The sequence below is a fragment of the Pimephales promelas genome, chromosome 15, assembly GCF_988280905.1.
Source record: "Pimephales promelas chromosome 15, fPimPro1.hap1.1, whole genome shotgun sequence".
NCBI classification, from domain to species: Eukaryota; Metazoa; Chordata; class Actinopteri; order Cypriniformes; family Leuciscidae; genus Pimephales; species Pimephales promelas.
The window spans coordinates 26,433,574-26,577,752 of NC_142783.1; the positions used below are offsets into that span (position 1 = coordinate 26,433,574).

A 144,179-nucleotide genomic window follows, 5' to 3' on the forward strand; every position below is an offset into this window, starting at 1 on the left:
CATCCCAAACAGTGGAGAAAGCTAGTATTTATGGATTTAAGGATTTAGTTTTCGCCATTACAATGTCTAAAACATCAGGTTTCATTGACCTGTGAGTTAATCTTGAAATACAATCAAAAATAGGCCTATATAAGCCTGGTTTCATTGTTTGATAGGCTAAAAATTAACATTTATTAACTCAAGTCAATTAACTCACTTTAAAAAATGCTGGGTTGTTTTAACTCAATTTTCGGTCAAATATGAACAAACACAAACGTGTTAAAAATGCGATTTAAAAATGTAACCCAACAGCTGCGTTTGTCCATATTTGACCCAAAATTGGGTTAAATCAACCCAGCATTTTTTAGAGTGCATAAATCAATAATAATAGAATTTTTTAATGCCTGCTTTTGGGCAGCATGTTATTGGTGGAGACAGACTAACTTCAATGTGTAGCCTACGTGCTGTTGCTGTATAGACCGTAACAGAGTTGAATGGGAATGTCTACTGTTTTGCTATTAAATAATTCAATCATGTCATCTGATATGGCAACTGGAGGTTTAACAGGGCTGTTAATGATGAAAAACAGCAGTGTGAATAAGAAAAACACAGCAATTAAAAGCTTTTCAGAATTTAGAAAAAAATTGAAATGAGTCACGAAGTAGGCCTATAACTACATCAATAATCTGTGAGTAATATAGGTACGAAATACTTGAGTGGTGTGGTCGCTAATAGTGCCAGTTCATGAATAATTCAATTAAAGGTGAGCAGATGGGAGTTGGTTGGGCTGGTAAAACTGCGCGTGCCCGTTTCGTTTTTGTGTTGTGTCATTCAACAGCTGAGGCTGCGTCTTAAGTTAAGTCTCGCGATTTGAATAATATGGCATCTGTTCACCCGACTTTAGGCAAACTTGGGTTCGTTTAAACGGCGTAATACGTTCATCTAAAAACTTTGGCTTACATCTTTTTTCCACAGCCTGACATGTAAGAGACATGCGATCGAATTTGCGGCTCAGGAGGTGCTCTTATCAGTCCACACCAAACATTCTTGAGGTAAGAAACTTTAGCAGCAAATGACAGTTTGGACAATTTATATTATGGTGTTGGACACTTTAGAGCTTTTTTGACCATTTTTGATAATTAAACCTAATTTTAAGTGGTTGCAGTACATTTCATCATAAGGGTCATGTTAGTTTCCAGTCAGATTAAACTTAAATTGACTTTTGAACACTGAGTGATAACAACTGGCTGACACAAAATGTCCATAATTGTTTTGGGAAATTATATATGTAGGTATAAACATACATATATGTATGTATGTACCTGTTAGACCTGCGTTTACTGTATAAAAAATAACATTTTCATCTGTTTCTAGTTCTAGTTCAAGTCCCATCCTTTTTGCACAAGTTACATGCATTATATCCAGACTTCAAATCCAAAAGACTGAATCTAAGAATATGATATCAAAATAATTTAACTGTGTTAAGCGGTGTGCAAAACAATAAAATAGTCATTATTCTTTTAAAGCATTTATTTCATTAAATAAATGCAATGTCATGTCACTTTGTCCTTTATTAGTGCATGTATAAATTACAGTAGCATATAATATACATTTTTAGCATATATTTTTGAAATGTTGACAATGTTCACTCTATTGTTGATAATTGCTCATTATTTCAATATGGAGTTCAAAATTCATGATCAGTGGTAAACAACAGTGATTTGTGCTCAGTTTTTGTTGTAACTTTGCATGGTACTATGGTAAATTCATCAAATAGTAATCCATCTGAAATAAAAATTAATAATAATGTTTTAAATACAGTTGTCTTCACCAGATACGTATTTTCTGGCAGAAAAAAAGAAAAAAAAAACTTTTCCTCATTTATCTGTACAATTTTTTAATTATCATTATGTGTTTATCATTTGTTGTAAATATAAAGAATTGTGTGCAATATAGTTGCGTCTGATATTTTTACTGCCTTTTTAATGGTTTCATCATAAAACAGCATGGATATGTAACTTGTGTCCATCTTTTAGCCTGTGGGTGAAATTTACATTTATAGAGGGGATATAAAAAAACAAAGCAAACTAGAAATATCACGATGCATTCGTAGCACATTTAGAGGTGGGTTGAAGCCCGAGGAGGACACTTTGTACATTGCATGTGACGATGTGAGGATGTTACTGCTTTGATTTAAATGAATATTCCAGGTTAAATACAAGTCAAACTCCATTGACCACATCTCTGACATGCTTTTGATTACTATATAAAATATATCCACTTTATACCATATTTGTATAATGATTTGATTTATCTCATAGGCTTCGATTGTACTTTTAGGTAGCCTACATTTTCTATGCTAAATATCCTTTTCCAAGCTGTTAAATATCTCATCTGATAGATATTGGTCATGTTTAAAAATTGCTTGCAAAATACAAACCAATATATGAGCAAGTTCTATTATTGAATAATTTCTTGTCAACAAACGTGTTCATCCATCTAAAATTCAAAATGATTTTTTGAGAGTCTTCATCCAGTATGTTCACAGAAAAGGTATGGATATGAACCGTGGATAGATCTAATAAGTATTTAACCCAGAATATTCCTTTAATGCTTTGTAAAAGGTACTAAATGTCTTATACTTCACAGACAGTGGATAATGAGTATTCCTGGCACCTTCACCAAAATGCCATGACACCATGCAGAAGTCTGAGGAGTAGATGGGAGGACCCGGTGAGAAGACGACGAACACCCCCATTTTTACCTGGTTTCACATTATTTGATGAATCACGCAGAACAGAATACACACCTAGTCTTTTTTTATTCCTGGGCCGGACACGCAGTGTCCCTGAAGATCTCCATTGCTTCAGTAGACCTAATTTACGGTCAAGCTTCTCCTCCATCACCGTCACCACCACCCGGAGTTTGTCTCCAAAAAGGGATTGTATGCCTTATTCAAGCTCAGCATTTAGCCCTTTAAACAATCCTGACACAGTGCCCTCTTCCATGGCCCGAAGTGAAAATAAAAACCTAAAAGCCATTTCTGGCGTTCCGAGGCCTCCTAGACATAAAGCAGTTGTTGTGACGGTGGACGAGTGCAGAGAACACAATTGCGATAACAAGACCCCCAGCAGCCACCAAGCTCCACCTGTCCACAGGCACAGTTACTCCATGGACGATGAGCAAACAGACTCTTCACCCCCTTTAAAACGTTGCATCTTCCGCTCCTGCGTCCATCTGGAGCTCCAACAACCCAAGCTGTCCAGATCTATTCTGTACTTGGACAAATCCCTCTCAATCCCTCTTAGACAGACTTTGTATAGATCCACTCTGTCCCTTTCCCTTGGAAACCCATCTTTTACTCAGACCCCTGAGAAACGCAGAATGATGATTCAACCTAAAATACCCTTCGGTGACTGGAACATGGCGAACGTTGGCGTTGATGGAAAACAAAGGCATTCCCAGCACCTGAAGGATGGTTCAACCATCAATGGTAGTGTCTTTAAGAATAATGCTGGCTCTGGCTCCGACACACTTTGTTCCACTTTAACATCATTGCCATTCAGAACAAGGTGCCACTCATCTTCTGCTGCCTTCAGACTGAATGGAAAGGCTAATGATGTCTTAGGGCCTCCGCAGTGCAATCTAAGAGCCAGACAGGCATTCAGCAAGCCATCAGGTATCTATATCACCTCCCTGCTCCACAGAAGCCATGCAAATGTATCAATCCTCTCTCTCTTTCTCTCTTTTTGTTGCTCTCATTTATTCTACCATTGCTGCAACATACCTTTCGGTTGAACCATGTGATATCTTTGCCAATGTGTTTTAATTTCAACATCTCCTACTTGAGTTGCACACCTTCTGATTGGTGGCTCATGCATTGTTAATGAGACGGCCTTCCCAAAAGCTCTTTGGGAATGGGAATGCATTGTTAGAAATACTACAAATGGATTTATGAAAATAAAAGATTGCACCTGGAACATTTGAATTCACATGAACATAGCATTGGCGCAGCAGCTCAAGTGGGTCAGATGTCAGATAAATAGGCCCACCTGCCCAAACTGGCAGAATAAGTTTAATCTGGATTTTTAACAGAGAGAATCTTGGTCTTGGAGATTATAATAAGCATTTGATACTGGTATTTTGCAGTATCATTTTTTTTTTCAGGATTACTAGTAGATGCATAGTCAGGACACTTAGTCAGGATTTTTTACAAAGTAAAAGAACGCGTGTGAGTGGGAGCTATTGAAAAGAAAATAGGGTGAGTTTCAATCTTCTTATGTGAGATGATGCATCATTGACTCCACATTACCTTGCGTCTAACATCTATTGGTTTCTCTGGCCTCTATTTTGGCTCTGTACGGCTAAACACATTTCCCTGTGCTGAGTCAAAGGATAACATCCTCTCTGCAGCACACTGATTTTTTTTGCCTGTGGTCTGTGAGGCGTGTGACGGCATGACTTCATGACTGGGCTCTGATGAACTAACACCAGGTACCAAAGTAGGGAGGGCTCAAAAGGGCACTTATCCACAAGACTTAGTTTATTTATGAAAAATCTCGATCCCAATGGACAAAATCATGTACCGCCATATTGCTTCCCACTTTGTCTAAGGTCAACTTATGACGTTCGCTTGGTTTTTGCATTCAGAAACATAAAAATTAATAAGTAATAATAGGTATAATATGATGGCCTCTTATGCCGGGTTCAGACTGCACATTTTCAAAGTAGTCAGGTCGCTGCTCTTTTCACACTGCATGACTCTCTTGGCCAGCATTCAGTCACTGCTGTGTTCACACTGCATGATAGATCGGCGACAGAAGGTTTCACACTGCATGACTTTACAATGGGAAAAATTGCCGACAACTCCGTTTCATAACAAACACACGTGAGATGTACAAGGAAACAACGCAACATCACACGTGCTATAGTCCGGAGTTCTCACGTGAGACTTTTTTCTTTTTCGACCCGTTTGTGATAGGCTACAGCTCAGATGAAACGTCAAATAAACGCGGGTGCTCCTGCCAAATTTTTACTCATTTTTCTTCCATTTCTTGGGTCCAAATAGACCGTGAAGAAATCTTTTTTTTCTGAAACGATGCCATGCATGTTAATATGTGATCAATAACTCCTTCCCGAACTCCCCGCTGCTCTGTATCTTGCTCTCTCACTGGTTGTCGGTAATTACCGATGTAGTTTTCAGTCAAAACACTTTTCACACAGCAGGATTTTGAATCGCCGACAGGTCCAGATTTAGCATGCCAAATATCTCACGGGCGTCGGCGACTCATCGGCGCCTCTCTCAGATCACGTCTTTGCTCATTCACACTGCGTGATTGTCACTCGCGTGAACGAGCACCGATTTGCCTGTGATTTCGGGCATTTGTCGGCGATTTCTCAAAACCTGTCGGCGAGCCAAAATCGTGGCTAAAATCATGCAGTCTGAACTCGGCATAAGATGTCAAAAGCTCAAGGAAAATTTGATTCCTCAGTTCATCACCCCTTTAATATTCACTTTCTCTTGTAAATTTGTCTTAATACAGAAGTTGATAGTGCAATGTTTTTCCACATTTTTTTTAAATACTAAAAAGTATGCAAACCCTATTGTGGACTGTTGCATGTCTTGCACTACTTCTATGTACCAGTACTTTTATGTATTACAATGCATACGTGCTTCTTATCCACGTAAAACTGTTATAGCAAGTGTTTGTAAGGATATGTGGCACTAAGCTAACATCATTATTTATCTGTACAGGAGTCCCTCAGGTGTATGAAAGGGCCCCTCATGAGGTCAGAACAGTTTTCCAGACTGCTGAGAAAGTCAGGAGACTTACTGAGTCCCCGGTCTCTCCTCTTTGGACTAATTGCACCTGTGGGTCCAGGACTGACCTGCAGGCCACTAAACCGCAGTTGCTTAGTTTGAGGGTATGGTTTTACTGAGGGAATCTGGCTTCTGTAGTAGGGTTTGTTCAGACAGGCAGTGTTATTACATTTATTAGTGTTTTATAGATTAACTTGTGAGTGTCAGATTACTTCAAAGAGTAATCTGAATGTAAAAATAGGAAACATGATCATGAACACTAATCCAATATCATCCAACATACATCGGATATTGAAAAAAAGTTAACTGTCTAACTAGATTGTACATGCTTATTTAAAAAAAATGGATTTGTGTGTGAACAAAGCCTCAAGTTAACTTCCTTCCTGAACACTCAATTGTGGCAAATTATGTATACATTCCAGCTTTGCACTGTCTGTGGCATAAACTTTGTGTTCATTTCCAAATGTGTGTAGGAGGCTCTTGAGCTGTTTCGGCCAGATTTCATCTCTCGCTCTCAGAATCGGGTGCGGCGATTAGAACTGAGGGCCAGGGAGAGGCGGAGCTTACAAACTGCAGAATTTATCATGGGCGTGGAGACGGCTAACCGTAGGCGGAACTGCACCAAACCACACCCACTTAGTGGTAAGATACTCTGTTTTCATTCGCATCCAATGCACAGATGAAGGAGCTGTAGTGCAGATCTGGTGCTGCAGCAATGCAGTCTCAGAATCACTTTTCTAACCATTCAATGGGTGTCCATAGAAGCAATGAACTGTTATTTACTAACAGTGCATCAGTGTGGTAAATGGCTGCAAAATGTGCCAACACTAGGTATAAGGGTCTTATTTTTAGGGCATGCGCACTGCGGCAAGCCTCATTGATGCTGTCACAGGGAGACGTTCAGTGCTGCACTGAAAGTTTTGGTGAATTAAATAATCAGTAATATCAGAACAAACTTGGGATGGACAGACTTATATAACGCAAACCGATTCAATTGAGATCTCAAAAGCCTCTGCATGTATCTCTGTTGAGAATGAACAATGAATCTTAAAAAGTATGATATATCCTGCAGCTTCCTGATGCCCTCTATTGGCTTCAATATGATACTACAAGTTACTGTACACATTTTCTTATTCAATATCTACTGTATATGCAACTGCAATATTAAAGGGTTAGTTCACCCAAAAATGAAAATTAAGTCATTAATTACTCACCCCCATGCTGTACCAACCCCGTAAGACCTTCGTTCATCTTCGGAACACAAATAAAGATATTTTTGATTGAATCTGAGAGCTCACTCTTCCATAGACAGCCTGAGGGACTGCCTCTTGACGGCCCAGAAAGTCATTAAAAGAAAAGGTTTAAATATTCCATGTGCCTACAGTGGCTCAACTATAACTTTATCAAGCGACGAGACTACTTTTTGTGCGAAAAAAAAACGTAAATAACGACTTTATTCGACTTTCCATTACTTCCTTATGGGCGCATGCGCGAGAACTGAGACGAGACCGTTCTTCTTCGACTACTTTTTGTTACCGGCTGCTCACCGCTTAGGAGTTTTACCGCCCCCTACCGTATAAGATGACGTACTGATATAGCCGGAGGCGCAAAACGTTCTGTTTACAAGCAGTACGTCATCTTATACGGTAGGGGGCGCTAATACTCCTAAGCGGTGAGCAGCCGGTAACAAAAAGTAGTCGAAGAAGAACGGTCTCGTCTCAGTTCTCGCGCATGCGCCCATAAGGAAGTAATGGAAAGTCGAATAAAGTCGTTATTTACGTTTTTTTTTCGCACAAAAAGTAGTCTCGTCGCTTGATAAAGTTATAGTTGAGCCGCTGTAGGCACATGGAATATTTAAACCTTTTCTTTTAATGACTTTCTGGGCCGTCAAGAGGCAGTCCCTCAGGCTGTCTATGGAGGACTGATCTAGCTCTCAGATTCAATCAAAAATATCTTTATTTGTGTTCCGAAGATGAACGAAGGTCTTACGGGGTTGGTACAGCATGGGGGTGAGTAATTAATGACTTAATTTTCATTTTTGGGTGAACTAACCCTTTAATTTGTTTAGTTAGCTCATAAATGTATCCATTACAAAATGTCCTGCAAAGCTACATAGGTCAGAAAAGTCACAGACTGACTATGGCGGTCTTTAGAAAACGGCAACTGAAGAATAAATTGTAACAAATAAATATTAAGCTTTGTAACAAACTTTTCATTTCACTTTTATCCTTTATAATCCTGCTGAATGTGTTTTGTAGATAACCTTTTTAAACCCAGAGACAGAGCCATCTCAGGCAAAGAGATGCAATGGAGATCCAGACGGTGAGATTTCGCATGCACTCTCTCACAATATCAAAGCACCAGTGCTTATCAGTGCAACAACACAATATGACCCCTTTCTGATAAGGATAATGTTCGCTTATCTCTCTGCGGGAGTAAAAGCCACCAGATCAGATGAAATATAGTGGATTAAAGCATATTGACATACGTACATCAAGGTTTTTCTTTGTGTGTTCCTGTTTGTTTAGGTGAAGATGGATCAATTCCGTCTTCCACTCAAGTCACTGATTTTATGTCATTATATGTCCATCATCCTCAGTCTATGCTTGCAGGATTTACCAGAAACTCCCTGAGGTGGCCAAAAAGGAGGAAGAGAAGAGGAAGAGACTGGTGTGTGAAACCAACAGACTGAGGGTAGAGGTCTTCAAAAAGGTTAAGCTTTATCTCACACAAAAACTGCTCTGTATTTTAAGGCTTATATATTTTATGAGATAAAACCTTAATCATTAAAAAAAAAAAATATTTGCAGCTTGTACTTTTATTTGCATGCATCCGTTTGGCAGTCGCTTCTGTTAATCTAGGAGCCAACATTATACAATGCTAAGTGTAATATAAATGCTAGATTAGTACACAGGCTTAGATAAATTTCATCGTTAATGCAATTAATCAATCAATCACATGACAGTTGCTTCAATGCATTTAGGGGTGTGGTCCTGGTCAAAACAATCTCCTGAACTCAAAACTGAATTTCAGAATGGGAAAGAAAGGTGATTTAAGCAATTTTGAGCGTGGCATGGTTGTTGGTGCCAGACGGGCCGGTCTGAGTATTTCACAATCTGCTCAGTTACTGGGGATTTTCACGCACAACCATTTCTAGGGTTTACAAAGAATGGTGTGAAAAGGGAAAAACATCCAGTATGCGGCAGTCCTGTGGGCAAAAATGCCTTGTTGATGCTAGAGATCAGAGGAGAATGGGCCGACTGATTTAAGCTGATAGAAGAGCAACTTTGACTGAAATAGCCACTCGTTACAACCGAGGTATGCAGCAAAGCCACAACACGCACAGCCTTGAGGCGGATGGGCTACAACAGCAGAAGACCCCATCAGGTACCACTCATCTCCACTACAAATAGGAAAAAGAGGCTGCAGTTTGCAAGAGCTCACCAAAATTGGACAGTTGAAGACTGGAAAAATGTTGTCTGGTCTGATGAGTCTCGATTTCTGTTGAGACATTCAGATGGTAGAGATGGTAGAGCATGTAACATTTGAACAAATACCAAATACATACAAATGCATATCTGTCTGTTACAATTGTGAAACACTTGGATTTTTATGTGATCTCTTGGCTCGATTTTCTAACAAATGCATTTGAACAACCTCCTCTTTTAAGACAGTAGATGGCGCTAAGTTAGGGGATTGATTTAGCGCTAATCTCCCAGGAGAAACACTGATTTGAAACGCGCTTTCCTTTACCTAGAGAGCTGAGGAAAATGAGCGGTGAACAGCTGAGTTTCTGTTTTACTCTATCTATAATAAACACTTTGAGGTTTTCTTTTGCAATTTATGTTGTAGAACAAAATGTGAAAGTGTCTTCAAATGAAAAGCACTATTCCTCTTGCTCTTGGAAATTCTAGAGGGCACACAAACTGAATTAGCCATCCGGACTGGCCTACAGGTTGAAGTCATGACAGAATAGCTCTGTTGCTTTGTGCTGCTGATGCTGGAACAGTGAACACTCTAAAGTGATCCTCCAGACTGACCTTTAATGGCCCCCACAAGGACAAACACACCTGAGGCTTTTGTCTCTTAATGCGTTCTGTCACAACTGTCAGCCCAAGTGTACCAGCGGAGATGAAACTTGTGTTACTCTGAAAACCTTCCCTCCGGTTAGAAACAGCTGGTGCTGTGGGGTGCCAGACTGTCTGATCTCACCTTGCTAAAATTTTACCTACGCTCTGAGGTGTCAAGTGATATATAGAGACTCATGAGATGAATTCATGCTGAGAGTCTCAACAGTGCTTCGCAGCAGCTTGGAAATGATCATATGCGACATAACTTACATTAATCTTGTCAAGCCGTTGTGAAAACTTAAAGGGAGAGTTTACCCATAAAAATGAAAACGGTTTTACATTTTAATTTCCCAGATTTAGTTCCATGTTGACTTGTGGAACACAAAAGGAGGTATTTTGAAAACCAAGCTGATGTCTTTTTCCCCATGTAATTGCAATTTATTGTAACTGAAGCTCTTTAATTTTTTTTTTACAAAGGAAAAACACTATCAAGTCATCTGTTCAATTTAAGATGTTATTCACCGGTAATCCTGACAACTTTCCTAGTTTCGCCTTGATAGGAGAAACAATGTTTTGTGAATTAAGTTCTCTTGAGTCAGATCTTTTCAATGAATCTATTGATCTGTTTCACAAAACTATTAATGATTCACATATCGCACTAGTTGATGTAATAGCTCAGATAAAGAGACTATTATCAGTGTATAATGACATAACTTTCTTATCTAAAGCTACCGTAGGACTTAATAACAATTAAATATTGCACACAAGTCATTTGGACCACTTTCACATGCAACTTATTGATTGACTTATTTACATTATTCGAGATTAAAATTTCCATTCCCCATTCATTATTATAGCATAGAAAAGATCGTCTAGTACATTCTGCAAAATGTCTTGTTTCACAGAATAAAAGAAAGCCGTACGGGTTTGATAAAACAGGAGGGGTTGGAAATAAAGGCATAATCTTCTATTTTCAGCAAGTTGTTCATTTTATTAAGTGAACATATCAAGTGTACTTGCTCTGTCTTCCAGCAGAGGTCAGTATAGTTCTTCAAATGAATCATTTACTTTTTGATATTGAGATTAATTCCACTCAAGGGTAATTTATTCATGCATTCCTTTTGTTCTTTTCGGTGACAGACATGGCCCTGATACTTTGTGGAACACTTGTGACACAAAGGAGGGTTGTGTCAACAATAATTTCCTTGTTTTTGATGTTTAGATTGTTGAATTCCACAACAGGACAGCTTTTATTGGAATTTTGGATCTCTTTGCTGACAGGCTGATCCCTGGATGCCTAAAAGCTTTTGTAAAGGAGAAATCTCTTGTCGGCATGTGTTGTTTTAATAGGTGTCAGGTCTTGTGAGGCTGATACTTTGTCATGAAGTGTCTATCTCACTGTCTCCCATGAAGCCCCTCTGTCTCTCAGGCCGGCACCTCCTGTGTGACAGTGATGAATTCCTGATAATTCAGGATGAAGATAGTGAAGCTGGTGCAGGGAGAGATACAGTGAGATGCCAAATAAGTTCCCATAGGCATTGTTTTGTCGGTCATCACTTTCTAGGGCTCTCTTATGTGTCTTCTTGTGATAATAATTAAGGACTTTGAAAATTCCAGTAATTGATCATTGCAATAATACTCACAATACATGCATTTACAGGCACTTTGAATGTTTGATTTCAGTTGAGAAAAAGCATTCATTTGTCTTTTAGTCTGACTGAAATCATACCACAGGTTTTTGCTGGGAGGGGGGGTTTCTTTTTTCATCGTGTGTAAATGTTAACCCAACTATAATTGGTTTCAAAGATGTGTGTTTAATCCTTTACATATTTGATTGGTTAATGCTTATTCTACAAGGATTAAATTGATTAAAAGTAACGACTTTTATATTGTTGCAAAGCATTTCTATTTTAAGTAAATGCTGTTCTTTTGAACTTCCTTTTAAAGAATTTTGAATAAAATGATTACAATTTCCACAAAAATATTAAGCAGCCCAACTGTTCAACCTTGATAATAATAAGAAATCTTGGTTTCAAGATTTCTTGCAACAAATCGGCATATTAGAATGATTCAACAAATCAACAAATCGGCATATTAGAATGATTCAACAAATCAACAAATCGGCATATTAGCAACAAATCGGCATATTAGAATGATTTCTGAAGGAGTTAAGACTGCTGAAAATTCTGTCTTTGTCATCACAGGAATAATTTGTATTAAAATTATATTAAAATTTGAATACTATTTCACAATATTATAGTTTCTAATATTTTTGATCAATTAAACCAGCCTTAATAGGCTTCTTTCAAAGCCTTAAAACAACAGAACCTGAGAACAGAAGTGTATATTTGGACAGTTATGTTATGTATAACTGCGCATATAAAGTGACTTACTGTACTGCGTTTTTTACTCAATTAGTCTCAGCATCTTTGTTTTACAGTATTTTTACTTTATATTACCATTTTAACTTTAGGTAATACTTCTTAAATGTTTCATACTTTCAAACCTAATGTTGTTGTATTAAATTGGAAGTGAACTAGTAACAATTCATGAATAATCTAAATACTTAATTTTTAAATTTGCTTAAATTTTTAACATTAACATTACATTTTAAAAGGATAGTTTGCCCCCAAATGTATTGTCATTAGCCTACTTATTCTCCCTCAAGTTATTCCAAACCTGTATAAGTTTCTTACATTTTGAAGAATGTTGGTAACCAGACCGTTGACAGCATCCATTGACTTACATTATTTTTCCTATTATCGAAATCAATGGGGTCCTTCAACTGTCTTACCGACATTCTTTAAAAATATTTTCTTTTGAGTTCAACGGGGGGAAAAAAAAATAGTTTTTTTAAGTTATGAGCAACTTAAGGGTGAAAATGTAATAATAAAAAAATTTCATGTTTAGGTGAACTATCCCTTTAAGTTGACTTCCAACTCTTAAACGGTTTCTTTAAGTTGGTAAAAAAAAAAAAAAAAAAACTCAAACGAAACATATTCAACTTTTTCTAATCTACACTGGAATGTGCTGGTTATTCTGTAGCAGTTGACGGAGCGCAGCATCAAAGATAACCAAGGACGAGGAAACCAAGCAGAAAATAAAATGAATACCTCCAAGGAGAGAAAAGTCATGATAGCATGATGTGGTTTGAGCACAGATAGCAGGTTATCATTGCTCCCGGTGGAGATGGCCACCCAGGGGGACAGGTTGGGAGAATTCTGGGTAATCTGTAGATTACACAGTCACTTCCCCCTCATTTCTTCACCACTTGGCCTAAGCGTGCCGGTGCTCTGGCGACAAGGATTTGGCTAGTTGTAGTTTAGTTAAAAGTTTCCTCTCTTTTTTTTCACAGAAACTTTTGGATCAGATTCTTCAAAGACACAGTGACTGATGGAAGTGCCTGTTCACAAGCTTCATATCCCCCGCGCTCTCCTTGCCTGAGGCAAAGAACTGAAGACAAGCAAGACCTTTGCAGCTCCCTCCTGAGAGCAGAGAGCAGAGAGCTTGGCTTTCTTATGCATTGTACCAAATATAAAACACCTTTTACCAGACTGCGGTGAATCCGCATTATATATGGACGCACGTCCATGGACTGCTGTGTCCTTTCTGTCTGATAAGTATTTTTAAAGAGAACATGTTTGATAATACAGTATAAGACCCTTAGACCTCACTGGAGGCACGTCCTTATTTTTCTGGGTTAGGGTCAGCATATTTTGTTGATCCTGGAACAATATTCCTGACCATATCTCATAGAGGGAAATGATAATTGAATAACACTGATGTAGAAGCACCAAACTCTGATTGTAAGTCTAAACTCGACATAATAAACATTAATCCTGATGTAAACTTGTCCCTTAAATCTGATTGGTTGCATGGAATGTTGTACTTGGCGAAATCAGTTCTACCAGAAAGAATCGAGAGGCAAAAAAAAAGTAACAAGTATGCATTTATTAACAGCCCAGCAAGCAAGTATTATGAAATAAAGTTATGTGACATAGGCCCCGTCTGTAGCTCACAACCCGAGGGTACGGAATCTGCATTTCCTGCCTGAAGACGAAGGCAGGGGTGCAGCCGACCTCCTGGGAGGGATGGGAAGGGACCATCCTGGTGGTGGTGGGGATGATGGAGGGGAATGGAGGTGTCAGCACCTGCGAATTCAGACATGTAGCGTACCGATCTTTTAGACAAGCAGAACATGATTGGATAGATGAGGAGGTAAAAAGCAGAAGTTTCTGCTTAACGGGGTCTGTTTTCTGTTAAATAATGCGCTCTGTCAAACTCTTCAGAATATTGTGTGCTGCACCAACTAAAATGTTGTTATACATTATATTTGACCCAGTTTTAAAAAATAATAAAATAGCACAATACCACAAAATGTTAATAGGCCACCAAAAGATACTGAATGCTCCATAATCACCTTACCCTAATGATCTGAATATTTTTCTCCAGTGGAAATTGATTGACCTGACCTGAGGATTTAAGCACGGTTAATAGAAATCATAATGGGATTTGCCACCCAGCTATTCGCAAAACACATTACAAAGATTTATTACGTACAGCTTGTTCTACTTATAAAAATGGTGGTTTTGTTCTTAAAGTCTCGTGGTCCTGTATTATTTGAAAAATAAAAACAAATTGTATTGCCAGCTTTTCTGCCCCCTTTTTTTCAGATTCAGTATCCTATTATTAGCTACCCACATAAAAATTTGGATATTACATTTCTTTCTGTAATAGGCAATTTCAGTATGTGAAGTATAGCTCAGTACTTGTTAATATGGTGTTTGATATGATGATAATAAAAGGGCATATATTCCACTGACTCCTCTGCCCTGGAAGTGTCAGGGTTTCTGGTGTGGAACGTGAAATTTGGGGTAATAGAATTCAGGAGAGAACAGCGTGACGGAAGATTAATCTGGAAACTCAGTGATCAGTTAGACAGATGGATGATACTATGATAAAGCATATACAAGTAACCTAAGGGTGTAAAAATCGTCTTTGTTCAGCAATAAGAATTCATGTACTTTGAAAGTCTCATGAAAGGAATTAGCAAGCAAATATGCTGATTTAAAAATGTTAAAAAGTCCTTGAGTCTCTGGGGTCAGTATGCTACCTGCTGGAGACCTTGAAAGAGTTTATTGAGTGCCTCTCGTTATTCCATTCTAAACAGGAAATCGAATGACCAAAGGATACATGGACCAATTACCCCATTACGAAAATGAATAATTGTCTTTCTTTTATTTTCTAAACTCAGAAAATATGTGGATGTGGATACAGTTGCTTAATTTCTGCAACAATGTTGTCGTAAAATGAACTTATTCATAAATGCAGATAAAATACTTCGATTTTAACTACAGTGCCATTGAAACTGGTACCAATGAACTCATTCATGCCATATCAAACAGAAGCCATTCACAGTATTGTGTGAATAAGAATAGCACAATGACAGTGGAATAGTGGCCTATTTATAAGTTTTGACAAATCACCAGATCTGGTGATTTGTAAATATATAGACTTGTACGATTAAATTAGAGGTTTTCGTTTTATTCTTAAACAAGCAAAACAAAAACAAAACACTATTTTTGAAAAGTTTGTGGCTTATGCTCGATACACTGGTGGGCTAATGGCTTTAGGACCCTGCAGAGCACCCATATAAAACACGTGGAGATTTAAGCAGCACTCTCCCAAAGAATCAACACTTCACCAAAGCACGAGACCCAACCAATATCTCTCTGTGTCTGTACGTGTGCTCCTTGCCTTTGTTTACACTCTGCATGTGTGACACGGGACAGTGTGTGAACACAGTTGAGCACAAGAATTGGCGGCTTTGTAAAGTTTTTCTAAAAGCTCTATCGCGGGTCTGTAGACCACCCTCCCCTCGCTCCCCTGTGGATTTAATCGTATCGCAGGAAGTCCCTCACATCCTCTCCTCCTGCGCCGTGTGTGTGCGCGCGCGTGTATTTGTGTGTTTCTGTGTGGGTATATTATGAAGATCTCATCATAAGGAGCCGGGCATCATGAGGATCTCCCGGCGTATGGAGAACTGGTGCCTCATGAGCGGACTGCGCGCTTTTGTGCTGCTGATAGTGGGACTGACAGCTGGCGTCTCCACTCATCACTCACCCGACGGTAGGACACTTCATATTAGTGCTTATTTTACTACTGGATGTCTTATCCAGTAGTATCTTATATTGGTATCTTATAAAGCTTTTAAGGGTGCAACATTTGAGGGGTAGCCTACTGCCTCAGTGAAGCTGGTGTACCCCTAATTTTTGAACATTTTTGCTAAACTGTGTTACTGTATCATTTAAACACATAACGATGACAATAATAATAATTAAAAAGTTATAGCCCATGCACATATTGTATTTTTAAAGAATTCAAGAGTTTGATTTAAGTCAGTTTGGGAACAGAATACATAAAAAATAAAATAAAAACATGAAGAGAGTTGCTGAATGAGATGCATAGGAAACCCTGTGTGTATGAGAATGAATAACAATAGAAGGAAAGAGCAGAGATTTTTATTTGTTTGATTCTTTTTCATTGTATGCTTGAAATAAAAATAATAATAAAAAATGTTAATAAAATAATATTTAAAAGTGTAAGTAATATAGCCTAGTGTAATATTTAGTAATGCAAAAAATAAATAAATAATCCCATGAAGAAGAGATGATGCCAACCCCTGCTAGGACTTCAGATGATGCCAACTCAGAATCAACATGGTGCCAAATTTTCTACACTGGATGTTGTAATCAATATGATCACAACTTGTAATCTGCTTTAATGAGAGCATTGCCTCGGCCTAAATTAATAAATGAGCTTAGCTAACTGCATTATTTGTATTATCTTAAGATGTACATTTTTTGGCCATGGGCATTTCTTGGACAATCACTTCTGATAACAATTTGCTCTAAATTGTAATTGTATAAATATATATATTTATATATATATCTATCTATTGTGAAACGTGTTACACAAATAAACATAAATTGAATTGAATTTAAATAAAAGCTACTACAATAGGTTAAAATAATTGTACAACACTGAAGGCATCATATTTCTTAATGACTTATCTTGTATTTATGAACATAAAAAGGCACTGACTATATTTACTTTACAGTCATAGATGTTGGTGGTGAAAATGGCTACTGTATATGAAGAGTTCAGATGCAAAAGCCTCTAAATGCCATTTGAAATTTTCTTCTAGAATGGTCATTTTTATCAAGCTTGTATATTTAAGTTCAGTAATTTCACTTAAATGGCAATTAATAGGTAATCTTCATTGCCATTTAAGTGAAATTACTGAACTTAAATATACAAGCTTGATAAAAATGATCATTTTAGAAGAAAATTTCAAATGCCACTTAGAGGCTTTTGCATCTGAACTCTTCATATACTGTGCACTTGATCCAGTGATAGTGTTCAACAAAACGCTTGTGCTTGTCAGAACTCCAGTTTAATGAGGTCAGTGGAATTACATTTAAAATAGGCTTTGTTTTTGGCATACTGTGCTGCGTTTATTTCAGTGTGGCAGATGGTTGACGTAAATGGTGTGAGTTTGTTAAGGTTTGTCAGGTAAGGTTAAGTTCTCTTTTTCACTGGTCAGTTTCACCATTTAATTCATCAGATCATATTGTTCCTACAACACATCTGTTCGACACATCTCATATTTTCTCCTCCTCTGCTCTCTCTTTCACTAAAGCATACTCCACTAAGCTGGTGTTCAGAAAGATAGTAATTACAGCAAAGGCAGGATGATAATATGTTTCAGAGCTTTGATTGCAGGGAACTCTTGAAACTCAGTTTGATCACAGCAAATGAAACAGAACGCAGTCTTATAATGTCTTTCAAATACCATTTTATTTCATTTAAGTTACATGATTAACAGTGTCTTTGTGAGTAGTTGTGTGTATGAAAATGGCTCAGCCACTGAGGGGTGCTGTCTTGAAACAGCACCATTTGAGGGCAGTGTTTTGGCTTTATGCTTATAAAGAGAGAAAGAGAGAGAGAGAGAGAGAGAGAGAGAGAGAGAGAGAGAGAGAGAGAGAGAGAGAGAGAGAGAAAGTGTGTGTGTGTGTGTGTGTGTCATATTTCCTCTTGTTAGCACCTCATTCCCAGCGTTGACAAGCTCCTGAAGTTAGCAGGGCTGACATGGTTTCACAGTATCACACATGACAGCAAAAATTACCTAGAGCCATTAAAATGCAATTTAAGACTATCCATCCATGGCTAATTTGTTTCTTGTGCTCTGACACTGTTTGTGTGCGCGTGTATGTGTGTTTATAATGTGTTCATCCATGGCTGAAATCCTTATCTACCAAAGTGGGTGGAATTGCTGATCTAGTAGTTTGAAATTCTAACCGAAATCCCAAATATTTGAATTATATACCTAATTTGAATGGCTACTGTATGCATTGCTTTGCATGGCCAAACTCGGTGTGGGGGATGTTTTATTGGCACACTAAGTCCCCTTAGTGCCAATTGGGCATCATTTAAATCCCAATTTCAATGCCACATAGAATTAAGGCAGTTCTAAAGGCAAAAGGGGGTCAAACACAGTATTAGTATGGTGTTCCTAATAATCCTTAAGGTGACATCATCAAGTGATAATTCGCCAGCCAGTCACCAGACATGAACTTTGTAATACAGCAAAATTTGCATAAGCTTGCTTTTCTTTCTCCCACATTTGTATGAATGGAAATCAATGGAAGTCTAGTGTGTGACCACCCCAAGAGGAACGCATTGATAAAATAGTGGTGAATCTGGTGGGAATTTCCGTTAAAATATACAGTTCCCTTCCTGTGTATGTTTGTTTTTCATGTGAGAAAGAGATAGGTAGAGACACTTCTGTAGAGTTTTTGGGATAATGCTTTGTGTTGAAGGGTGAGGTGATAACCAAATTTTTAAACGTCTTTACTGCACCCGCTTGGTTCTGGACCATGTGTGTTTGTGTTTCCGTTTAAAAGGATTCATGTTTGTTTCAGCAGCCACTTCACAGTGGCATTGGCCTCCATGACCAATCCATTCTGCATGGGAGGGGTCTGGCTTTACCTTTGGAAGAGTGACGCACACTATCACACACATAAGCCAATCATCATCATTGCACACACACATTCAGGATGATCAAAAAGGACTTAGTGCAAAATCTCTTGTGGATTAATGTAAAGCAGATGCATTAATTCTAATATTCATTTCTAAATTTTAAGTGTTAGTATATTACACTGTAGTCTACTGAAACCATCTTTACTGTGTCTGAGTTTATGAAACCGTTTTGACATGTTGAATGGACCCCTGTTGTTTTCTGCATTGATCCAGACCTCAACAACTCCCTAAACAGACACACACACACAAACAAACACACTGTCATTCACTGATGGGCAGAAAAGCCCAGTTATTGATTGTGGCTCAGACAATAGTGCTCAGTTTGTGCAGTCAGGTGGTGTACGGGTCTGAGCTCTTTGCACTCATTAGTCTTTCGCTGTCATTGGTTGTGTATGGTTTTCGTCAACGACAAATTGGACTATTAGACAACTAAATACCATTAGACAACTAAACTGTCTTCAAAATTTACTTTATTTGCATGTATTTGTGAATGTATTGCATTTGTGTAGATATTTATTCAGGAATATATATTTAGTTAAAACAATTTTGATGCAAAAAATTCTTTACATTGTAGTCTGTTTGATTCTACTTTAAATAAGAACAGTTTTTAAAGTGCACCAAATGAAAAGCATTTAGCATTTGAGCTTATTCACCAACACCAGCATATATAATTTTTAGAAAGTCTAAATTAAATTATTAACAAATGAACATGTTAACAAGCACAACAATATTACCGTATAAGTCAGAAATTAGTTATATTTTTTATTATGTACAGTATGAGTCATGCAAGGATCTTGTTTTCAACAGAAAATGCTCCAGTAACAGAATATTTACATTATATTACCAAAAGTTTGGGGACGTTTGCCTTTACATGCAGATCCCATTCCTGATCCGTAGGGTTTAATATGAAGTTGGCCCACCCTTTGCAGCTATAACAGCTTCAACTCTTCTTGGAAGGCTTTCCACAAGGTTTAGGAGTGTGTTCATGGGAATTCTTGACCATTCTTCTAGAATCGCATCTGTGAGGTCATGCACTGATGTTGGACGAGAAGGCCTAGCTCGCAGTCTCCGCTCTAATTCATCCCAAAGGTGTTCTATCATGGTGAGGTCAGGACTCTGTCGCTCATCCATGTCTTTATGGATCTTGCTTTGTGCACTGGTGCACAGTCATGTTTGAAAAGGAAGGGGGAATCCCCAAACTTCAGAAAGTTGGGAGCATGAAATTGTCCAAAATGTCTTGGTATGCTGAAGCAATAGAGTTCTATTCACTGGAACAAAGGGGCCAAGCCCAACCCCTGAAAAACAACCCCACACCATAATCCCCCCTCCACCAAACTTTACACTTGGCACAATGCAGTCAGGCAAGTACAGTTCTCCTGGCAACTGCCAAACCCAGACTTGTCCATTGCATTGCCAGACAGAGAAGAGTGATATGTCACTCCAGAGAACACGTCTCAACTGCTCTAGAGTCCTGTGGCGGCGTGCTTTACACCACTGCATCCGACGCTTTGCTTTGCACTTGGTGATGTAAGGCTTGGATGGAGCTGCTCGGCCATAGAAACCCATTCTCTCTACGCACTGTTCTTGAGCTAATCTGAAGGCCACACGAAGTTTGGAGGTCTGTAGCTATTGATTCTGCAGAAAGTTGGTGACTTCTGCGCACTCAGCATGCGCTGACCCCACTCTGTGATTTTACGCAATTTTAAGAGTTGTTCCACTTTGTTATAATACCACTAACAGTTGACCGTGGAATATTTAGTACTGAGGAAATTTCACGAATGGACTTAATACACAGGTGGCAACCTATCACGTTACCACGTTTGAATTCAGAGCGACCCATTCTTTCACAAATGTTTGTAGAAGCAGTCTGTATGCCTAGGTGCTTGATTTTATACAACTGTGGCCATGGAAGAGATTGGAACACCTGAATTCAATGATTTGTAGGGGTGTCGCAATACTTTTAGCAATATAGTGTATTTATATTCATGCATGTCCATAAGAAATTAATTCTGAGATGATTAAATTTAAAATAAAAAATAATTATCTTAAAGAAAATCTTAAAAGAAACGAGTTCATGAATTGAAAAATACAGAAGGGCGAAAGCCAACAGTGTATGGCAGATCAAAATAGGGGGGAAAGAACATCTTTGTTTATTCAATGTATGATCACTGTATTTATGTTCCAATAGCTGAAATTCTGGAGCATGTACAATGCGTTTAATGAGAATATGGACCTTGATTGGAGAATAATGTGCATTTATGTTCATTAATTGCGTAATGTATTTATTTCAAGGTGATTTAATTGAATGGAACTCTTTTAGGAATATTTTGGAAATTATCATCCATCCACATTTTTGAAATGAGACCTTTATTGATTATCTGAGATAAATGTTCCTTCTTTTCCTTCATTTCTTATTTTATTTTTAAATTAGGTTATGAATCCAGTTGTAAATTAATTGATTAAAATAGATGAATCTATTTTCCCCAGGATAAATGAACATCAGAAGTCCTTAACCATAAAGACGAGGCACTGTCTAATATCATAAAACGTCACTCATAGTCAGCCTCAACCATTTAAGCTGTCGATCTTCCAAACTCTCTCATTTCTTCCCTCATCACTGAGCCTCAAATTCATAATCTGTAGCCAGTGAGCTCAGAGAGCGAGAGAATGACAGAGTGAGAGAGAGAGAGAGATTATTATAGCAAGGTCACAAAGTCTATAGATTCTCTCAGTCAGTAATCTCCCCTCATTCACCCCATCACACCCGCATTAACCAATTACCAACACACCCACTCTCTCTCGAACTAACACACTTCTTAATCTCCAGTTCTCTCCGCTCACTATCGCACTTTCCTCTTCAATCTCTCGCCTCACGTCCTGTTTCAGCAGTTGACTCTCAAAGTGCTGACGGTGCTTTTCCTGGCTGTTAGGAGAGTACTAATGTATTCATCCCATCCTCTCAGAAACCCGAAGACGCTGCAAACAAGAAACTTATCATTAACTTGTCTGCCTAGTGGTTGAAGAAAGTCCTCATTGCTGATTCTGAATATGAGATACTTTACAAGTGACTGCTGACAGGTTTCCGTTAGTTTTTTCAGTATGACTGAACTGGTCGCTGGTTGCGTTGTATTATTTAAAGCTACACTGTGTGATTTAGCGGTGAAAAGGTATAGCTATGACCATCCAGTGAATATTAGTTTCTGTTCCTCTCAATTTCGATTTCGTTTTAACTCCTACGGTGGCCAATGTAGTCCAAGATTAACATGGCTTCCAGTTCGACCTCGTCCATGAGTGTTAACTCAAACGTAAACGCGAAGGGCGAAGCTTGAATTAACGGGTATGTCCCTCTTTGGCTAATGTACATTCAAGATGGAGGGGCAACATGGCGACCGACATTAGAACCCCTTACCCGTATGTATTTTCAATGGCACTCACGAGAATACTTTATTACTTGAATGAAGTAAATATACATTAATGAGCACATATATTTTTGAAAGAACTAAGTGTTTTTATCTAAGAATAAACTAAAAGAGTTTCACAGTGTATCTTTAAGCGCTTGATTCGCTAAAGGAATTATGCAAATCTGGTAATTTGAAAACATTTGGCTTTACATCAAGTTCAACTAAGTTCAACTTATCTGCACTTATTTGAAATTCAATAAATCATTTGGGCAGGTTCACAAATGTTATGATACTTCAATGACAGAAATGATGTGAATATGAACAAATTGCTGCAGTTTATGGCTCACAGATCCAATAATTTGCTAAGATATGAGTCTAAAGTTTAAAGTTATCAGTTCTTTGGTCTTGTATTATTCACAATGACTCAAGAACTGTACTGACTCCTAATGATTCATTAATATAATGTTGGACTTTTAAGCTCCAGAGTGTGACTGGCATTAGACCCCTGTGTCATTAAAAAGGCATTATGAGCTGGGGTATGGAATATGTCCAATAGTAAAATAATAAAATGAAAGTAGTCAAGTATAACTTTTGTACTTCTACCCAAGTAGAAGTTTAAACTGGAAAAAGTTTATTTTAAAATGATCACTCTGTGATCATAAACATGAATGTAAAATCTGACCGGAGCATGTGCGAATAATCATGCCTGTCAATTTCCATGAATTTCGCAGAAAGCTTTTTTTAGACATAAAGAACAAAAATCTCTCATATTGGATTGCTTTACACCATTACAAACACGTGCAGTGGTTCCCAGACATGTCATTAAAATTCCCACCAAAGCTGCTAAACATCTTGGAATTTTCCTTTGTGGTCTGTTTAAAACATTAATTGGGCTTTGTATCAATGAAGAGAATATAACTGAATATGTTAGATGAATAATTACCAAGCATTTAATTGATGTATTTATTGTGTTTTTATTAATTATCCCTCAAATCTTTGCTTTTTTCCCTCTATCCCCGAACTGATACAACAGAACATAATAAAGCACTCAAGCTTCATTATATTGTGAACGGATGAATTGTTTGGCCTGCTGTAATCAGTGCTGTATTAGAAGCCTCAATGGAATTTCATAATGTTCAATAAAACACATCAGTATGCGCATGCGCTTAAGCCCACACACACATTCTCTGGGGTTTTCACATTGACACTAGACTAATAAATCTGGTCAAGTCATCAGCCCTGGCTTCAAATAGCTTGAACGTGATATGGGCGTGAAGGAAAGGGAAGGAAAGGAAAAGCTCAAGGTACACACATCTACATTCTGAAGGAATGATATGGAGGCGTATTACCAATGCAAATTAACAGAAATGTCGAAATTAAAAAAAAAAAAATAAAACAATTTCATGACAAATAATAAGCAGGGGAAATATTGTGATGATTATTTTTGAATTAATCAAGAGAAGCAGAAATCATTATCACGGTTAAAATATGATTAATCGTGCAGTCCTTCTGTCTGGGTGTTGTCTAGCTACTTTATTTCTTTACTTAATTTAGATTCTACTCATTTGACATACTTCTTTTTGCATACTAAGCAGGGACGTACGCATATAGAGTGCAACAATGACTGCCCACTTTTTTAGCAGCCTTTTTTTCCCATTCATTTCCATAGGGTTTTTTTAACCAAATGAACCAGCCCTGAGATGAATGAAGACTTCCATTACACATTTTAAGCAAACATATATTTTAAAAAAAACAAAAAAACAAAAACAATGAACTATGCAGCTCATGGTGCAGTATATAATTGATGGAATCAAATAAAAAACAATCACAATATAAAACAGTATATTGTCTGATAAATTCAGAGATCATGGTAGTCTTGAGAAGTTGTTGTCCACAGCTAGACAATGTACAAAAACAGTGGCTGGTTTGTGAATACCGGTGCCAATAAAATGCCTTGGGCTCTGGTGATTTTGCTGATGTGGCTTGTGACTGTTTTGCATTATGATGAGAGGTATTACCGTGGTTTTTGAAGTCCATTCAATACCATGAAAATAAATAGCACATGAATATTGGCCACTTTTCAGGTCTACTGCATATTTTAAAGTACGTTTTTTTTTTTTCATCCGATAACATTACTGTAGTGTGTCACTGCCATTTTTTCAAAAGTAGTTTTTGATGTTATATTTATTAGATGATTTGGTGTAATATTGATTAGGCTATTTGGTGTAATATTAATGAATCGATGTAAATGTATATTATCTATCCATGTGAATGTTTGGGTAATTTCTTGCATGCATGAATAGGTAAAATCATGATGATTTATTACTCTTTTCCTGATTACACACAAAGGCCAGTTTTAGGCAAGTGTGCAAAGCTTATTCCTAAATTGAATCATTGGACAAAAACAGCAGAAGGAGAGGGAAGGGTAAATGACAACGACAGAAAGGAAATTAGGTCTGGGGGTGGGTAGGGGCTGGGGCCTGACATTGCCACTTCCTGTCTCCCTCAGAATGCTGAATCGTGGGTAATAATGGGTGTCTGAGAAACCGGCAGCAGAGAGCTATGGGCCCAGTGAGCCCAACCGAACGGATTTGTGTTATTATGTGCTGAGTCAAGTTTCTCATTGAGTATTCTCTCTATTGATAGCTAACCATGGCATGCTAGTCCACTTCATATGTGTATTTAGCAGATGTTTGGTTCCTATTGTGTCCCACTGCAATGATTTTGAGATTGCATATCTAGGAGATCATATCTAGGATTTGAGTATCTTTACAGGTGGCGCTGGGGAAGGTGGTGGTTTATGAAAGCGCACTGCAGACTGATGCAAACAATGCCACGTATTTGAATGTTAAACAGCAAGCTCATTGGCTGCTGATGCCACAGTGACCAATCAGCTGTGCTATGTAGATAACAATGTAATCACTAACCAATTGAGTCAAGGACCTATCAGCCTGCGGCATCTAGAGTTTCATGACAAAACTTTGAATTTATTGTTTGAATTTCATAATAAAATGGACAGAATCTGAATCTATAAATTGTTATTTATTGGATGGACTGTGTGCTACAACAAATAATGTTCACAAAACAGCTAAAAACAGCACAGACTAAAATGTTAATTAATGGCATTTTGGAATCGATGGTTCATCAAAATGAGAATGCATTCATCATGCATTTATGGTAGGCTAAACTATTTTTAAAAATACAATGAAATTAGGATGATACATGTCCAAAATCTATATATATAAAAAAAAAATAGAGTTCTTTATGATCTTCAGGATTTCTTTTATAGATATTTAAATACAAAATAAAAGGCATGAGTGTATATATAAATCCATACATGCAAATATTGTTTTTATAATGGCCAGTAAATTGGGGCAAATGTCAAAAAAAAAGGCAAAAGTATTTGTCTGAAGAATGCTGCGATTGACCTATCAAATTCAAGTTTTCTGTCTAATTAATTATAAAAATATAACAAATATATTTAAACATTTATCTTGAATGGAATCATTTTCTTCAGAATGCACAAGACGGGTGTGTGTGTGCGTTTGTTTGTGAGTCAGTGAGGGAGAGAAAGAAAGAATGGAGGGATCCGGCCCTCAAGAGAGATGGAAGAAAACATGTTGTGCTGTCACTCCGCTGCTTCTGCCGCTCATAAGGCTGCACTGCTCTATTGTGTGCCTATGTGTCTCTCTTACACCCCCTCTCTGTTTCTTGCTCTCTTTCCATGTCTGTCACCCTCATTCATAATGGATTCCATAGTGTTGAGATTCAGCTGAGGATGGAACACTTTGGCCCTGTGGGGGCACAACACTTTCACTGAAGGGAAAGAAGAGAGAAGCCTTTTGATTTAGACTGATGACGCAACTACACTCACGAAACACAGAACCAAGTCAAGTCAAGTTTATCATTCTTCTCATTACTTGCCAGTGTGGGAAAAAGAATGAAATTTTGTAGCTACTAAAAGAATATCAAGGGGCCTCAAACCTCAAAGCTCAGGGTTCCCTGTGAGTTTCTACCATAGATATCTATATAAAGGCTAGATATGTCGTCCACGCTGCTGGCCAATGGAGGTCGACGTCTGCACCTGGCGGCCATCTTGTCACAGGTAGCTCGCTCACTCGTAACATTGTGTTAATGGTACATGTTCTATTTAAATGACCATAACTTGAATAAAAAGTGTATAAATAAATAATCATCCAGATAATTATAGCCACGTTAATAACGTTTGGAAGAAACCAAACCGTTTGTAAATCCGTCAAGATTTCCCCGAGATAAGAGTATTTGTGTTTGTGCTGACCATTCATCTTACATCAGCTTGTCTGTGACAAGATGGCCGCCGGTGATGACGATGGAAACTCCGCCGTAACACATCTAGCCTTTATATACATATCTATGGTTTCTACTGATCCTGAAGACCTTGATTAGCTTGCTCAGGTGTGTTTGATCAGGGTTGGAGCTAGACTCTGCAGGACAGTGGCCCTCGAGGACTGAGATTGGAGTCTAGCTCATACAAATACTGACTTCAAATTATGACATGCACTCATCCATTCACTGCATTGTTTTTCATAGATTTTTTAGATACTTGTTCAGTTATGAAATCAAATTGTAGCCCAACCCAGCCCAATAGCTTTAAATCAAAGCTTCTAATGTGTGTGGTTTGGCTCATGGCTTATAACCTTTTATTGAAGACTTTTTTTTTTTAAATCCCTATGGAACCAAGGCTGCTGAAAAGGTGAACAGGTACAGTTGCAATCTATACACTGTTTTCGAAGTTGTAAAAAAAATATCACTGGAGTATGTTTTACAAGAAAATGCTGTTCTACTGTGTAGAAAACACCTCGCCCTGTGGAGAAAATTGTTTTAAAGTAAATCCTACACCACGTTTATTTGACTATGGTTGGCAGACGTTTTTTCACAAGGTCACCAAATTTGTCCGACTACTCAAAATATGAGTCATTATTGTAAGCTACGTATAGTGAATTGTGGTATGGAAACAATTGAATGTTTGTTAATGGATTTTTGTTGCATGATAGGGCACCTTATTTTACTCATAATTTAAAAACTGCCATCCTAAAAAAAACATTAGAAATCCTGAGGGTAACCCACACTTTTCTATTGAGTTAATGGTCTTTATCTCAGCATCTGTTTATGCTGATCCTAATTTACTGCAGTACTGCATACTAACTGCTGTCTTCAGTTTGCAATTCCACGTTTAACTGTTGGTCATTTGAACTTTTTGCCCCCAGTACACACACACAGAGAGAGAGAAAGCTCAGCAGCACCTCATATTGTGTCTCTGGTATCCACTGCAACACTAATGGGAGTTTTTTTTTTTTTTTTGCTTATGCAGGGAGGCAAGTAAAAAGTGTGCTCGACAAACTGAAACACTACCACACCATGGCACCGCTACTGCTGGAAGGAACAGAGCAGCACCCAATCAGCTGGCTCCGCTCCAGGGTAAGAAAGAGCACTGTATGTTGCTCACCATTTTTCCCTAAACCTCTAGAAAGTCATTTGCACTTCCATCATGATGTCTTGTTGCCAGTGTTTATTTATATTTGAATATGAGTTTTTGAAATGGAATAGTACTGACTTGCATATTCTCTCTTTAAATGAATAACATATTGAGTCCAGTGCAAGTTCACTTCAGTTCAAAATGGTATATTAGACTACGGTCCAAATTAGTTCTCAATGTACTGTATGACTCCCATACTCGGTATCATTATTGAGCTTAGCCTTTTAGCTCTAAAAGGGTCATTTGTGAAAATGAGTGAAAGGCCTGACTGCCAAATGGCACCAGAGGCACAAAGGCTGAGTGATGAGGTGATGAATCTTGAAAACTGTTTTAGAGTACATTAGATTAGATTAAGTGCCTAAAGCCGTGGCGACATTGTCGCAAAAAGTCACATGGTCTCCTTCATTAAGGCTTAATTGATTCCAGTCTCCGCACGGAGTTACTCCAGTAGTGAATATTACAGTCAAACGTCTTCTGTAGCTCAGAGCAATATCTGATTCTGACACATAGCACTTAGAGTCCATTTCACTGCCCGTTTCGGAGGCTTAGGCATTGAAAACTCAACACCCAGAGCTTTTTATAACTGTCTGAGATGTTGGGAATGTCTTTAATGCATTGTTAGGAAAAAGTTTTGTATGTCATGAAAATGCAGTGCTATAGCGAATGGTCGGCTTTGCTTTGCTTTCCGAGGTGATTGATTGCTATTAAACATTTACAGGTGGAGATTGAGGTTGTGGTGAGGCCGGTAACGTATATTAGGGAGGAAATCCCGCTCAGAATAAAGGACCTGTCGGTCTGCACCATGAGTGGCCCGACTGATGGCCCAAAGCCAAATCAGTTCAGCAAGAGTAATGGAGGAAGATATGCTCTCTCAGCTGTTTAGTAAGAAAAAAAAAAGAGTTATTCTGAAATATTTCAGGAGTACACGCATGCATTATTCTGTTTTGCAATTTGAAAAAAATATAATAAAAATAATAATGTGCACAGAAAACATTGAAGAATACAGATGTACTCTACACACATGGAATTATCATAGGGCCATGTCCAAAAAACGTATAGGTTACCTAATGTAACCTCGGTTCTCTCTGCAAGAGGGAACTAGTATTGCGAAAGTTTAGCTTACGCTACGGAAAGATTCATCAGATATTGAAGCCAAAAAATGGCTTAATTTTTGTATTTATTGTCAAAGCAGTGCAGCAGCTTACCACTGAGCCCAGCGTGACGGCACGTCCAATGAAGGGTGCTCGTGCCCTCATAGCGTCTTAGCCCGCCAGAATGGGCGTGGCTTAGCGTATATAAGTGGGGCTTGGAGGGTGTCTCCCTGGCTTTCAACGACTGAAGCAAAAGTCGCTCGTGGAGCGAACACTTCACTCGTTTTCTCTTCTGAAGAGAACCAAGGTTACTTTTACGAGAGGTTCTCTTGTATTATAAGTTATCTTACGCTACGAGAACCCTTTGTCAACGCCATGCACGCCAAGCATCCACTTCATGAGTCCCAGGGAATCCCGTGCTCCCAGGTAAGCGGGGAATAAGGCGGCCAGCAACGCGGTGGCGGCGGCTTCTTTTGGAGTCCAGCAATGCGAAGAGCTTCGCTGAAGAGATGAAAATCAAGGAGACAGCCTCTGAGCCCCGCTTATACAGTATACACTAAGTCACGCCCATTCTGGCAGGCTAAGACGCGATAATACCATAAATTACAACTGTGGAATTGTACATTAGGTTGCGAAAAACAAATATATATATATTTTTTTATATAATTTATGAAATCTGAGAACATTTACAGCATAGATGTAACGATTCACCAAGATGCACTCACTTGAACCTTTATGGCAACACTTCTGGCTTGTTTATCATAATTTATCAAGAATCAGTCTGTTTAAATTATATTTGTGCGTAAAACTCAGTTCATATTCCTCATGTCTTTGAGTCAAGTGAATGAAGATGCAGTGGCTATACATGAACACACAAGCTTTGGCCCTGTGCAGTGCTTGACACATTATTATGTGCAAAATGACATTTGGAGGGCTTCGTTTTGGCTCTAGCGCTGTCTGGTGCACTGGATCGAAACCTGAAGTCATTTAAAGGTGTAAAGGCTGTGTGTGTGTTTCAATTGGGAAGCTGCAGGGTTTAGAGTAAATTGGTTGAAACAAGAAAACAGGACATGAAGTGATTGTTTTGTTTTTCATTTATTTAGACACCTCCTGCTTCGCTGCGCATCCTAATCCTAGCAGAAGGACAACAGCTGATTTTATCCGTGGAGAAGAACCAGTAAGTCTCCCTCGCAACACTCGTGACTCTTAAATCGCCACACACATGATCAGACACACAGTTGTTTTTTTTACAACTTAATAACTTAAGCTATCATTAGGCAGTTAGCATATGGCTTCAGAAGACTGAATATACTGTATGGCGTAAAAAGCTTTAATAGCTTAAAAGCCCCAGTCCTGTAACTGCCTGGAAAAGAGGAATTAGCACAGGGTTTATTTCAGCATTATTGACCAATGTGTGATGTAACCATGATGTAACATTTTCTCATTTATTATTTAATGTATTTTATATTGCAATACAATTTGCAAAAAAAATATTGGGCTGAAACAGTAAACGGCTAATGCAGTAAGAGGTACTCAAGCAGCGTGAAACTTTACAGCTTGAAGCATTAAGCAGCTGAAACCTTAAAAGCTCTATAAATGTCTGGTTGTACACTATTTAGAGTTTAACTGAAAACTCACTTAAATTCCCGAATTTCAAATGTAAATCTGAACTGAAGTAAAATATAGAATTTGACATTGATTCTTGTTCTTGAATGGATCTGAGAGCATATATTGTGTATGAATTAGCCCATATGCAAATTAATTATGCACATATTGTCATATGAAGTAAGATGTATATGGAATTAAAAATTTAATTAAAAATGTATATAAACAATATATATTTATATATACAATTTACAGTATATATAATATATCTAATCCTTATAAATATGTTTATGTATGTTTACATAAATATATTTTTGATATATATCATGTATGTAATTATTTATAGACATAACATGTTTGTCTTTGTATAAATGTGTTTAATATGAAAATTATACATTGTATATTTACATATTAAAAAAAAACATGAATGTTAAAAGAAACACATATGGGGGCATAATAGATAGACGGGCAGAAAGAAAGAAGCAACGAGCCTACAAAGAAACTCCAGGGACGTCTGATACAGGCTTATCTTCTCTGTACATTAAGCTGAGCTCAACTCTTTCCCATGCACATCAAAAACACACAACAAATAACATCACTCATCCAGATAAATAAAACCACAACCTAAATGAAAGACACTCATAAAGCTTTGTGTGCCCATCATCACAGCAATAATAACCATCAAGTAAAATCAGTAAAATCTCATTTTTTCACTCGAGTGCATTTGATAAAAGAGCTTTGATAGTTCACATCTTTCTCTGAATTTTTTCTAACCTCATCCTGAACTAATTTCTGATTTATTTGGTGATCATTGTTGTTTTACCCAATGGATTTGTCCTCCCTGTATTCTCTAAGCTCAGATCAGCAATACAACACAGTCTAAACAACAGCCTTGAACTCAGTTTAACTCACAACGAACAGGAAAGCAATGCTGACTTTGATTGCTCATCCAAAGGATTTCCAAAGAAAAATGCATCTGAAGCGAACACTATAACGCTAAAAGACTCTAATCAGCAGCTGCCCAGTGAAGTTGTAGCTTTGCTCCACTTAATTTGCTGAATTCCACGTTCCTCTCAAGACTGAGTGAAAACACTTACCATAAATTAGGAAAAAGTCTGTCACAGTGAGAGCATGTGTACAGTGTTTTAGGCTGGATAAAGCCACATAATTTTGCATTTTTGTGAAGTTAACTTAAAACTATAGCTTGCCAACCTACAAGCTACTCATAGTTAAAAGTATTTAAAACTATTCTTTTAAAAAGGTAGCACCACAAGTCAAGTTATACTACCATGACAAAATGTAGCTACAGTGTAAGTACACATGCACTTTTTTACACTAATATATTTTTCACAAAATATTTTTTTACATAATTTGATAGCCTGATTACAAAAAACAAGTCTCACCATTAAAAGCAATGTCCCAAGCACTCAATAATGTTCTCATGATAATTTCATGTATCCTATTATGAGAGACTTGAGTTGCACATATTGCACTTAACTGTTTTTTTTCTTCCGTTTTTTAAGTGATTTCAATCATATTTCAAGCAATTCAAAATTATCATGGTGAACAGTGTGCATCTGAAATGTCTCAGCTGAAGGAAATAATCCATTATTTATCGGTTTTAATATTTACAAATTTTCCTTTCAGGCCGATATAATAACATTCAAACTGGACACATATCGGCCTATACGATACCGATACCGATATACCAATATACCAAAATATCGTCCATTTCTAATAAAAGTATTAAAGTATTTCTTTCTTTTAAATGTAAATGTCGAAAAAAAATTTTACAATTCATTATGGTTCATTTAATATATGATAAGTTTCTTCTCGAATTATGATGTTCCCTTTCCAGGGATGTCGAGATGCGTCGAGACACTGTGGGATGTGCGTGATTGCGTCATGAAGCCTCTTATGAAATCAGTCCAAACCGTAACCCGAGACATTTTCCTCCATTCAGCATTTTGGATTGATAAAAACTCAACTAGTGAAGGCTAACGTGAATTTTCACAAAATGCACCTAAACCTTTTACTGTATGCGCTGAAAGGATGGATTCATTTTTGCAGCCGGTTCATTGAAATGCACCGTCCGAAACAGACTAATTCGCCCAAATTAATTGGATTTCCCAGTGGTACTTGAGAGAGAGAGACCTTCTGAGAGTACGTTTGATTATTGTCATTGCTCGCTCGGTTGTTAGGCTGCATAAGCAATATGAGGCATGAAAAACAACAATGTAGTGCTTGTAAAAATAGCTTGTTACTGGAAAAGCTGCACTATTTTGATGATCTATGCTGTCACGCTACTGAAAAAAAAAATAGCTTGTAGCATACCTACATCTAGTTAGCTGTCAGTCACTTTTTTCATTCGTTGATTTTCTTGAAGTGTTCTTCCTCTTTTAAACTCTAAATCTTGATAATGGCATTAGAGATATCCCAGACACTGAATTGATCAAAGTCCACAGGACGTTTATATGAAGGAAGATTGTAGGAAGATTTAGAGCTTATTCTGGTTGACTCAAACAGCTGTTACTGAGGAAGAGTGCCATTCAAAGGCTTCCTTTTATTCATCCAAACAGGAAGGAGCATAGCCAAGCACACAAAACATGTCATTACTGTGACAACTGCAAACATGACCATATAAACTTGGACTCAGTGTCCATGAATGGACGGGGAATAGGGTTGTTGTTTGTGTGAGAATGGCATCATTGACTCTCTGCTCTGATGTCAGACTGAAGCAAAATTAATGAACTGAGTCCAATAGAGAGAGAAACACACTATTACCAGAGGACTATTAGAGTGGCCCTGTGATTCTGGAAGCAAGGTGAGGATAATGAGTAAGGAGTCCTTCAACAACTGACACAATACACACACCTGGCCTGTTACATAAACTGTTTAGACTATAGTCTTACAACAAGTAAGCCATCTAATTTTTTTTCTTTAAGACGGGTCATAACAAATCAGTTCCATAAAAAGGTAGATTGGTGCTATTTGAATCTGAAAAGTAAGACTGATTATTGGTTCTTAAGTCAGTCTTAACTTAGCAGCTATGTTTTTGGCTCATGTAGTGACCTTTAAAAATAAGGCCACAATGACAAATTAGAAATATTGTTTTTTCTGATAAGATAGCCTCCCCCTTACTTTTGCATATTATAATAAAGGTAATTTTTTTTTAATTTAATAGTAATAAAAAGTAAATGCTAGATATTTAATATACTGGATCTCATCATATTTTAGATGTGATAATAGGTCACAGATGATGATCAATTTGGTCAGACAGATATAGTTGGCAATGCAGCAAACCCTGGTGCTGGGAAAAAACAATAGTATCAGAAGAATTAACTTTTTATTTGACATGTTTCATATATATATATATATATATATATATATATAAATTAATATCCAATTCTCTTTGCTTGTTTTTTGTATTATTAATACATTGTATGCTATGAGAACTGCAATTTTTATTTTTTGTTAATGTTATTTATTACATTTCACATTCTTACTTTAATATTTATACATATTTATATTTATTAATATTTATAATATTTATAAATAACATTTTCTAACTGATTTAATTTTTATTTCCCAACCATGTTCTGAAGTAAGCACAAGGAAATATACTCTTCAGCTGATCTGTGCTGGTGGAATTGGTGTCTGTAAAAGGTGAAGGTGTGAGGTAGTATAGAGCATAAACCACTCCTGTTATTAAAAATTCCACACAATTTGTATTGTTGTGGAGGTTGGCTGTCTTTCACCTTGAGGGTTTGTTGCTTTATAGAATATGTAAACTACAAAATGATAGAAAGACTGAGAGAGAGCAAACAATGAAAAGAAGAAAGAGGAGATGAGGTATACAATGCCACGCTCAATTATGGATTCACTTGTGGACTCGCTTGTAAACTTTCCATCTGTTACAAATTACTTCTCTCAGAGGCTTCAATTATTTCTTCTGTCTTCAAACTGAAATTAATGACATGGTGTGTAGTGTAATCAGGGGTTGTGGAGTGCATGAATGTGGGAGAGAGAGAGAGAGAGAGAGAGAGAGGGAGAGAGAGAGAGAACATAATAAGAGCAAGTCGTTTGACAAAGCTCTTAATGACAGTGTATGACAGGACAACACACCATTTTTTAGAAGCATGCGAAAACAGCTCATATTTTTATTATACTGAAATTAAGTTGTCAAAAAACAAAAACAAAAAAAACACAAGCTTTTTATCTTATACAAGCAAGAACCACTATTATTATTGCTCATAGTTATTGCTCATAGAACTGAACACATCCCTAACCTAACTATTAAACTTTGGCACATAATTGTCCCGCACCCATTGTATTAAGAACATGAATGATGACATGGCTCTTGTAGCTTATTGATCATATACACTCACCTAAAGGATTATTAGGAACACCATACTGATACTGTGTTTGACCCCCATTCGCCTTCAGAACTGCCTTAATTCTACGTGGCATTGATTCAACAAGGTGTTGAAAGCGTTCTTTAGAAATGTTGGCTGATATTGATGGGATAGCATCTTGCAGTTGATGGAGATTTGTGGGATGCACATCCAGGGCACGAAGCTCCCGTTCCACCACATCCCAAAGATGCTCTATTGGGTTGAGATCGGGTGACTGTGGGGGCCATTTTAGTACAGTGAACTCATTGTCATGTTCAAGCTTTGTGACATGTGATTTGAGCTTTGTGACATGGTGCATTATCGTACTGGAAGTAGCCATCAGAGTCTTCAACAGTGACCTAAAACACACTACTATCCACCTAGAAACACCCTGGAAACTACCCAGAGCACCATATACAACCACCTAGCAATGCCCTAGCAACCAACCCGAACATCTGAGCAAATATATAGAAACATTCACCAGCCACATGGCAATTCAGTTCAAAATCCCTCTTCTTTTGTTTTCATAAATAAATATTATTAACATGTAATTTACCTGCAAGACATGTTATAGAAAAACAGCCTGAACTCTTCCGCTTTTGACCTCTGTGAAGTGGGTCAGCTGCCAGGGGCACAGAATCATCAGCAGTAAGAGGAATGAGGAGAAGCTTACATCAGTGCTTTTTGCTTGTCAGTGTGTATGCCAGTGCATTATCCACAGTTGGTGGCAAGGAATAAAATAGAAAGAGAGAAGCACAGAGGGCGAGTTATGCTAATGTAATTTGGTTCTAACCATCCCTCAATGAAGCAAGCGCAGCTCGTTTGAAACACTATATGGATTGGTTTGTCATCAGCAGGCTGCTTAGATGGAAAAAAAAAAAGATAGAGAACATAAGGGTGAAATAGAGCATTGCCAAGTATATGGTAAATTATGCCTTTCTGGATGATTTTTCATATGGGCTTTATGAAGTGTGTTGTTCAGAAGAGTCCTTGGCATATTTATCTAAGTCAGCCGATTCACAGAAGTCATTTAAACTTTTGAAAGCGAGGAACTGCAAGTATGTGAGATTTTCCCAGAAGATATATTTTTAATAACCCAGTGCCACGTTCTGTGTATACACTTATTCTTTTGTTTGTGAACCTACTCCTCACCAAGTTTTGACTCCTGGTTTGTGTACCTCTGTGGTATATACTGTACAGTAGCTTATTGGGAAGTTTGATATCTGATCAGTTTATTTTATTATTATTTTTTTAAGACATACATTTTGACACTTAAATTGTGCATTATCAGTACCCACACATGACAGCTTGGGGTCTAAAAGCATCTTATGTTTCAAAGACTGCATTTATTTCATCTAAAAAAGGGAAATATTTTTAGTTGATATTTAAAGTTAGTGTTTTCTATTTTATAATGAACTTTATTTCTATGATAGCAAAGCAGACGTGAAAGCAGATTAAGACAATGGTAAAGAGAAACCAAGTGCAGTTTATTTAATGTGTCCAAAGATCCGAAAACATGAAACAAAGTATAAACATAATCCAAAACATGAAAAAAAAAAAAAAACATGAACAAAACTTGACTATGAACAGATCTAGCAAATAGAAACATGGAACGCATGCATACTTCATGGCAAACAAAAGGGCTTAATAGGGATCACATGACAAAAACAACCAATGAGAAAAAGACACATGAAACAAGGGAACCAATCAGAACATGACACATATGGAAAGGGAAGCACATGACATGAAAAACTGATTAACTGAAAACTGATAAATGCTGCATTCAGAGGACGCATTCCAAAGCTGGAAGGCATCAAGGGCCAAGGCTCGTCCGAATGCAAAGTTCATTTCACTTCCTGTCTTCCTGCTTTTGATATCCCAAAATCCTGTGCTTTCCAGTCTGTGACAATTGAGCTAAAAAAAGATGGCGTCTGAAAGTTGCGGCTGGTCGTCAGTTTGTGTGTAAATGTACATTTTTAATTAGTGTCAATGATCAACTTATGATGTCATTTCTAATGATAAATAACTAATGATAAATGATAAATAACCTTCGTGCATATACACTGCCTGCAAAGTCATTGCCAGATAGGGCAGTGAGGCAACAAGTCAACTGCCTAAGTTTTCGGATGCAGCCATGATCACATGAGGGTAAAGAGGTCATATAACAAGAACCGGGAACCAAACTACAAAATAAAAGCTCTGAAACATGAATCAAAACCCAAAACCAATCTTGACACTTATCAGCATCATTACTCCAGTCTTTAGTACCACGTTACTCAAGAAACATTTATTATTATCAGTTTTGAAAACTGTTGTGCTGCATAATATTTTTGTGGAAACTATATATTTTTTCAGGATTCTTTGATGAATAGAACATTAAAAAAGAGGATTTATTTGAATTTAAAAAATTGTAACAATGTAAAAGTCTTTACTGTCACTTGCTGAATAAAAGTATTAAATCTTTCTTTAAAAATTTCTTGGTTTAAATACTTAAACCCTACCTATATATGGAAATATATTTTTATAGTGAGGCATTTTCAGTATTTAAAAACATGATTTGACATATACTCACTGCTGATTTAGAAAATCAAATGCTATTGTGAGCATAGTTCATTCTTATTGAAAACCTAGCTTGAGTTTCTCTCCTCACTGAGCACCGAAGCTTTAAAGGTCTCAGTTTCACAGCCATCCAGCCTCACTTTTTTTCCCCAGGAGTCTCTAGCAGCTGACCGCTCCATGATCTCATCACTGAAGGTCAACAGTCAAACCAGGAAGTGATTCTTTTTTATCGACCGGTTGCGGTAACAGCAAAAATAGAGGAAACGCTCCAGTGAAAAACAAAGGGGATTTTCAGAAAGAGAGAGAGCTGACAAACAAGGGTCTGAGTATTATCCAAAGGGAAGTTATTCACAGGAAGCAGGGAGCTACAGTACTTTTTGAGTGAGGTTTGTTGTAGCATTGAGAACTTGTACAATAATTACGCTACAAAGTACACACCAAGTTTTTAATCTATCTCGTGAGTGTAGATTGATCTGATCACAAAACATTTTGGACGTTCCCATTAACTCTTTCCTCACTATGTCTCACTGACATAATGTTCCATCATTTATGAGACAACACTCACCCGGCATAATATTCTGGCTTTCCGTGTTTTCGCTATTAAACGGTGGGGGACAATTTTACATAACTTCTGAAAGTGTAAAGCGTCTCCGGATCAAAAAACAGGCAAAAAAAGGAGCAGAAACAAGCAATAGAAACATTTCTTATGCACGTTCAGACTGATCTCATGAAGTAGTGCCACGCCAATTTGTATTTCCATTTTTGGCGTGCTATCAAGACGCATAATCGCCTTTCAGCGTGTTTATGAACGCCGTTGACTTAACGTTATATAAATATATGACTTACCTCAACCCTGTCCCTAAACCTAACTGTCACTGGGGTTAATGGCATTTATGACTGTTCCCTTACCATCCTTGGTAAAAAAAAGATATGACTTACCTCAACCCCATCCCTAAACTTAACCGTCACTGGGGTTAATGGCATTTATGACTGGAGATTTGACTGTGTGTACAGACACGCGGAATGACACGGACGTTAATGGCGTAGACATACAAGCATACACGCGGATACACGCGGATAGCTCAAAATGCGTAGAGATAACACGCCACCTGACTCGAAAGTGGCGTGTATGTTTACGCAAAAGTCATGATGTCATGTTGGCACGTTGTAGTCATTGTAGTTTTTTTAAATTAATTTTTCTCAGCTTTTTGTTCAAAATGTTGAACTTAAAACCTTTAAAAAAAAAAAACAGTGAATGAAGAATAAAGTAGCTGTTCTGTTCTTTCTTTTGATATATTGCATGTTCAGGTATTCAACAAAATATTTGGGGGGCCATGAATGTTTTGTGAATAAAAATGTAGGTGTTAGCTACTTAAAAAAAAAAACACTGACACTTTGAACATTCAAAACCTGAGAATGATCCCCGTTAGCTGGGTGCCAGGAATAAACAGAGCCTTTTTCTTGTTTTCTCCTGAAGTTTCCATTCTCGTTTTTCATGTTTTGCCTCTATCATCTGTCTTTGTTACTTTTGCTCGACACTAGCTAACAACAAGCTGACCAAACAAAAGCTTTGTTAGCTGTTTTTCTTGCTAGGCATCTGGATAAGTTAATGAAGAATGCTCTGCAGTGAAAACACACTTCTGTTGCATTTTTCACAGATGTTTTAAAGCCTCACAATCATTACACACACTGCTCTAAGGCTTACTGCTAGCGAATAACTTGATTCTTTTACACTGTGACAAAAAAGCAAGAATCATCCTGCACTCTTTCAGTCTGACTAATCGTACACAGATCAGATGTACCATCATAAATAAGATCAAGAGAAGATGCCAGAAGGTTGGTCAGATCTGTGTAATGAGCCAAAGAGGAGACTATTAAACTAGTACAGAAGCATCAGTGAATCTTTAGGGAGACCTAGAGAGAGAGAAAATAGATAGAGAAAGCGGTTAATGGTGTGGAAACCAGCACAGAGAAATAGCACATATTTACTAGAGCCAAGAGCCGAAATCTGCTAAATTGTATTCAAGTGCGAATGCCCCTTTCTCCCCAACTAGTGAAGTAGGAGATCTTTTGGTTTGAAGAAGTTCTTAATGATCATGAAAGCCACAGTTTCACCCCTCCTGCTGAGAAAAAAGTTTCTTGGCTGTCATTTGTTATTTATCATCGAGTGAGTCACAGATTTCCTTACTAGGATCACTCAACATCTATACAGTTCAGTGAACTGCTTTGGCTGCCTTACGAAAGTAACACAACAAGAAACGTTAAGTATAAACTTCCAGACTCGCAGTGCTGTGTCTGGATGGGTACTGTTGCTGTTATGTGGTCTCCAGAGCTCAGATTATACACGGACCAGGATAGGCAGTGGAGCGTACTGTGGAAATATAATGAATGAAAATAAAAGTAAAGTGGTCTGAGAATGGGATTAAAAGGGTATGTTGATATTGATGTTTTACATAAGTTGCTGGGTCATTTATTCAATCAACACAATTAATTCAGAACACTGATTCATCCAATAACGAAATGAGTGAGTCATTGAATCAACTAAACAGATTTGTTCAAAACACTGATTCAAAGTGAAACAAATGATTCAGTGAGTCATTCACTTAACAGATTTGTACATTCAGCTACAAAACACCAGTCTAGTGTATCACTTTGTGGTGTTTTTTTTTTTTTTTCATCTGGCTTTGTTTGGAATTATTTCAGTTGAAGTTACTGGAAATATCGTGTATTAAATATTGTTGAAAAAAAGCTGAGAAAACAAAGTGCATAAGAAATGGTTTATGCCTAATCATGCATCATTTAATGTTCTTTCTATATAGTAAATAAATGTAACCTGTAACAAAGACACAATAAAATAGTGTTATCAAATTCAGTTGCAAATATTCAAAAAGACATGGAAATTCTCCATAAATCACAACATTGTTGGCACTTTTATTTTTAGTGAAACCCAGACTTCATACTTTTTTAAAGGGTTAGTTCACCCAAAAATGAAAATTATGTCATTAATGACTCCCCCTCATGTCGTCCCAAGCTCGTAAGACCTCCGTTCATCTTCTGAACACAGTTTAAGATATTTTAGATTTAGTCCGAGAGTTTTCTGTCCCTCCATTGAAAATGTGTATGGTATACTGTCCTTGTCTGGAAGGACAGAAGGAAGTTCTCTAAAGGAGTGAGAAAGAAAGAGAAAATGCAAAGCAAACAAGTTCTTAATTAGTATTTTTGCTGTGTTTTTAAAGTGCGAAAAAAAAAAACTACAGGATTTGATTGTTAACAGACGAAGGCCTGGTTTCACAGAGAGGGCTTAGATTTAGCTAGGTCTTAGTTGAATTAGGGCATTTAAGTAGCTTTTTTAAATGTGCCTTAGAAAAAAAACTTTACTAATATTGAGACAAAACAATGGCACTGGCATATTTATAAATATGTCAGTGCAAGTTGCTTGATGTTTTGATGTTTGATAAGGATGATGATGATGATGATGATGATGATGATGATGATGATGCCCTGGGCTTATTTTAGACATTGAACAAAACACCTTGACAAATGACATTACTTTTGTTAAATTAACTGTCTAGCTTTGATTTATAAATAAACTACTAAAAAGAGTCTTTCTCCATCGTCTATGTGTTATAATGTCAAATTGAATAAATGTGTTAATGCTGTGTAAAAACAACGTTAAACATATTTAAACATAAACAAGGGTTTATAAATAACATAACATATTTGAACATATAAACAAGGGTTTAATTACTTGCATGCATTAATGCGATAACTTTAAAAAGTCCCCATTCTTATACATTATGTCCTTCCATTACATCTGTGTGTGTTTGTGTTAAGTAAAAGCTGGTGTTTAAGGATCTAGAGCCTTGACTCTTATACAGACATTTTTTACTGCTCCCATACAGTGATAATATAGAGAAATATTTCTTTAGCCTAGAGAATTTCATCTTGTCCTTCATCCTCAACCTTCCCCCATCTCATCCCGTTATGTGAATCTTGTGTTGTGGATCTGTGTGGAAAGCTAAATCAATTGGAAACACAGCAATGTATGGAAATAGAATTAGACCTTCAGACCAGCCATATTCTTGTGTGTGTGTGTGTGTGTGTGTGTGCATGCATGTGCGTGTGCGTGTGAGAGAGAGATGGTTTAGTTTTTTCAATGTTGGTGTCTGCTTTGATAACACGCTTCAAACCAGAGAGAGAGAGAGAGAGGGAGAGAAGCTAAACAAGAAAATAAACAAGATTACCTCCTCAAAATGGCGAGATGGAGAGAAAAGGCAAAAGAGAACCAGGTCTCACTTCTTTTTCAGCGTCTTCCACCACATACGTCATGTTTTTAAGATGGCATATCAAGTCAAAAATAGTGCTTTAAAAAAATGTCTCCATCCACACTGTTTCAGTCTCTTCAGTTGTCACTTGTGTGCATTTTAGATCCTTTTAGTGTCAGGAAGTGCTGTAATGGGCACTTTTAATTTCCAGCAGAGCAATGATCTATCTAATTAGAAGGGCCAAATGATGTTCAAGACCTCTTTCACTTTCTCTCTCCTCCAGCTTTTCCCCTGGCTGTTAAAACCATATTAGTCTGATATGGAGTCAGTTAACAGCCTAATAGAATAGATGGGTTAAAAAGTATCAAGTTGAACTTTATTAGTTATTTTCAGTAATAAAAAAGTAGACCAGAGACGGTCGAGTCCGAGTCGAGAGCGAGACCAGTGAGGGTTGATTACCTAATTTACTTTTATTTACTTAGAGTTTAAAAAATATGATCAGTTTAGGGTAAAAAGGCCACATAGTAGGTGGTGTTAAAAGTAATTTTATTACAATTTGTCATGCGCAGTTGCGCACTAGAAAATAAACCAATCACTGGGTGTGTCAATCAATTTAAAGAAATATTTTATTAACATACATTAATAATCATGAAAAATATTTTGAATTGAACTCGAGTGGACTCGGGAATAAGTCCGAGTCCTAAAAAAAAATGTTCGAGTATGAGTCAATTCCGAGTCCAAATGCACACGAGTCCATGACAAGACCAAGACCATTAAAATATGGTCTCGAGACCGAGTCCGAGTCTCGAGTACTACAACACTGTGCTCAAGTAACATTTCTTATCAATGTTGAAAACAGTTGTGGTGCTTAATGTTTTTGTGGAAGCTGTGATAAAAATAAAAATAGAAAAATAGAATTTTGAATGCATCCTTGTTGAATAATATTAATTTCTTTAAAAAAACATGAAAAAAAAAACGTGCTGGCCTTAAACTTTTGAATGGTATAGGCCCATGAACTGTAGGCTACAAAATCATTTAACTTAGTGGAGCAAGTAAGTCCTTTTTAGACACTCTGAGTGTGTTTCACCTCTTCACCCATCCTCTGTATGATCTGTTCCGGGATTTCAAGGAGATTGAGCAGAGGATTAGAGGAGCTCAGTGTTTCATATCTCAAGACACTGAATCTAGATGTACTTCACAAACACGCACACACATAGCACTACTTTCTGGCCTTTTTAGAAGTTGCACCTCTCTGCAGGTTTGTTAGTGAATGTCTTTACAAGTATTGAAGTGCTTACGATGCTGTCTGCGAGAAAGTTCATATTGTCCGCCCCTCTATCAAAGACCCTTTTGTGGGTCACTGTGCCTTTGCTTACTGAGTCAGAGTTAATGGAACGACAGGCATTTAAGACATCACAATGGTTCACAACATTAAATTTAAACCAGTTACAGTAAAAGTTAATGGCAGGAGACTATCCAGTATATATTCCTTATTAACTCACCACACTCCGAATACATTACAACTTAAACAGAAGTGTGGTGCATGAAGTTTATTATAGAAGACTATTTATATTACAAAGTAATAATAAAAAATGTAATTGACTTTAGAATTTCCAGTGTTACTTGTATGTCTCACAAAGCGACTTTTTTGCAATTACAACATATCCCAATCCTTTCATATATCCTAATTGCAACATTATGTCTTGCAGTTTGACTTTATATCTCACAGTGTAACTATATCTCACAAAGCCATTTTAATTAAACTGTATATCACAATTGCAACTTTTGATTTTCGCAATTGCAACTTCGTATCTCACAATTGTGACTTTATATCTTGCACTTTGATATCTCTCAAAGTAATTTTATATATCACAATTTGCAACTTCGAATCTCACAATTGCGACTTTATATCTTGTAATTGTTTTATGCAAAAATTGCAAAAATATAAAAATGTCAGTCAAAAAGGAAACCCTTGTGATACAGAATCCAAAGTCAGCTGAAAGCTTATTTCTTACAATATGACCTTATTTCTTATTTTAAACTAGAGCTGCATGATTATAAGACTTGATTGTGATATGATTGTGATTTAATTTCATAAATAAGATGCATTTTAAAGTGATGTGCTGCCCTTTTTTAAACGTCAACTCACAATTACCTTTTACTCTTAAACGAGGCGTAAATTAGCTTCCATGTGGAGTTCTACATCTCAATTCATGCACATTTTTGAGTTTTTGGTGGCCTTTTACAATGTCTACAATTTCCGAACATGGTCTAGATTGCTCTATCGCGTTTTCGTACTTGAGTCCGTAGTGGACTTTTTCTTTTGTAACCCTAATTGGCATATTACACCACATTCAGCGATCCTTTTATGATCCCCACTTCCCTGTGGACAAACTCCCACATTCCCTTGCTCATCCCTCTGTGGCACCGAGGGAGTCATGCCACTTTTGGGATTCGGATGGCTGTCACACCAGTTCATCCCTGAGAACATCAAAGCCTTTTGACTAGAGGCTTTGAAGTTCCTTCCAAAACAACAAACTGTTCCTCCACTGGCATGTGGATCAAATCGGGGAGAATGGGAATTGGACTGAAGTGCTGTCATTACTGAAGGGATGGCCTAATGACATTAAACCAAAAATGAGTCTCACAACAACCATGGAGGCAGTACTTGAGGGAGCTGAGCTGGTGTGTTTTACTAATACGTTAGCCCAAGGTCTAAACCAGGCAGGTTCATGAGGAGAATTCAAAATGAAGTTTTGCCCAGAGAATACAAACACTGGATCTGTTTTCATATCCTGATGTTCATTTGATGAATGTATATGTATTCAAGGGTATAATTATGGCATACATAACCCCAAAGGAGAAATCTGAGGAGCGTGAGGTCTGTCAAGGTGTGTATGTTAGGTTTTAGTCAGCTGAATTGTTATTTACTTTATTTATAAAAAGTACAAAATGCAGAAAACACTTAAATTGGGCTTAAAATGCTGTAGAGAATAATTCTCTAAAAATTCCTAATTTTTTTAATTTTTAGCACTGCTGCTGGGTCCCTTTTTGTATATAATTTAAAGTTGGGTAGCTTATTAAAATTCAGCTTATATTTAGATTACAACAAAACACTCAGAATTTCAGAATATGGAACACACACACACACACACGCGCGCGCACACGGGACCTTTAAGAGCTTCTGCTTATGTTGTTGAGGTGATTACATTTGGATTTCATCATGTCACATATCACTCTTATCTCTTTCAGAAATGTCTTAGCTGAGTTTGACATGACACATACCAAACACACACACACACACACACACACACACACAATACTTGTAACATCCTTTCCCCCTGCGTTCCCATAAGCTACTTTATTCAACTGTACAAGCAGTATACACACATACTCAACCAGGACAGCCTTTCAAATGGAAAGGTGCGGTTTTATGTACAGTGGGGTACATAAATCTGGGATTCAAAATACTATTTTAAACCAAGAACAGATTTTGGATTTAAAAATAAATAAAAAGTTGTGTGCATTGAAGAAATATCTAAGTTTAAATGTATCAAAAAAAGAATGAAATAGCTGTGACGATAAAACTATTTTTTGATTTTGCTCATGTGCACATTTTGTACAGATTTAGATGTGCTTTCTTCACGTTTTCCATAAACACATTGCAAGAATCCCATTGTATTCATGTCCATATGTTTAGATGGGTCATCATTTGATCTGGCGGGTCTGTTGATCATTTCCAGTAGTTACAACACATCCGGTGCCCCACATTTCCTGTTTATGTGCATCTCCAATAGCAAGTTTACTCTCCACTTACTGTCTGACATACTTCCATAATCTCCTCTGCAAATTTGGGGCATTAAACAAGATGAATTTGGTTAGCATGCTGCAGAAATGTAACAGTGCTTAAAAAGAGTCTAAAATGGCTTTTTGATATCATGTTTGAGAATTTCATTTTTCATTTACTATTTAACTATAAACTTGGTATAAATATTCTCCTTTAAAAATAGTGACTTTAGGGGAGAAAGAGAGCCTGAGCAATTGATGCTGATTTTGTGTGTGTTTTCTCTTCTAGTGGCCTGTTCGCCAGTCATTATACTGAGACATATTACAGGGAAGATGGACAAACTGTTAAGAGCACTCACAACTCTACGGTACGTCAAACAGTCTCACTCACATTTATCATTCGGCACACACACATCCCAGGAAGAAATTGGACTGGCTTTTACTTGTTGGCCCAATCAATCAGATCAACTGTAATAAATTTCCATCTACTTTTCTGGGTTACGTCACACAAAAATGTATCTTCTGTCATCATTTATTCAACTTTCTAACTTCTATGACTTACTTTCTTCTGCAGAGCAAAAAAAAAAAAGTGAGACGTATGGTCAAATGTCCAAACTGCTCTTTTCTATACACTCAAAGAGGATGCGGACTAAAGACTGTCAAGGTCATCACAGACAATAGCATTGAAAAAGTATCACAAAAGTGGTCCACTTAAGCATATCTAAAGTCTTACTAAAGGTAACACTTTAGTTTAGGGTCCAATTCTCACTATTGCATATTACTGGGAAATTGTCTGTTTACTATACTTTTAAAGCACACCTAACAACTACCTTACTAACTAATTCAGAGTTTGAGGCAAAAGTCATAGTTAAAATAGTCAGTTAATTGTGAGACTTTGACCCTAATCTAAAGTGTGACCAATCGCTTTATGTGAGGAACAGACTGAAACTGAAAAAAAGAAAGAGAAAATCCTGAAAAATTTACATAGCCATGGTCACCATTAACTTTCAATGAATGGAAAAGAGCAGCTTGGACATTCAACTATAAAACTAATTTTGTGTTCCAAGGAATAAAGAAAGTTTAGGAAAGATGTGAGGATGAAAAAAAATCTGAATTCTAATTTTGGCTGAACCATTCCTATATTTTTGTAAAATAAAAATCCACACAAGCGACAATCTTGACAGAAAGCTGATTAATCATGCTGTGATGTGATGTTGACACAAGTTGCATGTTGACATTATCGTCAGACCTGATTTAAATAGTCTTCTGGGTCTTTTGTACTTTTATAATTAGACTAGTGCTAAGAACTGCAACTGACGGTTTTGACAACATACCACCCCCCTCTTCCCAATAACACATGTGTAGGCTTGACAATATTATTCCTGCTGGGCATATTTAGCTCTTATTTATAATCGTGTAAGCCTGTCCAAATAACCATGAACAATCTTTTGTCTTCAAAGCTGAGGAGGACAAAAAAAATAAAGCTTTTCTAAAAGATTAGCTCATCAGAAATAGGTAAAAAACCATTTGACAAGGCTTTGGTCCGAGTGGCAATAAGATTCTTGATTGACAATCTCATTTTTTAAATGGAAAATCGTATCCAAATAAACAGAACCCAAGGATCGTGGGGAAAATGAGTATTAATGAGAGACTTTATTCAGAATCTATGCTTTGAATCAAAAAGTGACAGTTAGCTTATAAAACTATTTAGGTTTATATTGAAGTATGAAAATTCCCACTAAAACAGTCTAAAAAGTTAATTTCTCTGCATATACTTGTGTTATCTGTCATCCGAGGCAGATACCTAGAAAAAGCAGTTTAGTATTTTTTCTGGTGATCCTTAAAATCAGTACATTATGAAAGAAAAATGACCTTCTTTTACTAATATAAGTCTCAGACTTCACTTTGCTGGCCTAGTGTATTATTTAAAAGGGCCATTAGCTAGTGAGTCGTCATTTTTAGCTCTAGCTGTTTAGATATCCTCCGTCTATGGCTGTTTCTGGTACGTTCTCTGCTATTCTTGGTCTGGTAAAGCTTAAAGATGTGGAAATGATAGCCACAAGAATGTTTTGATGTGAAGGATTTGTGCCATCAAGCGTTGATTGCTTTTGACAGAGTGGTGTGTTTTTAAACGGTTTTGTATGCGTGAACATTTGTGTGAGTGATGGCAGTTAGCCGGTCCAGCCTGTGGATACCAATTGGTATTTCCATATGAAAGGTCTTTGGGGGCTTGTGCCAGCCATAACAGGGGCGAATAGTTTCCCTGTAAAATAGACCAGAGCAGACGTTGCTCTTACTGGCACCGCAATGTGTGATTTTCATCGGCAGACAGCTGCTTAAATATGAGTTTTGCTACATGGCGATATGGACCAACATTATCTTGCACCTGAATGGGATCTCAGTTCCAGTAAGCCAATGATCCTATTTTATGGCTAATTGGTTTTGGAAATAACCCAATTTTAACTTGAGCTGTAAGCCAAAAGTCAAGTTTTCGAGTTACACAGCTGGCTGTTGGGTACGTGGCAATGATTTCGAGATTTATTTATTATATGGATTAATTTATTTAGATATACATAGAAAATGCAATTTATACATATAGTGACTTCTATGTTGAATATCATTTCTGATTTAAAATTTAGTCTTTGGGGGCATAAAATAAAAATAATATTAGGGTTATACAACTGTCCTATATCATAATGATGAAAAAGCCAAGACTAACATGCAGAAAGACCATAAAACCTTGTGTCTGTCAAGGTTAATAAGTCTACCAACAAGGTTATTTCATTGCAAAATACATTGAGTTGAACCACATGATATTTTAGTCATTGAATAAAACCATATGAGACCATCATGGATACAAAGAGTATAAGAACTTAGCACATGTGTTTCAAACTATATATTTTTAAAGATTTTTCCTTTTCTTTATGCAGATTAATTGCTATTACCATGGTGAAGTCCAAGGATACGCCCACTCTGATGTCAGTCTTAGTACATGCTCTGGTATCAGGTAAGCACAGTATCACCACCGCACAGTATTATCCCTGTATCCCATCATGTACAATAGGGAGTAATTTCAACCACATTGAGATCTAATTTTCAAAGTTGTTAGAACTTCTTAAAAAAGTATATTAAAGCACTTGTGCTTCAATGTGGAAAGCTATTATGAACCTTTAGTTGTCAAACATTGATTTTGTTTTGTCTTGAAATTGTTTCCAGTGGACTTCACAACTCTCCGGTTCATTTAGAGACTATAAAACCGTGAGATTAAACATCAATAAAAGCTTTAGTATCATCCCATGCTTCATTGTCCTGAAGATAAGCACACAAAGGGAGTGAAAGCATTTAATATGTCATGAAAAACTTCAGCTATGCCATTAAATGTAATTAGAAGGAGCATTTGGCTAGTAAATTTCGGAGGAGCGTGGCTTTTACAACAGAAAAGGTAGCTAAAAATGAACCCATGCTTTGATTGAAATAAATCCAAGTTCCCAAGGTCTTCTGCATCTAATTACCAAACACTTCTTCTGAAAGTCTTTACTTTATCTTCATGATCACCAGCCTGGAGACCTTCAGGTAGGCAGATATCAAGGCCATATATGAACACAGATGGTTACTGCGAATCAAGGCTGAGATAAATGTGATTGTGGCTTTTTATCCTCACTGGTGTGGAGGAGTGAGATGGAAATGTTACATCTGAAAATGTTGAAATTATACAATACTGTAGATCAAATTGCAATCCTGTTGAATTGTCTCTGTTAAGTACTTTCGGGTTTCATATTAGCAGCTTGGTTGTAAATTGCAAGGAAGGTCTCATCAGATATCATTAAAATTATCATTCCTTCTGAAAGCACCATTTTGAACCATCAGTATGGCTCCAGATTTTCATCGGTCACATCTCGTCATTATATTGCGAAGTGAAAACTCACTCTTCATCTCGCAACCTAATTCTGCGGCACTGCGGCGCTTATATATACTGTACTCCCTTCATATTCAATTATCTCTCAATGATATCTTTTGAATTTTATGTTTTACACCCATGGCCATGTTATTAAGGATATCAGTTTTGTCACCAATGTAAATCCACACATTTGAAAACCAGGCATTTCGCTTTCTGGTGAGTAGCGAGTTATTGGTCACAGAACGGGGTAGAGAAGTTACATTTGATACAACCCAGTGTCATTCTGCAGAACAAAGACAAACATTTGGATTTATTAAAATCAAATTTATTGACTGTAGAGCTTATAAGATGGTGGAGGGTCATCTGCATTTAATTTTAAAATATAATTATACTGGAATTAGATTATCTGATATCAATCAGAGTTCATATTGTTTAGCTTATGTCGCTGCAATACTAAACGGACTTAATTATTTCTCAATTTTACATCATCTTTTTTGTTTTATACTACATATGGGACTTAGAGAATTAAGTTTCTTGACCTCAAGAAAATGACCTGAAAGTTATACCGCACAGATTAATTGCATTTTTGTTCTGCTTGTCCAACGACACAATGCAATGGTGCTATGGGTGGTTACTGGGAGATTGCTACTACATGCTGTTTCTATGGTGTTCTAGTTATATGGTTATTGCTAGGTGGTTGCTTACTGACCCATGTCAAATGATCTCACTGCTCATGATATTGGTCCCCTAAGATGGATCAGGCTGAGATTTGCTATTTTTTTCTCGCTGACGCGCTGATCAACTCAATGTTAAACACACACAGTATAGGTCTGGAGGTGTTTATTTTTCACTGGTTTTAAGGATGCCACACTTGGCATTGCTCAAGAATCTTGCGGACATAATCCTGTTTGCTAAGAGCGATGAAAGGTTGTGCTGAAAGCCCTTAAACGGACATTGTTTGGGTGTGTTTTAGGCATATGACTAACCTTGGGCACACGGTTGTTCTTTTAGAATACTCCAAATTCATTAACATTACAACAGTTATTTATGTGTATGTGTATTTTTTGTGAATTTGAGATTTTTTCGTGAGAATTTCTCACGTGTGTACAAAAACAAAATTGGAAATCAAACCCAGTCTTGTCAGTAATTTTCAAATTTTTCAAATTAGAACAATCTTAAGATGAGAACATTCTTATTTTCGATTTAATTAAGAAAACTTAATTCTCACTGCTATTTTTGTTAGAAAATAAGAAGAAAAATTGGAGTTATTTCTATTTATTCTGAAGTATGTTTTGTAAATCTGATCACCACAAAGAAGTTGCCTGTTAGTTTGCCAATAAGTTTTTGTATGTTTTGCATCAGTAAACACGTTAAAATTGTTATAATCTTCATTCAATTCACAGAGGGTTTATCTTCCTTGAAAATAAAACACTGATGGTGGAGCCAGCTTTTGAGCCAGCTAACGACACCCATGTGATTTATGATGGACATCACCTACACTTCCCCTCCGGAACCTGTGGACACGGACTTAACATATCGACTGTCAGCCATACAAGCGCTGGAGGACTGCCACAATCATTCAGCACGAGGGTACGAATGCGATCCGTCAGCCACTGTCAATGTAGCGCATATTATGACAATGTTTTGTTTAGAGAGTGTCACTTTTTGTCTTGAGGATGAATTAACATGCATCATTCAGCATGTGATGTCTTTGTTAATGCAGATGAGGGGATTGTGGTTGCCCTTACTTCCCATGCATGCTAAAACAAGATTAGAGAGCTCGGCGAGACATCAAAGGTTAACAGAAGATCCCTACATAAAAGTCTTGACATTGAAGATGTTCTTATCTCAACAGAGCTATTTAAATAAGATGTTCAAACGTCATTGTATTGATTCGTAAGGACAGCAGCAGATAAAAGATGCTGTTATCACGCAACATAATGGCAAACCGATGATATCCATGTATGATAAGTGCTGATATTTGCAGACACATCTAAAGATTATTAACTCTTTCATTTTCCATTTGACAAGAAAAAATCTAAAGGAGATGAAGATTCTTGATAGTGACACCATACTGTTATAAACGACCAAACATTTTACAAGAAGATTAAAGCGACATTTCAGAGGTGTCAGATGTTGTTGGTTCAGACATCAGCTTTTTTGGTGGTCAAGGTGTATTTTTCATTAACAAATTAGTGTTTTTGAATCGTTTAATTTAACGAAAGTGAAGGGCACATGTTATTTCCCATTAACTGAAGTCTTGAAGCATGCGACTGCATTATTGTTTTTAATAACTGACTATAAAAACTAGCATTTGATTTTGAAGAATTAAAGTGGCACTGAACAAGACAAAAGAGACTAGACAACATCAACGACTAACGTTAGAATTATATTCTCTTGAATTTTGAAATGGCCGACACACGACCAAAGAGACGACGTTCTGATTAACAAATAGCAATGGAGAGGGAAAAGGAACGCACAAGGTCACGAATTTATATCGTAAAAGCCTGTTTCACGAAGCATGAAAGGGAGGGGGAGGGGACGGAATGAGGAGGAGGGAGGGTCGAGCTAGCCTCCGTTTTGTTTGACAATACTTCGAACGTCAACAAAAAGTGACGTCACCCAACAACTTGGAGCACCTTTAAGCGAGATCACAACGCAAATTCTTGTTTTTCAGCTGTTTTCCTTGATTGAAATCTTCAGATGGATTCAACAAAAAAAGCTATTAAGGGCATTTTTTATTTGTATTTTATGAACAAATTTGAATAAAAATATGAATTGTTCCAGGTGGCTTGTAATGAAATGATTGAGCGAATCATTCACAGGTTGCTTATAACACACACACACAAACAAAACTTACTAGTAAAACCTGCAGAATGGGTCATTGAATGATTTAGCGAACACATCTGAATGTTATTTGGTGAACAGATTCAACGTCATTGGGATGAATCCAGTCACTATGCTCTAGTGGACCCTCTGGTGACTTTTGTTTGTAATGAAAGGTTGATCACACAGTAAGATGTGCTCTTTTCTGTTTGGCAGCATAAACGGGATGTTCAGAAGACCACCAAATATGTGGAGCTCATTATTGTAGCAGACAACAGAGAGGTAGGACAACAAAGAAACACAGGTTTGACAGATATTGTGATGCAAGTTAAAAGTTATTTTTTGTGGAGCGTCAGTACTCTTTGGGTTACGGTAAAGTTTCGGTTCTTTGTTTCACCTTTGTAGGCCAGACCAAAAGCAGGTCATATAGAGGGTGGGACCTGACAGAAAGTAGGGCAGTGCTCCCAAATGATCAGACAGGAAACAGGAAGTGTTGTGTATAAAGTGAACATTGGATGTGGGAAAAGGAAACTGTTATCAGCACAGATGTCTGTATATTAAAAAGTGTGTTTGTGTGCGTACTCGGTACTGTATGAGAGAAAGATACAGAGAGATTCTGTTTTTCACTCTCTCCCTGCTAATTCAATTCTCGTGCAAAACTATTTGCATAAAAAGGCTTTTTATCCCTTATATTAATTTAGTTTGTTTAGTTTTATATCTGATAGGGAAGCAATTCTGGACCAAAAATGGCTACCTGTCACACACTTATTTATTTATTTTTTTACTTTGATTGCTACTGTTCATGCCGCCTCTACCCTGCCGTAATGGTCACTTTCAAGTGCTCTTAAGAGTGTGCCATTTGACACACTTCTGATTATGTCCTCACAAATGACAGTTGAAGATATTGCAATTCCTGCTATTGACCATAGAAAATCCATCTAGACTGCCATTTTTTACTCGTTGCAGTATATATCTCATCTCAACCTTTTCTTTTCTTTCCGTCTTCAGTTCCAGAAACAAGGAAAAGATGTGGAGAAGGTTAAGCAAAGACTTGCTGAGATCGCCAATTACGTGGACAAGGTATTAAATGCCATTCTTCACTCAAATGAATAGGAACCCTTGATTAGAAGTCTAAAATAGAGGCCTGATTGTCAGAGATGAATGTAGGACTGCTGAGGTAAAGGACAAGCTTTTAAATGAGAGAAAGATGAGTATTTTTAGGTTTATAAGTTGACTTATGTCCAAACAGATATATGGATGGATTTATGTGTCTCTTTGTCAGTAGATGTAAGGGGCCAAGTTCATGAAAGAATAGAGAGTTTGATATTATGTGTTCTCTCAGTTTTACAGAGTACTTAACATTCGTGTAGCTCTGGTGGGACTGGAGGTGTGGAGTGATGCCGATAAGTGTGCAGTTACCCAAGACCCATTCACAACCTTGCATGAGTTTTTGGACTGGAGAAAACTTAAACTGCTGCCGCAGCGGCCACATGATAACGCCCAACTTATTAGGTATCAAATTAATACTTTTATTCAGCAAGGATGCATTCAATTGTTAAAAAGGACAGTAAAGACATTTATAATGTACATATTTCTATTTCAAATATTCTATCAATCAAAGAATCCTAAAAAAAAAATCTGCGTACCCAAATCAGGTTATAGGGGACGCAATGCATAACCAGTCAGGCTATTATCTAAAAAAGGAAAGCATTATCATACAGTAGTATGTTGTTACAAGATCTTTGCATGTTTAATTCAGCAAGTGCCATAGCATGGTAAAATGTTATTCTAAACATAGCCTATTTAGTCTTAGTCTTATTATTTGGCTTATACATTTAATCTCATTTTCATTCTCCTATGGCAGTGGGGTGTACTTCCAAGGCACCACAATAGGCATGGCTCCCATCATGAGTATGTGTACCGCTGAGCAGTCAGGAGGCATTGTCATGGTGAGAAATCAATCATTACACACTCTCTGTCCCATAATTAGCACATTCACACTGTGCTGCTCAACCATCCTGCTGTTTTAAAAACTTTCATGATTTAAAACCATTGAAATTTAATGGGAGTGTTCACCCCAAAATTAAATTCTGTTATTATGCCGTTCACCCTCACACTTGGTACATACTTTTTCCCATGGGGGACTAGAGGCCCATTCAAACCAAAGACGATAACTATAATAATGCTATAGATTTACTTCTATAAATTGGTCTAAATCGCACCAAAGCATAAAGAATAGCACCACACAAGAAACTATACAGTTGAAATCACTTTCAGAACGATTTTTGAGGCTGATGAGCTATAAGAACATTGACAGCCAATCAGAATCCATCCTGCTTTAAAGAGCTTGAGCATTAACTGCGCTAGACGACATAACTGAGAATCAACAGAACGATATTGTCCCCTGGTGTGGACATTAATAGTGATCATTATAGTTATCTTTATAGTTATCGTTCTCTGTCTGAATGGGCCTGTAAGCTTAAAATTGCTAAAGGACTTTTGAGGCTTTAAAGCCTCAGTCCCATTCAGTGTGTGTGTTCCAGAAAGAAAGTCATATGTGCTTAGAATATGCTTTCATTTTAGGGTGAATCATTCCTTTATGGTATAGGTTGTATCCCACGCAGCCCAGATATATTAAATTTTGTTTGTTTTTAATTTCAGAATCTTTCAACTGATCAATAGACACTGATCTTGGTTGTTTGCCCAGAACTGACCATCAGTAGATCATCAGTACTACTGTTTTTTTTTTTTTGTTTTTTTTTTTAGCTGAAGTCATTCACTTTTTCTTCATGGTTTTTGCCTTGGCAGGCTAGACTGTCTATTAGATAGAGGAAGCAAAGGTGTAGTGACTCAAAAGAAACTAAATCCCTCTGTCTTTTTGTCATGTTTCTCCTTTAAGACCCTCCACCCATTCCTGCTCTTTTGGTGTGTTTTCTTTTGAAAGGCAGTGTTTTGCAGTAAAACTACTAATGAAATGCTAATCACTGCCTCAAAGGGATACACAAGTTTTTGAGCCGTTTCCGCTCTACATCCTAAGCTCCTCCCGTTTATGCAATCCACTTCCGTTTTGGCGGGTTGGTTATGCTACCTAGCTCCGTTGTGCCGACAAAGCACTGATATCGTAGTGACAAAGAGGATAACAATTAACTTACAACATGAATAAAAGTGGTTCGGGAACGACGTGTGCGGTAGTTGGTTGCAAAAACTCGCGAAAGCACCTGAACGAGTGGTTAGATAGAGAGTGTTACGACCACAAACCAGCTACGAAGAGGCAATGTCCATGCGCTCCATTGTTTACATTTTTTCGCAAGCCTGATACCGACTCGGAATCAAGGACCTGGCTGAAGGCATTAAATCTAAAGAAACCACCCCGCACCGTTTATGTTTGTTCCTATCACTTTGTTGACCAAAAACCAACCAAGGATAATCCTTTCCCAGAGTTGTGGTTGGGATACAATCGTCCTCCCCAGCCAAAGAGGCGTCAACTCACTGGCTAGGCTCTACATTTGCTTTTAGATAAATAAGTGATCATGTTTGTATGACATAACACAACCGACTTTGTTGCTGTGCAGATATTGGTATGCCTCGGAGGCTTTCAGATTGTCCATTGCTTTTTCATCTATTGCCATGGAGTGCATGAAGTAGGAGCAAATATTACTGTACGTTATCCTGGGCCACGTCGTCATGTTATCCTCCCAGTTCTGTACTGAATTCGGGTGGGGGATAGTAACGCCATCTCCAGTCAAAGTAGTGGAACCGTGTTCCCAAGCTAGCATCTTAATAGCTGTGTTTACACCGGCAGACGCTGTGCAAACCACTTCCGGCGGAAATTAATTGCATATGTGTAGCGTTATGGCGGCGCCCACAATTTGCCGCGTAAACTTGTGTATAGTTCACCCAAAAATGAAACTTAGCCTATTATTTACTTACCCTCAAGTCATACTAGGTGTATTTGACATTCGACTTTCAGACAAATACAATCAGAGTTATATTAAAAAATGACCTGGCTCTTCCAATGGCAGAGAATGGCCATTTCCAAGTCCATAAAAGTGCATCCATCCATCATAAAATCCCACTTATGCGAGTAACGCTATGTACTGCTGATATTTACGCTACACCATGACGCACAACCTACTGCCGACGTCACAAGTTGCGTAAGTTACGCTTTAGGTGTAAGTAGACTGCGTATGGCCGTTTGCAACGTGTTAAATATGAATATTTTTCTTACACAAATGAACACCCCCGCAGCCGTTTGGAGCACTTTTATGATGGATAAATGCACTTTTATGGACCTCAAAACAGAAACAGCCATTCACTTACATTATAAAGCTTGGAAGAGCCAGGTATTTTTTTAATACAGTATAACTCCGATTGTATTCGTGTGAAAGAAAAATGTCATATGACTAGGGTGAGTAAATAATGGGTTAATTTAAATTTTTGGGTGAAGTATCCCTTTAATGGATTTTGAAAGAATATACAGTACCTATCAAAAGTTTGGAAACTTTTTATATATATATATTTTTTTTTTTTTGAAAGAAGTTTCTTATGCTTACCAAGATTGCTCTTATTTCACCAAAAATAAAGTTAAACAGTAATATTTTGAAATATTATTACAATTTAAAAGAACTGTTTTTAAAATATATTTTTAAAATGTAATTTATTCCTGTAATGCAAAGCTGAATTTTCAGCATCACTACTCGAGTCTTCAATGTCACATGATCCCTCAATTTTTTTTTTAAACATTTGTTAATATTATCAATGTTGAAAACAAAATAGATTTATATGTATTAAATTCTTTAATAACAGCTTTTTTCATCACAGGAATAAAATACATTAGAAAATATTTTCAAACAGAAAACAGTTCTTTTAATTTGTATTAATATTTTGCAATATTACTGTTTTTACTGTATTTTTTAAATCAAATAAATGCAGCCATTATGAGCAAGATACTTATTTCAAAAACATTTAAAAAATTGTAAGTATGGTGTACTGTACGGTGCAATGCAACTGCAGAGAGGCTGTTTATGTTTTTGTAGAGGATGATATTTTAGCACATTGTACCTTTAAGTGTGAAAATTTGTCAAATTAATCCATATGCATTTCAGCTCTATAAGGTCATCCAAGTTTAGTTTACTTTCTCTTAACCACCCAGAGGCTGTCTGTCAGTCAATGCATACTACCCATGCAGCCATTACTTGCTGCTTTGCTGCTGTATGACTAAATAACACACATTTACATTTTTATTAGTCTAGATCTATCATCCATGGCACTATAACAAACAGTCTCTCTTAAATAGGGCCTCGCAGAGATGAAGTCATTAGCCATAGGTCTGAGTTACAAACTATTTTAGTGGTGAATGATAAATGATTTCCATTAAGTTCTTAAAGGGACAGTTCAACCAAAGAGGAAAATGATGTCATCAATTACTCATCTTGTTCCTTTTCCATACAATAAAAGTGAAAGGGTCACCAGGGGCTGTATGTAAAGCACTATCATCTAGAACAAATAGACTATTTCTGCAGTTCTGGTTTCTGTTCATGTATTACTTTTACTTCATTTGTATGAAAAACAGCTGCATGAACATTCTGCCAAATTGCTCTGTTTGTGTGTTCTGTGGCATGAGGGTGTGTAAATGATGACAAAATTTTCATTTTTTGGAAGAGTATTCCTTCAAGTTACTTAAAATCAACATATCCATTAAAGAGAGAAAGAGAATGAGAGAGAGGGGGGAGACCTGGAAAAGAAGAAGAAAAGAGGTTTGATTTAGGAAAAGACACACTGTACACTGACTGATGTATTTCTGTATTGGCTTCAATGGTTTCAAAGTCTTTTGCGTCTCCCCATGCACTAACATACAAACAGAGACTAAAAATGAATCCTGCAGTGAATTAAATCTTGTACCATGTTATTAGACTGCTCGGCTTAAAAGGTCTTCAAAATCCTGTGTGTTAACTCACATATTGTCTAAGAAGATTCGAGTGAAACAATATGACCTTTGGACAAACCATAATGGGCCCTTCTTTCATGATTTTAGGAATCCAGAAGTTGGGAATTTCTTTGATAGGAGATACCCTACAAAATCTGGAACTAACTTCACAGAAGCACAAGAGCCCTTAAATATGGCTCTTACCACTAAAGAGACATGTTCTCAATGTGGCAGCTTGGTAGTGGCTTCTTGGAATAGTTCAGTCTGGATTTCCCACGGCATTAACCACTGTATTAGTCTGCGATTATGCTCAGAGAGGGGCAAGTCAATCATTCTCAGAATATACGGTCATCAGTGGCACCCTATAGATCTTGAATAAATGAAATGAGGCAAAGAAATATCACCCGTTGGCATCGAAAGTTAAGATGAGCCTGTCATGTTCCTTGCCCTGTAATCAAGGCAGGAAATAGCATTTTGATGTACAGTGAAATGGAAAAAAGGCAGTCAGGGTATAGTTATGTGAAAAGATGGCAGCTAATCTAAGGGGGAAAAAAAAATCTGTTTCTGGGTTATAAGAGGTGGTTCGCTGGTAACCAGGTCACGTTCGTGAGGCAGCAGGGGAGGTTTTCTTCACCTCAGCTGAAATGGATAGCGCTGAAGCTCTGCTTTGTTCTCTGTGAACAGATGATGAGGAGAGCCGAAGAACACAGGAAGCAGAATAACAGCAGTGATGATTATATGTGTGTTTTATGGCAAGGTTGAAAGAGTTTTTAAAAGAGTGAGTTTGAAAGAGAAATGATAAAAATTCACGGGAGCATCTACAGCCCTTCAAGACATTTAATAACAGCTGTCTGCTGGTCCTTTCACGTGTCATACATTTTTAATCAGCTATTACAGGATTTTTTTTTTCAGTCTTGACTCTTGTATGAAGAAAGCCCCAACATGAAGATTAATTAAACATTAATATTGTGGTATACCAGTAAGCATTGAATAAACATGAACTTTGAACTTTGGCACTGTTCATTTTTCTAGCACATTTGTAATTTATAAAAGTGCTGATCTGACAGCCTTATTTTAATTTTGCAAAAAAATAAATAAATAAAAAATGAGCGCCGCCATGCAGTTGCTAAGATGTTCAGAGTGGTCTCTAGGGTGGTCCGTGTTGTCCTGCAATTCTGGTCCCTAGACATGGCTCCAATACCTCCTTCATCCCTCGTTTGCCCATTCTTTATATAAGCGAAATCCATGCATTTCAATAGAAGCCTATGCAATCTAGAATTTTTCGTGAGACTGAAAGATTTTCCCACAACAGGTTCAAGTTGGTCAAGCGAATTCGGCCCATTGACCCAACAAACCCAACACTATTGATAATAGCCAATGAACCTTTGTTGCTTGTGAAATTTCATGAAAATTTCGCTACTGTTTCCGCACCTTAAGTTTACATTTACATTTTACATTTATTCATTATGCAAAGATATGTCAGAGGTCGCACACCTCTGGAGCAACTAGGGATTAAGTGTCTTGCTCAGGGACACATTGGTGTCTCACAGTGGATTCGAACCGGGGTCTCTCACACCAAAGGCATGTGTCTTGTCCACTGCGCCATCACCACCCAAGTTTACAATGTACATCAATACAAGACACAGATACAAACAGCACAAACTGGTTTAAGATATGTTACGACATTGTGTTGTTTCCTATAGGATCATTCGGACAATCCTCTGGGAGCTGCTGTGACTTTGGCCCATGAGTTGGGCCATAACTTTGGAATGAACCACGACACACCAGAGCGAGGATGCGGCTGTAGGATGACTGTAGATCGTGGCGGGTGCATCATGACCCCCTCTACAGGGTGAGTATGTGCTTAGGAAACATGTTGATTACAGAGTTATCCAACCAGGTTTTACCACTTGACAAACCACTGTGAGTGAATGTTTGAACAGATCAAGATCTAACAAATCCTTGATAATCTCCTCTGAGTGGAGTAACCTGTCTGGATGTGATGTACAAATGCACTGCAGACGCATCACTCTACAGCTCAATTAGTCTCCAAAGAGCCCCATTATCTGGGGAACGGGCAAATCAAGCTCTCATCATTCATGTACACAAGAGAATAATCAGCCGTTTACCTGCATCTTATTGACCAGGGGTTAATTAGCCGTGTCTTAGTGATGAATTTGCGCTAAATACCCATACATCATCACTGATGTGAGGCTTGTCTCGGATTGAAACTCAAAAACGTGTAGATAGGTGGAAGGCTAGCTTTGTCCACGCTGAAATTTGGATTTCAGAGATTCAGTCGTCGTCTGGCTTCTCGTGATAACACGCTTGCCGGTAATGGTTTTCAGCATGTGACTGGTCTCGAACATGGGTAAACACGAGGTTGATAAGGTGAGGCTGGCACATAATGGGAAATTTTTCTCCTTACACTTACAGCAGTTTGCCTTATCAGACGATGAAGCAGAGAGGCAGTTGGGATGGAGTCTTTAGATGTAGTATTGGAGTACTGGAATGGACTGAATGTGAAATGTGACGTTCTGTGGCCAGGTTGTTTCGAGCCAATCACTTGAGACGTAAATGTCATGTGACTAATCAGTTTGGAATGGCAGGGCAATTGCAATGTCAGCATGACAACACTGATTTGCTGATGGCAATGAGTAAGATGTGACATTAAAGTTCTTTTCACACTTTTCTTAAGAGTCAGCACGCTTTTTTCACTGTAATGAAATATTTAATTTAATTTTACTATACAGAACAACTTATTCAAATATGCTATTTATTATGTCTCAAATCTACCTGCAAGGGGGACCATGCTAACCAGAGAACCCTTTTGGTATAAATAAACTGGTTCATTCTCTACTCGTATGCGTTGTTACACTTTGTACACTGCCTTTCAAAAAAAAAAAAATTGTTATTGAAAATACTGTTACAATTTAAAGTAACTGTTTTTGATTTCATTATATATTTAAAATGTAATTTCTTCCTGTGATGGCAAAGCTGAATTTACTCCAGTCATTAGTGTCACATGATCCTCCAGAAATCATTCTAATATGCTGATGTAATGCTCAAGAAACATGTCTTGTTATTATCAATGTTGAAAACAGTTAGTGAACAGAAACCATGCGACATTTTTTTCAGGATTCTTTGATGAAACAGTATTTGTTTTACATACAAATATTTCTACTGTCGCTTTTTTAAAACTAAGGACGTTTTTTTTTTTTTTTTTAGATGTGAATTACTGAGCCAGTACCTCATAATTCTGTTTAAAATACACAATCATTAATCTATTTTTTTTTTTAAATCTTTTTCAGTCTTAAAATGCAATGTTCTTGGTGTGTGAGACTCACATTAACTTCTGGTATTTTTGAAATATTCCTGGATCAGACTTATGGCACTCGCCTAGTTTTTTTCAGCCTTCGGTCGAAACTAAGCTGCAGTTTGCTGTTTCTGAAATATTGCATGTCAGTCACTAGTAATCATCTGTCCACTCTCAGCTGTGACCGGTTTTCAATCTCTCTGCTGTGCATGTCTTATCTCATAGTGGGGATACTTTTGTTGGACCGCTGCTCGACCCTGGATCGCGGCCATAACAAACAGCACAACCCTATTCTCCCATTATGTGTTATTATGACAACAAGACAACATGCTGTGGGCTTTTTAAAGCTACCTCAGGGGAAGGGGGGATTCACGAGAGGTGGTTTTTGTCGTCTATTTTAGCTGCAGGTCCTGAGGAGAGGTTGACATCATTTTTACTTTAAATATTCATAGGTCCAAATTCTTCAGCAGCGCAATGGATGAATACTTAAAAAGACGTGGCGCTTCTGCAAAAAGAAGGTGCTTTTAAAAGAACGTTGGAGTGCCAAAGCTTGTCGCCACCTTTCAAAATAACCCCTCACACATCGTTCAGTGCAGCGTCATTCGGGGTTTTGAGGTCACGGTTTAGAGTTTGGCGTCCACCTTTTATAGGTTCATGTGGGGTTCGTGTAAGTCAAAGGGTTTGTTTTGTATTTCAATTCCACTTCAATTCAACTTTATTCCGGAGTCTTGGCCCAATATAGATACAAGACACACACACACACCAAATAAAAACAACAATTAAATAGGCATTTTAAAAACACAGCTGTACCAGTGCCTTGACAGCTTGGACTGGTATTGTTTTTTTGGCTGTTCACATGAATTTGTTGTATCAGAGAAGCTATGTACTATTGCAGAGTCAGGAAAATGTTGGCCTATTTTTTACTTCCCATGGGAGAAACACAGGCTTCCTTAGTTTATTCAACCCTAAAGGCTGAAACTCACGGACACAAGCGGTCTCAATGACACAAACCACATATGTATAGACAAAAAAAATCTATTTCTTAATGTTTTTGTCTTATTTTAAGGATTTTTTTAAATATATATATTTACTAACGAACTAGATCAGTTTACTAATGGAATAAGAACTGCTAAACATATTGAAATTTAAAAGATTAGACTCAAACATTTAAAAGAAATGAATACTCGTATTCAGCAAGGATGGATTATTTTGATCAAAAGGAAAGATATTTATAATGTTTAAAAGACTTATAATTCAAATAAATGCGGTTCTTTTGAACTTTCCATTCATCAAAGAATTCTGAAAAAAATGTATCAACGTTCCCACAAAAAAAACAGCACAACAGTTTTCAACATTTATAATAATACAATTTTTTTTCCCAGCAAATCAATATATTAGAATGATTTCTGAAGGATCATGTGACACTAAAAATTGTCTCCTTTGCCATCACAGGAATACATTATATTTAACCCGAAAACAGTTGTTTTAAATTATAAAATATTTCACAATATTACTGTTTTACTGTATTTTGGATCAATAAATGCAGGCTTAGTAAGACATTTATTTTTTACTAACCTCACATTTTCTGACCAGTATATATTGATTAATTAGCTTTATATATTTGATCTCATTGGAAAAGTAATTTTTTTCTTGTTTTAAAAATAATTCTCACTGAATTTATGCTAAATGCATAAATGTATATTTTGTTTATGCTTAAAAATACTTAATATGTAGTTATCAATGTGTAAAATACTAAGAAATGTTAAAAACAAATGAACCTTAAACTTAATATAAGCTATATTATGTGGAAACAAAAAATCTAAATATGCTTAAAGGTCCATTTTAAGGACTAGATCATTTTAAGAGATCAATACTATTTAAGAAAAGGGTTATTTGCAGTTAAAAATAAACATGACGATTCAGATAATAATAAAAAAGAATTTCATGTGTTTGATCCTTTGTCTCAATGCTGTTTTCACCGGCTAAATAAACCTTCTGTAAGTCTGCCTTAAAAAAGCACACATTCTGGCTCTGATTTATTCAGTTCCTCAAAACCCTTTTCCTGCTATTACTAGATTTGTCACTGTTACTCTGCAATGATCTATTTTAAAGTTCAAACATGAGAAATTCATGATCATGCATGCTGCGTTCTCTCGCTCTCTCTCTCTCTCTCTCTCTCTCTCTCTCTCTCTCTTTGACAGTTTTTGTGAGCTCTGTCTTAGCTGCAGCGTCGAACGAACAATAACTGGGAGATTCAGAGCTGGAAACTCAGCAGAAAAACAATTGCAAATGAGACTGAATAAGACGATCTGACAGACAGGACAAACAGACAAAACAAAGAAAGATGGAGGGACAAAAATAGAAATTAAGAACTAACGTAGATCTGCTTCAAATCATGCTGAAGCATAAACAGGAAGTTATTGTCGGCTTCTTAATGTTTTTCAGCCAAATACAATAGCCAGCATGCGTGCCAAACAACAGTATAAGGAAGAAATAAGGCACTAGTTTGAAAATGAATAGAAGAAATTGCAATGGTGAATGCTATGGCGGCTGTAAGAAAAGGAAGTCAAGTTTTAGTTTAAAGAGCTAATCTCCCTTCTTTGCCTATTATTTCCATGTATAAATTCCTATGAAGTAAAACTTTTGTTATTGGGTTTCCCCATTCAGTTAGACAGGAACTGGAAATGACTGTCAGGGACGTTATCAAGGTGGACTAACTTACTCCACAAAGGCACCAAAGAACAAACACAGCGTATATCTTAGCTTGAGGTATGAAGCTATCAGCAGGGTGTTAAACATTGGGGTTTCACAAGACAGTGCTTACCTCACACAATCTCGCCCTGTATCTTCACTACAGAGCCAATGAGGGAATAACGTTTAGCCATAATATCAAGCATGTCAGATGGCCTTTTGGAAAGATGCTATCGGTTAATGGGTAACGCTTTCGCCTTTTATTGTGGTGGCCGCACACCGAATCCCAAACGGCGGTGTTATCTTCTAAATGACAGGCAGCACAATAGAGCCCGACTTCAAATCAGTTTGAGTCGCCGGAGGAGGCTGATTAAACAGACATTAATTTCCTCATTCCCCACCTATCGCTGATAACATAACAGCTCTAATAGGTCAAACTCAGAATGGGGTTTTCGAAAAAAAGTCTAGATACAAATGACTTTGAATTGCAGCTTACCACTTAGAAACAGTGCGGGCAGGTTAATTCAGTTGACCACCATGTGTGTGTGTCTTTAAAGTAGTCGATGTGTGCGAAAAGAATGAGAATGTTTTTTTAGAAGTAATGGACTCAACGCAGGCTAATTTGGAAAACTTGCCTGTGGTGTCACTGATGTTAACAAAAGGTTTTGCTGAAGCAATGTCATTTTAGCTGGCTTCTAGTCTTTGAGCTAATTTATCACGATTGTAACCGAGACCTCCGCAAGTGAACAACTTTACTACATCAGAAATCCATGCATGAAGCTAATTATGTGATGCAGATGTTCATACAGTTTTAGTTTACAAATCATGCACTATGGTGTGTTTTGTTTTCACAACTTAGTTCCATGTCAGCAACAGTTTTTAAATCAATAATCCACCATGTGATCATATTTTGTGTGAAAAGGCATAGAAGTTGGTGTTTTAATGCCATTGTGTTCCTTTCAGTGGAAACTGTAGTAATTGTACACACACAGTAGGTAAGTTCTTTGAGATTTGCAAAAATGTAGGTTTTTCCAACTTGTGTTTTCTTTTAGCAAATTGTCATGTTTCTTTTGATATCAGATGTCGTCATAGTTTGACCGAGAACTAAGCTCTTCTGATATCTCCCAAAGTGAAATTTGAACATTATTTGACGTACTGTTGAAAGATTTATGCTAACAATGACCAGAGGAACGCTTGGAGAAACAGGAATAACTCAGTAACACACAAGCTCAGCTGAAATAATACTCATCAGGTTTGTTGCTGTGTGTGTGTGAACTAGTGATGGGGACAAGACCGCCTATGCCGAGTCCGAGTCAAGACCGAGTCTTTGAAGGGTCGAGTCCGAGTCGAGATTTTGTCCCGTCGTATAAGTTTTAATATTTCTGATATTCCTGATTCCTGATGAAAAAAACAACAAGTAAGACACTCATGCCTAGATGGACTCAAGTGCACCTTAAGTACAAAGCCAGGTTCGATATTTTAAGTTGGTCACCAGTGTGTTATGTGTTGGTATCCTCAAAACATACTCGTCAACACTCCCGTTTTTCCCGGGTTTCTACCGTTTTTTTCAGGCCGTTCTTATCCCCTCATCTAACTGACGCTTTTGACCATGCGTCAACATCCGACTTTAGCGTCAATATGAGACGCAGATATATATGAGCCAGAAGGCGCCTCCTAGTGGTCTAACCCTACACCACACCTAACTGACGCAAAAGGGTTCCATGTGCGTCGGATTTAGACGCATGGTCAAAAGTGTAAGCTAGATGACGCCCTAGGATGAGAATGCGTTGGTTTTTTTAGCCCCATCTCCCAGACCCCTCCAGGTTTGTTATTTCTCCCGGGTAACTCCCTTAATTTGCATGGCCCAAACTCCTTTATGAATAATCGGACTAATACGTTTGTCTAATGTTGACCAGTTGCCAGATCTTGTATTAATGCATTATATTCACACAATCCACACACCATCTACAATTTCAACCCGTTTGTCATCTCAACCTGGCAACCAGTTGCGCAGTCGCGGGAAAGCTCAACCCGAAAGCGAGCAAATTTTGCTTTTCATTTCATTTTTTAATTAACTTTTTTTTAACCCACTTATCTACTGTAACTCCTGCCCGGAAATTTAAAGATCTCTAAAACACAGCAGGTGCACTGGTCTCAGATCAGGGGTGCCAACAAGCACAAGTGAGTTATTGGTTTTCTGCAAACACTTCAACATTGCTTTGTTTCATAAATATATCAAAATGTTTAAGCATGCTCGTTTTGGAGAGGACAGCAGGCGTGTAATTTCAGAATAATTTACATCGTAATCAGCATCTGGTTCATTGTTGTGCTCAATCGTCTTGGAAAAGATGTGGTTTCACTTAGCAGGAGTTATAAAGCAGATGCTTAATGATGGCAGTTAAACTTTCAGATGCATGCAGATCTTTGAGTTGGAAAAATAGGCTTTGACAGGGTAGACTGCAGGAGTTTTCTGTGGATTTTTGTGCGTCTGCGGCTGTGATTAACTGGGGTAAAGAAGTAAATCGAAGTTCAAGCAGTAAGGATTTGTTGTTTGCTCAAATTTGAATCCATAAGGAGGGCTTTAGGGGTTGCACAGATACAGGGAACTGAGCAAATCGTTTGGTGAACACAAAAGTTGTGAAGGTTTAAGTGCACTCGCACACTTAACTCTGTAAATATGTTGGCTACGTGTGTTTTTATGCCTGGCAATATCTGTGGTCTGTCTAATCCTGCAGCGCTTTTGAGAGTGGACTGGCACACAAATGTCGCACTCATGCTCGTATGTGCCTTAAACCATGTCTGGGTGCCAGGCAATACAAACCAATCTGGCTTTTGCTTGCACAATTCTTCACCACGCCAAGTCCGCTTAACCCACTTGACCTGATGCCAAACTCTGCCCGCTTACCCACCGCCATTCAAAGCTCTCCATCTCCAGTGCCAATCCCTTTTTTAAACCAAAGTCCTTTCCGCTGTCACATTACTATTCTAGCCCTCGCTCCTGCGAACGGCTCATTGCACAAACTACAGCTCTGCTTAAATGTCATTTTTGGATCATTAGCTTTTTCTTAGAATGTTTAAGATACAGTATGTGTCGCTTCCATTTGCAAATGTCATGACTTTTACTTCCAGACGCCCCCACTGATTGGTCTCTTTCAACTGTAATCCCTTTAAAGACGGCATTAAAACTCACATGTGCTTGATTGTGCCCCAGCTTACTGCCACACTGCTGGCATCTGGGAGATTTGCAGAAGACCAGGCTTGTGGCAAATCAGTGTTTTGGGGATAAATAGCCTGTTTCTGTTTTATTGTCACTAAGCTAGCTGATGGTATTGATTTGTCTGTTTGAGAATATGCTGAAGTCTCAAGAGTTGTGTTTCTTTTGTGGCTGAATTATGATGTGTTTGCAGGTGAGAAAAGTCAAAATGAGATCTCTGAAAGTGCCCCAGTTGTGCTATTTTAAAGGTTCCTGATTTTGTTTTGAGACTCCACAACACTTTCATTTTCTCATAATATACATTTAATATTACCTCATTTCTCAAAGATTCTTTAGAAGCAGTTTCTTTTGGGAGTTTATCGTGCACTTTGATCTTTAAAACTTTGCAGACAGTTTACTTTCACAATGAGCTGCATTACACACTGCATGAAAGGTAATATACAAAAAAGCAAAACAGTGGCACTTCAATATCTTGATTGCTTGTCCTTGACCAGAGGTTTTCGAACTGTTAAACACAGTCATCAAAAGATATTATGATATTATTAGCGTTTCATCTTTAATTCTGGTTTCTAAAGACTCTTTGAAAGTCTTGTGATGAATTAATAATAATTCAACAAAATATAAGATGGAGAAAAACTGCAGGAGAATGAAGAACGAATGAATGACATTTATTTATTTTCCTGCAGATTGTCTCGAAGTCTACAGGGAAATACATAAATAAATAAGGTCAATTATTTATTCTCTTTCCTATCTATTTTTTTTTTAATTAATGAATATCATGTATTAATTCCCCTGCAGATTATACTCTTATCGTATATTGAAGTAAGGAAGGAAGGAATTATTCTCCTGCAGATTTTCTTCACCTTATTAAACAATCAATCAGATTTGCCACAATACCGAAGCATCAGAACATTTCAAAAGTCAGAGGTTAAATTACGAATTCAAACATTTCCACATTAGCTTAGCCATCCCCAATCTTTTTACTGTATGTCACCAGTTGTCTCTTTTGTGTCTAAGGAATTTGAAAAGAAACATTTGAGATAAAGTTAAATAAAAAAAAAATCATCTGAGATACTGGAACTATGAAAGCACCACTGAGAAATATATTTTAGGACAGGGTGCATTGAGGACACAGGGTAAAGTATGAGGACAGACCCAGAAAACCCCTTGCAGGAGTCCGGTCATCCGCCCTACCTCCATGCGCTTGGCTCCCACCACAAAACCCCCAAAAACGCGGTCACTTACCCCCAGGGAGCGCAGATGTTTCTGCCAAACATTTTCTCTTCCCCACACCTCCCTCCATCCTTTTCTCCCATTTTCCTCTCTTTCATATTCTGAGTTTATTTTGCTTTACTGGCACCGATGACAGAATCGCTTCTTGTCTGAGTCATGGATGTTTGATTCAGGCCTGTGTTCCTGTGTTTGCTCGCTAAAGGTGAGCGCTGAGGTTGTCTTTGATGAGTACGGGTGGCTGGGAAACAATCTGTCCCGGTGGACAGATGACGGGCGGGTAAAACAGAGGTGTTAAAAGCTCATGAGTTCATCTGCAAACTCTTCAAAGCCTCTCAGTCAAAGGTGCACGGAAGTGAGATTGATGTGACATGCGTGTGGCTGCACACGTCTGTTTTCAAACCATTTTTGATGTGGATGAACTATTGTTGTGTTAGCTGGAAAATATTATTCATCACTATACAGCTTGGTAGGGATGAGTAGCCGCTCTGCTGATTATAACAGTACTTTTTTCAGCATTTTTATGCTTTGGGTGTGTGTTGGAGTCCCTATAAGGCTGCTTTAATAGCTTAAAGGGTTAGTTCACCCAAAAATGAAAATTAAGTCATTAATTACTCACCCCCATGCTGTACCAACCCCGTAAGACCTTCGTTCGTCTTCGGAACACAAATGAAGATATTTTTGATTAAATTTGAGAGCTGTATAACTACCACATTGGCTCCTAAGGGACTGCCTCTTGACGGCCCAAAAAGTCAATGAAGAAAATGTTTAAATATCCCAAGTGACTACCGTGGCTCAACTATGTGTTTATCAAGCGACGCGAATACTTTTTGTGCGAAAAAATAAACAAAAATAACGAGTTTATTCGACTATTTCTTTTCTTCCTTGTAGGCCAGAACGAGAATTCCTTAGATTTCCACGACGCATGCGCGAGATTTGCGATCTGCTTACACCAGCTTACACTACTTCAGATCGCAATTCTCGCGCATGCGTCGTGGAAATCTATAAGGAAGTCTCGTTCTGGCCTACAAGGAAGAAAAGAAATAGTCGAATAAACTCGTTATTTTTGTTTGTTTTTTCGCACAAAAAGTATTCGCGTCGCTTGATAAACACATAGTTGAGCCACGCTAGTCACTTGGGATATTTAAACATTTTCTTCATTGACTTTTTGGGCCGTCAAGAGGCAGTCCCTTAGGAGCCAATGTGGTAGTTATACAGCTCTCAAATTTAATCAAAAATATCTTCATTTGTGTTCCGAAGACGAACGAAGGTCTTACGGGGTTGGTACGGGGGTGAGTAATTAATGACTTAATTTTCATTTTTGGGTGAACTAACCCTTTAACCAACTACAATTCCTTGGCCAACCAATTTCATCTTCAAGATCATGCTTTATCTGTTTAAAACTGTTAAGTTTTACTGGTCCACCAGCACCATTACCAGCATGCAAATCCAGGTATTTGAGTGCAGCTCAAATCATAATTGATCAGTTAGTTGTAGAAAGCACAATACTGGATACTTTACAATTTACCCACGCAGTGTTTTGGAGGCCAAACAAATTCTTGCATACCTGGTTAGAAGGCACATAATCTGAATAATGATTTGAGTGAAAAGTTGGACAGGGTGCAGATGTTTGTAATCTTTTATCATGTTATCTAGCATGATTTGAGAATTTTGTGTTTTCAGCAGTATAAGGACAATAATAATCTTTTTTTACTGAAAATTTAACATGCAGTGTCTCAAATTTGCTTGACCATTCTTTTAAATATTTGCACAATTTGTTTTTATGACATTTAAAATATTGCATAATCCTATTGCAAGTTATTTTTATTTACAGGTATAAACTGGACATTACACACTTTTAAAAAATAGAATTTGTTTATTTAGTATAATTTTAGTTCATTTAAAAAAAACATATGCTAGATGCCATGCTGCAACCATCTGCTATCATTTTTCAGCACAGAAGTGTTACACCCATTAACCTTGTGATTATTAATGTTTAATCCCTTCTTCATGTGCATGCACACTATTAATCTGCAGGAAGAGTCACTCTCGCTTTTCGAAAACACACAAATCCAAGGACATCCATTTATTTAGCGCTTCGCATATTTATGAGCCCATAGCAAATTCGCACTTTGTTGTTCCGCTTGTTTGTTGGGGTGAGTCAGTGAACTGAAGATACTAGCAACAGACCATGAAGGATCTTCTGCATTACTCTCCAGTGAGCAGAGCCCAGACATAAATGAGCTTCATTTGCTCTCCTCTCAGATATCTCAGCTTGTCTCGTTCCTTGCCTGAGGCAGCCTCCCTAGACCGAGGCTTTCATATGATCGTCCGCTGCTCTGCTTCAACTGAAAGAACCCAGTCTTTGTGTCCATGGCCGCTACAGTGACTGCGGTCAGGCTGGGGTCAGGCCCAGCGCTGGTTTGTTTAAAATCATGTATCGGTAGTGCTGAATTAACGTGAAAAGAACCATATGGGCTTATGCTCAGCTGGCTTAGTGTTCTGTCACGTACAGGACTTGGGCGTGAATGCCACAGTGGAAGGTCATATGCTAATTCGCTTTGTTTTGTTGTCATTTTTGTGCTTGTAGAAATAATGTCATTAATGACTTTGGGAATTTGAATACTTGCACATTTATATGCTTGGTTGGGTCGTTGAGATTGTGTACCGTTTGTTTGGTCTCTTTTCTCTCGTTACTGGCTGGTTTGGCTTGACGTATTGCTTTCACTAGTATCACTTTCTGGTCCAGGCTGGGTTATGCTGGTGGACCAGTGGACCTAAAAAACTGGCAGCTGTGGTTGCCAGAAATGTACCGTAAAAATATGGTTGCAACATTTTAGGTTTTACAAATTTAAATCAATCTACAGGGGAAAAATCGTATTTCCTTAAAGGGATAGTTCATCCAAAAAGTTGTTCCACCCCTTTATGAGTTTATTTCTTCTGTTGAATACAAAAGAAGAAAACTCTTACAGGTTTTGAACAACATGAGGGTGATTAATTTAATGTTTTGAGTGAACTATTCCTTTAACGGATGTTATGTACTGTATATATACTAATATCTGTTTTTTACCTTTGTAATACACAACCACCAAAAACAGGTGGTGATGAGAGTCACATGATGAATCATTGAATCACAAGCAGCTTTTCCATAAGCTGATAAGGTAAATCCTATAGAAAGTGCACAGTGTCATTTACACAAATACTAAACAACATCATGGTGACACATAACATTAAAAAACGAAATAAACATTAATTTAGCAACATTAGATGTAACATAAAGCCTTAATGACCATAACTGATTAGAAAAAAATACATCAAAAGTGAAGTGTCACACAGGGAAAGCTGTAAATGTCAATTTAATATTTTTCACTTCCACTTACAGTCCATGCTGTTTACCAGCAAAACTAATTTGGGAAAGCTAATTGACCAGCATGAATTTTCAGAGGAGAGTTAGAGACCAAGGATGGCTTGTTGGTTAAACTAATTAAGAAGCTAATTAAATTCTATATAAGATATGTTTCATTTTTATTTTTCCTTTTGCATCTCTCTTTGTGGACAGGTACCCATTCCCCACGGTGTTCAGTACGTGTAGTAAGAAGGATCTGGTGGCTAGTCTGGAGAAGGGAGTGGGCATGTGTTTGTATAATATGCCTGAAGTCAAAATGCTCTACGGGGGACAGAAATGCGGCAACGGATACATTGAGGAAGGAGAGGAGTGTGACTGTGGAGAGCTGGAGGTATGAAAGACTCATACACATCAAAGACCTTTGTGCATCACAACAAAGCAGACCAGATCTGAACTAGTTCTATATCTAGTCTTTGGGGATTTGGGGGATTTGATTTGGTCCGTTTAATATTCACAGGCCAAAGACTGTCTTGCACTCTGACTTCTTGTTGTTATCACAACCTGTGCCTGAATTGACACATTCAGAAACAACACATTCTCATATGTGGGGAAACATGCTAACTATCAAATGAATCTCAGACGTAAAAAATATTTCTTGTTTATTTTACACCAGTTTTTTTAAACGCAAGTTTTCACAATCCATTTATTTCTAATTATTAACAAAAAAAAAAAAAAAATCCAGTCATAGGATACATACAGTATATCACTATGCATTATAATTATAACTGTACTATATTATAACTGTATGCAAAGTAGTTGAATTACTGCGTTGCTCTGATTGGTTGTAGGTCTACCTTTTTTTTCTGGTTCGGCTAAGACACGCCTCATAATCAAAGCCCTACGGAGCAGTTTCAGACTCATATTCCGACAAGAATATGAGTATGACGAAGTCAGGCTAATATGCATGTTTAACCAAAGCTAATTTGGCTGGGTTTGTCCCATCCCCAGTGTACTTCTCTTTCTTTTATGGCCCTGACGAGAACATCGATCTCCTCGGCTGTGAACCGATCATTGGTAAATGCGCCGTTATAATAGTATTGCGCCATGGAACATGCGCACCTCGTTCATCATGCTCTTAAAGGGAATGTGACATGACGCTCTTATTTTCCCATTACGCCCAAACCACACCTATGAATAATGAAGCTACTGCAGACCAACCCCTTTTAAACTTGCGTTGGGCGCAAGAGTCATTTATCCCGCCGTTAAAATAGCAACAGCGCCCAAGACCCGCCCACAAAGATACTTGATACTTGGGTTTCAGATCGATAAAATAGGGCCCATCATGATATAGACACAATTCTGAGCCATGGTGCTGTGGGTTACATGTGTTTGTGACATAAAGGAGCTTGGGGCCGTGGTTTGAGTCCAGAATGCGTCATCTGTGCAGAGCCTGATCCAGTTCCATCTCTCTCTCCCCCTTCCTGTCTGTCTCCACTGTACTATAAATAAATGCTATAATGTTCCCTAAATATCATTTAGTAATGGAACTAGAGCCTTCAAAAATGATCTATGTAATTTAGATGTCATGGAGACGTATTATATCAGTGTAGACCTGAGGGAAAAAGTCTGGCCTGAAGCTTAAAGTCTAGGATCTTGTTATGGGGAAAAAGTTTGTTTCAGAATGGCACCCGTGAGCTGCAGTGATCTCACCGGGGGAATGAGGGAGGAAGTGGGTAAAGAGCAGAGAGGAAGCCCAGCTGCAGGTCTTGAGTGTTGGGTAGAAGGATGAGAGAGGCCCTCCCCCCCCCATCATTTCACACTGGCTGGCGATAGTTTAGAGAAAACAACAGGTCTGGAAAGAGATTTTTGTGCCTCTGAGGAGGCGTTACAGCCAGCGGACTGACCTAACCCAACCCAGCCCTTCAGCACCTCACCCAGTCCACACCAGGACCTTGTTAAAGAGGGAAAGAGGAGGAGAAAGGGAGTGAAAAAGTCTTTTTTGAAAGACATTTTTGTATGAAATAAAATGTTAGTGCTTGATTACTCTTGGATACTTTTTGAGGACAATAAAGTTCTTCCAGTTTACTACAACAACAATGATTGTCAGTCTTCAAAATTACCCCACTCTCTTCCTCACCGTTTTTCTTCAAAGATAAATGTCGTCTTTCCTTCAATTGTGCTTGGACTCTGACATTCCCATCACTTCCAGTCTTGGGTCAGTGATGATGTCACTCACTTACACACGTACACACACGAACATGGTTCACTGATACCAAGAGTTCAGAGATTAAGAAAAACAACATCCTTTTTTTTAATCCAAATTCAGAACAATGCATGGACCACTAATTTAAACCAGACATGTCAACGCACTCGCATACACAAACCTGCAGTAACGTTTCCAAACATTTTTTTGTTACCATGGATGCAAAGAACTGGTTGACAGAAGGGAATTTCCTAAAAGGATACGAAGCCCACACCTGGAACTAATATCCAATGCTGTGATCATACGGGTCGACTGTTCAGAGTCTTTTTTTTTCGTTGCTTTCCATTGTTTTTCGGGAACCTCTTATTGTCTGATGTCAAATTAAAGAAGTCATATCCTGTGCTATTGTGTTTTATTTTTCCCCTGAAGTCTACTTATAATGTTAGTCAAGGTTTCTTGCTCCAAAAATAATCAGAATTTTGGTTGGTCACCTTACAACTATCCACCTTCTTTCTGACCCGTAAAATTAAAAAGCCTGATTTAAATATTTAAAATTACCTCTGGTAAATTTTTGTCGTAATTGTTTTGTTTCATCCTTTGTTTACTTGTTTGTTTGTTTGTTTGTTTTTCCCTTTGCATGTTCTGCTTTTTTTCTGTTTACTTTTCCAGGGTTTTTGTTTATTTTGCTTGTTTCGTTTATAGTTTTTGCTTACTTAGCTTGTTTTTTTGTTTTGTTTTGTTTACTTTGCTTGTTTTGATATGTTCGGCTTTTAATTAGCTTTTTTATTTGTTTTGTTTGGTTTTTTGCTTTTTGCTTCGTTTTTTAATTATTTTAAACATTTCTAACTTTCTCACACTCAAAATTAAACAACCTGTTTGCTACTGTACCTTCAAGAATTATTGGTTAAATGATATCTGTTATGATTGACTCAACTTTTCAGCATGTGATACAGTGACACATCGATTTCAATCCACTGTCATCATTGTTTCCTTTAGGAGTGTCTGAACCCCTGCTGTAATGCTACAACCTGCACTCTCAAGGGAGATGCCGTCTGTGCCCATGGACAGTGTTGTGAAGACTGCCAGGTACTTTTGTAAATCTCTCCTATCCCTCCTATTCCCGCTCATTAATGTTTTTTCTCTGTGTGTAAAATAAAGGCATGGAAATCATATTCTCCTTGCCTCATTAATAAGTGCAACATGAACTGACATTTGTGCTCCAAACATTGATACTCAGTTTCCTCTCAGGCCTCCAGACACATAAATCAATGCGCTCAGCTCACTTACTTACAGAGGAAAGAAGCCAGACCAGGGCCCTCTGGGACAGACCCCAGAAGAGGGCTACATGGTCACACAGACTTTACAACAAACTACAAGTTTTCCACCTAGTGCTTCATTAAATGATGTTTAATTAACAAAGTTCATGGGCACGTTCAGTTAATTAACACGAGTTGAGTGAACTCAGCAATCAATGTTAAGAGGTGTATATTTAGGCTCAGCAATCTCACCTCACTAGATCGATACTTTTGCAGCATCCCTCCACCGCCCCTTCTGCGCACTTCCAGTCCTAAACACTTACATGGGGGGGGGGTACTCTGGGTTCGGGCCAAACTCCGAGCTCGGAGCCCTCCCCCAGGACAGCACGCCAAATATGCATTTTATCTTATCCACTCTAATTATATGTAAGTGTGAACTTGTGAAGTGCAAATGTCAATTAAAAAAAAAACCCGTAACCCTTTTTTTTTACTTTTTGTTTTTACTATATTTTGTTTACTGCACATAATGTGGGGGGTGGGGGTGGGGGGGGGTTGGAATTATATTGCAGTGACAAATTACCATTTTGGTCCCATGACTTACTAATACATTTGTTCCCTTGTCTTAACTAAATCGTGTGCACAATAATTAATTCAAAATATAATCATTCGTTCCCTCGTTTTACTAAATCATGGCCACATTGTAATATCAAAACAAGGGAATTAATTAGTACTGTACAACGTAGCCATGATTAACTAACTCAGAGGATTGATAATTATAATAAGTCAGGAGAACAAATTCTTAATTTGTGGCCACAATATATGTCTATTTTAGTACTGTCAATCAATTAGAAATATTAACAAATTAATCGTATTTTTTTCTGTTATTAATCGTGATTAATCACAGTTAAGTAGTAACACACTCTTTTGTGTCTTACTGCACGTGAATGTTTTAAAAGCATTTGCTTGACTAAGAGTGTGATCATATACGTTATGTTAACCAAAGGATGATGTCAAAACCTGAGTTTTTGTAGTTTCTTTTGGTTTATCCCATATTGCTTGCGTTGGAGTTGAGTATATCTTTCTCCCCTGTGTGTGTGTGTGTGTGTGCAGTTAAAACCAGCTGGGACTCCTTGTAGAGAGTCCAGTAACTCCTGTGACTTACCTGAGTTCTGCACCGGGACCAACCCCCACTGCCCCGCCAATGTGTACCTGCACGACGGGCATGCATGCCACAATATGGATGGTTACTGCTACAATGGCATCTGTCAGACTCATGAGCAGCAATGCATCACCCTGTGGGGTCCAGGTTGGTACCACTGTGTATTTAATGTGAATAGCTGCAGGGTTCTTGTGTTTATTTGGTTGACCAAAAATGTGTAGTGTACTGCAGATACTGTATACGTTTCATTAATCATACATTTTTGACACTGTAATTCTATATATAACCATTGTCATGCCAGAACTTCCCGTTCAGTCCTGCATGCATTAATACAGCGAGCTCAAACTGTATGAAAAATCATACTGATTGCTATTATTTATTCCATATGTCTGTTCATATTCCTTTCCAAAAGGATTCAGGCCACAGTCTGACATATATTATCCTTTCATCTGTTTTTGGTTTGTGCACAAGTTCAAACAAGATGGAAGAGTTGTACAGTGTCGTATTTCCATCTGTGACAGTGGGCATATGCTGTCTTATTTTCATTCTCTCTCTGTTTCCAGGAGCGAAACCTGCCCCGGGAATCTGTTTTGAAAGAGTAAACTCTGCAGGTGATCCCTATGGAAATTGTGGAAAAGACTCCAAAGGCTCCTTTGCTAAATGTGAAGCAAGGTACATTCAGGGCATAATACAACAGCACCTTTGCCATAAAGTATAATCATTTTTAAATTCCGTTTTGTTTTGCTTCAATTCAATTCTTCTTTGTTTAATGCTATATTTTGTTGTTCTGTTTTCTAAACTACTTCTTAGCTCAATTTTCACTTGGCAGTACAAATGCGGAGCTTTAATTGTACCAACAACGATATTGCATATATTACAGACACAGATAATATTTATATAAAGAATAATGAACAGTATTGGTTAAGGTTGTCTTGATTCATTGATGTCACTTGCTGTCTAATTATTATAGGATGGCCCATCAAACGTGTTGTAATGAACGTCGTTTTATTAATTTCTTTGCAGCGCGACGTTATTATTCAGCAGCAGGGGCGGCCCTATGGTTTTGCGTGTAATCACTTGTCACTGTTAATTACACTCTTCGTTCATCACACATGAGTGAGAGGGTGTAAAAGGCGAGAGTATATCAAAACCACATAATGTCCCCTGTTTTTCAGTCTTTGTATCGCCTTAACATTTATTCTCAGTAAAAACATTTAACACTGTTGTTGTTTGTCTCACTGTGTTTTGTCTACTCTATGTGTGTGTGATTATGGAACAGGGATGCTAGGTGTGGGAAAATTCAGTGCCAAGGAGGTGCCAACAGGCCAGTGATCGGAACCAATGCAGTTTCCATAGAGACAAACATACCTCTGCACGAGGGCGGGCGTATTCTGTGCCGCGGAACACACGTTTACCTGGGTGATGATATGCCTGATCCGGGACTGGTGTTGGCAGGCACTAAGTGTGCTGAAGGAATGGTACAAGAATAAATCATTACACCGTGTATCTGTTAGAGATTATTTGTTTCATCAAGAAATGATGATAGTGGTAGTTTGATATGTTTCAGCCAGGCTGATGAATGCAGTAATATTTGGCAATTTTTATTTCTATTGACTATGATGTGATTTTATATGATACGATATATAAATATCTTGGAAAAATAAAGATAAGTTTAAATGAGTCATTTGACCATTTTTAAACTCATTTGTCTCAAGTTTGAAGAATTAAATTGTGATTGCTTAATTTTTTGATAGTCCTAGTCTTAAAAAGTGAGAAATAAAACCCATATCTGCATATTTTGTTTTAGTTTTGAGTAAATGTCTAATTTTCTGTTGAAATATTTCTATAATTTGTCATAATATTGGCCACCCTAGCACTTAGAAACCCGCATCAGTTCACCAGGTTTCAAGGGCAATAACAAATATTTCAGTTGATACCTTATTCAGTGACTTGTTTTTTTTTTCTTTACCTGCTCTCTCTCTCTCTCTCTCTCTCTCTCTCTCTCTCTCTCTCTCTCTCTCTCTCTCTCTCTCTCTCTCTCTCTCTCTCTCTCTCTCTCTCTCTCTCTCTCTCTCTCTCTCTCTCTCTCTCAACAGATCTGTTTAAACAGGCAGTGTCAGAATGTCAGTGTGTTTGGAGTGCACAAGTGTTCTGGGAAGTGTAATGGAAGAGGGGTAAGGTTGCTTCTGCTCTGTCTGTTGAATTTTTCTTAAATTTGCAGGAAAAATGTTTTTTTTTTCTCTGACATTAGTTTTCAGACATTAGGCTCTGATTTGAGTCAGGAATGCTGATAGTAAATCAACACACATGATTAACCTCTACTGAAAGCCCCGCCCTCCACAGAATTGTCCATTTCATTACAGTATAGCTGTTTTCCAAAGCGGACAACACTTGCCCATAATAGCACTTAGCTAACTAGTAGCTTCACTTGAACTAGATTACTGCTACGATTGAAATGGTTAAAAGCACAGATAAGATGAGCATTCTGGAGTAAATTAGATCACAGCGTAACCTTGTGTCATTCTTGGTTTTTCATGGAAGCTTGATACATAATGTGGATATTTAAAGGGATAGTTCACGCTAGTGTTATACTCAAGACCACCTAAACTGTATCCAGTGTTTGTTGAAACCAAGTCCAGCACTCATAAAGATCCACATCTACTGCCTGAGAAATATCTTATTTTAAATAGAGCTGTTTAAATGAAAAAAAATCATCTTTGCAATGCAGAGGTGTCACAGAAGTTGCATCTGAGTTTACAATTACAACTGCATAAATAAAGTTTAGATTATATACTGATTTTATACAAACGTTCAATAAACAAAATCACATTTACATATTAAAACTCATGTTTGTGAAAGCAGCTCTCCGGCTTTTATTATATTGCTTAATTATGTTATATGTTATAATATAAAATTCACAATCTTAGTTTTTTTGTAGTCAAATCTATTCATGACATTTTTGACACTATCCCTCACTGATTTCTGACCTGGAACTACTATAACAAAATAAATCAAATTAGAAATGTTATTGACTGCATTTGAAACAGGAAGTTTTAGAATTTGCAATCAGTTTTACATTTTACAATCACATAACAAATAAACCAGACAATGCACTGGCAATTTAGACAAGAGAAAAGACTGTAGTCGCGAAAAATGCGTTCGGCATTGAGATACGTAAATGTTAAAAAAAAATTATCTTGAGACTGGTCTCAAATACTCCAACACTAATTCACGCAAAATGAAAATCTGTCATCATTTACTTATCTTACTACTATTTTTATTAAACCTGCATACCTGTCTTTTATCCGTGGAATACAAGTTGTATGTAGCAGAATGTTCAAGCTGTCCTTTTCTAAAGTTGAAAGTTAATGGTGACCATATTCTAAATAGAAAAGTTTACTGTACATAATTGAGGAATACAGGCACAAGTCGTATATAGGCCACTTTTATGATGCCTTTTTTCCCAGTTTTTTTGGACAACATTCACTTAAATTGTATGAAATAGAGAGCCTTGGAAATTCTTCCCCTTTTGTATTTCAACAGAGAAAGTCATTAGGTTTAGAACAACATGAGAGTAAGTAAATGAAGACAGGAATTTCAAATTTGGGGTAAACCATTCTTTCAATCACATACCCCGGCCACACTACACTATAGCATGCTTGCTGGGTGACTCGAGGCTTGTCTTAGCTGTTGAAGTACTTCACAATCAATCTCTGTCTCTCCAATAAGGTTATAGGAGTCATATTTAATTCATTTGTGTACAATTTAAAGTGTCATTCATCATCTTTTGGCTCATATGCACATTTGCTTTTTTGCCAGAAGAGTACTGAAATTCAATCGCTAAATGTTGTGGCCAAAAACACCCCCACGTTGTCTTTTGCATTTGCACCCACTGTCAGCTCTGCAGGGCACGTGTGCAAGCGTGAAATGTTTTATTTATTTCCTCTTGTTACACGCTTCCTAAATTGGAATTCTTCTTTTGTGTGTGTGTGTGTGTGGGGGTGTTTTAGGCTATGCAATTACGTCCATTTTTTCATCCAAGGTCTATTTCCTTACTGGAAATGTGCTGCAAGACAAATTGATCTTTTTTTTAATAAAGATGTTGGGAGTCCTGTCAGCATCCTGGGGTCCTGAACTGTCCGACTGCTTGTACTTTTGTATGCCAGACTGGTCCAGACCTAAAACAATAGAAGACCACTTAAACCCAGACCAATTCTAAAACCCCTTAAGCCCCAGACCAAAACAAGATCCCCTGACCTAAGACCTAGATAACACTCAACCAATAAGGCTATTTTTTCTAGCTTTGAGAAGTCTCAAGACCAAGTCCACAAAATCAAGAATAAAACTAAAAAAATCTTTCAACCCTGAAACTTAGAAGTTTATCTTTTTCATAGCATCTAAGAAAGTTGGATGATAGAGTTAAAGTTTGGAAATGTTTTACGATGGGAAACACATAGCTGCATCTTTCCTTTTAGAAGGCAGACATATAATATTCAGACTGTGATTTAAGCATCAAGTGACATCAATCAACTTGCGCAGCAACCCTTGACACATGCCCTAATGGGAAAGAAATGTATGCAGCTTTGTGCAAATGGAACACTGTTGCCCTTGAATGCAACATTGAACAGAGCATCCATGATTTGAATGCTCATGAGGAGATTCACTCCATTATCCCACAGAATTGAACAGCAGGATGTTCTTGATAATGTCCGGCAATGAATTTAATCAGATGGGTTAAGCTGCGTGTGGCATTGACGCCGGTTGCTTCATGTTTACAGGAATGCAACAACAAGAAGAACTGCCATTGTGAGGCTCACTGGGCACCTCCTTTCTGTGATAGGGCGGGCTTTGGTGGAAGCATGGACAGTGGGCCAATGAGACAAGCCGGTACAGTGAAGAACACCTGCACTTTTGACTTACCAGTATGCTCTAACACAGCATGACTTAGTTAACATGCTTAATTAATACTTGCTGTAGTGAATATGTCATCCTTTCCTGTCTAAGGCCTGAAACAGACTTTCCGCAAGTACTGTATGCAAACATTGATACGATTTTTTTAGGCATATTTGCATAATGGTTGCAGACTCACCAAATAAAATATATTCAGTCTTATCTTCATTCAAATTAAGGAAGTTTTTTCTAATCATAATTTAATGTTGTCAATGCAATCAATTAGTGACCCAAATGCATCAGTATTTGTTGGACTCATAGGCGAAAAAATTTGGAAATCATCAGCATAGCAGTGATACGTTATTCCTGGCTATGATGGACCCAAGAGGCAATATGTAGAGCGAAAATAAAACCGGTCCAAGAATAGAGCCTTGTGGCACCCCGCAGGAGAGAGAAGTAGTAGAGGAGGACGAATTCCCAATCTCTACAGAAAGGTTCTGTTGGTCAAATATCACAAGAACCACTGAAACGCAGTTCATAGTGATTAAGGCGAGACAGAAGGATTGCATGGTCGGATGGTCCACTGTATTAAAGGCTGCCGTGAACACTAAAATAACAGGGCTCTTGACGTCAACAAACCGAGCAATATCATTGTGCACCTTTAACAATGCGGACTCAGTACTATGTCACACTCTAAATCCTGACTGAAATTTCTCAGAGTTATTTTCTGTACATCTGACCAATCAGAGCTGTGTAAGCTCTCACAAAGAAAGCATTTAGACTGAGACTGGATCTTTTATCACACCGTTCAGTGTGTGAGAAAAGATGTGATGCTGGAATGTATATTATGTGAAAATAAAAGTATTTTTTAACCTTGGATTTTAACCTATTGTATGAGAACTCCAAAGCAAAATTAGGAACCTTTAATATGGCATAATTGGGACACTTTAAATGATTTAATTGTTTGCGTGTTTATTTACTTCCTAAACCGCTATACACAAAGTAATGAAACAAAATGATGAAAATAAACACCCTTTATTGCAAATGTTATTGCCAGTGCCATTAAACCAGATGTAATATTATTATTATAGACTTAGTTTTTATTTATTAAATGTCAATGTTATCAATTCATTAATTTATTATTAATTAATTCATTTATTTAAGAATAAACAACTCTACACAAAGAAATTAAACAAAATGAAAATGACCATCCTTGGTTAAAAATGTTATAGCAGTACCATTTAAACCATATTATTATAGATATGAATTTATCTATTAAACATTAAAGGAAGAAAGAGAAAAATAGAAAAATGACCATTAACTATACCTACTGTACTTGTGTTCTTTGAAAATGGATTCTTGCATTGCATTATTAATTGTTTGACAACATATTTCAGAATGCAAAGATGCATACAGTACATTTAGCATACCTAGAAGCGTTTATGCTTGCAAAAATGCATTGAGTATGCCATTTGTGCCTCATGCTTTCAGTTTTTCGAAAATGCACTGCTTCAAGACGTGCTCTAACCACTTTCGTCCCCTCTGTGACAGGCAGGTAGAACAGTCCAGCCTGCGAGTACAATGTACTTACAAAACTCATTAATCAATTTTCCAGTGGAAAAGCATAACAGCGTTGACAAAACCTGTCATTGATTTACTGGTGGAAACCTGAAGCACTGTGCTTGGATGTCACTCAGCACTCAAACACTTACGAACTCTGAGACAGCTTGTAAAAAGCAATGCATGTGGAGACACAGAGGGATGTTGATCAATTCCTTTTCACTCTAACCTGACTCTGACTTCTTGTGTTTTCCCTCTCTGTGCCATTCTGTGCTGTGCTGTACAACAGATGTGCGAGTGTGTGTATTAATGTGCGTGCTGTCCTATGTGACAACAGCTGACAGCAGCGCTGTGGCCGTGGGCGCGCTGGTCACCCTCCTTTGCTTGCTGTCGGCGGGACTGATCGTGTGCCTGAAGAGGAAAGCGCTGGTTCAGATGCTCTGCGTCAATAAGAAGAGCGCCATTCAAAAGCTAAGGTGCCGTTTCCTCCAGCAATGTCTTCCAAAATGTGTTTGATCCTGGATTCCAGCTGGTATCCATCTAGGGACACCAAGAAAAACCTTGTATGGAATTAAGTTTCAAGTTCAGTATAAGTTCATATCGAGTATAAGTTCATATTTGGGGTATAATATCATTTGGAACAGAAAATAATTTTGACATTCCTTAAAAAAAAAAAAAAAAAAATCATGGTCACAGTAACACACTTACAATGGAGGTAAACTGGGCCAGCGTTCCATAGGGTCTAACAGACTAAATGTGAAGATTGTAATTTTTTTTAAAGCACTTGAATTATTCAGTAAAACCCTGTTTATAATTTATTTAAGCTTTACAGTTGTCCAAATCGTCCTTTTTGAAGTGGGAATAGTTTTCTTTGTGGATGAACTACTCATGTATTCCTCTGGGTGGAGTTTTCTTTATGTAAAAAGTACTTTACTCGTCAAGTCCCCTAGTATCGTTGAGTTTATTGTGTGACACTACTCTTATGCTCACCAAGGCTGCATTTATTTGATCAAAAATTCAGTAAAACAGGCAAAGTATTATTGCGAAATGCTATTACAGGTTAAAAAAACTGGAATCTATTTTTTATGTATGTTAAAATGTGATTTATTAAGCAGAATTTTCAGCATCATTATACCCGTCTTCAGTGTCATTGGGTGGTCAAAAACCATTTCTTATGTTGAAAAATACCAACATTGCTGCTTAAAGTGTAACTTTGTATTGTTACAATGTCGGTTGTATTTGTAAAAAAAAAAAAAATTGTTTAGTCATGTTACTTAGACAAGTTACATGTTACCTAGTTACTTAGTTTAGTCATGTTACTTAGACTTAGACGAGAAATTCACTTTTATTTATCAGCCAAAACGTTTTGCATCATCCGGCGCACTTTTGACAGCTCAAGGGCTTTAGTAAAAACTACAAATTGATACTTATGTATTTTTTTTTATTTCCGCTTACGGACAGTCGGATCGACAGAGGGTTATTAACAGAACAGTTATTGTAAGGTAGGGTTATCACTGATAATTGTATCGTATTTTATGGTACTAGCTTGTTAAAATGGAATACTATATGGCAACAGCTTTCTTACCTGTTCACGGCGGCGCTTTACTTTGGGATATTCTTTGAAATAGCAATCTTTTGTAACAATACAAAGGTCTTTACTGTCATTTTTGATCAATTTCATGAATCTTTGCTAAATAAAACTATTAATATATATATATATATTTATTAAAAAATCTTACTGAAACATTTGAACAGTAGCGTACAGTAGGTCAGTCTGTTATTCTGTCACATCATCATGCTATCATTTTAAAACAGTGTGTTTTTTATATTTACATCTACTTACATTGTAAGTGCTTTACTATAAATGTGATTTTTTTTTTTTTGCTTTTTAAAAGTAAGGAGCAAGTCATATTTTTTGTGGCAAGTAATATTATGCCACAGATTAAAATGTGGACATCCCTACTGTAGTTATTACTTTCTCCACCCCTAATAATGTTAAATTCTAAAAAAATAAATCTTAATTCTACAGATCAGTTGGGCGAAAGCGAGCGCCCAGCCCCCCACAGACACAGTCAGTCTTCAGGGTCTCACCTCAGCACAAGACCCCCTCTTTACCTTTACACTCCCGATGTGACAAGGTAAGTGTGGTACTCATCATCAAAATGTCTCAAAATATATTTTAAATAATAAATATATTTATATTTTATATATAGAACATTTTCTATTTTTAATATTTCTTATCCAGTTTTCGTCCATCTTTTTTAACAATAGTTAATAAAAATACAGCTGTTCATTGTTAGTTCACGTTAGCTCAGGTCCATTAAATAATATAACAACTTTTGATTTTAATAATGTATAGAGTGGTGCAGGTATTTAGAACCCAGAAGGTTCCTTCGAGATTTTCCCATGGGGTTTTCTAATGTGTTTTTTTTTTTTCAATTTATGACTAAAATAAAGCTTGTGAAAATCATAACTTGACTATACTTAGAATTTTTGTTCTATAACGTACACTGCACACACTCACACCCCAAGCTCTCTTGTATAGTAACTAATTAAAAAACTATGTTTTCAAAATGTAAACATAACTGCTTCAAAATTAATTATTAATTAATTATTTTACAAAAAAAAAAAGGAAAATCTCGAAGGAACCAAAAGAGAATTAGATTTCCTGGTTCTGACGTCATACCTGCACCCCTCTATTGGTAAATGTTAAAATGTTGAAACATCAACTAAGATGGATAAATGCTTGAAGTATTTTTCATTGTTAGTTCATGTTAACTACGTAGTTAAAGAATTTTGACAAATAGAACCTTACTGTAAACTGTTACCAGGCTGTATTATGTACCGTATCATTTTGTGAACAAGTGTCATCTGAATTAAAAGCAAGCAATTACAAGATTTTTTTTTTAAATCTCAATTTCCATGATTCTGTACCTCAGTGTCTGCTCTGCCCATTGAGGAGCAGATGAGGTCAGTTCACTCGCAGAATTACTATGCCTGTCCAAGCCAATTAATTCCTGGCTTTCTTTGTACACAGCGTGAGACTTAGGTGCATAATTGATTTATTGTTCAGTACTGACCTTCAAAGAATATTAATGAAGTCCAGAACTTCATCTAAAACCTCAAATGTTCAGTTAGAAGGGTTTCTGTTTCAGTTCCGTGTAATCCACTTGAGTAGCATAACAATATAATGATTGAAGTTGTTGTTGCTGGAAGTCTTTGTATTATTGGAGAGTAGCCATTGAAGTGTATTTGAATGTTAAAGCATTTATTGCTTCATCTGGGTATTTTTAGTCGGTGCGCAGTGTGTCCCATACCACACAGCAGATATGTATAAGTTTGTGAAAAAAGCACCTGGAACGGTATGGGATTGTTTGCAGAAAGAGGTATAGATTGATTCCTCGAAAGGTCTTAAAGGTTAGCAGTAGAGCTTGTATTGAATTCTCATGTGTTCTTTTTCAAGAGCTGACTGTCTTTCCACAGACATCCCATCCCTGTTCGGAGCCTCTCCTCCCTCCACATAACTTCCACAGTTTGCGTCGGCTGCCTCAATGTCCCACCCGCTGCCAGCCCATCCACATCAGCCACCCCATGCCCATCACACTGGGCATCAGCATGGCCTCAGGTCCGCAGCCTTTGCCCTCTATCCCGCCTCATAGGCCTCAAGCAGGATTCCACACACTCCCACACCAGCTTCCCTACACAAACAACCAGGCAAGTGCTGTTAGACACAGACTGTCACCATGTACTGGTATGAGTGTGAATGTTAGTGTGGTTTTGAAATATTAATGGCGATATTAAAACTCTATTCTGTTTTGTATAAAATAGATAAGAAAAGGACACAAACGAAAAAGTACTTGATTTTTAATGTTCTTAAGCATTAAAAGTAAAGGTAACACTTTATTTTAAGGTGACAGTTACACCTTACTACATGTACTTACTATAATAATAAGTAATAACAGTAAATTATGCATAATTACAAGTAACTAACCCTAAACCAAACCCTAATCATAACTCTATAGTAATTATATGTAGTTAATTAATATTATTCAGTACTTATTTGAGTAAGTACAATGTAATTAACGTCACCTTAAAATAAAGTGTTACCAAAGTTAAAAGTACTGATTTATTTTGCACTTTTATAAACTCCATCCTGATGCTCAAAATGTGTGTGTTGGGAAGGGGTATAATGTATTAGACTCACAGACAGAGCTTAAATAGGTTACACCTCAGTCTGACATCATTATGAATTAGTCAATAAGGTAGATATTTTTATTACCAAAACTTTCATACACTGATAACAACTACTGATATTTACAACAATTGTGGTGCAAACAAGTGAAAATATAGTAATATACAATCAATGAAGTAGGGTGAATTCACCCTTTTTGTCATTGAATGACTGGGAAAAAGTGTCCCAATAAACCTGAATTCACCCCTATATAGAAATAAGGAAAAACAAAATGTGTAAAATGGCTTAGCCAGTTAGCCCTTTTACAGCAGATTCAATTCACAAACAACTGACTGATCCTAAATATGATTTACAATTGCAATAATAAATCATAAAGTTCGGCATTAGAGGATCTCAGAGGATCTCCCATTCTTGGATCATTTTGATTCAGACTTGTGAATTCAGTGATTTTTTTTTTTTTTTTTTTTTTTTTAACTGGAGACTCGACTTAACTGGAAACTAAGAGTTGTTGATTTGAGAACAGATCACAAATGAGTTTTTTGTGGCTTTTTGTGATGGGATTTTTTAGGTTTACTGAAAAGAATCGTTCATGAATCGAATTGCTAATGTGTCTTGGATCTCAAAATAACGAGAAACGACATGTTTTTATGAAATATAGTAAAGTGAAAAGTAGCTATAAAAGTATTCCAATAAAGTACAGACACGTAAACCTAAATATAAAAAAAATACTTTGTTACTGTCCACTACTGTCCAAGTGATTTTATATTGAACAAGCTTGTGAATCAAATTAGAATTGAATCATGAAATTTGTGTCACAGCCCTAGATTTTTATGAATTGGCATTAGCATTGCCAGTGGGTAATTCTGAAAATAATTGCAAAAAGGCTTGTGGGTCAGGGGGTTTTACCATAAGGGGCCGTCCACACACATTATTTCATTTTACTGCTCTACTTTTACATAGATTTTTTTTATTATTTAAACTTGTGTTAGATGGATCCCTTTGACCGTTGCACTCACATTTTGTGTCTTTTGGAGCATCTTGCACATGACTAACCTATCTAAAAACACAGAGCTCAAAGTTAAAATAAGTTAGGCTTAAGAAAACCTATCTTTTCCATTCCACTGCTCGCATCTAGCGTATCATTCGGCTGCAGCTGACATAAGTTCTACAGGAACTGTTTCTTTGGCTGTAAAGCGACAGACAGATGGATGGAGATAAGAAGACATTAGAGAGGACTTTATGCTTTCCATCGCTCTACAACTCCCATAAATTACTTATATGAGGTTTCCAGTTGAAGATAAAATGAAGACAAAAAATATAAGAGTGGTGTAGACGGAGCGGGCGGAGGAGTGAAAGTGATACGGAGAGAATGAGATTGGACCGGTGCATAAGAGCTTTCCTGTGAGATGGGATGAGAGACATCCGTGTGTGAAGGTATGTGGTTTAGATGATAAGTGCTGCTCAGGGACACTGGCAGGATATGCTATCAGACAGCATGAAGAAGAACATCTGTTGCTTTGAATCTCAGCTCACTTCTCTGCACTGCAGTGACTAAACTAGATCCAGCAAACTAGAAAGTCTCACCTCAAGGAGACATTTATCTTGCTAAATAAGTGCAAGATGGGTATTTTTATGGTAACACGTTGTTCTTGGAATGTAGTATACCTTCCCATCGATTAACTTTTATTTGTATTTGTTATTTCACTTTAAATAGGCCAGGTAGGGTATGAGACTAGCAAAACGGCTGGCAGATTTAGAAAATACACAACTCAAAAGGTCCTACCTTCTTTCCTCCAACGCTGGCCCTGACTCCACCCATTCGAAGAACATGGACGCGCCATCATACACTTACTCTCTCTCTGTACTGGGGCAACTTGCACTTACTGTGAATTTATCATGAGCTTTGAGTATGCACATGAAGTGGTCAAGCGCGTGATGGGGATGGTATGACCGCTTGATTGACGCACTTACCGCCCAATGATTCTAGGTGGTCTTGGAAATTATTGGCTGGAGTCCTGCCCATTCCACAGATGATTAAATTGCTTAATTTTTATTTCAGTGCTTCTAACTCAGTGGCTGTAAGTGGGTTAGGAATAGGATTTCAAGTGATTTAAAAAAAATGGTCAAAAAAGAAAGCCACATACCCCACCTTTAAGGTACAAATCATAGAAAATGAATATGCAATCATGTAAACATGGTGCCGAAGGAAATAGTTCTTAATGTACCACATAGGCTGCATCACAAGTCAGAATTCAGATCGGGATCGGTAGCATTCAAAAATTCGCCCAGTTCCTTTTGCTTGAAGAGTGATTCGTCACGCCAGTATGGAGCCGGAGCTGGTCATAGGGTCTGTGAGTGAGGACCTGTCTGGTTCTTGTGGCTTTTGCTGAGGATCTGTGCCGATGGCTGTCATGTCGACAACAAGGCCTTCACAGGGGATTGTCTAGTAGAAACAGTCTCTGCTGACAGTCAGGGCTGCATTGTGTGCCAGGTTAAAGTGATGTGTTTTTAGTGTCTGCTTCCTGAACAAGGCTAGGAAGACTGTTCCAGAGTTTGGGTGCTAAATAGGAAAAAGATCTACCGCCCAATTGAGGTATTGTGAACTAGACAGAAGGACTATAATGCACTAAGAGCTCACTCAAGTACTAGGGAGCTAAACCATTTGGTGCTTTGCAAGTAATTAGCAAGGAACTATTAGGGAGCCAATGCAGTGTTTTATAGAACTGGGATAATATGGTCACACTTCAATTCTAGCTGCTTCATTTTAATAATAATATTAATAATACTAAAAAAACACAAAGCAGAGTTTGCTTTTACAAACTGTCAGCACAGTCAATGCTTATTTGAAAGATCTCTGTTTATATATATATATATATGAAGAGTTCAGATGCAAAAGCCTCTAAGTGCCATTTGAAATTTTCTTCTAGAATGATCATTTTTATCAAGCTTGTATATTTAAGTTCAGTAATTTCACTTAAATGGCAATGATGATTACCTATTAATTGTTATTTAAGTGAAATTACTGAACTTAAATTTACAAGTTTGATAAAAATCATAATTAAAGAAGAAAATTTCAAATTGCATTTAGAGGCTTTTGCATCTGAACTCTTCATATATATATATATATATATATATATATATATATATAGGGCACTTACAATATCGGGCAAGACATCATACTCAAATAAATATGTGCTGTTTTGTCTGTATGAACAACCTATAGATGTTAGTATGAGATTAGCATTGATTAAGTAATTTACTAACCATGTCTGTGCAGTTATCTCCAATATAAACAGCGTGCCCTGACTATATAAAGCTCATAAACATGCTAAATGTCACATGGTACGTGCAGGGAAACCAAAAAGGTACGTGACATAACTAGCCAAATACTGTTGACATGGAGCTCCACATAAACGAATTAAATCAATCAATGCATAACAAGACAGATTTCTACCTTACCCCATTGACTTCCAATGCAGCTGAGGTTCATAACTGTAACACAAGATTAGGTTGTTATACAAATTCTGTCTAAACTAGTATTGAATGGAATACGTATTCACCTTTAATTCCTTTATAACTTAAATACATAATTAATGAACAAGTTTGTTGTTTTGCTCTCCATCAGTGGTTTCATCAAAAAAAGCCTTTCAGAGTTCACATGTTGTAACTTAGCCACACAAAACAAATGTCTGATACATTAAAGCTTGCTTGCTTCAATGCTGACCTCATTGAAAGGATTCACATTAAACCCCTTTACATATGAAATCACTGGGGTTTTTTTTAGTGCTCTTGAGTGCCCCTTTCTTCTTGAATGAGTTCACGTTTACTCGGGGAGCCATGAAACACATTCACCTCTTACGGAGTTCTCACAAATTGGCCTCATGGCTCGACACACCGTCATGATTAAAAGGTCTTGTATTGCTATGATGACATTGCTTTCACAAGGATAGTTGTTTAAAGGAAATCACTTCCATACAATGGGTAGAACTATAAATGAAGAGAAATAGTTTCTGAAAGACAAAAATGGATTTGAAATGGATGACCGCTTTTATAACGAATCAATTTCTTTTGTTTTGTTTTCCACAAAACAAGGCTGAGCAGCTGTGAATAGCTAACAGCTGTACGCCATGACCTCATCCTCTTGAGTAAATTGATAACACATGATGACCTCTTGACTTAACGTTTGGTGAACTGGGTGTTGGCAATGGGAGTGCTGAATGTTTTGTTATTCTGCATTTTTGCCAGCCTGGTTTTCCAGTACGAGGTGTGTCCACAGCTCCATCTTGTGGCAGTAGGATGCTAGCATTGTTTGCACACGTTTTAATACTTGATCTCAACCATTTTCACTCGGAAGACCCCTCCTGTCCAACAGAATTGGGTTTATTAAATTAATTAACCACAATTCATTTCGTGATGTATCAAATTTTGTGATTCCTTTTTGTAATATCAAACATATTTAAAACATTGTAGACCAGGTGGCCATAATGGTTTACATATGTGTGATAAACCAGGAAATCTTATGTGTTGCCACATGTAGGATCAAAACAAGCCCAGTCCCCCACAGAAACCGCTTCCTGCAGACCCCTTATTCAGAGGCCACGGGGCGGGTCGAAGCATGTCCGCGGTGGGAGTGCGGATACCAGGCCCTGGACCCCTAGCCATCCCGATTCCAACAGTACCACGACCACCCCCTTCCATACCACTGCCGAACAGGTCAGTCCCATTGTGATATTGCTGGTAAACTCACATATTTATGGATGAAAATAACCCACATTTGTCTGGTTACTTTCTAGACCTCTTCCCAGATTGCCACAGCCTTTTTATGATCACTGACATATGGACACCACAGCACTGGGTGAATTTCACCAGCATTTTTTTTGCACTATAAAAACTCTGTCGGACCAAGTGACCACCCTGCAGAAACTCTACGGAGGGTCTCACAGAGAAGAGGGCTGACCGGACACCTTGGTGCTGTGCCTCCTCAATGAGGTGTTTGTTTGTCCCCACTCAGGTACTGCAGAACTATTTAAGATGTATATTTATTGTAAGGAGGAAACAATGTGCTGTGCTTGACATTTTTTTTACTGTATGAACATTGTGACTTTTTATTGCAATTTGTTTGTTTTTACATGTTGAAAATAAGGTAAGAAATCATGTTTTCTTTCTTTATTGAGTGTTTTTTCCCTTCAGTTGAACTAATGCTGCGTTGACGCCATGTGATAATTACCGTAATTTCGAGATGACAACATGTGACGTTCTACTTGGAACTGTTCACGTCCTTTGGACTGGGAATTATGCGCTTCTACTGTATGTAACACTATCAATGCCTAAATTAATCTGCAGGTGGTACAAGTAGGAGCTCTCAGAAAATTCCTAGCTTACAAGTTGTAAATAAAATCCCTATGAGGACTTGAATGCTTTTTACAAGTTGAAATCTCATACTCACGGGAATTACGACATTGTGTGAATGCACATTTTATGGTAAGAATTTCATTGGTGCTGTGAAGATTAAAAAAACCCCTGCTTTATAATGACGCAGCATGTCTGGGATACTGAAGTATAAGCAACATGAAATCTGTAAGACTAAACACAGAGTGCATGAGGCATGTCATGAATGAGGAAGTGATGTGAGCCATTATTGTTCAGTTATAGTTCAGTCATCTGTGGCAGTCAGACACTTCCTTAAAATCATGTGCTTGAGCAAATGCACTGAATTATTCCTTTAAGGCCCGTTCACACCGAAGACGATAGCTATATTGAGACCGATTAGTATAAAAACATTGACAGCCAATCAGAATGAGCTCAAGCATTTAAAGCATCAGGCAAAATAACTGCAGTGTATGCTTAAAATAAACAGAATTGTATCATCTGCTGGTGTGGGCACGAGTTATTATTTTTGGTGTTAACGGGCCTTTACTATAACTTTAACCCCAAGCATTCAACGATTTGTGCTACAGACATCATGAATGATACCTCAAATCATGCGGCTTCTTGAGAAGAGATGTGATTTTACATTTCTTAGCCATTTTTTGCAGGCTAAAGATCCCATTAAGTTGATTAGGAGACATTGATTAGGAGCCGAGCCATATCTATAGAGTTCAGAATATGCATAACAATGCCATGTCAACCATATCTTCAGAAAATGTCAAAATATGTCAGTATTTATAGTCCAAACACTTGAAGGCTTGTGATGTTCCTTTTCCAATATGTTTTGTAACATTCAGAGAACTCCAAGTGATAACGCAAAATATGTAGTGACACCACAGCCCTTAAAATATCACGGAATCGCAGATCAGCATTCCCACTGAGCCATCACGTGTGTCTTTCATGTTCTGTGAAATATCTTGAGGTCATAGATGTTGAATTTTCTGTACTGTATTTCTTGTATAATTTCTGATAATTTACACTGCCGTTCAAAAGTTTGGGGTCAGTATGATTTTGTTTAAAAAATAAATTCATACTTTTATTCAGGAAGGATGCATGAAATCGATCAAAAGTGACCATAAAGACAATGTATAAAAAAAGTAAAATGTAATATATATATATATATATGTATATATATATATATATATTTTTTTTTTCATAAAAGTACCCTTAAAAAATGCATGACGCTTTCTACAAACATATTAAGCAGCATTTTCAATGTTTTGAACATTGATAATAATAAGAACTGTTTCTTGAGCATTAAATCAGCATATTTAAATGATTTCTGAAGGATCATGTGACACTGAAAATCAGCTTAGCCATCACAGGAATAAATTACATTTTAATATTACTATTATAATATTAAATACTATTATCATATTACTATTTTTGCTGTATATTTGATCAAATAAATGCAGATTTATTAATCAAATGAACAAAAAAAGAAATCTTTTAAATACATTAAACAAATCTTATACCAACTCCAAACTTTTGAATGGTTAAAGTAGTCTCTTTAGCCTAATAGCCATCTTTCACTACCCTCTAATGAAAATGTTCAACATCAAGATGATGTAAAGTACATAGGATGTAGTAAATATCACTGCTGGAGTGTGTCACAACTATGGCATTTATACACAATAAGTGGTTCTCTCTTGCCTATAACACAACTCTCTTTATGCACAGCTGGGCTCACAGTTATTCATAAACTTATGGGACTGTTGTTCTGCTTGGTACTTCACCCTGAGGAGGAAATTACACCTTCCACATAATATTCCAACGTTGTTGCTTTGGGACTGCAACCCAGCTGTCACAGTATTTCATTCAAGCCAAGCCTGTGTGTGTGTTTATGTTCTTTACCTAGTCACAGCAATGTATGTACATTTCACCTTTTTATAAGCACTCATGTGGTTGTATTGAATGCTCACTGATGTTTTTTTGTACAAAATCTGTCATCGAGATTATTGCTTAACTTTTGCTCAGCTTTTTTATTTCTATGAATTAAGATTGTAAAAAAAATGTAACTGGATACTTTTGGTAATGCAAGCAAGGACTTGAACGAGAATAATAAATGAGGGTATTACTACTGTGAATTCAATGTCATTTTATTTTACACTTCAGAAACTAAAAGGCTTTAATGTAATATGATATCAAGATAAAGATCATTTCTTGTATCCATAACAGAACTGTACTGTTGATGTCAGTCTGAATCTTCCATGCTTATTTTATCCAGCAAGTTTATGATGTTCTGAAACATAAATAGTCTTTTGGTTTCAAGCTAAAAAAAAAAATAGCATTAATTGGTTCATGTATAGTTTGTCAGGTTACCTCTCTCCCAAATGCTTTCGCCATATCCGCTGCACCTGCTCCATACTACATTGGGGTGTAAATATAATTTTATCAGGAGAGTTATCAGTTCTCCTCTGCTCTGGTAGAATGTTTCATTGCACTCCTATATCATTAGGGTTGGGTATCGAGAATCGAGTATCGATTGGAACCGAGACTAACTTTTCGTTTTTCCCGGAATCGTTCAAAAGTTAAAATTTCGATTCCTGGTTTCTATTTTCACAGTCCGCTGAGCGGAAGAAGAAACCGCTGAACAACACCAACGAAGAAGCGTCTACCAGAAGTGTTGGCATAACCACGCGAGTCGAACATACCTTACGTCGGCGATCCAAAGTGTGGCTTCACTTTTCTAAAAATAACGAAATCTTGGCAAAATGCAAAATTTGTGACAAAAGGAGTATTTTTACAGAAGGAGTATTTCCTTCAGAAAGGCCGTTGGTTAGCAAGGTTAGCTAAACTTTTTTGACCCTGCCTCTTAAAAGAATCGGAATCGAGAATCGTTAGGAACCGGAATCGAAACAAGGAATCGCAATCGGAATCAGAATCGTTCAAATTCAAACGATACCCAACCCTATATATCATTTATGGATTATGAATATCATAATCTGACTGTTACCTTGTTCTTCAAATGGTGATCTGCCCCACTGTCAAGCAGAAGTTTCACCAGCTTAACATGGTTATTCAGCACAGCAACCTAAAAAATTACAATCAAAAGCCTGCAATAACGTAATCCATCTTGTCCATGACAATTCTAGTGGCTATTTTGATGATGAATACCATCAATGGTGTCTTGCCAGCCTTGTCACGGACGTTTACATCAGCTCCAGCATGGAGGAGGACAGAGGCCACCGCAGCGTTCCCACTGATGGCTGACACATGCATGAGAGGAGTCCAGAGAGACACTTTATCCATCACATCCACCTGTCAGAGGACAAAAACGCAGATGTTAAACTGACAAGGGTCTAACTCAACATTTGACAGAGAAGTAGGCCCTCCCAGATGGCTGTCAAAAGAGGTTTCATCTAAAATATCAGTGATAACTGGTCATAAATACTTCTTTTAAACTAAAAATAAGTTTACTTTCAGTCTACTTCTCACAAATATGCTTTAACCCTCTGAGACCGTGTGTGATTTCAACAAATATTTGAGTGATTCAATTTCCGATTTATTTTTTCATTTGTCTTTATGGTCCCATAACTTATTTTACATTCAGGTGACATCAATGCAACACAAATATGCTGAAAGTTCAATTTGTCCTGAAAAAAAAAGAGCTATGTCAATTGCCTGTGCACCAAAGGGTTGATGTTTTACAAGCTTTTTTAGTAAATAACACCAGACGGAAAATTAATTGTAAAAATACCCTTAGGTCTCAGGGGGTTAAACTACATTTAAGCATACTTAAAGCTGCAGTCCATAGGTTTTCCTCTTTTTCCTATTAGAAATCTGCAATTGCAGGCATTCGTGGAATTGTTAACTTTACGCGGGTTGTGCCTCGGCACGGAACAAATCTCCACCACCAACATCCTCACACGCAATATAGCTTGTTATATAGCTAAGTTGTTATTTTTGTTTGTTTTTGCGCTCAAAAAGTGTTATTGTCGTTTGATAAACTTAAGATTGAGCCACTGTAGTCATTTGGACTATTTTAACGATGTCTTTAATAACTTTTCGAGGCTGGCAAGTATCAATCCCTCAAGAAGCCTATGGACTAGTATGGAGGAGTGATCCAGCTCTCAGATTTCATCAAAAATATCTTAATTCGTGTTCCGATGATGAACGAAGGTCTTACGGGGTTGGAACAACATGAGGGTGAGTAAATACTGACAGAATTTTCATTTTTGGGTGAACTATCCCTTTAATAAAATTAACTTAAATAGGTACTTATATAATTTCTGCTATAAACCTACTTTAATGTATACTAACCTATGGTTCTTTCCATATGGTTCTATCACATCACATCACATCAAATGACTGAAAAATTGAACTCTGACCTCACAACCATCTTGGATCATGTATGTAATAACAGGCAGGTGTTCTCCATCCACAGCCCAGTGGAGCGGCGAGCATCCATCCGTGTCTCGAGACTGCCATGTTGACCCGCACTTACGCAGGTACTTCACCATATCCAGGTGACCAGAGTAACAGGCCTGCATTAGACTGAAAAAACAAAAACACATGCATAGATGAACAAAATTAAGTAGATGACATGAATGATTATGAAATGAAACTGCAGAGCTGCACTGAAAAGGCACACGCGAGCTCACCTGTTTCTTCCAGTGCTATCTCTCTTGTTAATATCAGCTCCGTGCTTCACCAAAATGTCTGCTAAGCTACAAACCAAACAGAAACTGATCTCAAGTAGAAATTTATGACATGATTGATTTTTTTTATCTCTCATGAAACATAGCAACTGGGACTAATGGGAGATTCAGTAGTTCGACGCTAGATTAGCTTTAGAAACATCAGACGCAAGTTTACCTGGTGAAACCTTTCTGTGCTGCTACCATGAGAGGGGTGAACCCCATTTTGTCATGAACATCCACATTGACCATTCTAAGGAGAGGAATTACATATGAGGTGTCACAAACAATATGTGAACTCGTATTTAAATCTCAGATTCATTCCAAACCTGTGTGGGTCAAATGTCCCCTTGATTACTTCAATGTTAGTACTAATATAGCATATGAAGAGGTGATTTTGTGGTCTTCCAGGTGGTCAGTGTGTCTCACCTTGACTGTAGCACTGTGGTCAGCTCCTGCTCATTCTCCCTGTTCAAAGCCTGGTGGAGGTTCTCCCCACTGAAAGGCTCTCCTGTGGTCACACACCATCAGAACATTGACCAAATACACTACCGTTGGTTGGTTGGTTAGATTTTTTTTAATGCCTCTTGATGTTGCCAAGGCTGCATTAAGTTACATACTCAGATACTAAATGTAAAAGTAATGCATTACTTTAGCATTTACTTGGGGGGGGGGGAGTAATCTGATTACATATATTGATATCAGTGTTGAAAAAAAGTTGTGCTGCTTAATAATTTTGTGAAATATTTTCATTAATTTTTTTTTAGGGATATACTTTGATTAAGTTTAAGTCTTCGACTAGAGGTAAAATCTCTCACGTTTGGTGAAGACAGAGACTACAGGGCTGAAGCTGAACTCCCCTGAAGGTCTGGTGACCATCAGTCTAAAACTGTAATGGGTGCTGGACTTCAATCCTTCTACAACATGCCGGGTGCTGTACCCTCTGTGATAAAACACCAAAACAGGGCTGTGTTGCTGAAAAGACAGTTTAAATATGGTAATAATTGAAGTGATAAATCAAAAAGAGATAGGGACACTGACATGTATATGGAGCTGAATGTGTGTGTTTTGGGGTCCATCTGTTCCACAGAGAAGTGGGTCCAGTGTTCAGGGGGGCCAGTTCGAGATTTGTTCTCTTCATTCAACCAGCTCATCTCGATACTGTGGTGACTGACCTTCCCAATCACAGGTGGCTGAGGGAGGTCTGGAGATTTTGCTGGAGAAACAGAAAGTAAGTGGCATGTTCTTAACATCATGTACATTGTTTGTATTAAAGTGAGGTTTGACTTTGATGTGAATTTTAGGCATATGTTTGTAGTCACTTCCAACATAGTTATGTTACTTTTTGTTAATCATACGCATGTTTTGACAAGGGCTGAAAACCAAACCAATCTGTGGTTAATATGCAGTTATTTGATACTGCAGCATCCATGGAATGATTTTGCTATTCAGGTGACATATAAACGCCAGCCTATGGTTTCATCTTAATAAAGGTCATGAATATCACGTAACATGCACCAAGAATAACTAACAGAAGATTGTTCCTGGATCAGTGATTGAGTTAAAAGATTATCCATTACTTTTTAATCACTGTTGCAGGAGAAAACTTTTTCTTTCCACAATCAAATGTAGCACAATTTTCCAAATACATAAATACATACAAGATGGATATGGATGGACATAAATACATGTATTATATCAAATATAAGAGAGCAAGAAAGGAACGTGTGGTATAAGAAAATTAATTTATTGAAGGTATTTTGTGGTGGTGTTGTTTTGAATAAACATAAAGCTTGTTCCTGGATTGGTGATGATAAGATTTTCCATTACTTTTTAATCACTGTTCCTGGAGAAAACTTGAGGATGTTTTTTTTTTTTTTTTTTTTTTAATGCAGCTCTTCATAAAGTATAAATAGGCTAAATATTTAAAATAAATATTATATTGTAAAATAAATATTTTTAGATTAATCAAATAGAGGAAAAAAAATATAGCCTATGGTATATAAAAAAATTATTGAAATCATTGTGTGGTGTTGTTTTGAATAAAGTTTGTCTGAAAAGGTTGTAAACAATTATATCAAGCATTACGTAACTTATTGCTGCCTGCAATTTTCATATTCTTTCTGTTTTCCTCTATGTAATTATAGGCTATTTTACAAGCGTAAACAAGTTTTTGATGAAATATGTTTTTGTGTGTTTATAAAATGGCGTGACAATAGTAACGTTAGCCACGAAACACAAATCAAATGTCTACCTGGGTTCATCGTCTCAGTCAGACTCAGTCCTTGTATCGAGAAATTCCCCACACGGAGGATGATAGGTCTGCTCTGCTGCCGCTGCTGCTGTGTGTGTGTGTGTGTGTGTGTGTGTGTGTGTGTGTGTGTTGTCTCTCTCACACACATCTGACTGCTAGCACCGTCGTCATGGTGACACATGACACAGTTGGTGGCGCTGCGCAATCTGTGTGAACCATTGCACTAAACATGAGTTTCCCAATTTCAGCAAATTGTTTTTGTTTTAAACATGAGAGCGAAGTAGCCACGGTTATCAAGACTGAACCTTGTTAATGTTGTTTACCCTGCACTAGTCACTTTCATCATTTGGGGATCTATCTATTGTGATGATGAGATTAATGACCACATGACTACTTAAAATCTCTGCCGCTGCGCGTCCCAGCGGTGATTCAATGCGCTCATGACGGACCGGTAAGACCGAATCGGTTCTTTTGAACAATTCATGTTAAAGAACTGGGTCAAAAAGATTCAGTAATTATTTTACCTCATCACGTGGTCCATAGTAAATTACATGATTATGCATGACCTTCTTTTTTTATATATATATTGCCTCACAATTTCTACCCAATAAAATATTCTATAGGCCTATATTTTTTTTATATTATATAAAATGTAGACCTATAGGTTACTCATTATAGCAATGCTTGTGGTGTTTTAAAATGTTATAAAATGTCACACTTTTCAAATTAATAAATGTTAAATTCATCTTGAGGCCCACTTGGAAATGTTGTTGTTGTTGTTGTTGTTGTTTTTCATTAATGTAGTAAGCTTGTTTGGGGCTGCCTAGCCTAAACATACATTTGCAATAAACAATAGGCCGACTAGCCTACTTTATTCATTAAAAAAAAAACAAAAAAAAAAACAGTGTCGTGTTTCTATTACAAATCATTGGTGCTGAATTTAAAATGCTATCTAAGACCATTTCAAAAGATGTAAACAACACTGGACACTGGTCTAGAAGCACTTCCTGTTTCAGTTTTTTAACACTACATAAAAGCTGGGATAAAATACAACCAACAGAACATTTAAAACTGAATCAAAAAGTTAAACAAACATCTTTAAGATGTTTTCTTTACATGTGAAATAAAGAAAACAGTTAGAAACTGAAACAGGAAGTGCTTCTGGACCAGTGTTGTTTACATCTTGTGAAATGGTCTATAGCCATGCTGACTCGAGAGTGCGCCTGGTGAACGAACCGGTTTTGTTCATTGAAAGGATCCGACTCAAAAAAGGCGATTCATTCACGAATCGAACATCGCTGGTGCGCTGAGCGGGACAACTGATGACACAAAGAGTCTGCATCGCTTGAGCGCGGGTCTCTAAAACTTATCTGGAAGAGGTCATCTATTTAACGCCATAAATATGTCACAAGAATAATAGAGCGTTTCATCGTATCCAGACAGTCAACTTGTTCCTTTTGATTTATTTGTGCAATTGAAGAGAGAGGTGAATTAGGAAAGCGACGGAGATGGAACCATCAACAGATGTGGAAACACTATCCGAAACCAACGAAACTCAAGATATTGATTCGGATGATATGCTGGAGTTAAATCAGTTCGACGGGCTCCCCTTTTCTTCAAGATATTACAAACTATTAAGAGAAAGAAAAGGTCTGCCGGTGTGGGGAGCGAAATGCGAGTTTATGGACAGTTTGATCAACAGTCAGATTGTGATAGTTACTGGCACATCTAAAACAGGACAAAGCACTCAGGTGAGTTTATGTTTATCATACAACAAGGGTGTTAACTTGTACTTTAAAATGTTATTAAAGAAGTATTCTAATGTTTTTTTTTTTTACTCATATTATGCCATATTCTGACCTAATGGACACATTAGGGCTAAATGTTTAACTGAATTGAGTTTATTGTTATTAAATTTAATGTGAACACATTGCTTCATCTTTAATGCAAATGAAAATAAAGCAAATGAACAGGGCAGAAACAACGTATTCACTCCTAGTTTAGAATTGAAAATATCAAAAGTATATTATTGTGAGTTTTATTTTTGAGCATGTGTTATCCGGCTTAATCTTCTTTTAGATCCCTCAGTGGTGTGCAGAGTTTTGCCTGTCTACGCAGTATCAGAATGGCATGGTAGTGTGCACTCAGATTCACCAACAGAGCACGGTGGAACTGGCCCTCCGTGTGGCCGACGAGATGGACGTGAACATCGGCAATGAGGTTGGGTACAGCATCCCACTTCAGACCTGCAGCTCCCCTGACACTGTCCTGAGGTGTGTATATGATCCAGAGGCATCTTCAGAAAAGTAAAGCCTGCACATTATTTGGTCATTTGTCCTGGACATTCTCTTCCATTAAATGTCACTATCTGCCCCTCCCCCCGTCATTACCACCACACGTGCATCTCCTTTTCAGGGACTTCTCTAAACAATATAAAAGCTAACAAAAGGCTGAGGGGGCTCGGTCTGAGGGTCTCCACAGCAGCTGCCGTACTTCCATGCTGTCCATATGCTTCATCAAACCTTTCAGAGCCGCCATAAGTCAGCCTGGCGAACAAAGAGCCAGAACAGTGATTAAAACAGCTGAGAGAGTCTGACTTAATGAAAATGCTGACCTTAAAGAAAACACTGAAAATTCCCATCTAATCGTGTCTGCTTGTCTTCACTTAGCTTGTTATTTTACATTTACATTTTTATTCATTTAGCTGACACTTTATACAAAGCGACTTAAAATTGCTATATATGTCAGAGGTCGCACGCCTCTGGAGCAACTAGGGGTTAAGTGTCTTGCTCAGGGACACATTGGTGTCTCATAGTGGATTCGAACCCAGGTCCCTCACACCAAAGGCATGTGTCTAATCCACTGTGCCATCACCACCCAAATTTTTGTTTGTAGATGCATTTAAGAAGGATTTTGTATTTAATAGCACTCTCGAAGAGGCCTGCAATGACATCTGTTGCTTTGCAGGTACTGCACAGATGATGTGCTGCTCCGGGAAATGATGTCAGACCCCCTCTTGGAGCAGTGTGGTGTGGTGGTTATTGATCAGGCCCAGGAACGTACCGTCAGCACAGACCTGCTCCTCGGGCTGCTCAAAGACGTGCTCCTCGCACGGCCAGAGCTCAGACTGGTCATCCTCACCGCCACTCTCTCCGCTGAGAAACTGCTAAGTCACTATGGAAGCGTTCCTCAGATCCGGCTGGAAGGGCCACAGCCGTGCGAGGTGGTGTATGGGAGTGGGAGAGGAGGTGTGAAGGATTACCTCTGCTCTGCTCTTAGACTGGCACTGGAGATACATCAGAATCAAAACCATGGAGACATTGTCACATTTCTGGCAACTGAGCAAGTAAGAGACATTTAAACGTTGATAGATGAGACAGTGGACTAGTTGTTTGCATTTTGATGACTTTTTTGAAAATATTTATTATAAATCATTTTATAAATGAACACATTAATTTTTTATAATTAATATTTATAAATTCAATTTATTTATTGCATTCATTTATGAATAAAAATGTCTAATTATTTTAAAGTTATTTTTAAGCTATTAATAAAATTTTACATTAAAACAAAAAATAATTATCTATAGCATATATATAATATAATAATGTTTTATATGATCACTTTATTTTGCATTTCAGGTGTGTAATTTCATATCTGCAAAACATAAATAATTATATTTATTAATTTATAAAAAATATATTTGTTAATAATTAATAGTAATGTCTTGTGTGTAAAAATACACACAGATTTAAGGACTCCGTCTCAGTTGTAGTTTTAGGGTGTGTTGTTCACACTTGGCAGGTTTAGTTTGATGAAAACAACCCCTGGTGCGATTACTCTGTTAGTGGGGTTCATTTGAAGCGTGAACACTGCCATCCGAACCCTGGTGTGCACCAAACAAGCGGACCACTGAAATGATGGGTCTCGGCCCATTTCCAAATGAACTCTGGTGCGGTTCGAATGAAATATTAACGCGACACGGACCAAAGACATATAAACGGACCACAAACAGGACGTGATGCCACAAAATGCTACCCTAAAAAGGACAGAATGTGCACAAGTAGCGCAAAAATGACAGTGTGAATGCTAAGTTTACCAGGACTAAATTAATCATTTTCTTTTTTGTTTTGGACCAAGAGAACTAAGTGTGAACTCAACCTCACAGTCTTTACTAAAATTTGATGTTTTTATTGTGTATTTGTATGTATATTAGATCTCAGCCTGTGTGAGCCCAGGCTACTGGCAGATCATTATTTTAAAGGATCCTTAGTTTTTGTGCAACGTGAATGTCCCTGTCTTCCTTCAACGTATCTAGCATAGAACTGAAAAAGGTCCCATTGCCATGGTAATAGAAAGTTTTCTTTCTTGTTTCATTTTCAAGGAGATTGAATGTGCCCATGCCATTTTGCGGCGAGAGGGTGTCAATCTTGCATTGTCTCACGGCGAGCTGGTGCCCGTGTCTCTGTGCCCTGCGCAGGGAGACAGTCTCTCAGTGCTCTCTGAGGAGAGCAAGAGTAGGAGAGTCTTCCTCACCTGCAGCCCCAGTGAAGACTTATTCTGGGCCGTTCAGAGCATTCGCTTTGTGATTGATGCTGGAGTGCAAAAAAGATATGTATGTAGTGATTGTTTCATTTTATTATTTTGAACTTTACAGACTATTCCTTATTATTAGCTCTGCTTTTATACATTTTCATTGGTGGACATGAAACTGTGATGTTTCTTTGTGACAGGTTTACAATCCTAGAATCAGAGCCAACTCCATTGTTATTCGACCAATCAGCAAGAGCCAAGCCGAGAGCCGAAAACAACTTGCAGGCCCAACAGGTGAGAGCTTTTTGCTTTCTAAAATTATAAAATAAAGATATTACTGATTATAAAATAATTAAATATTTCCTTATACGCAAGCGTATTTTTTTAAGTAATATTTTTATTTATTTTTATTAAATGCTGTTCCTTTAAACTTTTAATTAATCAATGAAAAACACACTTAATCAATAATATTCACAAAAATATTAAGAACAGATGTTAAACTGAATTTTGATGGTCTCCTTTAGATATTATGTTGACTACATAACGTTGCACCTAAATGTCAACTAACTCTCGTTAGAGTATTAGTTGAGCATTAGTAGACTTTTGGGATAGGATTAGGGTTAGTAGAATAAAGGGTTATGGGTTAGTAGAATAAGTTGACATGTACTTCCATGTATTTCATGTATTTTCATGTATGCAGGCAAGTGTTTCTGTTTGTATCAAGAGGACACTTTACTTCCTGTTGAGAGCGTCCCTCACATTCTTGAGTCTGACATCACTTCCACTGTGCTCTTCCTAAAGCGCATGGAAATTGCTGGCCTGAGCCACTGTGACTTCATTGACAGACCAGGTGAGATCCTTCCTATTTAATCAAACCTCTTACTTCCAAATCAAAAAAAGCCCACTCTAGATCTGACTCGGGTTCTGCCCTCAATGTAAATATAAGGGATTTTTTTTTTTTTACTATTATTGATATATTGTGTACTAATTTCAAACTGTGAATGTTTTCCACATATTGGAGATAACCATATTCAATAATTCATACACTCACACTAGAATCCCTCACATGAATCTAAGCAGTCCATCTGAACACAAACAAGTTCACTCTCCGCTGTTTACAGCAGCCGAGCAAAGCTGGGATCATCCAGGTTCTCTTGGCTCACAGTAAGGGTGCAGATGGGTCTGTTCTGCTCACTGCTGGTATTAAGAGGTGGTGAGCCGTGCTTTAGCTGAGCCGACAGCATTCTGACTGCGTTCATTGTTCCAGAGATAACCTGCTTCCATAACACACACCAGTCAGATGAGCAGCATCATTAGTGGAGCTACGACAAGAGCGGTGAACTAGATGAACTTGTTTATCTCATGATGCAACTGAGCAAATATGCGGGGTGCTTTTGTTATGATGCCGCAAATTAGTGAGAGTTCGTTGTCTGTTTACTGTCTGCTCTGTCGGACTAACAAGCGTTTCTATTCAGAAAATGCACCGCAGCTTACAGTTGATAACCTTTTGATTTATTCCCACAATAATACTTGCTCAGGTGTGTCAGATATGAAAGCGAGGCTGTGAGGGAAAGACTTGCTGGTTTTTCAATACTATCCATTGTGAAAAGCTGAATGAAGCTCCTAGATCACTTATCAATGTTCCACAGCTCATGTTTTTCTAGAGTTTTTTATCCACTGATATTACAATCCAAAAACACTTTAAATAAAACTCTTTTAAGCGCTTTGAGTGCAGAGAAAAGTGCTATATAAATGTAATGAATTATTATTAACAGGACAAACCACCTAAGAGGTGCATGTCTATTCCTCACAGCCTCACCTTTATTCCCATTAAAAATCAAAGATGGCGCTGCTGTGAGTAAGGTCTATAGTTTTGAATGTAAAAATGACAGCCTTATTTTTACAATAACAACCCATAAATTTACATTTTTGTTCTTATATTATTGAAATTAACCAGTCTGCTACTTTTAAAACAATAAAACTCATTTATTTTTATGAGTTAACTGCTTTATTTTATCAATATTTAAATACAATTTGTGTTATATATAACATATAAATTGTATATAAATTTGACAGATTTTCTTTTGCTTTTATCATATTTTTAAAAGTCTTATTTAGTTTTAATTTTTTTTTTATTTCTGCTTGAGTTTCAGTAATTATAGCATTTCAACTACAGTAAAGAAAAAAACTAAAATATCATCTAATATTTTATTTTATTTCAGTGCTATTTAATTTAAAGAAATGGATTTGAATGGTTTTAGTTAAGAATGACACCCCTGGGTCAGTTTTTTTTTTCAAACTATTCTGCATATTTTTCCAGAATAGATTAATGCCACACTTGGAAAACTGTGATTAATAGTTTGAAATATACTAAATATTTGTATCCACCCTACCATAGATCCAGAAGGCCTCATGCAAGCTTTAGAGGAACTCGACTATCTTGCTGCTTTGGATGATGACGGGAATCTCTCTGAGATTGGAATTATCATGTCAGAGTTTCCTCTTGAGCCACAGATGGCTAAGACTTTGCTTGCGTCTTGCGAATTCGACTGTGTGAGTGAAGTGCTGACCATCGCTGCCATGCTAACAGGTAATCCTTGTTCAGTACAATCCACTCAACAGGTGTACCACGTGTCAGCACTTCCGATAGGACTTTGCTCCATCCAGTTATATTTGGAAATCATGTCAGATCACTGTTGTTGTACCAAAGTGACTGTACCTTTTTTACCCCATTAAAATATATGGATAATTTAACCTCTACTAATAAATTCACTTACTCTGCCACTATTATTATTACGAATACTAAAAAAAAAAAATCAAAAAATACTTTAACAAATATTTATTTTATTATACTATATTTAGTTTTATTATTATTATTATAACAACATTTAATTATTAAAAAATCTATAATGAAAAAAAAAACATTTATGATTGACTATAAAGCTTTAAATTGCTCTCTCTTACTTTGTAATTTAGCTCCGAGCAGTTTCCTTACACCCCCAGTGGAAATGAGACAGAAGGCCTTGCTGTGTCATCAGAGGTTCCAGCATGCTGAAGGAGACCACTTCACCCTTATTAACATATTTAATGCTTACAGATATGCTAAGGAAGGGCCATGTGAGTAAATACAAAGCACAAAAGCTGTATAGCCTATAATAGCCAATGTGGTGAATTAAACAGGACATATTAACATATAAAGAGTCGATTTCACATTCACATTTCAGACTCTAGTGTGGAACAGTGGTGTGAAGACCATTTCCTTAGTCTGGCTGCGCTTCAGACAGCAGATGCGATACGCTTTGAGCTAACAGAAATCCTGAAACGGATAGAGCTGCCAGTGTCCTTACCCGCCTTTGGCTCTAAAAACAACAACTTGAACATCAAACGTGCATTACTAGCTGGCTTCTTCATGCAGGTATGGATATAGAGATTCTATACAGTACGTAATACAGAATAATATTGTACCTTGCATTTTGGAAATGTGCTTAGTTCCTAATGGTAAAAGCTCAGAGTTTCTCTAAAACTGAACGACAAAGAGGATTAATCTCTTTCTCAAATGCACTGTAGTAATGCACAGCAGTAAAAATCAGTGCGCTAATTCTCTTTTAAATTATTGCCTTGGGACAGTAATGTCTGATTAAGGCAGATTAGCAAAAAGCACATTGATTTACATATTTAAGTATCTTTAGTGCTCCTAAAACACTGCCTGGGTGCTTTTCTAGTGCATTTTAAAATGTTTAATCTCTGTGTTGGGTTTTCCAGGTGGCGAGGGACATTGATGGGTCAGGGAATTACTTCATGCTAACCCATAAACATGTGGCTCAGATCCACCCACTGTCTGGCTATGGAACCGAGATGAACAAGAAGAATCTTCCAGATTGGGTTCTGTACCATGAGCACACGCTATCAGAGAACAACTGTATCAGAACTGTCTCTCAGATCTCAGCACATGAGTAAGTACTGGATCATCTGCTTTGTCTAGAAAACTAGATGACAGAATTACAGAAAGTGACTTCATTAGTAAATAATGTACAATACGATAATTTCATTTAGCTCAGTGTCTTACAACTTACAAATATATTTATTTCAAATTTCCTTATGAAGCTTTTTAATTTGTTTAGCATGCCATTTACTCTTTCTTTTGACCATTTGAGCAAATTGTTCTTCTGTGCATTGTAATTTTATCGTTTCTTTGCTGTTTGCTTGTGACAGGTTCATTCAGATGGCGCCACAGTACTTCTTCTATAACCTGCCACCTAGTGAGAGTAAAGACGTACTGCAGCACATTATAGATCATGGTTCAGCTGCCCCATCTAAAGGCATAAGAAAATCCCAGACCCCCAGCAGCGCTGCCAGTGAGGAGCAGCCCCATGAGCGCTGTACCATACAATGACTGGGGAAATGGCATACGTTGCCACTGCGTTACCCTGACATTAACCGTGTGCAAACAAGATGCTTAGACTGCTGGCCTGCTATACAGTAAACATGGAATATGTGAGGCACAATGAGAAATCTCAATAGACTCACCAAATTAGTTTGATTGATTAATCAACAATGATGAAGAAAAGAACAGATTGTGTAATCTGTTACTTAAATTCAAAGGGCGTGCAGAAAAACATTTAGCGGGACAATGCTTCTAGGAAATAACAGTTTGAACTGTTGTCTTCTCTCCGCTGAATTTATAACAATTTAAATGACCTACTGCTGTGCAGTAGTTAATGAATAAACTGTCATTGACTTTAATGTATTTTATAAACTGTAGCTACTAGCAGATTTAGCCATGTGCATCAAGATAGTACAATTGAACATTATTTTCCTTTTTGCATTGATTGTGTTTCACAATGGTTATATTTAGTGCAGCAGAGCTGTAAAAGACTGGATTTTTTTTTTGTTAATTATATTTTCCAGTTGTATATGTATTTATTTGTAAGGCGTTTGTTTAACTAATTTTTTTTTTTCTTTAATTAATCTCCACTTCAGTTTAGCTTGATAATTCACACAAAAGTGTTTTTGGAAGTGTTGATATTGTATCTCTGATTTTTTTTTTTCTATAAAACTCTCAAACAGTTTGAATAAAGTCCAAAATGTTCTGAAATGATTTACTTGATTTATATCATATTAATTAAGCTGTTACATGCCCAAATACCACTGCAACTTTAAATATATAATTACGTTTCACATCAAACTGAACACTGCAGTGATGCAAACATCTAGGGAATCCTAAAACAAAGCAGAAAATGGTAGAAATGTCTTAAAATTAGACACTTCCTGAGGTGAATGCGTTAAACACACATTTTCATATTGAAAATGAATGTATAATAATAATAATAAAAACATAGGTCTAATACTAATTAATGATTTTAAATGTTTGGTTTGTTCCAGTTCACTCGCGACGCTTGCAGTTTGTAAACAACGTCTTTCAATGGTCGAAGGAGTGCTGACGTCATCTACAACTCACAGACAGACGCGTTGCGTCGGGTACTTGCAGCCCATATACTTTTGCGAATTATACGAGTGTTGGTTGGTTGCTTACCGTCACTGGTTGCAACGACTGTATTATTAAATCTATAAAAAAAAGATTAATAATTATTTGAGTATTTGAGTAGTTGACAGTGACGGAGGAAAACGTCAGTGGCAGTCACCGGAATGCTAGTCAGTTGGGTCCCTCAAACAAAACTTCCGCCGATGATCTTGCGGTGAAGCAGGTGGACAGAATTCTCGATGCCGAAGAGTGTGACACCGCTGATATAACAGTCTTCCTATTATATGCTAATATTTGGATCAAAGTCGTCTGGACTTTACTCTGCCAAAAGAAAAGACAGCAACAACGTTTACAGGGGCAATACACATGATGAATCACAGTTTGGTGTTTATGTGAGTGGCGAATTGAAGGACAAAAATAAAGTTAACTCAGTGAACAAACCAACCGGAAACATTCATGAAAAGGTATGGCTGTTTGAACTTTTTTTTTAGGTGAAGGCCTCGCCAGTAGGCCAATGACAACTAGAATCAACTATGTATTATATAAACAATTAAAGTCATTTAAGTACGGAATCCCTATCTATTTCCTTGCTCTCTGAATAGAAGATCATGGCTCCAAAGGACCTGTTGAGCTGTACCAAACTTGAGAGCACAGCAACAGCTTCGTAAGTGTTTTTCATTTATTATTGATCTCCACGTACATAATTTCCACTGGAAGAAGTTAGGTTGTGTCCAGTGCCATGTTTGGTTGAGAGTAGTTGCCTGTATATCATTAAATGTAAGGTGTGTGAAGCCACTTTAAGAGAAAAAAAAGAAAAAGAAAAAAAATATGTATCATTTGAAGACTTTGGATGTCTATTGAAATTCAAAACCCCTGTATTAAACTGGTGCTGTGCTGAAAATCCTTTACATAATTTGGTTTTACCTTGACCAATCTTGTCAAATTGTTGGAAATCTCACATTATGCTATACAATCACCATTCACCAAGTATTGGTTGGATTCAATGTTTTTGTCAACTTCTTGTCTTTCACTTAGCACAGGTGTTTTATTTCTTTATGCACCTCAGTTTTTTAAGTTAAAAAAAAGGTTAATTGTAGCTTCATCTAAAAAAAAAAAAAAAAAGTGGTGCATAAGCTCAGATCCTACAATCTCAGGCCTACGATCAGTCAGTTCCAAAAATAAATACAAAACCTGTTCTACTTAATATAAAGACTGAATAATGAAACCTCTCCAAAGCTGCAGGAACACAACATGAAGGTTTATAAGACATCCTCTTTTTTATTTTTATGGTTAATTAAATTAAAAATAAATATTGATGCACTGTTTTATTGACACATTGAAGGATTATTGATCACTAGTGACTTACTACAGTATCAAGTATTGTGAATCATTTTTATATCACTGATGTTACAGCATTAAATTTTTTATTACATACATACATTCATATATATATATACATACAAATAGTTTTTTTGTTTTGTTTGTTTTTTCAGATTACAGCTGGGACCTGGGGTCTACAATGGAAATCTGCATTTCACAGTTGAATTAATCAGGTATTGTACAGTTTTCTTTAAAATGATTTAGTTAATTTTAGGTAACCTACAGTAACCTATTAGTAGCTATAGCAACACCAGACAAACGAAATGGCCCATATATATATATATATATATATATATATATATATACATATATATATATATATATCAATAATGAAACCTGTCAATATTGTTCATATCTGTTGTGAAAATTCAGTGGATGGAGTTGAAAATCTGTAGACGTCCTGTAGTCTCCTGTCATTCATTCATGATATTTATAAATAAACACATTTACAAAATGGAAGAGTATCTAGATAGGTTTTGAAGCTTGTTTTATGTGTCAATAGCCTATTTTAAACTAACATTATATTAAACTGCCTGACCTTTGATAGCAGAAATTAAATAGCACAATATGACGTGTTTATTTTATTACCTTCTCAATAAACGCACCTTTCCGAGATGAAGAATAAAAACACAATACAATAAGCCACATGGTATCGCTGTTGCTGCATTTTTGGACAGTAGATTGAAGGCCTCTTCATGGTTGGGGAAAGTCGGTCAGTAAGGCAGGAGGCGGGGTACCGTTCTGAAAGCTGATTGGTCGCGCCTCCCACACCTACAGTTAGTCTTGTAATCTGATCAGGCTCTGAATCTGATAGGCTATCGTTCAAACGCAGTAGTATGCTGCATTTTTTTTTTTTTTTTTTTTTTAAATATGTTTGACAGTGGTCTGAGCAGTAATTACAGGCATCTGTTTCAATCTCTGTGGGAACATTAGTATCACTGGAAAGCACACGATTTATGCCATGCCTGTGGTGAGCAATAATGAAGGAAACTCTTTTTTGTTGTTGTAATTTCACAACAGTGAAATGTCCCTTTCCAAAACTAATATAAGTTGTTTTTGCTCGTCGGAACAGCATGTGTTTGGCAAATGAAGAAGGCTTTTCGTCATAAAAGTAGCCCACATAACTTACAAAAAAAAAAACAATATTTATACATTATAAGAGAAGGAACTAGGTCATTTATTCAAACATGTCAACTTTATAATAAACTGATATATTGTTTGCTCAGAGGAGTTTATTTTAAATAAAGAGCAACTTTGCTAACTTTTTACTGACTTAATGGCTACTGGCGGCGAATGAAATGACTGTCAATTTGCTGCTGTGAAAGGCCTATTAAAGGTGATGCCTGAGACAAAAATATCCTGTACACAGACCTCCCGAATCCTACAGGAAGTGATGCATCACGTCAGCAATGTGCGAGTGGAAGAACTGTTACTGCCAAGAGCAGTGGGAAGCAGAACAACAGCCAAAACACTCCATCCCAAACCACATAGGAGTTGCTGAATTTTTCTGGTGTATTTTTTTAACCTTTAGTGCTTAAAAATAAATTAATAATAATCACAAAAACACACTTAATCTTCATTGTTTAATAAAAAAGGAGTATTAAATAAATGTATTATATGATAATCACAGTGTAGTATATATATAAATTCTTTTTTCAAATTTTGTGTAGTTTAGCATACATCATACATTTCCATTAGATATGTACAAAAAAAATGAAGAGGAAAAAGTAAGAAAATTTAAGACAAACATAGTACAAAGACTGGCAAAAAGAGTGCATAAATCTTTTACACAATAGTAAACAAAATGTGTGAAATATGTGCAGCAAAGAAGACAGGAGTCCAGTGCATAATAACGTTTTTGCCCATGAGAGAATCAGCAGCCTTGCCCTCATAACATGAGTCCCTGCATAAAATTGTTGAGGGTTTAGAGTTCAGTCTCCATCAAAGTCAGTTTGAGGCTGGCAGCAACATGCTGACCGGTAGTGCTGTGCCAGTGGGCAAGGCCTTGGCAGCGGTGATCTTGTTAAGGTTCCGCACCTCTGTTTGCCAGGATGGGATCTTCTTGGTGGTCATGTGTCGCCGTGCGTGCTTGGTGAGGTGGTCGCTTCGCATAAACCTTCGATCACACACCGGGCAGACAAACTTCTTTTCGCCCGTGTGCGTTCGCCGATGCCGAGAGAGCTCATCGGAGCGTGCGAATTTCTTATCGCAGCCATCCCAGTTGCAGCTAAAAGGTTTCTCTCCTGAAAGGCAGAACAAGACATGTTAGATGACCTGCTTGACCTAGACTTTAGAAGTTGAGGCTACATACTGATCATTATTTACCTGTATGGGTTCTGAGATGCGCCTTTAGGTGAGAACTTTTGAAATAGGTCTTCTGACAACCAGGGAAATTACAGACGTAGTTGCGCCTGCGGGAAAAGTCGACCTGCGTGATGCTGCTCTGCCCCGAGGGCATGTAAACAGGCGCGGGAGCCAGAGGCAGGAGCTTGGTGTTGCCTAGTGTCATAACAGTCTGTTGGCACTGTGGAGCCGAAGACACCGGTGACTGGGGCATCACGAACATCACCGTCCCCTGAGGCACCGGAGAGCCCATCAGGAGCGGCTGTGGCAAGATAGACTTCACCCCAGGGCTGGGCTTCTGAATGAACGTCGCTGAGATGACTCCAGGTTGGCCCACCGGGAACATCTGGCATATGATTGGTGGACTAGAGGTTGGGGGCGGTGGCTGAGGAGATGATGTAATGAAGCACTTATCATCCTTAGAAGGAAGTCTGCTGCTGTTTTGGCATGGTGGCATGTTGTCGGTCTGGGTTTGGCAGGTCAGGGTGGGCGATGATGATGAAGGAACAGTCTTTTGTGGAATGTTCTGATACAGGGAGCTGTCGGCCGTGTGCCGTATTACGCTGGTTGCCATGGCTCTGCAAGGCAGGGCTGCGGCCTTTTCTGTGGGGTCCTGAGTGATGGAGGCCATGGTGGGGCATGCAGATCTCGGGCTGGGGAGGCTGAGACAGGAGCGGGTAAGTGGTGATGGGGAGGCCGGCACTGATGTGGTGTTGGAGGTCTCAGTAAAGCTGGGGCTGTGTGGTGGGGTCATGCACTGCAAGGAGATAAGACAATCAGAGTTAAGAAGTGTCCAGCATATCAAGGCCATATCAGATTTTTTATTTTATCTGTATTGAGATTGTATATTTAATTGTGCATGCTCATTTCCCCTATTTTTACATTTAGATTATGTTTGTTGTCTTCTAACAGTTTACACTAACAGTTTAAATAAAATAACTTTGAATTGCGACAGCCCTCGTCGCGGCGTTGTGCCACCTTCAAATAGGATGCAGGATGACCCATTTTAAATACACTTTCATCTATCCAGAGGTGAAGTATCTCTTTAAGGAGTACACCAATATTAAAATGGCCAATACAGATACACCGATAATTATTTTCATGTTATGATCGATACGAGATTCATGATAAATAAAAAATAAAAGACTAAAACTTCAACTTAAATTTACACAAATTATAAACAATCTACAGAATGAAAATCATTTATATTCATTTTAAGATTTGTATATTTGATTGTGCATGCTCATTTGCCCTATTTTTACATTTAGGTGATCATTTTTCACTATTTTATATAATTATAATATATATAATACTCTATATAAGTTATTTTATAAAAAGACTAATAATTTAATAACACTGTTAAGGCTTTAGCAAATCTCTAAATAAATATAAATTTTTCATACTTTACATTATACTATACATTCTACCTAAATTCAAGTATTTGGTTCAAGTACAAACTTTGGTTTTAGTGTTTTATATTTCATTTTCTTTCATTTTCAACCATAACATGCAAATAATTATCGGCTTATTATTGTATCGACCAGCATAATATTGGTGCATCCCCAAAAAATCAAGCTATTTTACAAAAAACTAGTGGAATCTCCTAATGGATGAATGGCTGCTCAATTCAATATATCACAGCTGTGCTATTTTGTCCTTTCATCTCTCAGCATCATTCATTACGGCACAGGTGAGTCGTGTAAACACAGTAAAGGAGCCTGTGCTGAAGTTCAGTTTGCAGATGTAGCTTATCTCAAGACTACCACCTGTCCAGGGTGTCATAAAACCTTCCCAAAGTTTTCAGCAAACAAATCAGGTTCTGATAAGAGCTTTGTGCTATGCTGTGCGGCGCCTGAGGTTCCCCGGTGTGAATGTTGTCAAATTAAACAGAGCTTGAAGTGTACATATTTTACCTTCTAGCAGATAATTTCAACGAAAGAATATTCGCTTACCAGTGAGGAGAGCGAGACGAAGTCCCTCTGGATCTCTGGTGGTTCGGGGGGCGGGAAAGAATCGCAGGAGTCTGAAGCTGGTGTGAGAGGGCGAGGTTTGAAGGTGTTGGGTTTTGGAGACATCTGACTCCAGAAGCTCATGTAGACCAGAGCTTCAGCAGCCTCAAGATCATTGTATTCCAGAACACTGCACGAAGAGTGCTCACTGTGCTTTTTCCCTTCCAGAAAATCCTCACAGTCCTCCATCCGAGCTCCCTGAGAACCACAAACAACAAAACTAATGTAATGTAATGTGTTAAAGATGAAAGAAAACCCTCTGTTTTTTTGACACATACAGCTCAGCTGCTGGGTGGGTCTGAATGAGTCTTTCTCAAGTCTTTATCTATTCATGGATCCCAAAGCAGTAAGACAGTTTTAACAGAGGAGCCCTTTTTATTGCAGCCCGTCTGCAGGGACCCTCTATCATTAGTGCTGAAGTCAACTCCCACTGCCAAATAAAGCCAAAACAGTGACGTCCTCACAAGCTGGCCATGTGAAATGGCTGTGAGCAAAACTTGAAACCCCCTGATAGACACGGGAGCAGTGCCAGAGGCCAGAAAACGTTGACTGAAAGCTCCTCCCAGCCAATGCTCTTCAGAGAAATAACACCAGTAGTAAGCAGCATGCAGTTTTTTTTTTGTTTGTTTTTAATAAAAGCAGTGTCAACAGGTCCTGCACACCTGATTGACTTCTGCACATCTCAACCAGCCTCACTGTTTTACATAATACAATGCACAGGTGGGATGTTAAAGTGGGTTCCAAAAGACCACTTCTCTTTTGCATTTTTCTAAGTTTAATTGAGAATCGTGATTTTTTTAAAGACATCACTCTTACCAAATATAATATTTAAAGTTTAATAAATATAACACAAGAAATCCACTGTGAAAAATAGAATAACAACAAAAGAGACTAAGAAAAAACATGATAAAAGTGTCTGCTTGTGTGAGAGAGGGAGTGAGTGACTGTATACACACATTTAAAAACTATAAATAAATGCAAGACAAGAGAATTAAGATACAAAATTGCGCAAAATGATTTCTTGGTTGCCAAATTGAGGGTTAAATGAAGCCAACAGGAATAACGGTGTCCACTAAAACTGAATGGAGACAACAACAGATGCGTATTGTTTACTATAACAGGGCCAGTCAACTCGAAGACGGTTGTATGTTTTCAGAACTTTACAATGTTATACATTGTAACATTTATTGGTGATAAATACAGTTAAAATGTAACATTAAGTAAGAGTTGACGTCATTCGCCTCAGTTTCCTTACCATACTGAATCAGCAATGACCAGTCAGTGTCAGTAAATCACAAGCAACTCATTAAAAAAAATGTATATTACATAAATATAAATGGTATAAAACGAAATATCCCGATCTTACCCCACATAATTCTTCCATGTTAGAAAACTGGTGTGTTGACATGTATTCAAACGTACGAAAAAAATATTGAATTAAAAGTAAAGCAGAACAAAGACATGGAGCAGCTCCGCCCGTTCAGTGACGCGACTGACACCGGAATTCAGTTCGCTTTTACCAGCAGCTGAGTAAAACAAGCCTCCGAAAAAAAGAGAAACTAAATTCACAACAGTCTGGCGGGTGGCAACACGCCACCAATGAAAAACAAATGTGTGTGAGACCTTGGCCAATTGTGTGAAGGCCGGCGCGTGATCAGTGCGTGATAGGCGAGCGATTGGAGGACCCGGGGTGCGTGGCTGCAGATGGGCGTGTGGAGGGAGTCAACAGTGTCGCTGTAAACTCGCTGAACTATGAGAGGACGGAACTGGGCGAAAGGTCGCAGCCTTTAGGAGACAAATAATAGTGAAACATGTTTGTGCATCATATATAGTCAGCTTAAACAGGTAACGGCTAAACACACAGCATGAGGAGCAAAATTAGCTTAGCAGGCACGGAGAAGCAAAAACAACAAGTTATAGGCTACTTACAACCAAGTTTATAATTGGTAACAATGAGGTTCAATTTGTAACATTTTTATTGTAAGATCAGCTAACAAGAACTAACAATGACAGATACTTCTAAAACATTTTTACATTTTAGGTCAAGTTAATTCCAACATTTACTAACGCCATGAAGTTGTGTCTGTTGATGATGTTTGAACAGTTGTATTTTTATTAACTATATCTTGTAAAAAGGTTAATAAATAGACCACTGTTACGGATGTGTTGCTAATTTTTAGTTAACATATGCATTACCTAACCTAACATTTACTAGTCAGCCTCATCGTCATTCAACAATCCTTGAAATGTGTTAACATTTAATTTAATAACATTAAATAAATGGGTTTAATGCAACCGGCATGATTATGGGGTGGATACAGTTATAATCTATATTTTTATTTTTATTTTTACAATAACAGGTTTTTTCACTGTATTTCTTTTTTTCTTTTCTTTTTTTAAAAATCAACCTACAAGAATTAAGGTTCAACATATGTGCTATTTTATACCTCTTTTACTTTTGACACAGTTTGAAGCGGGTTCTCTTTGTTTTATGGTCTTCTGCTTTTTAATATGTTTTTTGTTGCAAACGTATTTTTGAACAAATTAATAATTTCATAACATGGCTGCACATAAAAGTGACGTACACATAAAAATACAATTTCATAGAAATTGTCTTTGCAAAAAGATCAATATTTTGACTTATTCAACTTATATTATGAACACGATTTTATTAATTTCCAGGCCTGCAATTTTACAATTGTTTCCTGTAGTATATAGATCGTGCAATGTAACAAATTGTGAAAACACTTTAGGGTTAGGACAGAATGTTTATAGTCTTTATAGTTTACTTAATATGTAATGCACCTCGTTCAAATCTGGAAGAGCAATTATTACGATAGTACAATAAACATTCTTACCTCAATCTCTAGTCTGATCTGAACCCATTAAATGACCTTTTAAAAAACAACAACAATAATTATTAGTTGTAAGGTGGATGTAACCGACATTATTTATAATAATGTATCTAAAATCCTTTATCTAGCTTGAATTCATACGTTTTTTAGTCACACCTTCTGGGATTACACTAACTCGTCATTTGTCTGCCTTTATAAACAGTAACATTTAAGTGAGTCAATGTTCAACGAAGTCATCTTGGAAAATGTCAGGACGTTCTGATCACAGTTCCTGCAGGTGATAGATGATGCTGTAAAAGATGAGGTTATTCTTTGAAAGAAAACTCTGTTCAGGGAATATCTTTTTTTAGTCCCTGCTAGAAATACACACTGAAACTGAGACACTGAGCATGAATGCTGTCAGGGGTCCAAGCTTGTTATCTTGACCTTAATCTATTTAGCAGTCATTTTAGTTGTATTTGAATTACTTACATTTTGTCTTTGAGAATTTCCTTAAAGAGTTAGTACACTTAAAAAAATTAACACTCACTCACCCTTGTGTCATTCCAAATCCGTATGACTTTAGTTCATATTTGAAACAAAAAATATATTTTAATAATAAATAATAATAATATAATATTTTTCTGAAGAAACATTAATGCTCAAGCAAGAACCGTGATGTGCAAGAACCAGTGAGGTTCATTCTTGTGTGTTTTGCAGCACGTTTGAGCTTCCGCAAGAACCAATGAGGTTTGTTCTCACACATCAGGCGCAAGTAGCTTCTATTTATATTCGCTGATTAATGCTTATGTGGTTGAGTAATTGATGACAATATTTTTGGGAGTGAACTAACCCTTTAAAATGAAATATATGAATGGAAACATGATATGGTGGTTTCTACACCCCTAAATTGCATTATTACATCATTAAAGTCACTGAAATATTAATGAAACAATATATTCCAGCAAGGGGGCTCATCATTTGGTCCTATGTGACAAAGTTTTCTGAATTAATACTGATCACAGTAATGGCTCAAATAAGATGGTAATATCATCATGCCATGTTTAAACTAAAGATATATTATTTAGGATTAAAAGAATTGTTGTCATAAACTACTAATTACAGCTTATTAAAGGTAGTTAAGTTTAGGTGTTGGGTAGAATTAAGGGATGTAGAATATAATGCAGAATAAAGCATTAAAATGTGGTTTATAAGTACTAACAGCCAATATTCTAGTAACATGCATCCTAATAAGCAAATTAATAGTGAGAATTGGAGCCAAAGCTAAAGTGTTACCAGGAAAAAATGTTGTATTTTTGTTAAGCCTAAAAAAAAACCAAAAAACAATCATTAATGATTTTAACATTTATTTTGATTTTAGCATTTGATTTCCAAAAAAAAAAAAAAAAATTCAAATATGTTTTAATTACCTCCTTAAACCCACTTCATATTTAATTGAGGTTCCTCCGGGTTGGGAATCACTGCTCTAATCAATGAAATTATCCAAATCACTACATAAGCAATCAGAATAGCAGTAAACATCCTCCTCAACTGGCTGTCTAGGATGTAGGCCACATGTCAATTTGTCTGCCGGTGGGCACTCAGGAAAGCAGCAGGGTCAGAGACAGCAGAATGCATCACGTAAGCTCAGACGGCCTGTGTTCTGCCAACTGCAGTACGGCGAGTGGTGTGTGGGATGTGTAGGAGTTATGTTAGGACTGAGAGGCATGCTGGTGATATAAGCAGGCCACACTGACAGAGAAAGGAAGGAAACTAGAGGAAAGGTTATGCTATTCACTTCAACCCATTCCCACTAGTCCCAATCCTCCCAGCACCCGACACCAGTTCTCACATAACGGCTTCAGTCGTGAAGAGCGTAGGTCAGTTATTTTTAGAGGTGTAAAATATACTACTGTGCTTGTGGTGTTATTGTATTATGCACACAATCTGGTCTCATGTTTGTGTAACTTTCAATATACAGCATGTGTTTTGTAGGCCTATGTTTTTCTACATTTCATATTTGTCTTATTTAGATCTCAAGACATCAGCAGCAGTCATTAAAAGGTATTGGGCACATGAGTGTGTGTGTTTTGGCAGCACACACAGGCAATTCATAAGATCGTAGAACTCAACAACAGGCTGATCAACAGAAACTCCTCACTTGCTTCACGTGGGTGTGTATCTGGGTGAAAGGGCAACAATTGGGACTCAACGTTAGTTTTGTTTTAGAACAGATCCTGTTCTGTGATGTGCTGAGTCGCACATTTCTCAAAGTTATCTGGTCTGCCATGCGTAGTGACTTATACTTGACTTGTAGATCGTTGAGATGGTAATGCAAATTATGCTTTAAGATTACATTTGCTTCACATTGAGGGACAAATGATAATAAAGACAACATTAAAGCATAATATATCTATTTTTTAAATTATGGAAATGTTTTCAGCTGTGTTTGTAAGGTGTGTCCCAACCAGGCTATACCGATCATCTGATGCATGGTTCATTATGTAATTTCCTGTACTTTCCAGTGCTTTGTCAGTTATGAGTAAAGTATTTTTTTAAATGAAAAAATATCTTCAGAAAGCCCAAAGTTTTTGTTGTCAGTTGATTTATTTGTGATAAGGGTGTTTAAGAACAGCGCTGTTTTAAATGCATCACAGACTACTCACTTGTTACATTTGCATTTATGATTTGTCTGCCCTGTTATTGTGCACAGAAGTTATACAAATCATAAAAAGTCAATTTAATCTATAAAGACACTGTAAGATTAGGACATGCAACCAAAATAGATGGGCAAAGTCAGTAAACAATTTTCTGTAATTTCACATAAAATAGCTTTTGAGACACATTTACCTTTATCTTACAAAAATGCCTGAGCATACAGAATTCACAAACATTTTCATCATCAGGAGACTTTATACGTTTTTTAAAAACTTTTATACGTTTATATAAATTACCAAATTTACCTGTTTTTTTTTTTTAATTGTCTATTCAATTACAAAGCAAATGAAGCTCAAGAACCATTTGGGACTGATTCAACATTTGAATCAGCTACCTTGTGCTTAAAAGTTTACAAAATACACATAGTATCTACGTACCATAAATTTACATCCATACATTTTTTCAGTATTCTTTGATGGTTTAAACTAACAGCATTTATTTAAAATAAATACATCTTTTGTAACATTATAAATTACTTCAGTGTCACTTTTGATCGTCCTTGCTGAATAGAGGTATTAACTAATTAAAAAACAAATAATGATAATAATTTTCTGACCCTCAACTTTAGAATGGTAGTATGAACGCAATGACTAATCATAGGTGTTTAAGGGTAGAAAAGTTTTTGCAAGTGCAGAGTTCTATACGTTTGCAAACTCTTTGACAAAGTGTAGACTATGTACCGTAAATTAGAGATTCATTGTGTTGTCAGCTTCATTGATAATAAAGGAAATTTTTTGAAATTGCAATGAATGAGTGACAGCTTTTTAGTGATTATAAAGGGAGCGCTCTTTGCACAATGTCTATGTGATGATAATTCATATAACATATTCCGAATTTAAAGAACATTTGTTTTTCATACCTGAGAAGAAGCCATGTACATGCTTCAATACATAGGCCTATTCGCATGAGAAATATAAATGCCTCCCTAAGTCATGTGTCCTGCCGCCGTAGCAGTGAACCAAAATAACTTACATTTATTTTCGACAAGTTTTCAAGAATATAGGTCAAGATTAGCAATGAAGTGCATGTGACACAAAAGGTGTAGTTCAAGACTACAGCATTGAAGACTGTCTTATCAATCAATTGTCAGAGCGAGTGGGCGAGAGAAGGGTGTGTCTGTGCAGTGAAGTACTGAGGTAATCCAGTAAGATTGTGCTGACTTAGAGAGGCGATGACTCAGTCCTTGAGACTTAAATAGTCACAGCTGTAATGGACATTATGGACATTGTTTCTCCACATTGCCTTTGTTTTCTTTTGCCATAAAGCAATGATGTTTGGAGTTGAAATGTCAGGTTTTTAAGAAAAGAGTAACCACTGGCAAGAATGGGGGAATGAAAAAAAACTAGTTGTTTTTCGTTGAGGAGCCAAGCGTAACTCGGAGTCAGCGGTGGTCAAGCAATAGTGGCGACGGGACTACGTCTCCGTTCCCTCCTTCAAGGAACAAGGGTTACATACGTAACCGAGACGTTCCCTTTCAGTCACTCGTGTTCGATGTAGTCGACTGATTGGGATCCCAATTAAAACACCATCTAGTGCTGCCACCTTCCAGTGCCTATAAAGGCAGGGAAGGGACAGGGCTTAGCCCAGGGAAGTCACTGCTGTTCCTACAGGACCACTGGGAAAACGTTCCCTGAACATGGAAGGAAGGGACGCTGCGGAAGCCACATCCTGCCCAGAGGGAGGTAACATGTGGAGAATACACATATGATCTGGGCGGATGACCGGGCAATACAACATATGGAATGTCACTGGGGTTGCTCCAGCCTAAACAGAGGGGAGACTCAACCGAACAGTGACGGCAGAGCAGACTCTGCCAAGGGAAGACACGGGCTTGCCGCAAGGAGCCGTATCGTGAAAGAGAACACATATGGGATTGACGTAGGGATCACAGCAAATGGACCCAGCCTAACGAGTGACAGGCCTGGTTTCGGACGTGCCGCCTTGTCCTTGAGCAGCGCCAATCGATAATGAATCACATACCTGCTTTCTTAGAAGTCTTACTGGGGAACGCATTTCTGAGACAGTTTCTGTCCAAGGGATGTCCGCTCAGACAGAAACACAACTGGCAGAGGGACGAGTCCGGAGGGGCAACAGATGTAACTGCGGCCCCGAAGTAGTCCCTGCCCAGCTGGATCGCCTGGGGAATGGAGTCTCTACTCTCCCTGGCCATAGCTGTCATGAGGCTTGTTGACGGCACGATTGAGCAGGTCTAAGTCATGAGCAGGGCTGAATGTTGTGTGTGCACATGTCATGAACTGAAACAGTGAAGCACTCACTTTTTCACCCTCTAACCAGCCGTCATCACATACAAACCTTTAGAAATGTGTTGCTGTTACAAGTAGTTAAGAGCTCAAAGCTTGCGATCACTGCTGCACTCGCGCTGTAGAACCACTAGCACTGGGAGAGTTTTTTCAGAAGAACACCGACGAACACGCTCGTTGTAAACAACCGCACTCTTCAGAGACATCAAACGATCAGCTCCGAAGCGAAAGACTTCACTAGTTAGCATGCATCCACTTTTGTATTTATACCTGCGCTGTGGGGGCGGAGTGTGTAATACATTTAACGCACGCCAATTACATTGGCTCGTTTAAATAGTTCTCGAAGATGACAGGCTTTTTAAGCGTGATCCCAATCAGTCACTACGTCGAACGTGAGCGACTGAAAGGGAACAACTCTTTCGACCACAACAAATGTGTAAAACGTTATCTCTATGGATTTATTCAGCTTTGTCAGCTCTAAAATAGCCTTGCACTTATATAAATGCTTTAAAAAAGCACTTATCCTTCTTAAATGTATTATTGAGGAGTAAGTGCAAGGATGAAGCTGAATCCATTACGTTTGGTGAAGTTAATATTATAAGGTTGCATAAAGAAGGACAGAAAGGGTTCAAGGAAAATGTGATGTAGAATGTGGAAGAAAGATGGAGAAGTGAAATTTAAAGCAGATGGCTCAACGTATTGTTGTGACGCTAGATTTCCTCGGGTAAAAACTATCCAGGGGTGTGTTTCCTGTTCAACAACAACTCACTGCTTAATAGTTCACTTTGAAATTAATGTTTTAAATGTTTTAGCTTACCTCAAGGGCATCCAAGATGTTGGTGTCTTTGTTTCCGCTGTAGTTTCAATGGTGATATTTTTAGGTCAAACCGTTCTTGTCTATCAGTCACATAATGGAGATTTATGGGGTCCACCCTTGGTTCACCTCAAAGAGCATGCACAGAGAAGTCCAAGTTAAACAGGATTTAATGACTCGTGAATGTAAAAACACATTGATGGCCTAAGACATAAAACGAGCGGTTTGTGTGAGGAAACGAACAGTATTTATATGATTTTTTTTTTACCTCTTGTAATCACAGTCATGTCCAAGCGGGCGAGGGCGCTTGTATCTGCGCAAGCGCACCGGAAAGCCCTGGAAGTCATCTCTCACACGTTTATGTCACTCATTGTTTACACAGAGATTTCAGAAGTATTATCCTTCAAACATATTTAGATAGACACGAAATTGCAATGGAAGACGATTTCGATATATCAACAGACAACGTGGATTTTTTTTTCGCAGCCGCGCAAGATTGTTATCTGGCACCAATACATTAGCCGCAGATCCTTTAATTCCTGCAAGTTGTGAGGTGGGGCCTCCATAGATTTTGTTAATCCAGCACGATGCCAAGGCAACACCTTGAACTTTTTGACATGTTCCTCAAATAAATCATGACCATTTTTTTCAGTGTGGCTGGGTGCATCATACTGCTAAAAGAGCCACTGCCTTTAGGGAACACCAACAATCTTTAGGTACGTGTCAAAGTAACATCCACACGAATGCCAAGACCCAAGGTTTCCTATCAGGCCATTGGCCAGAGCATCACACTGCCTCTGTCGGCTTGTCTTCCCATAGTGCACCCTGCTGCCATCCCTTCCCCAGATAAACGATCTGAAAGATAATGTGATACCTCAGATCAGGCAACCTTATTCCATTGCTCCATGGTCCAGTTCTGAATCTAATGCTTGCATGCCGATTGTATATGCTTTTGGCGGTGGACAAGGGATATCATGCGCATTCGGACTGATCAGAGGCTACTCAGCCCCATACACAGCAAACTGTGATGCAATGTGTTTTGACACCTTTCTATCATGGGCAGCATAACGTTTTTCAGTAATTTGAGCTACAGTAGCTCTTCTGTGTGATAAGACTAGACAGGCTAGTCTTTGCTCCCCATGTGGTGCCCATGACCCTGGTTGTCCGTCATTGCATCAGTTTTGCTTGGTACTAACCACTGGGAACACCCCTCAAAACTTCCCGTTTTGGATTGCTAGAATTGTCTAGCAATCACTATTTGGCCCTTGTCAAAGTCACTAAGATCTTTTCACAAATATAACCACTCATATTTCAGAGTATTGTAGAGGTCTCATTCCAAAATATTGTTAGTGATGTTAAATTATTATTATTGTGTGTGTGTGTGTGTGTGTGTGTGTGTGTATTTGGTTCCTCCCTGATGAAGACTGAATATTTTTTCCAAGAAGGAACTAAAAGGAGGTAAACTGAGGCTGAGGGGGTATTTGAGGCCACTTCTGATTCAAGACAGTCTATTTAGCCGGCCACTTCCTGTCCACCAGACAGATGGGCTATTGGAGCACAGCCTGTTTCCATGACAACTACTTTGGATACAGCTAGCTGAAAACCACAGAACACACAGACAGCCAAATAAAATACACAGTCCCAAGTGGCTTTTATTGGAGCTTAAGATGTGTATTTGATACAAAAGGAAACATATCTGACTAACAGTTCAGTGAAGGAAAATTGCATATAAGAGCACTTAAATATGCACATTAAAACCAAATCAGACATTAATAACAAACTAAAAAATCCCATTTGCATAAATAGATCATTTAGAATGATTTCATTTAAATTTTTAAAAAGATAATTAGAAAACTGACTCTTTGCTATAGTTATAAAAAAAATCCCATCCCAGTAATAAATATATACATAATAAATGATAAAAAAAGACAATATCAGTTTTTAAGACAACATTTAGAAGCTTTTCCAAAATGATTTTAAACCTGTACATTTCATCAACGACAACAGAAAGGATGAATATGTTCTCCTCTCAAAGTAACAGCAGTGTATGGGGCATCATATAATGGTTACTGGGTAACCAAATAAGATAAATGTAATACTACTTACTTGCTGATTTTCAAAGATACATACATCTAAGTTTTTGAGCAAAACTGATATAGCAGTAGCTACAGGAACTCTGGTAATCATGAATTACATTAGAACTGATCGCAAATTTTTGTTATATTATAAATGTGAAGAGCATTGCAGTCCATTCACCAACAATACAGCATAATGTTTATCAATCTGCATTGTTTTTTTTTTTTTGTTGTTGTTAAAAAAGGAAGTTTATACTGATTCTTTATGGATCACATTTTGAAAATACCTCCTGAAGGATTAATCAGAGGGCCTGAAGTATGGACCGTATTTGTTCATATTCGGAATTGGGGAAATGACCATTGTTGGTTAAAAAAAGGGTTGTTCCATTACATTTATAAATCATAATGTGCTCATACATACAGTGCTTGTGGCACCGCACCTCACGGAGTTGCTGAGCAAAGATTAATATACTGTACTTTCTAAATACTGCTCAGGGTATTTGTATCAATACAGTGAAGCAAATAGGATCCCCCCAAACCCATTTTACTACAGAAGTAACACCCTGTTCATTTGTCCTTATTAGAGATTAGCGTCTCCAGTGCTATGACTTTAAACAGGAAAATGAAGAGTAAATTGTTATTGTGATCTCTTTCAGAGTCACAAAAAGAATGAGAAATAGTAAAAATCCGCAGCTGTTCGCTTATACTCAGAAAAATTAGAAAATATGGCTCAAAACCTTTAAGGTGTTTGGAAGAAACACTTACTCTACATTATTTCACTCTAAATTCACAAGTACTTAAGGCTCATACACTTGGTCACGTGAAAACTGTTCATCAGATTATTCTAAAAGATGACAGCGAGTTGCTGAGGGATCTCTGGTATCCAAATAGAGTAGGAGGAATGGTCTGTGGACTTGTGTAAACCAGTCTGAAGGATGACTCGAAAATAACTCTCAAATCTCTGTCAGTGTAAGCTTAATCATTCCTCCCATTTCCTCCATCTGGATCTGGAAGGTGTCTTCGTTGGAATAGTGCTTGACGATGTTATCATCCATGTTTACCATGATCCTGAAATGAAGCAGAGATGGTGGGACACTATGGTTTAGTTTTAACCACAGAATGATCCAATGACAGAATAAGGCAATAATATATGTTTTATAAGTACTAATAAACATCCAATATCCCAGTAATATGCAAAAATTGGATGTACCAAATATAACCATATATATAGAATATTTAATAATATAAATATTTTTTTATTAAAATAATATATTAATGATAGATAATGAATGTAATACATACATACTCTTTATGCTGTAATCGATTTATAGCCAAAGTTTAAAGAAATCTGTGTGCCTTACCCTTTCTTGCATTTCTTGAAGACTTTTCCCATCTTCTCAAGAGGAACTTCATATTTCTCTGAAATCTGGTGGATAGGAGATCCATTAGCAGGGGCCATAAGTAAAACTTTACATTACTGTGTCTATCTGACATGCATGTTATTGTTATTTACATAGCAATGGATCATTTTAAGCAACTCAGCACAATAAGTATGAAGTATTTGTGCAGTAATTCATGGTAATGCAACCCATGTACTTCTTAAATGGAACATTTGTAGACCCAAGTCATTTTTCAAGCCAACTAGTATCAAAGTTCATCTTATTTCGGGATACAAATGGTTCGCCTTAATGTTCTCTCAAACCCCCAACCTTGGAAAGCATTCTGTTACGCACACCACACAAAAACACGCACACTTTCTTATACCTGTCGCAGGACACTGTATAGCCCATGCCAGCTTTTGTTTTTATTAGCTGGTTGTGTTTTTAAGGCAGTGTGATTCACATGCTGACCTCCTGCTATGTTTTAATGCAGACGGCCTGTTGACAGTCAATCTCTTGCTATGTAACTCAAAGTGCCCATTAAATCACCCTGCTTCAGGCTCTTATTTCAGGGACTCTGCATTGACCACATGCAGTTACTGCACTTCTCTGGCCCTGTTTTTCTTTTCTTTTTTGCTCAATTTCTCTGGTAGGTGCTGTGCTGCATTAGAAACGTCGCTGTAGTTGTATGACGTATGATTTTAGGGAGGGAGCTCTCTTGGAAACAGTGTTTGTGTGTGTTTTTGTCTATTTGTGGTGCAATTAAAGGATGCATCACGAAACAAAATGATACGGTTACAACGTTCAATGTTCTCCATTCTTTCTGTGGCCATGTCCTTTAACATTAGAATTGTATTAGTTAAATTAGATTTAGATATCCTGAAGAAATGTGAGTGGTTCGTGCCTGCCTGAATTAAAACAAAGCACCATGATGTTTGAGTGTTGTGTATGGACAGCAGGGCAGTGTTATTTGCTAAGGTACTCTTGGGGGTTTTAGTTAACTTCTCATCCGGGAGAAAATTATGTATGTATGATTGTTTCAAAACATGACAGCACATGTCCTCTAACAAGCATGATTTGGCTTGATCAGAAATTGATTTCAATAGAGCAGGCATTCTCAAAATATCTGGCTTGGTTCAAACCAATTATTGTTATTATTTGATAATATATTTAACAATATTCAATTATACTATTTAATGGATAGCTTTCAAAGTCCTCCATTTTGGATATATTTTTTCCACAGAGCTCATCGCAATTCATTATGGGAATGTATGTTCAAATTTCTAATTCCAAATTCCTATGTGCCTTAGCAGACTGCACTAATAATGTTGAATGAGGACATTTGGGGAAAGAGAAGTGAACTCACCGCTTCCACTAGGCCTTTTACAGTAGGAGTTTTCAGCATGAGAGCATCAAACACTTCTTCTGTCTCTTTGCGCACATACAGCAAAACTGCAAAGGCAGAAAAATGAGGTCAGTTATATATGGTCACTCATGCACAAACTGCAAGCCCAGTTTTCTTAAACGTGTGGTCAGATTTGCTAACCAAAATAAACCAAAGTAAAGTCAAAGTCCTTTGCCAAGACTTTCATGTGGCAGGTGATTTGATATGTTTTTCTAATGCATGCCTTTAATGACTTTGTATTTCACTTGGTGATCCCTGTAGTAATGGTTTCTGCTGATGTCTATAAAGTCCGACCGGTGCCGCCCCCCCTCTCCCCTCTCACCCAAAAACCCCAGAAGAACTGGGCAGCATCCCAAACCATTACTGGGAACACTGTGCTTACACCAAGGGACTTTCAGTAATGTGGACAGTCCGGAGTACACAGATTACAAACATTAGATCCAATTCCAAAGCTGACGTGTCTCCTTTGGCAAGAGTATTTTTTTTTATAGATAGATACAAACATCCACACAAACCCACACATGGCTGACCATGACTGCTATTTAACGGGCAAACAAGCTGGAGACAAGGAGAGGGAGGAAAGGAATCATGTTGGGAGGGCTAGCAGCCTCCAATGACCTGCAAATTTCCATAATTTTTTTACCGGATCCCACAGATATTTGGTTCTACATCCTTTGTTGAAGTGACCGAAGCAGCAGTGTTTGCCTTTGAAACGCTGAGACCCCATGGTCTATAATTAGCTCTGTTCCAAAACCTATAGTCAGCTACCTTACTAGTACCTACCTACTACCTATATAGGCAACTGGCTTCTAAAGCAACATCCTAGCATCATGGAACCTCATAAGTGACGATTTGGAACACTTGGTAGAGTGACTATGCATGTCACATAAGTAGTGCCACTCACATGCAATTGGTTCCAATACAATTTGATATTGACAAATACTGGGCAAAATAATCCAAATGAAATATTTGAACATTTATTTGTATTATATTTTTTACAATTACATTTTATTGAATGTTATTATATTTTATTGATACTTTTCAGTTGCAAAGTATACTTAAAATCAATCATTCACCATCTTGATTTTTTTACTGAACTTGTTGCAGTGCATTATGGGATTGCCTATTCCATGAAGGATACATGTAATCCTGCCTTTGAATATGTCTAAAACAAGGCATCTTATAAGATATCCACCATAGGCAGCACACTAGGTTTTGAAACAGAGCAAATGTGTTTTGAATTACAGTGTTTTTGTGTGCGGTTACTCGCAAGCAACCAAATGGCATTGCACCATAACAGCACTAATACTGCAGTGCAAACAATACTGAAATAAACACAGAAATACCCAAAGATCTGTCTCATCCACCTAATCACATACAACGCAGTTCCAGTTAAAACACACCTCTTTTGGGCTCATCCATCCTTGCCAGCTTATTGGGAGGTGATCCAAACTCCTCCTCAGAATAAGGTAATCTCTTCATAGCTGAGCTGAAGAACATGAGGGAAAGAGGAAAAGTGAGGAGGGAGATGAGTGTAGTTCTGAGAAAACCACCATCCCAATCGAAAAAAGGAGGCGAGTACATCATTGCCAATTACACAAACAGCACCTGCACATTTCCTAGAAAAGCTACACTCCAGGGAAAAGCTAAAGGCTGTTTGCTCTATAATGCACATTTTGAACCCTACTCTGTCTCGAACAAGCATTCCCAACATAAATGAGCTCAAAGAAGATAGGAGACAGAAACTTACCCCTCCTCTGAGTCCTCCTGTGAGAAAGGCTATAATGAGAAAAGACAATACAGCATTAACAAAAAATATAGAGCCCTTTTAACAGTTAATTTACCATTCGTTAACAAAAACCTTCAATATTTCAGAATATATTTCGGAGCCTAGTTACATATTTGCTGGTACCTCCCTGGCATTACTGGTGTGACCCTTGAGGCTTCCTAGCCTGCCACCCCTTCAGAGTGTCCAGCCCACCCTCCCTCCCCAGTTGAACTCTTTTGGGGGTTTTTAACCATCTTAGTTTTCATTGTGTTCAATTGCTATTTTTTTCTTTTTGATCCAGTTTTCCCGTTTGCTAACATACTGTGACAGTATTCTTTTTTTAAGGACTCATTAACATGATCAAAAGTGTCAGCAAATACTTTAACATTCCTAAAAAAAAATCCCATTTCAACTTTAATCAAAGAATCCTGAAAAAATTTTTATCAGTTTCCACAAAAATATTATTCATCCCAAATGCTTTCAACATTGATAATAAGAAATGTTATTTGAGCACCAAATTAACTTTTTTTTTTTCTAAAGGATAATGTGACACTCAAGACTGAAATTTCAGCTGTGCATCAGAGGAATACATTTGAATTGTAATAATATTTTTAAAATATTACTGTTTTTACTGTATATTTAATCACATAAAAGCAGCTTTGATGAGCACAAGAGACTTATTTCAATACCCCAAACTTTTGAACAATAGTGTACAGGATATTTACATGAAGCTTACATTGGAAAGTCTTTAAAATGTTACATTTTAATTTTACTTAATATAGTTTAATGTAGGTGTAAAATTAAACATTCAGCTGAACTTTCAGCTTCTAAAATTCTTTATTTTATGCCACAAAAATCAGTTTGAGATGAAACTACTGTATAACCCTGCAGGACCACCACAGTCGCCCTGCTGAAGACCCAATGGGTTTAACCATTAACAATTGCTAAAACATTTTAACCTACTTGTGATGATAATGATGCACTCGTAAAATTCAGACCAACTTTGTTTTTATTTATGTAATCTTTTAGTTGTATATGTTTTTATTCCTGCATACTGCAATGTAAACTCAATACAAAAGCTGTCAGACCCCCAGAGCATAAAACAGATCATTCAGAACATGTCAACATTGCATAAGCACATAAAAGCACTTAACATCCTTCCGTGGCTCTAAACTTGCTTCATTTGTGTGACACTAAAAAAGTATGGCAAAGTTCACATTTCTTGTTCATTTTGTGTGATTTAGTGAAAAGTAAATAGCCAGAAGGTTTATTTTTGGCTCTAGATACACTCTGGGCATCAATGTCACACAACTACTGATGATCAAAGGTCATGTTTAAGGACAGTGTCTAACATTTGCTTTCCAACAGAACGGGGAGTCATGTGATTTTTGCCATATGGGTGAACAGGTTTGTGAGCAAAGGTGGAGAGTGAAGTTAAAGGAAGCGTTCTACCAAGAAACTGAAATTATTAAAAAAAATAAAATAAATAACTTCCAGGTCTGAGAACCTTAAAGTTAAAAGACATGTGATGGGTACCATTGATGTTTATGGTATTTGGTAACCTGAATGGTACTCTGAATAAAGCTGGCAGGACAAATTAGGCATGTTTTTATTTGTTAAGAAAGTGTGTGTTGGCTTAAGATGTGATGCCTTGCAAAGAACTTTCAGATAACAGCCAAACCCATGCCATAAATGCCAGATTTTATAACTGTGAGAAACGACTATATTCCTTCCAACTGACTGCATCATTCCGGTCACCGTGACCCAACGAAAATCTGCTATTTCTGCGAAATGTTCCAGTAGTCTGTGCTCTCGCATGCAATAAAAAGCACTGAAAGGATGTCGATGTGCTTTTATGCAAAGTCACTTATATGTGGAGGATAATAGGGAAAATAGAATAATTCTGTTAGGGGCTTCGTCATAGTGGTACTTACATTTAGATCATTAATCGTTTTTGCAAGAGACCACAAATTTTAAAATTAAAAAAATCATTTTGTTAACACCACTAAGGGCATTTTACTAGGTTGGAAAAACATTGCAGTGTCAGGTTGCTAATTTTCTTAATTGGAAATAAAATTTTAAATTCAAAAACAAAATTAAAAATTCACTAAATGATAAAATGATAAAAAAAAAAAGATTGACAAGAAAAATAAGAGGTTCATTTTTCAAATAGCCCATATAATAATTAATTATAATATTTTTTTTATTATTTATAATTTATTAATAAATAACATAGTCAATTAATAAATAGTAATTATATAATGTATTTATAATGCTTATTTTTTTTTACGTTCATCACTGGGACACAAAATAAAAAAGGAATATCTTTTAATTCTTATTTGATTAATTGACTGACTGACTGATCTGTCAACAATCTTTCCGTTCCAAGCCACTGAGTGCGTTTTCATGCATTTTACACTGTTTGTGTTTAATAACCCGTATTGTATAAGTTCATGTAAACACGTAAAGCAGTTTTCTTCATATGAGGAAATGTCCTAAACTGTTTAAACAAAAGCTAATTTGCCCTGTGTGTTTTTGCCAATCACCCCATTCTCGCACCGGCATTCTGGTGTCATTCATTGTTCTCTGATTGGACCATTGAGGCTAAACCTAACAGATAAGATACGGGGTCGTGCAAAAACTGGAGTTAATGAGGTCAAAATCATTCTAAACTATGATTGTGCTCACATGCTGCAAAAACGTAGGCCTACATTATCGTCCATTCTCCTATCTTTGTATCTTATCACCAGTGCTCACATGCAATGTGACATAACACACACTGTACCTGTACACCAATAGAGCACAGAGCATTTGAGTTTCATAAGTCTGCCGAATAGCTGCCGAAAGCTGAGAATATCATAATCTTGCCCCTTTTTGCGGTCTATAAATCTGAAACATTGTAATGATATTTATTATATATCTTATGTGCAAAAAAAAACTAAAAAAAAACGTTTTACACACAATGTTAAGGATTGGTACTCACATGACGCTGGAAGGTGGAGAAGTGGATGTCGGGGATAAAAAGGACAGGCTGCGTCTCGTATTCTGTCATTGTCTTGAAGACAGTGATGTCGCTGCGTTTGTGCATGAGGGGCCCCTTGACATCTGGCCCAACTGAGAAAAATGGGGCAAGAATAGAGTGAAAAGCAAGTCTCTTCTGAGCTCAGACTTACATTTTCAACGAAAGTATCGGGTCAGTTGAAATAGGTAAACAATGTGCTTACAGTTTCCCAGAGCAGCGTTAATGTCAGGGCCCTTGCTCTTCCTGCGGGACTGTTTCCTCTCCTCATCACGGATTTTGCGTTCTGCACCCTTGTCGCAGAAGACCTTAATCTGGCAGTATGCGCGGTGGATGGGTTTATTGCTGCGGTTGTTGTAGCTGTAGGTGTCGATCTGTAGGTTGAGCGGTAGGCCCTTCACTCCCTTCTGAGAGGAGAAGTCAGTGCTCAGACAATTCACTGAGATAAAGATCTGTGGAAAGAAGAGAGGGAACAATTAATGTTGCAATGTTTGTTGCATCATTTGTTACAAATCAATCCTTGGAAATAGAGAACGTTGCGTCCTTTTTGCGTCCTCAAAAAGCTAACTGCACACTGAACAAAATTTCAGACTGGTTAAAATAATTTATTCTTACATTTTCAACAAAAAAGTGCAGTAAAGTAAAAGAGATTAGAACCAAGAGAAAACCTCAAAATGCACTGAATGCAATTGACAAATGTTATACTTGATCTTTTTAGTCTTTAGTCTAACTTTAATTAGTGTGTGTTTGTTTTGAACTTATAAATTCTGTTTTCTGTCAATGCTCTAAAACGTTTGTGAGAGGTGAAATGGGAACACCAGAGTGTCATGCCATCTATCTATCTATATTAATGAGAAATATGATTACAATGTAAATGTATTAATAATGCAAATTATAAATAAATGTAATAAAATAAAATTTATCACTTTATTTTTATTGCCATTAATTCAGTCTGTTTTAGTGCTCAAAAAACTTTTTTACATTTCTTATTATTATCATCAGTGATGGAAACAGTTGTGCTTTTTAATATCTTTTGTTGGAAACCATGATTAAAAAAAATCCAGAATTCTTTTATAAATAGAAAGTTTAAAAGAACAGCATTTATTAGAAAAACTTTTTTTTGTAACAATGTAAACATCTTTACCGTAACTTTGATCAACTCAATATGTCCTTGCTGAATAAAAATATCAATTTCTTTATTAAAAAAAAATCATACCGACCCCAAACTTTTGATCTGTTGTGTATATGTATAACTCTCGATCATCATCTGTTTATTCCTACCGCTGTATCACCAAAGCAAAATTTACTTAACTTTATCCAATGACAATAGAGCATCTTACGTAATAATGGATTATTAACAAAAGACCAGAGACAAAATGAGAATTACAAACAAATGGGCATTCAACTACGCTAATCAAATATTTGCACAAGCATTCACTAAATGCCTGTACTTTCTCAAAAAGTCCTCTAGGGCGCGCCACAAGAACATTCCAGCCATCCTTTTCCAACACACATTAGTGTTTTGCCCTGATCTCTCTCTCTTTCTGGTTCTCACCCAAGTGCACAGAATCCAAACCACGCCCACATACAACACTGCCAACAGTGTTAGACACTGTAGACTGAGCACACGGATGAGTATCCTACAGCGCAGGTCTATCTTATGATCTGCATCCTGGTTATAGGATAACACTTCAAAATACTCAATTTCATTCTTTAAACTATGAATTGTTTACTTATAATTATATCAATACACACATGTGCGTGACTATTCCTTTAACAGCCTGCTTTGATCCTTCGACTTCGAGAACACAGATGGAAAATCCAAACTAATCAGACAGAGGTAGAAGATTTTAACCAAAATCTGTTCGTCACTTGGTGACGGGTTTAACCCGACCAGTCTGGACACACTCGTCGAACAGGATTCCATCAGCCTTCCTGTCACAGTGCTCACTGCTCCCCCGTTAATGTTTCCTCATTCTTAACCCTATTGTTGGGTGCGTCTCCTCATTAACACATCAGTTTCGCACAAAATAGGGCTGTCAAACCTAATGATCTGAGAACATAGTAGTCCCTTCTTCTTCACACTTTCTTAGGATTTTTCTTATGGGTCACAGCACACTTTGTTTGTGGATCCTGAATAAATCCTTTGTTTGTGTACATGTATTGAGCATCAGGTTTATTTTGAGTGTAAATCTTCATGTCAGTCATGCTTTTCCTAAAAGGTTGTGTCTATTTAAAATACATAAAACACATACCAAGAATTCTAACAGAAGGAAATTTAGCAAATATTCACCTTTAGCCTCAGTCTAAAGCCTTTCAACAGAAAGCCGTTTTCACCAATCTCATATTAATTTCTTTAGATATCAAGAGGTGAATCAAACACCAATAATGTTGTTTATTGATTAGAAATAATGAAGTGCCCAAAATGTCTTTACCTTTGCTTCCTCACTGATGTCCCATGTGAATGAAATGGCGTTATATGAAATCTCCTCAATATTGCTGATGGTGTTGAAACTTTCTTTGTAGTCCGCTGTGGGAGACAAGAGGAGCTTGATTAATGAGCATTTTGAGAATTGGCAAATGATTTTGGAAATCATATTTTTAAATCTCAGTTGCAGATATAAGACAAGTAGAACTGACTATAGTAGACTTTTTAGATCAAATCAAGATAGTTAAATGTAATCAATTCAACATATGCTGCTGGAAAAACTGTTGTGATGCAACATTATAACAAATTTGTAATGTGATATTAAGTATCAAAAGGTATTTTTCCCTCAGAAGTCGACTTTCATTGAAAGCAAGATAATGCTGTGTACCCTTTCAAGCTTTACAATGTTCATCTTTTATTTGTTGTGTCATTGATGGCTCTCCCCTTGACCTATTGTCTTGTCCCCACCTGCAGCCCCCCTTCCCTGCGTCCAGTTTGTCTGTGTTTGCTGTCTGTGTCGTTACTCCACCCTGAACTGCACTGGACCCAAAGAAACTTGAAAGTGTGACTAAGATCAGTGAGATCAGAGGTGTAGTGACATCCTCACCGATATCAATGCATCTCTGTTTGGCCGTGTGCTGTCTCGAGTGCCAGTATTTCCAGTGCTTGAGTTGGTCATCTCTGGTTTTCTCCTCTCCAAACACTACCATCACAACACTCTGAAAAACAGCACGGTGTTACTGCTTTCCATTATAGTGTACACACTCAAACATTCAGCACTCCAAAAAGTATTAACACACTTCAGTCACTCTTAAATATATACAAATTTGATTGGAAAGTATCTGGACACTTACAGTAATCTACTGTATGCAATGTCACTATATTAGACTAGAATATGTGGCATCTGCAAAACAAATGATAGGTCTTTTTGTTGAAACCTTTTTTTCAGAGCCATTTTTGGTGTGTGAGTGTGTGTATGTGGTTCAGGTATTCCTTACCAGAAATAACAGAAACAGCTTATAAATCATATAAAATGATGCATTTTTGAAAATGTAAAAATGCAGAAAGTTTGGGGCTGTGTTTGCGGTTATATGTGATATAATACAGTTAGTACAGTATAAAAATCATTATGTTAATGAAAGGTTCCCATAAGACATGAAAGCCCAATGTGTGTGAATTGTTTTAAAGTGTAGATGAAGTGTCCAAATACAGTTTGGGACAAAAAAAAAATAATAATAATTATTATTTTAATACTGATCTTACCCTGACTTTACAGATGGGGCCGTGCATCAGTTTGCCATTGTCGGTTTCCCTGAGGGTGATGGGATAGAACTGGCCCTTGTTGAGGTACGTCATTGTGCCATCACCAGACTTCTGCCTCAGAGACTTAGAGGCTTCTAACATGTATTCAAAATTATTACTGTCGACAAAACACAAAAAAGGGGGTCAGTAATACATATTTGCGTTTGCACCATCTGACAAATTACACCCATGACAATTTCCCTGTTTGCTATTACACAGAAGAGCTCATCATATTTGTTGTAGGTACACTTTCATTTGCCCATGGGCCATGTGCACCTGTCAGGATCCAACAGCGACCCTATTCTGTTTGCACACACGCACTCAGATGATAAAACCTCCTGACTCCCCGGGAGACACTTAAAGGGAATGAGGTTTTTCTCTGGGGTTTTGTTTTTGGCAGCAAACATTCGCTTACCTTGACACTGTGTCAAACGTTCCGTAGTCTTCCTGCGAGACCATGCGTAACTGGAGATCCCCTGGGAACGAGAACACCTGTAGCGCACAAAAGAGGGGCGAGAGGGCCTGGCATTAGCGCAAACAAGCACCACGCTGCCACACATTCAGTCAGTGAGAGAAAGCTGATTGCTAAGCCAAAGAAAAAAAAACAACAAACGGCTCTCCCAGCTCCCTGTGTGTGTGTAAGGTTTTTGTGGAACTATCATTTCTAAGGAAATCCTCCCTCCAGGTTTAAAGAGAAGGTAGAGAGAGGGAGCGGGAATGAGAGCGGGCAAGAGAGAGAGAAAGGAAAAGAAAAGGACCTGGCTATTATGTGAGAGGAAAATACAGCACTTTATTGTGTAAGAGAGACAATGGCATAATGACATGCTAGCTGCTATTTTGGCATGTTCAAATAAAAATAGGGAGGGGGTTCAATCCAACAATGTCTTTAGAGTCGCCAGGTAAATGAAGTATTGTCTGAGGGTGGGAGACAGGAGATGTGTGTGAACTTACGTCTGAGTTTTCTGGGAAGGTCGAGTCTGGGGTGCGTGGCTGTGTGTTTGGGCTGAACTGGTTGTGGGGGAGCTGACGGTCGAATCCCACCGTGTGACTGTCTGGTTCTGAGCAGTGAGGGTTGGGGACCGTGACCGAGAAACCGTGGGATGAACCCTCGGTCTTCACGGAGTAGTTTGGCACAGCCGCGATGGACACCGTCACCGTAGTGTCAGGTGAGGGGAAAAGGCCTCTCTTGTCCTGGGTGTGCTGGTTCCCTGGAAGAACAATGTTTAGGGGTACTCCTTTCAGAACCTGAATTCTGTTCTCCGATGGCATTGACGTCTCTTGGAGAGGGGCCATCATGTTCCTGTTGAGAATGTAATAACATTTTAATAACCTACAAGCATGCAGAAGCACATTCACATACCTTAGTCTAAAGCGAAATGTAAACATGTAAGGCTTTAAACAAGATTAAAATACAGAATATATTTTTGCTGGGGAGAATCACAAGCTCATTAAAGTCACCATGAAATCAACACAGGCATTATTATAAATAATAGCAATAGCAAACCACAACCCTCTAACGATCCAATCAGTTCTCAATGGAGAAAATCAAGTCCCACCCTAAATATCGTCTTATTCGAGAAGAATTTTAAATTTACATCAAAATAGGCAAGAAATGCACACTGGCACGGCAGAATGGCAACATTAAACTCTATGCGCATGATATTTGAAGATTTTAACATAAAGTGCACTTATGCTTGCAACAGTTTAGCTTGTGCACGTTTTTGCTACTATAAAGTCAAACAGACCAATCAAATCAATCGTATAAATGGTCGTCGATTCTTTTTTTTAACAGATTATTATTGACTGTAATTGCATTCCTAAAAGAGAATAATTAAAAAAAGGGTCTCATCTCCTCAGTGTGGGAAAAAAATAGCATTCATTATTGCATCTTTGATGAGAGCTTCACCTTTTGTTGGGATCCACATCAGAGCCCAGGACGTCAGTCTTTTGCTGGGATATTGTTCTCTTATCCCGTGGCACCTGGGGAAAGTAAACAAACTCTACGTTAGTCTGACCACATCCAATAGCATCAGCTTTACCCATTATATCTGTCGGTGAACATATTTAACAGACTTAGATGTCGGATATCATTAAATCCATCCTTAGTTAAGTAGAACTCAAATAATAATCATACTGATATACACAAGGTTAGTTTTTCCTTTCTTCCTTCTTTAAAATGGAAATGATGTTACAGTTAAACCAAAAATTATTCAGACACCAGATATAATTTGTGATATTTGTGCAGGACACTATAGTTTATTTATGTAAGTGAGGATAGCAAAATAAGTAAACTGAGATATTACACTCAAAAATTCTTCATGCAATGAGACCAGTTAAACATGCTTTGACCTAATGTTGTTTTGCTTAAGTGTTTTTTCTTTAATTGATAATGTGATATTATTACACCACAGACTGAACAAAATTAAGCATTGCTTGGTTATTGGTTGACCTAAATTGGTATTATCTAATTGTAAAGTTAAATTTAACAGCTGACTCAACCTAATTCATTTGCGAGACACTCTAACAGACGGATGGCCAAAACCAGTGAAATATCAAGTTCTTGTCATATTTAATAACCATTTTCTAAACAATAGCGAATAAATGAATACATTTTGATTTGAGTGTATTACGAAAACCTAACTTTTAAATAATTGAAAAAGTTACACTTTATTTTGAATTGCCCTTTTAATTACAGTTCTGAGTAAGTATTATTAATCTATGTGCTTACTAATCAGGGTTAAGGTTTGGTTTAGTTGCTTGTAATTATGATCATTTACTGTTAATACCCTGTTAAGTACATGGTTAGATGTGTTACAGGGACACTGTAAAATAAAGTGCAACTGATAATAATTTATGAATTAAAATTAATATAAAATCATTCTTTGTATTTTTGTTTGCTTATTTAACCAGATATTGCAGTGATTTAATTTTATTTTGTTCATATATAATGCTTATTTTGCTAGTAGTACTTTGGGTTTTAGAAAAGTGCATTACAAAATGCTTTTATTAATTACTATTCTTGGAGTTAATCTTCTTCATATACCTTGTAGTAGTCGTATAGCAAACCCAGAGCTGCGGCACTGTCCTCATCTCCATTAATGCTCATCATGGCCTTGGTGGCGGCTGTGAGAGGGTTCTCCAGGAACGACTTCCAGGCCTCATCCTCACTTGTGTAAGGCCGGCGCTGGTTGTAAGCCGGATCATTCTGTACCACGAGCACAGGCCGCTTACTGTGAGGAACAGTTCAGAAAGAGCCATCAGTACAAGACTAAAAGCTAAATGAATCTTAGAAACATTTAAAACAGTTAAAAGGAACGAAAAAATGGACGATGAGCTTCAACAATCTGAAGATGTTTTGGCGTTATTGCTGGTGTTAAAGTTGACAGAAGAGCAGGTCGTTGTTGTGAAAGGCTTTCTTTATCTCAGGATCTGAGACAAAAACTGGGCCCAACAACAAATCTCTGCAAAGACCGCAGCTTCCCGTTTGACAACATGTTTCACTGGCTCTTCCAGTAAGACAGCCAGTAAAGTGTCAGAAGGAGATCTGGTGACTTTTCACTGACTGTGACAAAGTTCATTAAGAAAACCGGTTATGGCCTTTTTCGTCATCATTCTGTCATTCTCATGAGTACCATCATCTATTTTCTAGACAAAGGTGGTTCACGGAGATTGAATATACTTTGGTCCAGTGCTTATGAAATATTTATACAGTTAGTTCAGGCCTTTGAATCTGACTCTTCCCAGCCATGCGATATTATCACCACAGGAACCATTTCACCGTTTGTATCACTCCGCTTGCAGTTTTTCTCATAGTGAGTGTCACGGCAGACCAGCAAACCCAACATAATTTTACAAATACAACTGTTGTTTGTCACAGAATGTTGTTTTAAGAGTTTTTTAGGCAAGAATGTATTTGCCGATTAAAAAATGTGCTTCAACGTTTTTAGAAATGTGAGCGGCTGTTTATCGCTCATGTACATCTCAGCCAGTCCTTCGGGAATTTGCCACTGGCTCTTATGTAGACAGTGTTTAAACACAAGGTATAATTCATGTTGCATCTATCAAACAGGCAATCTTTGCTCTAATTAATCAATGACTTGCTCCAGATGAATCCCCTTATCCCCTTCACGGTGAATCCCCTTAACTGTTAAAAGGAAGCGTTCCTTCATTGCTAGTTTTCATTTTAGTAACTGAGGCTTGGGCTCAACTGTTAAACTTTCAATTTGAGGATTAAATCCATGGCGGAAGGAAGTAGTTTAGCACAGAATTGCTTTTTAAGGAATAAAACAAAGGCAAAAGTGGAGTTAATTTCTCAAGAAGGCTGAGGTTAAGGTGGGGAACTCTACCATCAAATACATGTGACCTTTTTAAAATTAAATCTACTGTGTTTAAGCACATACATTTTTTCGAGAGGATGAAGTTTTCGAGTATTCATGCCTTTTCGATTTTATTTAGGAATGGCTTCAACATGATGATGGTTAGTATCTCTTGGTTTACTTGTCACACAACACTACTATTAGCCTTTAATAATAGAATGAATCTATTTAAGTTGCTATGACAAAACTTTGCATCCAGAATTGTTTAACGCAAGCGGATTATGGGTAATTTGATAACTAATTGTACCATTCTTTCTCCTTGTTTGATTTTACTTTTGCAACCTGATAGATCCGTTATCCTGGGACAATACAACCTTGTGGACACGCAATCCCACTTCTAAAACAAAAGAGGCGACTTAGCGCAAAATTACTAATGATGTGTTTGTGGGCACAGCCGCCAAACTCCAAACACTAAACAAGAGAGTTTTCCCTTCAGGATTCACAGATACAAGGTCTCACATTTCTTACACTATGGTGATGGTCGTCAAACAAAGTTCTGTTTGCATGTGGAAAAGCTCACCAATGGGCAAATATTTGGGATTTACTTTGGTGTCTGATGTTCTTTAGAACAGTTGAACCAATTCTGAGAATTAAAAAACTCTAACTTTTCCTACAAGGTCGCGTTAGATTTGCATGCTTTAAACAATGTACAACAGGCTTAAACACTGTTCCTAAGAAATTACCAACGCCTAGAAAGCTGGCTGTTTCAATCAACTCTTCTTACAAAACAAACTTTGACAAAATTGAACTTGATCAATCATAAAATAATATAATCCATAACATTATTATGAAAAATAATCATTATACAACATTATCTAAAAACCTAACAATTTCAGCCAATATGTGTCACCAATTATTACCTTTCCAAAAACACAGATGTTGGTTCCAGCTGTATTTACATAAGCAGCCTTTTAATAAATTCTTACAAAAAGGTCAAGCTTCCACAAGTTTCCCATTTAGACTCGATGTAATTTCACTCCAAATCAGGAATATCAACGTACAAAAAAACACAAATAACACGCAAATCTGTCAAACGGAGAGCTATGCTCGTAACTCCCGCGGCAGGTGCATACACCTGTCCCGGAGCAGGTCTGAACATGACAGGTGAACTGAAGAGACCAAACAGCACAACTGTGTAGCGGAATCGGCTCTCGGCTGTCAGACAGACTCCTCGTGGTAAGCCACATTTCCAGAATTACTGAGACGAGTCGAGCTAAACTTTGTCAGTTCCAGCAAATTAAGCAGTAAATAGTGAGTAATATTTCAATCATAGGATCCTTTTCTGTTGATCATCCCTCGGTAAACTATGGACCTACAGTGGTGAACTTACTTGTCATGATCCTGTGACATCTCTTATGGTCGAACTGGACTTTCTAGTTGGTACTGTAAATCCGATCCTTCTTCTTCTTGTATGGAGCAAAGCTTTCAGAATGGGATGAGGGCTGCGTTAGAATTGCCTGTATGAGAACGGGTTTTGTTGGCTTTTCTCGCTTTTTTGGATATACTGAGAAATTGGGGCCGGTTTTACCTGTGACAGGGCACTGGATTGGATTACACCTGAGAGGAGGGGCTTAATATTCAATGATGCTCATTGCTTATGGTCCTGCCTGTTTAACCTAAAAAAATCTGATGAAATTAACGGTGCAGTGATATACAGTATATATTGTTGTTTTTTTTTTTTCATTATTATTTTAGAATCACATAACAACATTTTTAAATAAAAACTAATTCCTGAATGATCTTTAAATAGTTCAGGGCTAAATTTACCTGTAAATTTACACACAATATTTACATTTTGTTAACATGTCTGATTTAAATTGAACATAAATGATACTTTTTTTTACTTTTAATACAATTGTAGATTACTTTTATAAATGGATTATACAATTACAAACCATTTTAAACCATCTGTATGGCTTAGACTTCTGTATGACTACATTTGCATTAAAAAAAGAAAGTGTCACAGAACTAATCATGGAAATGTTTAAACTGTTTGTCTTACTGCATGCTAAAAAAACTGAGTTTGGTGAAAAACCTAAAAAACTAGTAGTTAAAGTTATTGATAAAGTATTAGGTTTCTGAAGATAAGCAAAAATAATCTAAATAAAAAAGTCAAATGTAACAGAATTGCACTTAAATTGTAGGCGTATACTGTTGAGAGTGAGAGTAACAGACACATTTGAACAATTGATGTAATTTTGCTGTAAAATTAGTTTTCATGTTGTAAATCTTATGCAGCAGGTTGACAGCATTTCTATTCATGCATTCATGTGCCTTTTGTTTCCTGTGATTTGTATGCATAACAATATTAGGTGTTGCCAATACAACACTAAGTTTGCTGTGTTAATTTAGCATATTAGGATCGGCCCAATTCAAACTGCTGTGAACACCCACACCAACCCAAAACTGAAGATTAGAGCTCTTTAACTGAAAAAAT

The 144,179-nt window shown here is 37.4% G+C and overlaps 6 protein-coding genes and 1 long non-coding RNA gene across 11 annotated transcripts; 4 read left to right on the forward strand and 3 right to left on the reverse strand.

Annotated features, from left to right (window-relative positions):
* Window positions 1-770: 770 nt before the first annotated feature.
* On the forward strand, window positions 771-13,713 carry LOC120476982 ((E2-independent) E3 ubiquitin-conjugating enzyme FATS). Its single transcript, XM_039668318.2, has 7 exons — window positions 771-1,031; window positions 2,629-3,658; window positions 5,735-5,904; window positions 6,274-6,442; window positions 8,059-8,122; window positions 8,413-8,512; window positions 13,226-13,713. The coding sequence occupies exons 1-7, from the start codon at window positions 972-974 to the stop codon at window positions 13,262-13,264; spliced, it is 1,632 nt and encodes a 543-aa protein (XP_039524252.2). The 5' UTR covers window positions 771-971; the 3' UTR covers window positions 13,265-13,713.
* A 1,852-nt stretch (window positions 13,714-15,565) lies between these two features.
* Window positions 15,566-92,171, forward strand: adam12b (ADAM metallopeptidase domain 12b). Of its 2 annotated transcripts, none has more exons than XM_039668305.2 (23): window positions 15,566-15,999; window positions 27,724-27,830; window positions 30,083-30,156; window positions 45,878-45,956; window positions 48,519-48,595; window positions 50,890-51,076; window positions 52,529-52,594; window positions 53,321-53,392; window positions 53,655-53,824; window positions 54,177-54,261; window positions 59,942-60,090; window positions 72,249-72,426; window positions 75,235-75,324; window positions 76,605-76,800; window positions 77,217-77,325; window positions 77,933-78,131; window positions 78,750-78,827; window positions 81,432-81,540; window positions 83,393-83,579; window positions 85,133-85,241; window positions 86,587-86,817; window positions 91,833-92,008; window positions 92,089-92,171. In XM_039668305.2, the coding sequence occupies exons 1-23, from the start codon at window positions 15,888-15,890 to the stop codon at window positions 92,126-92,128; spliced, it is 2,880 nt and encodes a 959-aa protein (XP_039524239.2). In that variant the 5' UTR covers window positions 15,566-15,887; the 3' UTR covers window positions 92,129-92,171. The 2 variants fall into 2 exon arrangements, with proteins under 2 accessions (XP_039524239.2, XP_039524243.2); XM_039668309.2 differs by having other exon boundaries at window positions 83,441-83,579.
* Window positions 92,172-94,805: 2,634 nt separating this feature from the next.
* fank1 (fibronectin type III and ankyrin repeat domains 1) lies at window positions 94,806-99,751 on the reverse strand. Its single transcript, XM_039668276.2, is given in 12 exon segments — window positions 94,806-94,925; window positions 94,928-94,964; window positions 95,045-95,089; window positions 95,679-95,756; window positions 95,840-95,983; window positions 97,054-97,219; window positions 97,327-97,392; window positions 97,541-97,615; window positions 97,792-97,873; window positions 98,181-98,305; window positions 98,404-98,578; window positions 99,617-99,751. Coding segments are annotated over 12 exon segments (1,050 nt in total). The 5' UTR covers window positions 99,627-99,751; the 3' UTR covers window positions 94,806-94,878.
* Window positions 99,752-100,893: 1,142 nt separating this feature from the next.
* On the forward strand, window positions 100,894-109,242 carry dhx32b (DEAH-box helicase 32b). The gene is made up of 11 exons (XM_039668263.2): window positions 100,894-101,367; window positions 101,696-101,889; window positions 102,584-102,962; window positions 104,001-104,231; window positions 104,350-104,443; window positions 104,850-104,999; window positions 106,548-106,739; window positions 107,126-107,266; window positions 107,374-107,564; window positions 107,912-108,102; window positions 108,362-109,242. The coding sequence occupies exons 1-11, from the start codon at window positions 101,125-101,127 to the stop codon at window positions 108,540-108,542; spliced, it is 2,187 nt and encodes a 728-aa protein (XP_039524197.2). The 5' UTR covers window positions 100,894-101,124; the 3' UTR covers window positions 108,543-109,242.
* Window positions 109,243-109,591: 349 nt separating this feature from the next.
* Window positions 109,592-112,566, forward strand: LOC148973578 (uncharacterized). Of its 2 annotated transcripts, none has more exons than XR_016146699.1 (4): window positions 109,592-110,095; window positions 110,234-110,295; window positions 111,125-111,184; window positions 112,381-112,566. It is a non-coding gene; the product is annotated as an uncharacterized LOC148973578 (long non-coding RNA). The 2 variants fall into 2 exon arrangements; XR_016146698.1 differs by having other exon boundaries at window positions 109,595-110,095; window positions 110,237-110,295; window positions 112,381-112,560.
* A 14-nt stretch (window positions 112,567-112,580) lies between these two features.
* On the reverse strand, window positions 112,581-116,900 carry klf11b (Kruppel like factor 11b). Of its 2 annotated transcripts, none has more exons than XM_039668223.2 (4): window positions 116,730-116,900; window positions 115,307-115,561; window positions 113,337-114,111; window positions 112,581-113,254 (listed from the first exon to the last, which is right to left on the reverse strand). In XM_039668223.2, the coding sequence occupies exons 1-4, from the start codon at window positions 116,769-116,771 to the stop codon at window positions 112,959-112,961; spliced, it is 1,368 nt and encodes a 455-aa protein (XP_039524157.2). In that variant the 5' UTR covers window positions 116,772-116,900; the 3' UTR covers window positions 112,581-112,958. The 2 variants fall into 2 exon arrangements, with proteins under 2 accessions (XP_039524157.2, XP_039524166.2); XM_039668232.2 differs by lacking the exon at window positions 116,730-116,900 and adding an exon at window positions 115,642-116,687.
* Window positions 116,901-125,617: 8,717 nt separating this feature from the next.
* grhl1 (grainyhead-like transcription factor 1) lies at window positions 125,618-143,252 on the reverse strand. 2 transcript variants are annotated; one of them, XM_039668198.2, is made up of 15 exons: window positions 143,073-143,252; window positions 140,410-140,596; window positions 139,273-139,346; window positions 138,318-138,666; window positions 137,782-137,858; window positions 137,328-137,484; window positions 136,672-136,783; window positions 136,072-136,166; window positions 133,842-134,088; window positions 133,601-133,731; window positions 130,600-130,628; window positions 130,253-130,338; window positions 128,811-128,896; window positions 127,427-127,491; window positions 125,618-127,133 (listed from the first exon to the last, which is right to left on the reverse strand). In XM_039668198.2, the coding sequence occupies exons 1-15, from the start codon at window positions 143,090-143,092 to the stop codon at window positions 127,019-127,021; spliced, it is 1,830 nt and encodes a 609-aa protein (XP_039524132.1). In that variant the 5' UTR covers window positions 143,093-143,252; the 3' UTR covers window positions 125,618-127,018. The 2 variants fall into 2 exon arrangements, with proteins under 2 accessions (XP_039524132.1, XP_039524143.1); XM_039668209.2 differs by lacking the exon at window positions 143,073-143,252 and adding an exon at window positions 142,603-143,004.
* Between the last annotated feature and the right edge of the window lie 927 nt (window positions 143,253-144,179).

Coding starts and splice junctions, on each gene's coding strand:
- dhx32b (XM_039668263.2), top strand. CDS start 101,125: ATGGAACCATCAACAGATGTGGAAACACTATCCGAAACCAACGAAACT. Junction 101,890..102,583: donor TCCCCTGACACTGTCCTGAG/GTGTGTATATGA, acceptor GTTGCTTTGCAG/GTACTGCACAGATGATGTGC. Junction 107,565..107,911: donor TAGCTGGCTTCTTCATGCAG/GTATGGATATAG, acceptor TGGGTTTTCCAG/GTGGCGAGGGACATTGATGG.
- klf11b (XM_039668223.2), bottom strand. CDS start 116,771: ATGTCAACACACCAGTTTTCTAACATGGAAGAATTATGTGGG. Junction 115,562..116,729: donor ACATGGAAGAATTATGTGGG/GTAAGATCGGGA, acceptor TGTGGTTCTCAG/GGAGCTCGGATGGAGGACTG. Junction 114,112..115,306: donor TCGTCTCGCTCTCCTCACTG/GTAAGCGAATAT, acceptor ATCTCCTTGCAG/TGCATGACCCCACCACACAG.
- adam12b (XM_039668305.2), top strand. CDS start 15,888: ATGAGGATCTCCCGGCGTATGGAGAACTGGTGCCTCATGAGCGGACTG. Junction 53,825..54,176: donor GATAACGCCCAACTTATTAG/GTATCAAATTAA, acceptor CTCCTATGGCAG/TGGGGTGTACTTCCAAGGCA. Junction 77,326..77,932: donor TTTGCTAAATGTGAAGCAAG/GTACATTCAGGG, acceptor ATTATGGAACAG/GGATGCTAGGTGTGGGAAAA.
- grhl1 (XM_039668198.2), bottom strand. CDS start 143,092: ATGTCACAGGATCATGACAA. Junction 136,784..137,327: donor GCCCCATCTGTAAAGTCAGG/GTAAGATCAGTA, acceptor GCTGTTTTTCAG/AGTGTTGTGATGGTAGTGTT. Junction 136,167..136,671: donor ACAGAGATGCATTGATATCG/GTGAGGATGTCA, acceptor TGTCTCCCACAG/CGGACTACAAAGAAAGTTTC.
- LOC120476982 (XM_039668318.2), top strand. CDS start 972: ATGCGATCGAATTTGCGGCTCAGGAGGTGCTCTTATCAGTCCACACCA. Junction 3,659..5,734: donor GGCATTCAGCAAGCCATCAG/GTATCTATATCA, acceptor TTATCTGTACAG/GAGTCCCTCAGGTGTATGAA. Junction 8,123..8,412: donor ATGCAATGGAGATCCAGACG/GTGAGATTTCGC, acceptor CTATGCTTGCAG/GATTTACCAGAAACTCCCTG.